This window comes from Zingiber officinale, chromosome 8B (genome assembly GCF_018446385.1).
Source record: "Zingiber officinale cultivar Zhangliang chromosome 8B, Zo_v1.1, whole genome shotgun sequence".
Taxonomy (NCBI): Eukaryota; Viridiplantae; Streptophyta; class Magnoliopsida; order Zingiberales; family Zingiberaceae; genus Zingiber; species Zingiber officinale.
In genome coordinates, this window is record NC_056001.1 from 67,453,655 (window position 1) to 67,596,930 (window position 143,276).

At 40.5% G+C, this 143,276-nt stretch overlaps 9 protein-coding genes across 17 annotated transcripts; 4 read left to right on the top strand and 5 right to left on the bottom strand.

Annotated features, from left to right (window-relative positions):
- Positions 1-30,450: 30,450 nt before the first annotated feature.
- On the bottom strand, positions 30,451-33,807 carry LOC122017251 (2-Cys peroxiredoxin BAS1, chloroplastic-like). Of its 2 annotated transcripts, none has more exons than XM_042574811.1 (7): positions 33,543-33,807; positions 33,311-33,385; positions 32,826-32,907; positions 32,645-32,724; positions 31,300-31,497; positions 31,088-31,201; positions 30,451-30,749 (listed from the first exon to the last, which is right to left on the bottom strand). In XM_042574811.1, exons 1-7 carry the CDS (start codon positions 33,753-33,755, stop codon positions 30,633-30,635), a joined length of 879 nt encoding a protein of 292 aa, XP_042430745.1. In that variant the 5' UTR covers positions 33,756-33,807; the 3' UTR covers positions 30,451-30,632. The 2 variants fall into 2 exon arrangements, with proteins under 2 accessions (XP_042430745.1, XP_042430746.1); XM_042574812.1 differs by having other exon boundaries at positions 31,300-31,425; positions 33,543-33,805.
- A 212-nt stretch (positions 33,808-34,019) lies between these two features.
- Positions 34,020-38,796, top strand: LOC122015676 (transcription factor E2FB-like). The gene is made up of 14 exons (XM_042572692.1): positions 34,020-34,488; positions 35,773-35,962; positions 36,192-36,251; positions 36,346-36,431; positions 36,501-36,589; positions 36,704-36,758; positions 36,866-36,918; positions 36,990-37,040; positions 37,137-37,185; positions 37,288-37,353; positions 37,452-37,528; positions 37,648-37,876; positions 38,132-38,198; positions 38,296-38,796. The coding sequence occupies exons 1-14, from the start codon at positions 34,300-34,302 to the stop codon at positions 38,433-38,435; spliced, it is 1,401 nt and encodes a 466-aa protein (XP_042428626.1). The 5' UTR covers positions 34,020-34,299; the 3' UTR covers positions 38,436-38,796.
- Positions 38,797-44,831: 6,035 nt separating this feature from the next.
- Positions 44,832-48,362, top strand: LOC122015677 (rho GTPase-activating protein 5-like). The gene is made up of 5 exons (XM_042572693.1): positions 44,832-45,553; positions 46,371-46,491; positions 46,578-46,697; positions 47,246-47,476; positions 47,579-48,362. The coding sequence occupies exons 1-5, from the start codon at positions 45,162-45,164 to the stop codon at positions 48,107-48,109; spliced, it is 1,395 nt and encodes a 464-aa protein (XP_042428627.1). The 5' UTR covers positions 44,832-45,161; the 3' UTR covers positions 48,110-48,362.
- A 1,388-nt stretch (positions 48,363-49,750) lies between these two features.
- Positions 49,751-51,349, top strand: LOC122013430 (40S ribosomal protein S25-like). The gene is made up of 4 exons (XM_042569708.1): positions 49,751-49,890; positions 49,990-50,064; positions 50,152-50,286; positions 51,024-51,349. Exons 1-4 carry the CDS (start codon positions 49,888-49,890, stop codon positions 51,135-51,137), a joined length of 327 nt encoding a protein of 108 aa, XP_042425642.1. The 5' UTR covers positions 49,751-49,887; the 3' UTR covers positions 51,138-51,349.
- Positions 51,350-52,238: 889 nt separating this feature from the next.
- Positions 52,239-52,857, bottom strand: LOC122013930 (alpha carbonic anhydrase 1, chloroplastic-like). The gene is made up of 3 exons (XM_042570142.1): positions 52,618-52,857; positions 52,442-52,548; positions 52,239-52,350 (listed from the first exon to the last, which is right to left on the bottom strand). The coding sequence occupies exons 1-3, from the start codon at positions 52,855-52,857 to the stop codon at positions 52,239-52,241; spliced, it is 459 nt and encodes a 152-aa protein (XP_042426076.1).
- Positions 52,858-58,124: 5,267 nt separating this feature from the next.
- On the bottom strand, positions 58,125-66,854 carry LOC122015704. 7 transcript variants are annotated; one of them, XM_042572722.1, is made up of 16 exons: positions 66,603-66,854; positions 66,419-66,512; positions 65,515-65,934; positions 64,884-65,121; positions 64,218-64,498; positions 63,647-63,826; positions 62,175-62,936; positions 61,993-62,081; positions 61,842-61,904; positions 61,662-61,750; positions 61,506-61,571; positions 60,630-61,268; positions 60,119-60,193; positions 59,703-59,773; positions 59,554-59,611; positions 58,125-58,861 (listed from the first exon to the last, which is right to left on the bottom strand). In XM_042572722.1, exons 3-16 carry the CDS (start codon positions 65,922-65,924, stop codon positions 58,136-58,138), a joined length of 3,747 nt encoding a protein of 1,248 aa, XP_042428656.1. In that variant the 5' UTR covers positions 65,925-65,934; positions 66,419-66,512; positions 66,603-66,854; the 3' UTR covers positions 58,125-58,135. The 7 variants fall into 7 exon arrangements, with proteins under 7 accessions (XP_042428656.1, XP_042428660.1, XP_042428659.1 ...); XM_042572726.1 differs by having other exon boundaries at positions 58,125-58,458; positions 58,624-58,861; positions 65,515-66,512; XM_042572725.1 differs by having other exon boundaries at positions 58,125-58,476; positions 58,624-58,861; positions 65,515-66,512.
- A 26,816-nt stretch (positions 66,855-93,670) lies between these two features.
- On the top strand, positions 93,671-99,800 carry LOC122016246 (probable aspartyl aminopeptidase). The gene is made up of 10 exons (XM_042573480.1): positions 93,671-93,882; positions 93,960-94,050; positions 94,144-94,279; positions 94,844-95,116; positions 95,339-95,486; positions 95,666-95,905; positions 96,220-96,352; positions 96,663-96,844; positions 98,442-98,554; positions 99,443-99,800. The coding sequence occupies exons 1-10, from the start codon at positions 93,700-93,702 to the stop codon at positions 99,549-99,551; spliced, it is 1,608 nt and encodes a 535-aa protein (XP_042429414.1). The 5' UTR covers positions 93,671-93,699; the 3' UTR covers positions 99,552-99,800.
- Positions 99,801-101,624: 1,824 nt separating this feature from the next.
- LOC122017414 lies at positions 101,625-102,759 on the bottom strand. The gene has a single exon (XM_042575029.1). It carries the CDS (start codon positions 102,757-102,759, stop codon positions 101,785-101,787), a length of 975 nt encoding a protein of 324 aa, XP_042430963.1. The 3' UTR covers positions 101,625-101,784.
- Positions 102,760-107,153: 4,394 nt separating this feature from the next.
- Positions 107,154-108,963, bottom strand: LOC122014375 (AT-hook motif nuclear-localized protein 1-like). 2 transcript variants are annotated; one of them, XM_042570594.1, is made up of 5 exons: positions 108,400-108,961; positions 108,238-108,305; positions 108,040-108,171; positions 107,809-107,973; positions 107,154-107,711 (listed from the first exon to the last, which is right to left on the bottom strand). In XM_042570594.1, the coding sequence occupies exons 1-5, from the start codon at positions 108,773-108,775 to the stop codon at positions 107,418-107,420; spliced, it is 1,035 nt and encodes a 344-aa protein (XP_042426528.1). In that variant the 5' UTR covers positions 108,776-108,961; the 3' UTR covers positions 107,154-107,417. The 2 variants fall into 2 exon arrangements, with proteins under 2 accessions (XP_042426528.1, XP_042426527.1); XM_042570593.1 differs by having other exon boundaries at positions 107,809-108,171; positions 108,400-108,963.
- Between the last annotated feature and the right edge of the window lie 34,313 nt (positions 108,964-143,276).

A 143,276-nucleotide genomic window follows, 5' to 3' on the forward strand; every position in this document is an offset into this window, starting at 1 on the left:
CCATTTTGAATTTCTAGGGAAGGAATTTAAAGCGTACCTGAGCGAATCTCGGTTACTTACCTCATCTCCGAGATTCGAAAGTCCGGTGATGAACTCCTGTATCCTCGAGTGTAGATGTGCAATTGTTTCACCTTCTTCAAGACGGAGGTTGGTGAGCTGGTTGCGAAGTAAGTCCCGTCTCGCAAGCTTGGCTTCGGATGTTCCTTCGTGTAATTCAAGGAACTTCTCCCAAAGCTCCTTTGCCGAGTTGTAGGTGCCGACACGGTTGACTTCTTGTGGCGGAAGTACGGTTAGCAGATGGAATTCTGCTTTCTTGTTTGCCACGTACTCGACCTGCTCTTTCTTTGTCCATTGATTTTTCGCTTTGCCCTCGGGAGCTTCAAAACCATGTTCCATTGTTAGTAATAAATCAAAATCGGTACCGAAAAATACCTCCATGTGCTTCTTCCAGCTTGCAAAGTCCCCCTCGAATTTTGGTGGGTGGATGTTAGATCCGGCCATCTCGTTGCTTCGTTCGGCGGTTAGTCCTCCTGAAGCGTCTCGGCTCTGATACCACTTGTAGGACCGTTGGGCCGGCTAGAAGGGGGGTTGAATAGCCTGAAAAAAATAAACAGAAAAGACCCTTCTCGAACTTTCAACAGAACACTTGCATAAAGTAAATTAGCAGTAAATAAAAAGCAGAAAGAAGAGGCTCACAATTTGACTTGGTTACAACCAAGGAGGTTGTTAATCCAAGGAATGAACGTGCACTAAAATATCTCCTTCAGGCGGAGAAGCCTCTTACAGCAGTGAAAGCACAAAAGACAGAAGCTAAACTAGAACAGAAGCGCACAAGTGTTTGGAATGTAAATTTCTGAGTTGATTGAAAGGTTCTGGACCAAGGCTATATTTATAGCCTTGGTCAAAATACTGGGTCCGGGCGCCCCGGGCTGCTCAGGGCGCCCCGGGCTGCTCCGGGCGCCCCGGATTGTTCCCGGCGCCCCGGAGCCCAAAGTCAACCAACGTTGACTTTTTCATCCGGGGACCACTGCTCCGGTTTGGTTCGGCTCGATCCGGGTCTTCTACTCCGGATCCGCTTGCTTGGGTGATCTCTGCCATCCGGAAAAGGGCTCACCCGAACCCAACTTCCGATCTTCTCGAGCGGGCTTCCCTCCGGCTTCTCGTCCCTCGGAATCGTTGCGTGTTTCCTTCTCGTCCGCCGGCGTACTCATCCGCAGTCTTCGTCCCTCGGATGCACCGCGTGCCATCCTTCTCGCTAGCTGCGTCTCTTGCTCCCCGAGCAATCTTCCGCTCCGGCTTTCGTCCCTCCTAATCACCGCACGCTTCATTCTCGTCCGCCAGTGTACTCTTCCGCAGTACCTCGTCCCTCGGACTGCAGTCCTTCTCGCTAGCTGCGTCTTCCGCTCGACTACCTGTGTTCCTAAGCTCCTGCACACTTAGACACAAGGTTAAATACACATATGACCTAACTTAACTTGTTGATCACACCAAAACAACCTTGGGGTTCCAACAGGATACTAGTTTAATGAAAAAGATTGAAGCCAACGCCAAAGCAACCTACACCCTTCAATGCGGCCTAACCAAAGAGGAGCTTAACCGAGTCGACCCGTTCTCAAGTACGAAAGATCTATGGGAAAAACTGATCGAGATGTACTAGGGCACTTCCGATACTAAGGTAAGTAAGCGTGATTTGATTTTGAATAAACTGTATAACATAAAAATGCAGGAATGTGAGACGGCTAGCCAACTTCATGCGCGGATTCAAGATCTACTGAATGGTCTCTATAGAATCGGTCAAAAGGTGAAAAATCGTAACATAATCAGGTATACACTCAATGCTTTTCCGAGGAATACTTTGTGGGCATCCATGGTAGATGCTTACAAAGTATTCAAGGGTCTTTCATTAATTAAGTTAGACAAATTGTTTTCCGAATTTGAATTACACGAACAGATTAATGTACACTCGGCCGAGAACAGACGAGCTTCCTCGCGCTTACGACCCGAGAACAACTCAAAGAATCAGACACTAGGAGCAAATCTAAAACTGAGTCTGAGCGAACCCACAGATCTATATTCATTTTCGAATGGCCTAACCCCGCTATAAGTAATTCTCAACTAATTAAACTGCATAATTTAGTCAATTACCTTATGCGTAAGTTAGCCAAATCAAACCTCCAAGTCAAGTCACTCCAAAAGGAAGTAATAATCCATAAGGAGGAGACTAAATTGAGTCCTTTGACTGAGCCAGTTCAAATTGGAAGTTCAACTCAAGTTCAATAACTTGAGGAAGAAAATTCCAATTTGAAAACTCAAGTCAAAGAACTTAAAAACACTTTGATGTGATTAACTTTAGGTTCCAAGAACCTGGACCTAATTCTTGGAAAAAAGAGTCATGTACAACTGATCCGAACTTGAGTTTAAGGCTAAACAAAAGTATAGATCTTATTTATCACTTGTAAATAGAGCTAATATAAAATAGTCCAAGCATGGGTTCCCAATTCAAACTTGGTTAATCAAGTTGGACTTGGACAATATTGGATATCCAAGGATCAGATTAATTACCTTGATAGATTTTATCGAGACTATGATCTAGGGGGAGCCAATAAAAAGACTATTTTTATTATAAAATAGAATTATCTGATGCTTGATTTACTATTTTTATTATGCATGCATAGATTAAGTTAGATAAGGACCTAGGAGTGATTTACACTTGACTAGTTAGACCTAGGGATTTCAAAAAGGAAATTAAATATCCAATTTCTTTGAAAGGCTTTGTCTAGAAGTGGTAGATGATCTCATACCCAAGAAGACCTAGTGCCTCGTTACAGCCTGGAAGTCAATCTTTGAAATGAATATTTAATTGACTGATTGTAAAACCTAAGTCTAACTCAAATATAAATCAATCCTTAGATGATAATCTAAATTGAAGATTAAATTAATCATCTCACAAAAACTATTAAGGTTCCCTGATTGAAAATCTAGAAAAGGGTGAGATAGACCAAGGTTTAAAGTAGTTAACTAAACCCAAATTAATTAATTCAATTAAGTTAATTAATTTCAAAATGTTAATCTTAATTTCAAAATATTAATTATTTTCAAATCATAATTAAATCATAATTAATTTTAAAATCATTAATTCCAAAATTATAATTAATTTCAAACTCATTATTTACAAAATTATAAATTCAAGATCATAATTAATTTTTAATTATTTAATTATTAATTTTAAAATCATAATTAAATTTTAAATTATTAATTCTTATATCTTTAAAATCTTAATTATTTTTAAATGATAATTAATTTTTAAATCATAATCAATATGTAAGTTTATAATTTCAAACTTAATTAATTGTCGATATATTTTCAAAATCTTCAAAATTTTAATTATTGTCAAATGTTTAATTAAACTTATATTTTAATTCAAACTCATTAAAAATTCAAACTTATATTTTAAAATATCAATTTTAATATTTTTAAAATATTAACAGACTTAACTCCGTCTCATACACACTCATAAGTTGAACATGTTTAATAACCTAGAATGGGTGAGATGGAAAATCAAGAAGGTAAATAATAACTATTATATTTTTTTTATGCTTGGACTCTAGGACTCTAAAAAAATTTTGGCATTAATTATAGGGGAGTGTAAAGAAATTTAAGACATTATTTTTTTAGCATTATTTTTCAAAGTTAAACTTTTCAAAAAGAGAAAGTTCATTTTTTGTATTATTTTTAAAAAGAAAAATAAATTATTTTTTTAAAAGATAGAAACTAAGTATTTGATAAAGTATATTTAAGTATTTTTTTTCAAAAAAAACATATATTATTTACATAGGTAAGTATTTTTAAAAGAAATTATTTTTAAAAGCTAAGTGTTTAAACAAATTTTTTTTAAAAGCTAAGTGTTTAAGTAATTTTTTTTTAAAAGCTAAGTGTTTAAGAAAAATTATTTTTTTGAAAAGCTAAGTGTTTTAAAAAAAATTAAAAAGCTAAGTGTTTAAACAAAATTATTTTTTTAAAAGCTAAGTGTTTAAGCAAAATTATTTTTAAAAGCTAAGTGTTCAAGCAAAATTATTTTTAAGCTGAGTACTTTGAACTAAGTTTTTTTTTAAAACCTTTATAAAGCTAAGTATTAAAGCTAAATTCTTATCAACTTCTTTTGAAAGCTAAGTATTTGACAAAATAATTATTTTCAACAGCTAAGTTTAGTTAAGTTTTTTTCAAACGCATAAAAATTAACTAAGTTTTTTAAGTGTTACTCTTCAGGGGAGATTAAAGTTAAATAGATTAAATATTTTTATCTATCTATATGTGTATAACAACCTTTTTATATTTATTATTTTTTATTTATGTCAAAGGGGGAGAGAAAAGTCAAAGTTAAGAAAAAATTAAGGAAGTTAAAGAATTTAAACATAATTATTATGAAAGGGAGAGCATAAGGAAATTTTTTATTATTTTAATTATGCTCATGCTTAAATACCTTAATTATATTATTTTACTTAACTTTGAACCGTGTTGCCATAATCAAAAAAGGGGAAATTGTTGGTGTGGGAAGCATTCGACGATCGAACCTGTGTTTTAATTATGTCAAAGGGTCAAAAGTTAAGTTGTCTTATTATCTAACAAGGTTTATTGAGTTTGCAGAAAAGTCCTAAGTTGTCTTAAGCAAAATTTCTAGCTGCGATTAGGTAGGTGGAAAACCCTAGGGGGTGGTAACCCTAGGTCCTAGGGAGTGGTAACCCTAGGTGAGGAGAAGTCCTAGCTGAAGTTAGGCAGGTGGAAAACCCTAGGGGGTGATAACCCTAGGTCCTAGGGGATGGTAACCCTAGGCAAAAAATCTTATCGGGTCGAAGGCTTCGGCAAAAATCCTAGAGTCGGGGACTCTAAGTTGAAATCCTAGTGTCGTGAACCGAGTGGAAGACTGGGCGGGTCGTGGAGCGAACGTCCAGCAGAAAGTCCTGGAGATTTGGACGCTAAGCAAAAGTCCAGTTAGTTTGGAGGATCAATCTGGCAAACAAGTAAACTCTCCTGGGTGGAGTAGCTGAAGACGTGTTCCCCGGTGAGGGAACAGTAGGTGTCAGTTCGACCTCGGGTTTTTGGAGATGAAATCCAAAGTCAGAACTGAACAGTCCGGAGACTATCAAAATAATGTTCCATTTATCTTATTTTATTTTACTAACGTTGTTTTGTAGGGTACACCTTATTTGTAGACTAACATGCCTTGCAGGATGAAAATCACACAAGAAAAGCCTCTGATGAACAGTCCTGAGGCGCCCTCCATGGAGCTTGGAGGCGCATCGGGTGTCTTGGTTGACGGCCTCGCAGCAAGGCACGAGGGCACCCTCCATGGAGCATGAGGACACCCTAGATGGATGGAGGGCGCCCTCCATGAAGCTTGGAGGCGCCCTCAGGTGGATAATCAGCGAGGGAATCGGAGCTTATCAATGTTGCGACTTCGGTGGGGTTGGAGGCGCCCTCTATGCTGTTGGAGGCGCCCTCAACAGGCTATATAAGTCTGGTTCGACCAGCAGCAGGGACAACACTCCAAATTGTGATTCTTCTTCCGTGTGCTGCTCAAAGAACGATTTGATAAAGCTATAACTCGACTCAGACGACCAGAAGCTTCAAGTCTACTGATTTTTATTATCGGTATAATTTTCTGTTATTGCTTTAATCTTGTACTTCAAATTGTAATTTTCCAAATTGATAGTAATTGCCCAAAGTAAACACTCAACGAGTGTGTGCCTTGGAGTAGGAGTCACCACAAGCTCCGAATCAAGTAAAAAACCTTAGTGTTAGTATTGTTTCTATTTTTCCATTGCATATTACTTGATTTATTTAAAATGAACGTGAAAGCCACGAGTACTATTCACCCCCTCCCCTCCCCCCCCCCTCCTCTAGCGCTTTCGATCCTACAATTTTTTCTTGACCTCTTATTGTTGTGAATTGCCCCTTGATACTTGGAAAGTGCAGCAATACTTATTTTCAAGAAGCTTCAAGAACTGGCGGAGAGGGGTGGAGAAGAAGTTGACTTGAATCTTTGAACCCCTTTATATCTCATAGATTAGAATTCTCAATCGATTGACCTTACCCCCAATCAATTTCCACATCATATCCAAGAAAATCCAATCGTCCAAACCTCACAACGGCTCTTTTCTTCTTTTCTTAATCGACGAGCCAATCGATTACGAGCCTTCTTAATCGATCACCTAATCGATTTAGAAACTCTCTGTTCATTCGTGAACTTCTCTCAATCGATCACCTTATAATCGATTACACACTTTCGAGGAAACTACTATGCTTCATGAAAAACTCCTCTTAATCGATCAACTGATCAATCAAGAACCCACTGTTTGTCACAAACTTTTTCTCCTAATTGGTTGGGATTGGCCTTGATCGATTACCCAATCAATCCAAGCCCTTTTTGTTTCACGAAGAAAAACTCTCAGTTGATCACCTGATCGATTGGCGTAGCTCTTGATCGATTACCCAATCGATCCAGACGTCTTCTGTTACGTAAAGAAAGACTCTCAATCGATCACTTGATCAATTATCTTTAGCCCAATCAATTACTCATGATCTTTCTCTTATAAACCAATGATCTTTTTCATGTGTTTTCAATATGGGACTTTATTTGCAACCTTACAACCCAATAATCCCCCCCCCCCCTCAAATAAAGGACCATAGGCTTCCCACCTCCAATCCTCGACCCACTAGGTCTTCCTGCCCCTCGGTCCACCTGACTTACTAGGACTTCCTGCATAGTGTCTAGTCCTCTTGATTCAGACACGAGAGCCCCCACTTCCTTTGTTCAAGGTTAATATTCTATTCACATGGCTCAATTAGACAATAGATTTTGTGCACAGTTAGCGATTAGATCTTCTACCAGTCCAAGCTCTGATACTAATTGTTAGAATCAAAAGAAATTTAGATATATCTACAATGACATGATATTATCCACTTTGGGCCTAGACCCTCATGGTTTTATTTTTGGACTCTATCCAAAAGGCCTCATACCAATGAACATATCTTTCCCTTATAAACCCATGATTTTTCCCATATGTTTTCAATGTTAGACTTTATTTGCAACCTTACAACTCAACAGCCTTGTTTAACCTCTAGTCAAAACTTTGCAATCTACTTAAACTTTTCTCTCACATGTCGTCAAGTATACGGTCAACTTTGACCTACTTGACCTATTTCAGATGTTTTCCAAACATATTGTCCAAATATTGAAACTTAAGCTAGAATTCACTCAAATTTAGTCAAATTGGTCAACCATGGCCCAAGGACGATTGCACCAATAATCTCCTTCTTTTTGATATTTGACAATATATTTAAATTAGGCTAACCCATATTAGCCCAACTTCATTCTTCATCTCATGCCAAAGCATGAATGTGGGTTTGTAACTTAAATTTCATATTTTCTCCACTTTTGATATACATCAAAAACTCTTTACTTTAAGAGTAAATTTTGTCAAAAGAACTTAATAAAAGTCCTATACCTTTCATTATATCTTATACTCAACTTTAAACATAATTCCATCACAATGAAGCACAACAAGAAAATTGATATTTAGCGATGAAATATTTCATGCTAATATATTACTTTTTGTCGCAAACAAATATTTGTGACAAAAAGTTATCGTCGCTAGCATCGTCACTAGGGCTATAAACGAGCTAAACCGAGCTGAGTTTTTGGGTGTTCTAGCTTGTTTGATAAGGTAATCGAGCCGAGCCAAGCTTAAAATGAACCAAGTTTTTGAAATGATTGTTCAATCTTAGCTTGGTTTATTTTTTTATGAGTTTGAGCTTGTTTGAAGCTTAGCTTGAGCTTGGTTCATTTAGATGTTATTGAGCTCTTAATTCAAATTTGGCTTGAGCTCAGTTCGTTTAGATATTATCGAGCTCTCAATTCAAGATTGTTTAATTATTTGAAATATTTAGTTGTTTAATTGGTTATTGAGCTTGATAATATAAACTTATTTGTTTATTTAATTTAATTTTATTATTTATTTAGCATATTGAAAAGAGTTTTATTAATGAATATGGTTTGTGAACATTGTTCACGAACATTTTTTACAAACGTTAATGAGTTGAACACATATGTATTCAAGCTTGTTTGTTTAGTTTAACGAACTATTCAAGCTTGTTTGTTTAATTTAACGAACTCTTATCAAGTCGAACATCAAGTTTGTTCACGAATACTTCGTTCATTTACAGCCCTAATCGTCGTTATAAACTTGCCATAAACATTAATTAGTGATAATTTTTTTATATTTCATCGCTAATAAATTAATGACGTGATAAAATCGTCGCTAAACCAAATTAATCATCGCTATATTGTCAGCGACGAATTGGAAATGTTCGTTGCTAAGTTAATCGTTTGATGACTTTAAATTCATGCGTCACAAACAATTTAGCGACGCTTTTCCTACTTTCGTCGTTAAGAATTAACTTACCGACGATATTATTTCCAACTAGTCGCCAACATCTATGGTAACTGATCCTGTCCGAATCGTTGAACCAAAGGACGCTGGGCACGTGGCACGCTCCTAGTCGATGAAGTGAATCTCCGGCTGGTCGAACGAAGCTCCGGCGATCCTGCACAAAAGTCTAGCCGGGAAGGGGTTCCCGGCGACGACCCTCCGACGCTCAAGTCAGGTAAGTGGTGGAAAAAGTGGCTGCCAAGCTTGTATCATGCGTACCTTTGGCGAAGCAATAGCCTCTTTATATAGGACGGAGAAGGAACTAATGCACGCCCACCGAGGTGCATATGTGTCAGCAACCCATACCCCGGCATACACTTGTCAGAGAGCTTACCTGACACCATACTGCTACAGTCCGAGCGTGTTCTTCGATGGGACAGCAGGACCCCCGTTGTCAGACTAGAAGTATGGCATAGCCATACGACTTGACGGCTATCAGAAGATGTCCCCGTCTTTTACCCACCGTCGGACCGGGACGCCCGACCTGCCGGGCGGGCGAAGAACGTCGTCCGGACGGCCTTAAGTCTTTGCGACGGCCGGGCGGCACATCCTTCCGCTCGGTCATTATGCACTGCTTCATTTGAGCGTCGGAACCCTGGTCCCTACCAGGGTGCCTTTTACTATCAGATTTCCCTTTCTTCCGAGTCCGGTCAGCTCGTCCTTTTCCGGTGAGCCACTGGACCCTTTGACCTCCCCTCAGCGTTGACTCCTTTTTATGGGGTTCTGGATTTTTACCGCCGGATCACTTGCCTTCCTCTCGAGTCTAGTCGAAGGAGGCAAAGTCCGACTGACTGGACTGCCGATCTGCCCGAACAATGATCATTGCATTAGGCCGCTCAGCCAGGCGTAAGGATGCTTATCCGTGTGGCGATATCTGTCCGTTCGGCGATACTTTGTCCATGCCTTGTATTTTCTTGGAATCGACGTCCGTTGTTCTTCCACACTACCCGTCACGTGCTCTGCGCACGGTAAGGGGAGCTCATTAAATGTGGCTAGTGATCGGCTGACACGTGGCGATCGTGTATTTGTCAGAGTATGGCGGTTGCGTCACTTCCGATGGGACAGCCGCCGTTTAAAACGGACGATCAGATGACAACCTCGATAGCGACGACCTGGATCGGACGGTGGAGATCGCTCCCGGGCGGCGATATAAGGCCCTTGACTCCGTTTCCGCCGCATTTCGTCTTCTTCGTTTCCAGACTCTCGTCGTTCCTCCTTTCGCCGGCGACCTTGTGCTCAGGCTTTCCGGCGATCACACGGCTTCTTCCGATCATCTCCCTCGCTTGTAAGACCCTTCTTCTCGCTCCAGCCACATTCTTCTTTCTGTTAATCATCCTTTTCAGTCGGGTTTCCTCCATTGCTTGAACCCTCCTCTTCTATCCCACATTCTGGTCTTTCGATCATGACCAGTACTTCGCAGTCAACCGGCAATACTCCGGGTCTTTGGTACTCGAACATGGAAAGTCGGTTCGACGAGGAAGACGCCTTGCGCCTCACTCGAGCATATGACCTACCGATCGACCACCAAATAGTGTTAGCCACACCTTCCGATCGGCCTCACGATCCTCCGCCCGGCACTGTTGTTTTCTTCCGGGACCAATTCCTGGCCGGACTACGTTTTCCACCTCACAAGTTTTTCTTAGAAGTTTGCAACTATTTCCGCATTCCGCTCGGCCAGGTAGTTCCCAACTCTATTAGGTTGCTGAGCGGAGTGGTAGTTTTGTTCAAACTGAACGGCATTCCCTTAACCCCAAAAATCTTCCACTACTTCTACTATCCCAAGCAAGCCGAGTGGGGCACTTTTGTTTTCCAGTCTAGGATAGGCTTCGTCCTTTTCGATAATATGCCGAGCTCCAACAAACATTGGAAGGAGCATTTTTTCTATATACGCTTTCCCGAGCGGCCCACTTTCCGCACCAAGTGGCAGACGGCTATGCCCGCGCAACCGGAGCTCGGCAAGTTTAGAGGCGACGCGGACTATCTCCATGCAGCCGAACAGCTAGTCGGTCAGCGCTATCATATTGACAAGATGCTCCTCCCGGGAGTAAAGCATATATTCGGCTTGTCTTCTACTCCAACCGATCTGCCTTGTAGCATGAGTAAGCTCCCGTATCTTCCCCTTTATTTTGTTCTAACTGATTTATTTTCTGCTTATGCAGCTAAGGTCATGTGGCGTGCCAGAGCTACCGAGAAAGTCAAACTGAAGGCCGCTCGGATTGAGGCGGTGACGAGCAAGGAGGCAGTCGAACGGGGCCTTGCTTCGGCTGATCCGGCCGACGAAGAAGGTGAGGGGATGCCAACGGTCCCTGAAGCCTCGGACGCCCCTGCCCCTCATGATGAGGCCGCGGGCAATATAGAACCTACGACCGAAGCTGAAGTGGAGGGCCGTTCGGCCGAGGATGTGCCGCTACGCACTCGGAAACGGAGGCGACCGAAATCCGCACCTGCCTCTACACTTGAGGAGCCACAACCTGAGCGGGGTGCAGATGCGCCGGTGCTGTCCGGAACAGTTTCCCTCGAGAGCACCCCGACCCCTCAGGATTCTCCGAGGGCCAGCTTGGAGGTGCCGCCGCCCAGCCCTTCAAGGACTCGATGATGTATCAGGCGTTTAGGCGAGCTACCCTCCTCTTCTGCTGGTGGGTCGTCTCAGAGCGGGCCGAGCGGCCAGAATTTACTTAAAAATGTTTTGCGCCTCCCTTCGGAGGCGTACATGGCTGCTGCTGATCGGCCGGTGTTTCCTGAGCAGATGATCACCCTAACGGGCCCTCTCGCACAAGCTTGGATAGATGCTCGGAGTCGGATAGCCAAGTTGACTCCCGGGCAGCTCGGCGACAGCAACCTTCAATCAGCCACCGGGGTATACCTCCTCCCCCCTCTTCTCTCTTCTATTTGAAGTTTTTTAACCTGTCTACGTTTGCTAGCAGAACTGGGTGGAGCAGATCGCCATCAGCGATCGGTTGGCCGAACTGGAGGAGGAACTAAAGCAACAAAAAGCAGCGGGGGGCACCAGGCAGTCAACGGCCGCTCTAGAGAAAGCCAAAAAATCGTTGGAAGCCGAACGGAAACGAGCTACTGATTTGGCGAGCAAGGTCGTTCGGCTTGAAACGATGATTAAACAACGAGACAAGGAGATCAAGACGGCGACCACTCGGAAGCAACAAGCCATCAACGATATGGACCACATGAAGGTGGAGATCCGGGGGCTGGAGCAACGCATCAAGGACCTGGATGCTCTGCTGGCCACCGAGAAGGAGAGCCGCTCGGCTGATCTCCAAAGATTCGATGGAGACTTGAAGGATCTCCAAGCTGCTAGCGACGCTGCCCATGCCGCGCTCAAAGAATATCAAGAGGGGGAGTCGGCCCGCTCGGACGAAGTGAGGAAGGCGTTCCTCCGCTCGGAAGACTTCGGAGAGAAGTTTACCGACAAGATATCCCTCACGTTCGAGGAGGCAATCAAGGCGGCGGTGGGCTATCTGAAGACCAAAGGTCACCTGCCTGCCGATCTGTCCATCCCCCCCGAGGATCTAGCGGGTGTGATGGACACCATCCCCGACGCTCTTTTTGATTTTGACATGTGAGGAGAGCTTTTATAAACTTCTTTGTATTCCCGCCGTTCGGCCCTACTTATCGCTGTAGTGACCTTTTTTGGTTTGCATAATAGATAATTTTCTGTTCCTCTCATCTTTTATGTTGGCCAGGCATTTTTTTTTTTCCATCGCGACTAAGTGTTCTTTAAAACTCTCTCGCTCGGTACCTTGCTATACCCCGAATTGTCTTCAATGTATTTCATAATGCAACTGAGTAGCCGTTCAGCGCACGGACATCGCTCGTTCAGTTGCTCGCATTTTTAATTCTGATTAACCATCTTTTACTTCGCGCCTCACCTCAGGGGTTTTTGCTGGATTTTCACAAGGCCTTCCGCTCAGGCATTTATAGACGCCGGCTCGTCTCTCGATATTTAACGTCGGAGCTCGACGGCGCGGATATTTATAGCCGGTCGGCGCGGCTCTCGATCTTTAACGATGGGGCTCGTCGATTCGTCCGCTCGGATTATTTATAGACGCCGGCTCGTCTCTCGATATTTAACGTCGGAGCTCGACGGCGCGGATATTTATAGCCGGTCGGCGCGGCTCTCGATCTTTAACGACGGGGCTCGTCGATTCGTCCGCTCGGATTATTTATAGACGCCAGCTCATCTCTCGATATTTAACGTAGGAGCTCGACGGCGCGGATATTTATAGCCGGTCGGCGCAGCTCTCGATCTTTAACGACGGGGCTCGTCGATTCGTCCGCTCGGATTATTTATAGGCGGCTCGTCTCGATATTTAACGTCGGAGCTCGGCGCGGATATTATAGCCGGTCGGTAGCGGCTCTCGATCTTTAACGACGGGCTCGTCGACATCCGTTCGGATTATTTATAGACGCCTGCTCGTCTCTACGATTTAACGTCTGGCCGGGATATTTATAGCCGGTCGGCGGCTCTCGATCTTTAACGACGGGCTCGTCGACGTCCGCTCGGATTTATAGACGCCGGCTCGTCTCGATATTTAACGTCGGAGCTCGGCGGCGCGGATATTTATAGCCGGTCGGCGGCTCTCGATCTTTAACGACGGGCTCGTCGACTTCCGCTCGGATTTATAGAGGCCGGCTCGTCTCTCGATATTTAACGTCGGAGCTCGGCGCGGATATTTATAGCGGTCGGCGCGGCTCTCGATCTTTAACGACGGGCTCGTCGATTCCGCCCGGATTATTTATAGACGCCAGCTCGTCTCTCGATATTTAACGTCGGAGCTCGACGGCGCGGATATTTATAGCCGGTCGGCGCGGCTCTCGATCTTTAACGACGGGGCTCGTCGATTCCGCTCGGATTATTTATAGACGCTCGTCTCTCGATATTTAACGTCGAGCTCGACGGCGCGGATATTTATAGCCGGTCGGCGCTCTCGATCTTTAACGACGGGCTCGTCGATCGTCCTCGGATTATTTATAGACGCCGGCTCGTCTTTCGATATTTAACGTCGGAGCTCGACGGCGCGGATATTTATAGCCGGTCGGCGCAGCTCTCGATCTTTAACGACGGGGCTCGTCGATTCGTCCGCTCGGATTATTTATAGACGCCAGCTCGTCTCTCGATATTTAACGTCGGAGCTCGACGGCGCGGATATTTATAGCCGGTCGGCGCGGCTCTCGATCTTTAACGACGGGGCTCGTCGATTCGTCCGCTCGGATTATTTATAGACGCCAGCTCGTCTCTCGATATTTAACGTCGGAGCTCGACGGCGCGGATATTTATAGCCGGTCGGCGCGGCTCTCGATCTTTAACGACGGGGCTCGTCGATTCGTCGGCTCGGATTATTTATACAGCCACTTTTTCCACCACTTACCTGACTTGAGCGTCGGAGGGTCGTCGCCGGGAACCCCTTCCCGGCTAGACTTTTGTGCAGGATCGCAGGAGCTTCGTTCGACCAGCCGGAGATTCACTTCATCGACTAGGAGCGTGCCACGTGCCCAGCGTCCTTTGGTTCAACGATTCGGACAGGATCAGTAACTGTGACAAATATTCATCATTAACACTCTCATTGTTGTCGCTAACCCGATCGTATTTCGCCACAAACGTTTACAATAAGGTTATATATATAATTGGATAGCGACAAAATCCTATAAATTCGTCGCTAATATTAATGTTAGAGACAAAATTATAAGATTTCGTCGCTAACCCTCATTTTTTTTATTTTTTATTTTCAATCATATCCTGTATATAAATTTATAAACTCACACAATCATCACAACTTTAACAATAATATTCACAAACTTATACAAGTACTAACTCTAACAACAAATTCACAAATAAACTCACAACCAACTCATACTTCATCCAAGTATAAGTTCACAACTCTAGCAACATTCACAAACAAGAGATGCAAATACTCAACATCAAAGTCTAACAACAAGTAACACAACAAATAAAGTTCACAACAAGTAACACAACAACTAAAGTACACAACAAGTAACAAGTTCAAAACATCATGTTTATATCCAAAATTGTCACGCCCCAGAGGAGTCCCTATCCGAAGAAATTTCGGCAGTATCTCCCCTGTACGGCGGATAATCTGAAACTTCTACATAACACATATACCTCAGCCATAGGCGGCTGGAATAATAACAATAAATAAAAATAATCACCACGCAGTTTATATAAATATTCAGCCTCTGGCTGTCACAACCACGCAGTTAATAATAGAAATCACAAACAATAATACTCTGACTCGAAATCCACCCTACTCAACTACACTCGTAAAGCTCAAATCCGACGAACTCACCTCTTCTGCCGTCCAGGCAGGCATGTCGTAGAATAAAATCCAAATCATACCAAAAATCCATCAACATCTCAAAATCCATACAAAGTCCAAGTATCCAAACAAACCAAGTCTATAACATAGTCAAAAAGGAAACAAACAAAACCAGTAGATCCGTAAGTCTTCGGGTCTTCAGGGGACCAGCAACTAGAACTCTCTCCTGACAGCATCATCCTGAAATATAACAACAATGGAGGCGGGGTGAGTCCAACACTCAGCAGGTACAATTGATATACAAAGTAAAGAAATAACACTTAGCACTAATCATGCGTACAGTCTCCTGATAAAAATAAAGATAAATGCAAACCGAAGTAGACAGGAGAGAATCTGTACTAACCAGGACCCGGTATAAGGACAAACAGTCCGAAAGGTATAGAAGACCTGTATGCATGTCAAACATAGGTATCCAAACAATATGCAGCATATAAATGTAGCAAACACAATCACAAACAATAAATGCATCATGCATATGATGCCAATGTCATGGTCACCCCTGACGCCAGTCAGCCAACTCACAACAAAAGTGGGACCGAGTGGGTAGGGCTGTGACGACCGTGCACTCTGCATCACTACCCCTGATGAGTGACCGAGTGGACGAGATGCTGTCGGAGTACACACGTACTCCTACCCCAAATCATAAATGGGGAAGCGTAATGCTCTCATCTCCCGGTACACTGTGACGGGGAGGGCTCTCTAACGTGCTACACGCTGCGTCACACTACCCATGAACGGACCAACGGAGCACCGGAAGAGTCAAACTGACGTGCTACCACGTTGTGTCACGCTACCCATGAGCGTCACAACGGAGCACCGAACAGTGATGAAACTGGCAATGCGCTCAACAATAATGGAGCAATCTATCGCACAGCATGCGATCATGCAAATGGTGCATGTCACTAAGCATGGTAATATACTAAACCAACCTCTGGACATATAACAATGGGCACCATAGTGAATAAATCATATCAATGTATACTGATCAAATAAGGTATCAAACCTAGGTCCTGACATGGTAAAACATGGTTATATCACTACCCATAAGCATGTGAAATCAGATAGGTATCAATACGAGATGCAAACAAACAATCAATCAAGCATGTAACATGTATTGGGCATTGATTAACCGAACAAATAAGAAACACAATTAATGCAACATGTTAATTTCATTACTAAGCATATCAAGGACAATAAGTCAAAAGTACCCGCCTCCGATAAAAGAAAGGTCCAATCCAGAAATCAAGACACTCGTCGAGATACGGTCTCGAATCAGAGTCCTGCGTTTATCAAACAGATAATGTATTTAGCTATATAGCTAAATAAAAATCTCCAACCTATTTAATAACCTTATCCTTCCTTAGAAATGGATTGTTCCCATGTAACAAAACAAGCAATGGATTAAATTCAATACCAAATCCAATTCTATACCTAAACCTAATTCATCATGTATCAAAATTTACACGATACCTCAATTCACAGCCCCTCTTGATGCTGGAACAAAGGGAACTGCTCACTGGAGTGCTGCTAGAACCAAACGAAGTCCCCACGGAACCGAATCCCCCTGCTGAAATCCTTCCCACTGAGATCATGTTGAGTTCAATAAATGGAACCAAAAATCAAACCACAACCCACCTGACCACCTAATCTTTTACCTTACTGTAAACAATTGGACCAAGCAGGAAGAACAAGACTTGACCCTTCTTGCTCCTGGCCGGAAACCACCCGAGCAGAGGTGTGCCGGTGAAAGACCTAGGGCACGGCTGAACCTGGTGGCCAGTGAAGGTGGGTCGGCGTCGGCACTGTGCAGTGGAGAGGGCAAGGATCACGACGTTAGGGCAGAGAGGGACAGCAACCGATGCTAGGCTGAGGAGGAAGATGAAGGGAGGCTTCGATCAGCGGCAGTGTTGCTCAACTAGGGCAGAGGCGATCGGCTAGTGCTCGGTATCTCCACAGCTAGGGCGACAGGGGGTCGGCGGTGGCTCTCGTCGCCGGCGGCAGAGGGGATTTAGGCACAGACGACGTCGCTGTGGTGGCGTCGAGGAAGAAAATGAAGGAGATGAAGAAGAAGTGGGTGGGCGGCGAGGAAGAAACCGCCGGGCCGACGGTTAGGGCAAGGGAGGAGGAAGGTGTCGGGCGTCGGCGCGAGTTCGGCAGGGAGAAGGAGTGAACGGCGGCAACCAAAAACAAAGAAAATAAATAAAGAAAAAGGAATTAAGAAATTCAATTTTTCCTCACTTAATTGGGGTAGCCTAAACAGGCTTTTCCGGACCCCGTTTTTATCCCCGTCAACTCGTCCGTACGAGCTCCGAAAAATTCCCGAAAAAATTCTCAAAAATTCCGGAAAATTCCCTTATTAATATTCGCCTATTTTCGGTATTTTACAAAAAGTCCACAAAATCAAAATCTACAAAAAATAAACTTCACAACATCATTTTATATCAACATCAAAGTCTAAGATCGAGGACTAGGAGGTTGAGCTGAAGATGAATCATGGATCAAGGAATCTAATGCTCTAGGTGTCAATTGGTTAAGAATTTGTTCAAACATATTTTATCTTGATTTCGTTGATGTTAACTTATCTTTGGTACTTGCTAATTGAACTTTGGTGTTGCTAACTCTTCTTGGATGAATTCAAAATTTTCACGCAATACGATATTAATTGATCTGGATGAAGAGGTGGCATCTGAAGAAATAGACTTAACTGGCTTTGGCCAATTTTGAAATCCTCTAATATATCCCGAATGAATACCGAAGATTTAATATAAGTTTCAATATATTTTAAGATAGTTTAATAATTAGTAATTATGAAAAACTTAGAAGAGACTAACAAGTCGTAATAATTAATAATGTATTGTTAGTAGATTCAGCATATCACATCTGATATTTTCAGTGCGCTACAAATCTATACTTATTATCTTCTACTTATATACTTTTCATTTAGGGTGTTAAAAGTTTATTGCAAATGTATTGGTAATAGATTCAGATAAAAGACCAGCATGTGTTTTCTAAAAGTACTGAGATTTAAACTTTAATAAGAGCTATCTAAAGAAAGGACGATAAGATAGTGAGACTGAATGACAGCGGTCAAGAATCCCTTCGTTCCCCACTTTCAAGAACTACTATAAATTTCTTTCGGGTTAATCAAGTACCAGAATATCCATTATATGTCATTTTGCAAATGGAGGAAATTAAAGTTATACACCACGTGCAGGAAATTTAGCATTCATAAGTGCACATATATCCAAACGATGGTAGAATTTTCTGTTTTAAAGTAGTAGAGTACTCCCTAAAATATATAATGTCTGAGATATGGATATCAAGATAAACTTTATTCTATTAATATTTAGAGTATGTTGTTGACATTATATATTTCTTACTAAGTGAATCCTGAATTCACCAACCTATGTTGCAGTCCTTGTCTTGGTTATGTGGTGATTTGCTTTCATTGAGGTATTTGCATGAGGTTCTCCACTCTCCAGTGTTGCTCAAATTCTCTCTTTAACATAAAGGATAGTGTTTCAATTGTACTTTGAGAGATCAATGAATGAAAATAACCAAAAGTTATTACTTCATAGATTTATAGATTCTTATGCACATTATTTGCAGCCAATATTGAGAGTTTAAATAAAATAAAGTAAGCTTGAATTATAGCAAGTGACTTTAAAAACAAAATGTTTTGGACTATATTCATGGCAAACATGATAAACAAATATAAGAACGAGTATCGTCGACCTGATCATAAATTGTATCTGTAATTTGGACTACATGGGTGAACATGTAAAGGATTTAGTGAGCATAGAAGTGAAATGCATATTCATTTTCATTGATTCAAAATTTAAGAGCAAGCTAGTTTATGTAAAATGAATAACAAGACAAGCACACTGCTAACAAGATCATATAAGTGCAATCATATGGAGAGAAAAAATATATAAATAGTGATACCTTTTCTCAGAGAAGGAAAGAATCAGAGGAAAACCTGAGCTGGGTCGGAGCAAGAGTCATTGGAGCCAGAGAAGGAAAGAAGGAGGATTCGTCAGAACAAGGAAGATTCGTGGCGACGTCGAAGAAGAGATTGCGCACCCAAAACCCTAAAATCTTATCGTGGCAGCATTGGAGGAGAAGCAGAGAGCGCACGGAGGAGAAAAGGAAAAATGATCAGGAGAAGTAGAGAGCGCACCAAGGAGGATCGTGGCGAGCATGAGATTAGCGACGAATTTGGGAATTTTGCGGTTAATCCTTATATATTAGCGGCAAAAATAGAAAACTCGCCGCCAATATATATTAGTGGCGAATATTCCGACTCCATTTTCGCCGCTAATAATAATAAGGATTAGTGGCAAATTCTCTAGTTTCGCTGCATATAAATAACCCGTAACGACAAATTTTGATATTTATCGCTAATCCTTATTTAGTAACGGACCCACACAATAAAATATTAACGATTGATACAGTGCATGATAGAGGGGCCAGATAGATGACGTGGTCAGAAGTCAAGTCCACGTGGCGGTCAGAAGTCTAACGTACGTGGCGGTCAAAGGTCAAGATTACAGAGCGGTCCAGGCTGAGCCTATGTGGCATTCAGGGGTGGGGCCTACAAAGCAAGTAGAAACTCGGAAGACAGTACGTGCAGGGCAAGATAGGCGGACTAAGGCTTACAAGTCAGGACTTATAAGATAAGACGTGCAGAATAGGATACTCGGAAGACAGGACGTGCAGGGCAGGATAGGCGGACTAAGGTTTACAGGTCAGGACTTACAAGATAAGACGTGCAAAACAGGATACTCGGAAGACAAGACGTGCAGGGCAGGATAAGCGGACTAAGGCTTACAGGTCAGGACTTACAAGATAAGATGTGCAGAACAGGATACTCGAAAGACAAGACGTGCAGGGCAGGATAGACGGACTAAGGCTTACAGGTCAGGACTTACAAGATAAGATGTGCAGAACAGGATACTCGGAAGACAGGACGTACAGGGCAGGATAGGCGGACTAAGGTTTATAGGTTAGGACTTACAAGATAAGGCGTGCAAAACAGGATACTCGGAAGACAGGACGTGCAAGGCAAGATAGGCGGACTAAGGTTTACAGGTCCGGACTTATAAGATAAGACATGCAGAATAGGATATACGGAACAGGACGTGCAGGGCAGGACTTGCAGAACAAGATATACGAAACGGGACGTGCAGGGCAGGATAAACAGACTAAGGTTTACAGGATGTATGGTTCAGAACTTGCAGGATAAAAGACGGAGCAGGGTCGTGCATACAGGGCGAGACGTAAGGAGCGACAAGCGAATGCCTCGTTTAGCAGGGCAGTAATCGCAGGTCTGGAGTTACCGGGATCTACCGAAGGGCAAATGCAGAGATGGACATACAGATCTGGATTTACAGGATGATATACATTGGCTAGGGAATGCAGGTCTGTACCCACAGGTCAAGGTTTGCAGATACGGGGACCTCGTCCAGGGTTAATGAACCAGGGTGGGCTCGCACTATACGACAGGGCTCACATTATATGACAATCAAGCCAGGGAATCGTAACAACCTGTCAGAGAATAATCACCGCATGTCAGAGAATATGCTAACGGTCTAGGGCTCATTACCCACCGATCCCTCCTCAGGCCTATAGAAAGATGTAATGTGTCATTCACCGCCAGACAGATCTTGACACCCGACATTCCCTAACACTCGTCAGACTCCAAAAGTACCCACTGACATATAAAAATGAAGGCTTTTTCCCTACACAGGTATGCTCACTCTTTTTTTTACATTCGTCCTTTACTTTTCGTCCTTTCACTGTGCTTTTGGGGAAAAGGTACCTGACTTAAGCGTTGGAAGGCCTGATCCGGAGACTTTTTCTCTGGTTCTGGGTCTCTAACGACCCAGATGCTTATCTGAGTGTGCGCAGGAGACCTCCACCTCGTCATCCTAGTCATCGTCGGCCATCATCCTCTCGCGGTGGTCCTTGCAAGAGGTACAGTGTCAGCAACGCGTCCCAACGACCCCCGTCAACGTCGACGACAGCACAGCATGCCTCCATCTGACTCAAATTCCGGACGGGATCAATTTGGCGCCGTCTGTGGGAACACATCTACTTGTTCCGAAATGAGAAGATGGAGGATTCTGGTCGAATCAACGTAACCATGACAGCGAGAGAGTATGAACTATTCAAGGAAGCCAAGAAACGGGTTGCCTCCGAAAAGCAAACTACTGCCTCCCGACCGCGAAAGTTGTCGGAAGTGTCCAAAGAACCTGCTCATGCCTCGGATCGAGGTTCTAAAAGAAAGCAGCCCCCCCTGTCCTTCTACAGGGAGCCCAGCCAGGATTATTATCAGCCAGATCCTGGATGCTACAGTCACAAGGAACAACCGTAAGTTTCTGTGGTTGAAAGTTCTCTACCTAAGGATTCGAGAAGGGGAAAGGCTACCCCCTCCGCGAAGAACGGCGGGTAGAGCCAGAGGAGAAAGTACCTTTCTCCTCCAAGATATTGGAGGAAAAGCTGCCCAAAGGATTCAGGCCCCCAGCTATTGGGGAATACGATGGCAGCAAGGATCCTGAAGATTATCTCCGCAAGTTTAGAAATGCGGCTCTACTAAACCAGTATAGCGATGTCGTTAAATGTCGGGTATTCCTGAATACCCTATTAGGCTCCGCCCAGAAGTGGTTCGATGGACTGCCGCACGGGTCCATCACCTGCTTCTTAGATTTCAAGATCGCATTCCTGCGCCACTTCGCTAGCAGCAAGAAATATCAAAAGACTGGCCACTGCCTATTTGCTCTCAAGCAGGGGTCCTCTGAGCTGCTAAGGAGTTATATCAAATGCTTCAACCAAGTGGCCCAGGATGTCCCTGCAGCCACATCAGAAATATTCATGAGCGCCTGCTCTCATGGATTGACAGAGAGAGAATTCTTTAGGGACCTTATCAGAAATCTCGTAAAGGATTTTGATGAGATGTTAGAGAAGGTCTCCAGCTACATCAAAATGGAAGAAGCGCAGACGACGCGAAGGAAGGCAAACAAACCGCCTTCTTCTATCAACAGACCTGAGAGAAGAATACCCCAACCGCTTGCTCAACCTCTCCCACGCGCTCGAGAAGCCCGACCTACCTTCTCCGCTGGTCAGGATGTTCGGCCGATACCGCGTGTAGCTGCAGTCCATGTCCCCCGACCTGGACCTTGCGGATCCTGCTATTGTACTTATCATCGGTCACACACGCAAGCCACTAGCGATTGTTTTCAATTCGCTCGTGACTCCCATCGGACAGCTGAGCTGGGTCTGCCACCACCTGAACTGGCTCCTCAGGTCCAAAGAATGATGGAGGAACGACGCGATGCAACGGGACAAGCAAGAAGACCCCGGGCAGATTAGGGAGGGGTCACCTCAATCAATCAAATGATCAATTCCACGAGCCTCTATACTCGTGAAAATGCATCTTAATTGATTCACCAATTGATTTTGGCATTTAATCGATCACTTGATCGATTTAGCGAGCCTTTGTGCTCACGAAAAAACCCTTTAATCGATCACCTGATCGATTCACTCAAGTCTCAATCGATCACTTGATCGATTTGAGTATCTGATTTTCTGAATTCAATTTCAGATTTAATTTTAGAAACTCATAAATAATTCTACGATTATCAAAAAATCATAAAATTTTATATAGACATTGTTTATGACATACTCTTTTAGGAAAAAAGTAGTTGTATATGAAAATAACTCCTATTTTTAAAGATTGATACAAAATTAGAACCCATTGAAAAACTTCAATGTTTACTCTACTTTATATTCAACTAATCAATGGTGGTTACTATCAAAAGATAAACTTCACCAAGATTTTCTAAAATAATTATGAAATAATTTTAAAAATAAATTTCCAACCATGTTCTTTAGGGTAAATGCACATGACTTCTACACTTGTTCTCTAAATGATTGGACTTCACATAATCTATAGTGTTGATGATATTAAAACTCTAAAAAGATGCACTAAATTAACATCTTGAGCATTGTTCATCTTCCTAACATCTCACTTGTATCATATGTGTCTTAAAAATACACACAAGTTAAACCAATGGTCTTGTGAGATGTAAATAGATTTCCCTAACACTAAGGGATCATGCATATCTAACTAGGGATTTAAACTTTGGTCATCCAACCTAGGATATCAATTGATGTCATTGCCCTTCATTTTAAGAAATTAAAATAATGCATAAAAGTAATTATAACATACATCAAATAAATATTTTTTAAAATAAAAAACTATCATAAATAATTATGCATGTATGACATTTTTCATAACAAATATGAATTTAGCATATGATGTCATGGCATATGTGTAAGTACTCCATTGTAGTTTTAGTGTAATCAACCAAGTCTAGTTAGACCCTATGTATGTTTGATGTCTTGTGTCTAATTGTGCAGAAACTTAGGAACACAAGAAGTCGAGCGAAAGACGCATCTAGCAAGAAGGACGATATGAGAGAGCATCGACAGGCTAATTGCGTCCTAGGGACGAGGTGTTGTAGAAGAGTACGCTGACGGACGAGAAGGAAGCGCGTAGCGTTTCCGAGGGACAAGAAGCCGGAGTAGAAACTTGCTTGAGGAGAAGACCGAAAATGGATTATGGTGAGCCCTATTCTGGATGGTCGAAAATACCCAAGGGAATGGAGCCAGAACGAAGGAGAACCGGATAGTCAACAAGGTGTTGACTGTCCGCGCACCCGAACTGGTCTAGGCACCCAAACTCCCTAGGCATCCCCAAGGCCACGTCCTCAACGCGGTGATGTGTTAGCTGGTTCTGGGCACCCGAATCGAAAAAATTATCCTCAATCGAATTGTTGCAACGCGAATAAAGTTGTAGGATCGAGATGTGCTAGGGGGGATGAGTAGCACTCATGATTTTTTCACACTTTTCATAAAATAGAGAAAAACATAGCGAAAATGAAAGAAAGGAAAAAAAAAAGCAAACAAATGTTGACACTTTTGGTTTACTTGGTTCGGAGTCTTTTACAACTCCTACTCCAAGGCTCGCGATCGTCGATCGCTTTCATTGGACAATCCACTATCAGTTCGAATATTACAACTTGGCATTAAGTAAAATATACTGACAACTTAAGGATTCGGAAAGTCATGTTTTCAGTCGTCGGAGTTGCGTTGCAGAGTCATAGGATCATCCTTAAAACAGTGCACAAGTGAAGGATTGCGAAAATGAATTGTTTTTAGCCCTCTGTTCGAACCAGTCTTTTATGGGTTGTTGAAGGTGCCTTCAACCCCATTGAAGGTCGTCCAGCTTGGATTTCTATCCCTAAATCTGTAGTATCGATAAGCTCCGCTTTCTGTGAACTTCATCCATTCGAAGACACCTTCAAGCTCATGGAAAACTCCTTCCATCTGGTATCCAAGGTGCCTTTAGGCACTTTGAATGTGCCTTCGCGCCTCTTCGATGGGCCTCGGCCAAGCAACTCGAGGCGCCTACAACCGCCCCGGAGGCGCCTTGAACACTATTCATCTGAGCTTAAAATATGCTTTTCACTCCCTATAATATATGTTAGTCCAAAATACCAAACATACCCTGTAAAATAAAGTTAGCACTATAAATGTGAATAATAGAACTTCTTAACAGTCTCCGGACTGTCCGATTCTAACTTTCAGATTTTCCAGAAACCCTAGGTCGAACGAATGCCTACTATTCCCTTAACGAGAAATGCGTCCTCACATACTCCTCTCAAGAGAGTTTACCTTTTGTCAGACCGGTCATCCAAACCGTTTGGATTTTTTCTCAACGTCCGAGACATCATGACTTTATGTTGAACGCTCGATCCCAACCCATCCAGTCTTCCACCTGGTATCCGTGACCCCCAAGATTTTCATCTAGTCTCCTCAACACTAGGATTTCACCCAACATCCTTGACCAGTCAAGACTTTGCCCATTCCCCCGGACCAGGACTTCATTGCCTAACTACAGCTAGGACTTTCCATAACCTAGGGTTACCTCCCACTTGGGTTTTCCACCTGCCTATAATCCATTAGGACTTTTACCTAAGAACACTTAGGACTTTCCTGCAAGCTCGGTCACACTTGTTAAATAACAAGACATCTTAACTTTTGAATCCTTTGCTATAATCGAAACTTAGGTTCAATCATCTGGTGCTCCCTGCACCAACAAAAGTTTTATTAACGTCCAAGCACTTGGAGCCCTTCCAAGTGTCCCGAGATGCCACGTTAGCAAACGGTCAGATTTGACCAGCAGGCTATAAATAGAGTCCTGATCTCAGTAGTTTATAACAACACTTGAAAATGATTTTATTTCTGTTCTACTTTGTAATCTAGTGCTTAAATTGTTATAAGAGACTTCTCCGTCAGAAGGAAATTTGATAGCGAGTTTTCAACGTCTTGGACTAGCAATCCTTTGATTGCAAACCAAGTAAAAAGATCTGCCGCTTCTCTCTTTCTTGTCAATTATTTTATTGTTAAACAAGTATTTTTTAATTTAGTTTAAAAATCCAAGAAAACTTTAACTTTTATTCTCAGGGAAATTCACCCCCTCCCTTTTCTTGCGGGCCTCAAGGGGACCAACAATATAATAGTGCACACATAACATGATAATTTTAGCATAAATAAAATACCTAAATTCTTTATCTAAGTATTACTTAATTAATTTCTATATTAAAAATAAGCCTAAGTTTGCCCTTATCTCCCTAAGAATTTGTCAAAATCTCAACTTAGTAATTCTTTGACTTCTGTACTAATTATGCAAATTTAATTAAGTTCTAATCTTTAAATTTTTATTGGCACATTCTCACTCTTTCAAGAGTAAAAATCAACTTTCTATTTTCAAGGTGTAACAATGCCTTGAAAATGCACCAACATGCCAACTTCACCACGGTTAGGTTAACTACCCTTTCATTTATAATTGACACACTCTAAACCCACCTAGAGCGTAGAGAGCACACTCTTAGGAACCCAAAATCTATTGCTGCTTCTTGGGTGTTCTAGGTATTCACTAAGAATAACTTCCCTTGATATCTTCCTAATGATCTTTCTAAACTTCTTAGAAGTCTTAGCCACACTAGTCTCATCAAGGTCAACTTTAGATATAACCTCCCTTATAATCTTGGATTGACTCCTAGACCTAAGGTTAGTTTTATAATCTTGGCTTGAATTGACACACTCTAAACATTCTCTTTGGCTTTTAGTTTGTATCCCAAGCCTCTCTTGCTATTGAATGACTCTTGTTTTTCTAAACCTAGGTTTTTCTTGTTAGACCCTAAAACTCTATTTGTCATTCTCTTAAGGGTATTCTCTAATCTATCAAGTTTTGACCTCAAGACTTGATTTCCTATCCTTAAAATCCTTAAATTTGGATTTTCTATTATTTCCTTGGACACTTTTCTATTTAGGTACATATTTAACTTATTGTAATTTCTTACCTAAACTGTTATCTACCTTTCTAACCTTAAATACAGTAGTCCTAATATGAAATGACTTGTAATTATTATTAGGTTTTTCATGCTTTCTATTTTCATAATAAATAACATTAAAATGATAAAAATTATTTCAATTTCTTTAAAGCCCCCCCCCCCCCTTGACTTGAGCTTCCTCTTTTCTTCTTGGTCAGATTTTTACCCTTTGGACATTGGTTATGATAATGTTCCTTTTGTTTGTACAAGAAGCACATAATGTGCTTCTTGCCCTTTCGTACCACGGGGTCGACCTCCTTTGGCTTCTTCTTGCCCTTGGGTGCCACTTGACCCTTCTTCTTAGTTAACTTTGAACACTTACTCTTGAAGTGTCCATTCTCCCTACACTCAAAGGAAATGATATACTTTTTATTTTTACAAATTAAAATTTCTATACCTTTACTTGTAAAGGTGGCACATCTTTCTTCATTTGATTCGGAGGTGGAAGATTCTTATTATTCTTGTATCGATGAGCTTTGCTCTCCCTCAATCCTTGATGTGGATGACTCTTCAATTTCATCCTCAGATGTTGAGTATCTCTCAACCTCTGAAACCTCTTGTTCTTAATCCAAAGAGTTTTTTTTTTTGGATTTTGCTGCACTTTACCATGAGGTTGGATCTTCATGAAGTTATGCCAACTTGCTCCATAGCTCCTTGGCATCTTGATATTCTCCAATCTTACACAAGATGGTGCTTGACAATAAATTAACTAATAATTTAGTTAACTTTTCATTGGGCTCGTATCTCTTGATTTGCTCCTCATTTTATTTCTTCTTCTTGAGGAGCTTTTCCTTTAAATCTCTCAAAGCTACAAAACCCTCTATTAGAGCAAACGGATCACTCTATCTCCATCATGAAAAAAAAATTGACCTTTTATTTCCAAATATTGAAACTGCGAATTCCGAATAGTGGAAGTGCTTGGATATCATATTCTAATCCATCTTGACACTCCATTTGAAGTTGAGCTCCTTGATGATGAGCCTTTTACCGTTGAAATTAGGGATTTACTTAAAACTTATTCTGCTTCCTCTAGCTCGTTGCTCTCTCAGCGATTAGTCCAATGAAGAGCGATCTTGCTCTGATACCACTTGTTATGACACTCCGGGAACTAGAGGAGGGTGATTAGCTCAAATCGCTTCATTGAAGATGATTTAAAGAGGAAGACTTTAATCAATGCTAATTCCCTTGATTTTACTTGTTAGTCACCTCCTTGAGGTGACAAATCCAAGGGTCCACTCTCTTCACTCATAGTACAATATGAAAACCTCATTCTAGGAGGTGGAGAAGCCTCATAAAAACAAATGCACAAGAAAATATGAGAAATATAACAAGAAACGCAATAATAACAAAGAAATGATTACAACAATGAATGACATTTGCTCTTGATCTCTTGTTGCTATGAATTTCCTCTTGATACTTGGAAACTATAGAAACACTTGCTTCCAAGAAACTTCAAGAACTAGTGGAGAGGGGTGGAGAAGAAGAGTTGTTGATTTGAATCTTCGAATGCCTTTATATCCCTCGGATTAGTGTTCTCAATCGATTGTCTTACCCCCAATCAATTGTCACGTTAGATCCAAGCAAATCCAGTCATCCAAACCTCGCAATGGCTTTTTTCTTCTCTTAATCGATGATGAGTCAATCGATTACAAGGTTACTTAATCGATCACCCAAGCGATTCAGAAACTCTGTTATTTCACAAATTTCTCTCAATCAATCATCTGATCGATTATGTTCTCGCGAGGAAGTTATTGTGCTTCATGAAAAACTCCTGTTAATCAATCTATTGATCAATCAAGAACCCACTGTTTGTCGCAAACTTCTTCTCCAAATCGATTACCTAATCGATTGGGATTGGCCTTGATCGATTGCCCAATCGATCCAAGCCCTTTCTGTTTCACGAAGAAGAACTCCCAATTGATCACATGATTGATTGGCGCAGCTCTTGATCGATTACCCAATTGATCCAGATGTCTTCTGTTACACGAAGAAAGACTCCCAATCGATCACTTGATCGATTAGCTTTGGCCCAATCGATTGTCCAACCCTAACTTGCTTAACCTAAGTCTAGGGTTTCTTTGCCCAACTTTCGATCAACCGTGACCTGTTGGGACTTCCCCACCAAATGTCTAGTCAACTTTTGAACCACTTGGACTTTGTCAACCTTTCATTAGACTTTTGATCACCAAGTACGACCCTTCTTGACCCACTTGTATTTTCCTCTTGTTAATCGTAGTTAGGACTTCCTTTTTGCTAATGTTTGATCCTCTTTGACCAACTTAAACTTTCCTTTGTCTAACCGCAGTTAGGACTTCCCTTTGTAAACATGCGGTCCTCTTTAATCCACTTGGATTTTCCTTTACTTAATCGTAGTTAGGACTTCCCTTTGCCAATGTACGGTTCTCCTTAACCCACTTGAACTTCCTTTTGCTTAAACCGTAATTAGGACTTTTCTTTGCTAAAGTACAATCCTCCTTGATCCACTTGGACTTTATTTTGCCTAATCACAGTTAGGACTTCCCTTTACCAACGTGTGGTCCTCCTTGACTCACTTGAACTTCCTTTTATCTAACCGTAGTGACTTTTCTTTGCCAAAATGCGGTCCTCCTTGACCCACTTGGACCTTATTTTACCTAACTTCTAGTTAGGACTTTACCAGTCTACTTGACTCTGGTCAACCTTGATATACTTGACATCTTTCAGATATTTTCTAAACATATTATCCAAAATTAAAACTCAAGCTCGAATCCACTCAAACTTAGTGAAACTAGTCAACCTTGATCCAGGGATGATTGTACCAATAATCTTCTAATACATACTGTAATACTCATTTTTTGTATATTTATTATAGGTATTGGAGATTTATAGTGAAATAGATTCTTTGGAGTTTTTAAAAATGTTAACATTTTAATTATGAAGACTTTAAAGAAATGAATACTTTGATATAAATGGATGTTAATTTTACCTGTTTAATGATGTACATGTAATTATCATGAACTAATGGATCATATTTTAATATATATTGTATTTTGATTTTTATTAGAATTCATTAATATATTTATAGAAAATATATATATATTCTCTTTAATTAATATTTTGACCGATTGAAAAAGTGAATTATGTATATCAATAACGGTATATAAAATCGTCGCTAAATAATTAAACGATATTAAATTACTAATGACGGTACCTATAGCCCTCATCGTTATTAACGATGATACATATGACAATCACGATTACCATTAAAGATGATATATAAATCTATTATTATTATCATTTAACGACAGTAGTGTATATCACCATTATGAGCTATTACTGACAATACTTTTTTCCCGTCACTAATCTTTTTTCTGACATGGTCTTTTAGCGACAACCTCCTCCTACGGTATTTAGTATCGTTGATATAGCTCATCAATGACAAAAATTGCCCCTTTAACATCGAGAAATTCCGTTATTAAAGGATTTTTTTTTAGTAATGCTAATTGCTAAAAAAAAAAAAAAGTGAAACCGTCACGTAACGACCCCTCTAGAGTCGATCCCACGAATATGAAGAGAAATAAATACAAGTACACAAAGTACATAGCCGAGATACTAACCTTAGACAATGACACCCCGAGGATCGAACCCTGGACCTTTCAGCCATAAAATTATACACCCTCAGCTATGCTACACTCTAAAGACAATGCTACTTGCTACAACGTGTGATAACTAATTGCTAGCTTCTATTATATTATCAATATTTTATGTTGTTGCTACTTATTGGCTTGTAATAATATGATTAAAATAATATTTTAATAAATTAAGAGGACTTTACTACACCTATTACATTTCAAATGAAATTATCTTATCACAATTGATGGTATAGAAATTAACAAATATAACAAATAATAAATTAATTTTATTTATTAGAAAATGATAATATGATTAAAATAATATTTCAATGAATAAAACAAAGAGTATATACTCACCACATGTCAAAATAAATATTACATTATCACAATTGACTAGATAAAAGTTAACAAATAGTTATTACAATAACCTCAATATGGTGCAACAGCTATTTGATGACTTTCACTCATTATAACAACTATCAAAAGTATTTCAGTAATATATATATATAGCTATATAGTTTTTAGGTTAAGAAAAAAAATATAGTTCAAGAAAGAAAATTATTAAAATGTGATTTTGGTAAAAAAGCATACATAGTAAGCTACTATGGAAGTTATTGATCCAAGCATGGAACTCGACAAGTAAAAAATCACTAGTACTATAAGAAAAGGCTGGGCAACAAAACTCTGTCCACTCTTTAACACTTGATCGCAATAACATCGTTCCTAAATGGCTGCAAAATACTCTTTGCTGAGTTTAGGATCTGGCTTCATAGACTTCTCTCCGGGTTTCCATCCAGCAGGGCAAACTTCATCTGGGTTCTCCTGAACATACCTCAATGCCTGCAAAATATGGGGAATGCGTATGATATTTCAGGTAAAACTGGTCGTAACTTGTATGTGAGATTGATAAAAGTAGGCTAGGTAGCCCTCTCTACACTTATTCTTCAATAGTCTCGATTTAAAATAAAATACATACCTGGTAGAATCACCTATTGAACATAATTAGGGTACAAATGAGGCCCTTCTTAATTGTTAATGGGGGGCATTATTTCACTTATGTCCCTTTTTTTTTTTTGTCTTGAACAATACTGTGATAAACTTGTTATTAACGTAATCACAGCATGTTTACAAGACTACCGAGTACAAAGTAATTAAGGCTGTTTTCTTCTTATTATTACCTGAAGGGTCCTCAAGGTTTCATCTACACTCCTACCAATGGCAAGGTTGTTAATGGTTGAATGTTGAATGACTCCTTCCTTGTCAATGATGAAAAGTCCCCTCAATGCAATACCCTGTGAGAACATGAGCAATTAAGTGGGTTAAAAACAGTCCATAATGATTTAATGTGATTTATGTGGTTAATTTTAATTGGCTCATAATAAATGTTTACCTGATCCGGAATCAGAACCCCATAAGATTTTGAGATTGATTTAGTAACATCAGAAATCAATGGATATTTCAGGTCTCCCAGCCCCCCTGATTTTCTGTCTGTCTGGACCCATGCAAGATGGGAGAACTGCAGAGGAGAATCAACAGAGCTAAGAAACAACTCTAGTTTCCAGATTCCACATGGAGGACGACGTAGATACTGGCAAAATAAATGATGCAATAGTCGACTAGCAATTAAGATCCATGGATAGAAGTAAACATCTTTGTTCTACTGGCATCTCTACCAAAATCCACAATGAACTGCAGAGGAGAATCCAACTTTTATGTTTTAACCAATTAAAGATCCAATTTTTATTTTTTTTTTAGAATCCCTAAAATTTGCCTGAAACAGTGAACAACAATAGAGGATGGCGAGTTCTTATTCCAGGTATGTTGTTAATAATATCAACATAAGAGTGTAATCAATTGCTTAGATAATCACACTAATACATATGAATAACATTGAAACTAATAAACCAATTGTACCCAGCAACTAGTAGATCACCACGTGATGTAGCTGATGCTTTGATACCATTTGATGTAGCATGAAATGCAATCTCACATGAGAAATTCATAAAGAGGAAATACCATAAAATCAAAGAATAAATTAGATGAGACCCGAACCTCTTTTACAAATCAAATATAAAGACTAGTTATTCTAAGATAAGGTCTAACTTACCCGAATAATATAACAAAAAAAAAAAAAAGGAGGACAACACCATGCATGAAGCTCCCGCTAATGCGACGTACGTAGTCTTATCCTACTTTGCAAGATGTTGTTCCCGTGACTCAAATCCGTGACCTTAAGGTCACACGGCAACAACCTTACTGTTACATAAAAGGTCCCTTTCTAAAAATGTAACAAACTTAAAAAAAACTTGGACCACTTTTAAAGAGTTAACAAACTTGTAAAAATTTAAAATCCTAAAATTTTTAAAACTAATACTAAATTTAACCCAAAATTTTGAATGACCAGACGAGCTTTAAATAGTGATGATATAGGATACCAACTATAGCAATGATATTTGTTTCACAGGAACACACCTATGAATTTTCTAATCTTGCTTTTTGACATTTTCAAACTTGATTTACCAAACAATCTAAGTAAAATAAATAAGGATGTTCTGACACAGACAAGATACTGGAAGAAAACATAAATTAGTAGTACAAATGATTAAGATTACTCCACAAACCAAATTTTAAAAACTACTGTTAACTTCACAACAGACAAAACTGTATTGATATGAATAAAATAAGTAGCAAAAAGTAAACAAGATTTTCAAATATTAAAGAGAAAGCACTCTTACCACACTATCAATTGAAACACCTAAGATTTCTGTATTCAACTTTTCAAATTCTGCGTAGCGATCACTGAAAGCAGTTATCTCTGTAAATGAAAACAACCATAACACAACATCATCAGTCTCAGGATCATTTCCTCTTAGAATGTGAAAATTATATGCAAATATCGAAGCAATTTTAACTTACCAGTTGGACACACGAATGTGAAGTCAAGTGGATAGAAAAACAGGATAACATATTTCTTCCCAAGGTAGTCAGAAAGTTTAACCTACCAGGACAATAAGTTGATTAAAGCTTCTCATAGTCAACTAGTACAAGTTTGGCAAACAACTTGACCAAATAACCATCTTCACAAGTTAGGCTAATGTACATGGTTAGTTTCTTCCGTCATCAATTTATATTAATCACAACCTTTTTTAGTGGTTTGGACAAGAGAAGGGATTATATACAAACTGAAGATATTCATTATTTATTTTAATTGAGATGTCAAAGCAGGAAACATCTGCCAACAGAAATAGCATCTTAATTGTATACTTTTATGAGGTTTTGAATTTTGAAAAGATAAAACTGTTGGATTTCTTAACCATGTTTAAAATAATTGGATCGAGCTCATGTAATTTTAAATAACAGAAAAGCACAGATAATGGATACACCGAACAACATTTGCTTACATTAATGAACTCCTGATCAAAAACAGCTTCCGCTTCAAAATCTGGAGACTTATTGCCAACCAATGGCAAATCACCCTGCGAGAAACATCAAACACGAATAAATGTTATACTGACGAAACATTAGGATTCCGATCCATGCCCATAATACAAATTAATATCAACCAAAAATTGTCTTGACTCAAAACTAATTGTGAGTGTGTCATCCAACAAACAACAGATCCCGAATCCACACCTCCAAATAAGCCTTGGCTGCGAATCTTCTTGATGAAGATCTCATAGAAGAGGCAAATCGGATGGAGCAAGGAGTGAAGCCCTTGGTCGGCGACCTCAGGAAGCTCTTCGGAAGGGATCGGGAATTCAAGGGAAGAGAAGCAGCTGGGGACAACGAAGCCATCGGGGTTGAAGACCTCGAGGAGACGATGGTTGAGAGGGAGCAATAAGCCATGGCGATATCGAGCCCTTGCGTTCGCTCGCGGATAGAAAGAGTGTGGACAAGGAAGGAGGGTTTTGAGTTGTTATCGGATGCATAACGGGTAGGCGGATAATAGAAGGTACAATCCAACCCGTAAACTTGGGGTTAGGAAAGTTAAACGGGCCGTAGCCCAATTGATTTTCTTTAAAGAAAATTAATGATAAAAATTGCAGGAAATAAATTTAGCAAATTCAACTAAATATTACTAGGGCTCACGCCTTCCCTCCACATATTTATCCGAAGTCTGAATGATTTCATTTCCCTCCCTCGCTGCCTCCTCTCGTCGTCTTCTTTTTTTCTGCTTTCTCTTTCCCCTTTCTCGTTGCCGCCTTCCCTCGACCCCACTCTCCGCCTTCCATTTCCCCGTCAGAGCCCTCAGATCTCCGATTCCAACCTCTCGTCTTCTATCTGGTAACTCATCGGCTGGTTGCCATCTCGCCGCCGCCGCCTCTGAATACGAGGCAGAACTAGGGTTTTGAGCCCTCAGATCCCCTGCGGTCGGCGATTGTCTAGGTTGATGACCGGTGGGGAGGCGACTGGGAACCGATCGGGACTGGAGCTGGGGCTCATCTTCCAGCCGCCAACGCAGAAATTGGCGTTTGCCTCATCGAGGCCTCCGTTTTCCTCTCTGGAAGAGTACCACAGGTTCGATGGGCTGCGGGGGGCAGCGGATGAGATGGTCGATGCGCTGGTGATTAAGACTCCCGTGAGTTTCTGGTGGTGATTTGTTAGTGTCCGTTTCATTCTTAAAATGAACTGGATGACGTCTCGGTTTGGTGATCTATTTGCGTCGTTAATTTTTTATTGAGGGTTTGGAGGGTTTATATTTTTCACTCGGGAAGCTTTATTCACTGTATTTTTTTCGCGTTTTCCAAACTATCTTTTTTTCTTTTTAAGATTCTATTTTCTTTTTTCGCGTTTCTTTTTGAGAATTTCTTGGCATTATCATACTATAATCGAATTACAGTATAAAAGACTAATCTTTTATGACGGGTTACTAGACATAATTCTAACACTTGATAGATTTTTGTATTCGCCAAATTGTCTGTTTTTTTCCCTCTCTTTTTAAGGTTTGCTGCTCAATTGAGCATCTGCATAGTTATCTAGGAACTATAGTTCCGCTAAAGAGACTAGCAAACATAGTTTGGGTATGATAAAAAAAAAAGTTACTTTTTCTTTTCTATGATAAAAGAATATTTTTGAGAATTTCTTCGCATTATTATACTGCAATCAAATTACAGTACAAAAGACAACTTTTATGATGGGTTACCTAACATGATTCTGACACTTAAATACTTCTCTCTCATTTGCAACCTTTAACTTGCCGCACTACTATTGTGTGAGTTGTGAATCCCCGTCAATGAAATGGAATTGTTTGGTTGCTCACTCTGTCCTTCCAAAGCATGTATCTATTTGCCTTTAGTAGTACTGAGATCGTAGATACTCTCTGTGATTCACCCTAAGTGATATAGGATAAAATTCATTTTGCACTCTTTAGTGATTTGTCATTAACAATTATGAATTGTTGTCATATTTGACAATTGAGTTCTTTGTTTGTTTCTAGTTTCAAGCTAATTTTGTGCAGGGCTTCTAAGCCCATCAGATGAACTCCAGGACAAGGAGCTTTTATGGACATGTTTAGTTATTACAAACTGCTACCATTTGTACATCTGTATTTATTTCTGGATTCATGATAATCTCATCTGCTAAACTAAGTAAAATTGAGCTCATCCTCCCAGTGAAGTGACTACAAATAAAATCATAATCATCCTGTGTGCTTTTAAATGAACTAGGTCAGTGACTGTTCACATGCTATAAAAATTCTATCTTCCCCCATGTGTTAGTTGGAACTCATTTTAAATCATGATAAGTTTTTGAATCTTATACCCATAACATCTTCCCTTGTTGATTCTAAGGTATCTCTTTATCTTATAGATTTGTCCTAACTTTCATTCTTCAAATGTCAATTGTGTTCACTATCTATATGTAGTTGAAGCCAAAATTTGTGCCCGAAGATAACGGAATGATAGAGGTAAGTGAATGGGCAACCAGCCCTAGATATGCTGGAGGTACTAGTTCTTTACTCACACCAGTATCTCAGAAAGCAAGGAAGGCATACAGTAAGTCTAAGGTTGTGAAGCACAATAAGACAGTCATGCTAACTCCTGCATCAAATGTTGGTGAGTATATATTTTCTTCAAATTATCTGCAAAATATGATTGTATGTAAATTTAATTGGTCAGAAGTACTAATCAATCATATAGTATGAATAGTTTGAGTACTACTTAATTGTATATTATGAATAGTTTGTTTCCATTTTTATTTTCTTTGTCATATGACCAAGTTTTGTGATACTTGAGCAATGGTCTATATTTATTGGAATATTGACATTGTAATTTGGCATTTCAGGCTCACCGTCAAGTGATAGTCTTACTCCAATTAGTTCTTGTCGTTATGATAGCTCCCTAGGTGAATAAACTTATTGCTTTGAAGTTGGTCAAGGTTCATTTGCTATATAATGTAGATCTTAACTGCTTGTAACTTAATTCTTGGAGTTTTCTAGGTCTTTTGACGAAAAAGTTTATCAATTTGCTTAAACATGCACAAGATGGTGTCCTTGATTTGAACAAAGCTGCAGAAATATTGAAGGTGGCATAGTTATCTGTAATTTAAGCACTTATCTTTTAGCTTTGCTTGAACAAGACATCTGATATACAGGTACAAAAGAGGAGGATTTATGATATCACTAATGTTCTTGAAGGCATTGGGCTTATAGAAAAAAAAATTAAAAACAGAATTCGCTGGAAGTAATCTTCTTCCATCCTCTCACTTGTATCTTTACTTATTCTTCTGTTTCTTCTACTAGATTGTTGATATGTGAATACTTCACCATGTACTAAATGAGTGACATCTCATGACAGAGGAGTGGATGACTTGGCTCCTGTTGTGGTTGATGGTGATGCTTCAATTTTACAGGTCTCCCACTTGCCACATGCTTTGTTTCTGTGTATTAACTATAGTCATTTGGGCAATTTTCTCATTGTGTTGAAATAATGAGGAACCTTTTTCTAATATCATTTTAGGCTGAAATTGAGAAATTTACATTGGAGGAGTGCAAATTAGATGATCTTATCAGGTATCTTCTAGTGATGTTGGACAGTATAATAAAAAAAGTGTAGCAATATTATGGCACTAAGTATTTTGCAGCCAAATGCGAGAAAGATTGAGGGAGCTTACTGAAGAAGAAAGTAATCAGAAGTATGTTTCCAGTTTCTCCATTCATTCATTTCCATTCAGACAATGGAAATTCTTTGCTCCAATAGTCACTCAGTGATTTTTTTTTTGTTCCTCTAGATGGCTTTTTGTCACAGAAGACGATATCAAGGGCCTTCCATGTTTTCAGGTTTCAATAATTTGCTTAGACATTTTTGTTGATCTGGAAATAGATATGTGTTGCTATAATTAATTGGGGCCATTTTTGGACACTGTTGTGCCTTATATGCAGAATGAGACCTTAATAGCAATTAAAGCACCTCATGGCACTACCCTAGAAGTTCCAGATCCCGATGAGGCAAGTAGAAGCCAGAAAAATTATTCCAAATTCAATAATTTTCTAGTAGACCTTTTTGTTTGTACACATTCTGAGTGTTTTTCTGATTCCTAGTGCAGGCTGGAGAATATCTCCAGAGGAGATACAGAATTGTTCTAAGAAGCACAATGGGTCCCATAGATGTTTATCTTGTTAGGTATCTTGTTCTTTCCCTTTTCAGTCAGTAATCTATAACTTCAAATGGAAGAAACTTGAACGCACACTTTTCCTTATCAATACTTATTTCCTATTTCTTGCTTCCTTTTTTCCTGATAGTCAATTTGAAGAGAAGTTTGAGGAGATGGGTGGTGTGGAGACACCTCCAAAGCTTCCTCCATCAAATTCTTGTTCTGTTGACTGCTCTACTGCACCTTGTGTTCCAGAAGAGAGCAGAGCAAATGGGATGGAATTTGATACTCAACAAAATGAGAGGATATGGTCTGACGTGAACTTTTCACATGATTTTAGTGGTGGTATGATGAAGATTGTTCCTTCAGAGATAGATGTAAGTGTTTTGTGGACGATGCAAAAATGTCACAGTAGTCTTTTATTTGTTCCTCCCTTATGCCTAACCTCAAAACTTTCATCCACAGCTCAAGTTATATCTGATTTTTCCTGTTTACTTTTTTATTTGTGTTTTTGTCCATTGGTCTATTAATTATCTAGGTAAATAAATGTTATTAGATCATTTTCAATTGATGAGCATGAAGATGGATTACGATAAGTATTTGCTAACTACTTTTAATTTATTTCTCTGCAGACTGAAGCTGATTATTGGCTTCTATCAGAGGCTGATGTTAGCATCACAGACATGTGGAAGACAGCACGTATCCTCCTCAAGATACCAATGCTATTTTATAAAAGAACTTTTATACTCGTCTAACACTCTTAAATGCCCATTTAGAACCTTGACTTGATTCACAGCAGAGGTCCAATGGGACAGCATGGGTAGATTTAACACAGACGACTTTATTACAGATGGTGACGCCGCCCCTAGATCTCCAATTCCTTCCTCTGGAGTTGGAATCAAAATCCCTGCTGATGCAAATTCCTCACAGAGATGAGTGCAAGAACCAAGATTTTCATTTTGGTTTGAGCCTTTCAGATTCATTAAGCCCTTCCTACAGAATGCAGAATGCTTCTTGCGTGAGCAATCAAGTTCGTCAAGCACATAGTCCTCATAAATGCTAAAATGAAAATGGCCGTAGTTGCATTGGTTGGCATACCATACAGGTTGGTCTATGCATCCATCTGTTGGCTATCGAGCGACTTAGTAATGTAGTCTCCAACTGTCTAGCTGAATGAGTTGTGCCATGGAAATAGACTATGCTTCTAAGTTATGCATATTGTATCTGATACCTTTGTGTACTTGGGATTATGTATCTCTTCTCATGAACGATAAGGTTGGATAGAAAGCTTTTTGTATCTGACTGAATGATTGAAATCCTGATCCAAGTTGAGGCACTAGTGGTGGTGTCAAATGTGTGCAAAGGTTGTGGTGCTAACATCCATCTAGAGGAATTCAACAGTAAGAAATAGTAAAAATCCTACTTCATGTCTAACTTTAAGCTCTGGCCTCTACCTTGCAGTGGACTTGTCTGAACACGATATTATTTGATAAGAATTTCTTTATATTTATTTAGCAATAAATACAAATAAAAAAGTTTTTTTACACAATTTAATGACATGATGATTGCCCTTGATTCCACAGCCACTAAGACGGTGATTTATTAGTTTGGTCAAATTAATAGCAGTGTACTTGATTCTTTCAATCTGTTTAGTTCAGAATTAATTAATATTTTTTTAAGAGATTAGTTGTTCGCAATTTATTGGCATTACTTTTTTTATCATCTACAGGAAATATATATATAAAAAATAGTTTTATTGATTTCTTTACAAATATTTTTCCTAGTATTAATATTTTTTCACAAAATGATTATTTTCTATAAAAATGAATTTATAATATTCAATTTTTGTAAAATTGCTTTTCACTCGTTCTATCTTTGTTAGATTATTATATCGCAAAGAATAATTTTTTAAAATACGTATCATTAATAAGCCAACAAAGTGGTTAACCTAACCACTAACATAAATATGCTAAGTCAAGTTGGTTAAGTTAAATAAATTAGTTGCGTAAGTATTTGAATTGATCAATTGAAGTAAAACCTTATATGCCTATCATAGTTTATTTTTAAATTATATGAAAAAGGTAAATTATAAAATTAATTTATAGCCAACTAATAAATGGTTAGCGAGTGAGAGTAATTTTTTTCTAAAGATATATACTTATCAAAAATTAATCTATGCTCCATCGTAATAAATATGTCATCTTCTAATCCATCGAGGAGACAATTAAATTGATCAAAGATAGACAGACAAGTGAATAAATAACAAAAGAATTGAATGTGTTTAACAAATCGAGTAGAACATATAAAACAATTAAAAACCAAACTGAACTAACCCAACAGAAATAAGTGGAGTATCCCCACACAAAAAACTTATTGCAGTTGTTTTGAGTTCAAGCCGATTGAGATTGCTGAGCAAAAACAAAGATTGTATTAATCTCAAGTGCAAACAAAGATCTTTCAACTGTTTTTATTTCTAATTGGCCTCACATATCCTGCTTACGTCGATGGGTCACCGATTTGGCTCTATAAAATTTTTTTAATGACCACTAGAATAAATCAGAGACGTTTCTATATTTTTAGTTGCCAAAATTAGGACTCAATTCTTATATGTCTAGAAAATTAAGAAGGCGTCCTATTACTACACCATTGTCTAGGGCATCTTTCAATTATTTTTTTGGATGGAGTTCTTTCAACATTTTTTAAATATTTTTAATTTTTTTCATGCTAACTAATTCTAGGGTGACCGATCTAGTTTCAAGAAAGTTTTCCACCGACCACTAAGATAAATCAGAAAGTACTAGCAGGCGGTCCATTAGCCTAGAGTTTTTAGGCCAACCATCCATTAAAGATAATTCATCCATTAATTCAGTAAAATTGAGACTCGGTCCTTAGATGTTTGGGAAATTGAGAAGGCGCCTTGCCTCTATACCATTGCTCGGGGTTCTTTCAACTATATTTTTTTTTTACTAGATATCCAACTTACACCTACTAATCCTAGGATGACCAACCCAATCCTACAAAAAATTTTCATCGCTCATCAGAGTAAATCAAGGAACAAGCACTCACAGTGGGTGGTCCATCAACCCAATATTCTTAAGTCAACTACCCATTAAGGTAAATTCATATGTTAATTTGTTAGAACTTGATCCTTGAATGTTTGGGAAATTGAAAAGGCATCATGCCACTGTACTATTGGCTCGAGGGCTTTCTTTCAACTGTTTTGGAGTAAAAAAGATGATATCATTTATCTTAAGTGGTATTGTTAATCTCATGACAAGATATATATAGGTAAATCACAAGGCATTTTGTCCTACCATAGCAACCCTTTACAAGGGGAAATTAGATATCCAATGAAATATATACCAGTTAAAAATTTATCCCAGAATCTATTAGAACAAACATCTATCAACTATGATCACCCATAAGAACATTTGTTAAATAATATAATAATAATAATAATAATATTATTATTATTATTATTTTAATTGAAAAGTTAATTAAAAATATTTTTCTTTCATCTTCAGCTAACTTTGCATAATTTAGATATATGACTCTTCGAATCGATTAATCTAAGAGGTAACTAGTTCGATCTTATAAAAAATTTTATTGATCATCAGGGTAAATCAATAGCACCCACGGAGACCTATCCAAATAATTAATATTCTTAGAGATGTCATCTTATCAGACAAAAAAAATAAAAAAAAAATCTCTACAATACATTATAACTGAAATTCAATTTTTGAATATCTAATTAACCGCTTCAAGAGCTAACCATTATATCATTATTATAAAAGTATAAACACAATAGAACAATGACTCTAATTTATTTTATAATTTAGATATTCAATTTTTTTCAAATCAATTAATTTTGAACATTATGATTCATTCAATCCCATCCAAATTTCTTATGGACTGTCAGACTAAATAAAATGGAAATCCATCTAAACCATCCATATTTTTAAAACTGTCATTCTATCATAGGAAAATTACGCACTGGTACCCCGGCAGTGACTCAACTGTTTTGATTGGATGTATGCTGGTCTAGCAAATATAATTACAGCAGCCGCAGAATCTTTCATCTTTGTTTTTGGGATGATTAATCATGACGCTCATCGACAGAACACGATAATATCTTGTAATGGCTAATTAATGTCTCTCTAAACATATCCATTAATATCATTAAATTGCAGTAATGTTCTAGCTTGCATTTGGACCAAAATGTGCAGCTCTGCGTGTTCAAGATTTTAACTCGAAAAAACAAAAAAAAATATGAATCAGGTAACCGAACCTGTGAAGATCGGTTAGGCACTATAAAAATTTTCACCGGATGTCAGACAGATTGAAAAGGGTCCATGCTAGACTGTTCAAAAGTCTAACATTTTATAATTATACTTTCAATTTAGAAAAAAAAAAATCTATAAACACATCATAACTTAAAATCAAACTCTGGCTCAGTGATAATTTTACATCCTTCTTAAATTAAATGAAAAAAAATAAATTAATCAGATAAGATATCACCAAACTTGAAGCGATTGATTCTGTCCCACAAAAATTTTTCATCGTCCGCTAAGTAAATCAAAAAGTGCTCGTGATAGACGACCCAGAAATCCAACACCCTGAGTTTCATATCTTATTTGAAGAAAAAATTTCTATAAATACCCGTAACTGAGAATCAAACTCTAAGTCAAGTAACGTCAAACCTGAAGCGACAGGTTAGTCCTACGGAAGTTTTCTACCAATAGCTAGGGTAAATTAGGAAGCGCTCGTAGCGAGCGGCCCAAAAGTCCATCATCTTTGGTTGCGAGTCCCGTTTAGAAGAAAAATCTCTATAAATACTATAACTGAGAATCGACCGATGAATATCTTGGTGATAATTGATCATAATCTTTAAATAAAATAAAAAAAATGATAAATCCAGTTAACTACAGTGACTAACCTGAAGGATGACTTACCTGATCTCATAAATTTTTTTTATTGATCATCATGATAAATTAAAAAATGTTCACGATGAACAATCAAAAACTTAGTAACTTTACCTATCCCATTTAAAAAAGTTCTTTTTTAAAATACATTATAATATACTTATATTCTAAATATCGTACTGCCATACCATAGACCTGGACTCTTTAAATCGAACGAAGAAGAAGGACAAAGGTGGTGCAATTAAATAATTTGCTAATCTATAAAATACGATAAATAGAATAGCTAGCAGATAAAGAATAGGCTAAATAATTTTTAACCCCCTGTGTTTTTCATCCAAAAGTAGTTTGCCCCCCTATATTTAAAAAATGACACTTAGCCTCCATATGTTTTAAAGAAAAAAGAAAATAATAATAATAAATGACCAAAATAGTCCTTACTTTTATTTAAATGTTAAAATTATGGCTAAATAAGTCCTTTTTATTTTTCATCCAAAAGCAGTTTCCCTCTTGTATTGAAAAAATGACACTTAGCCCCCTATGTTTTAAAGAAAAAAAAGAAAAAAATAGTTAATGACCAAAATAACTTCTTTACTATTCTAAATGTTAAAATTATTCTAACTGAACATCCTTATTTAAAGTAACCTTAGATTTTTAGACAAAAAGGAAAGTAAAAAATAAAAAATTTTACATAATCATTGAAAGCTTAATCTTAATCAAACCTGATTTATATATAGGTCAAAAATTTCACTTGTTCCTAAAAAACTCTCACAAAATTTATACATGCACCAGTAAAAATTTTGTGAGATTTTTTTAGGAATAAGTGAAAATTTTGACCTATATATCAATTAAGTTTGGTTAAGATTAAGTTTTCAACGATTATGTGAAATTTTTTATTTTTACTTTTCTTTTTGTCTAAAAATGTAAGGTTACCTTGAATAAGGATGTTTCAATTAGAATAATTTTAACATTTAGAATAGTAAAGGAGTTATTTTGATCATTTACTATTTTTTTTCCTTTTTTTCTTTAAAACATAGGGGGCTAAGTGTCATTTTTTAAATACAGGGGGAAACTATTTTTGGATGAAAAATAAAAGGGACTTAAAGTTATTTAGCCATAATTTAACATTTAAATAGCAAAGGGTTATTTTTGTCATTTATTATTATTATTATTATTATTTTAAATATAGGGAGACTAAGTGTCATTTTTTAAAGGGTTAATAACTTTAAGCCCCCTTAAATTTTATAGCGAGTTACATTTTGCCCCCCTCTATTTAAAAAACTACACTCAACCCCCCTTTGACATGAAGTAAAAAAGAAAAAAAAAAAAAGAAAATGACCAAAATAACCCTAATCTAAATGACTTCTAAAAAGAAAATGAAAAATGAAAATAAAAATCTTATAAAACCGTTAAAAGCTTAACCTTAACTCAACCATTTATATATAAGTTCAAAATCTCACTTGTTTCTAGAAAATTATCCTCATAAAATTCATATATGTACTAACATAAATAACAGAAAAATAGTAACTCTGAATTCTAAATTAATGAATCAAAATTAAATAAAAATAGAACAAAATTTATCATTAAAAATAAAAAATGAAGACCATTTATGATTTAGCTGCTTTGAAATAAAAATTTACTTTGGACAAAAATTAAAAGAGTGATTTTTTTTCTAAATCGTCAAAGGGTATTCATTTTATTTTTTTAATGATAAATTTTGTTCCATCTTCATTTAATTTTGATTCATTAATTTAGAATTTTAGATCTTTTTTTATTTGATAAAATGAGTTTTTGATTGATTAATACTTTTAGAGTTGTTGTTTTTCTGTTATTTATACTGGTGCATGTATTGTGGCATAAGAAAAAGGTGAATGCACTCGCCCCAGCACCCCCGCCAACCCGTCTCAGAGCCAACATGAAGGAGGTAAATTTATACTGGTGCATGTATGAATTTCGTGAAGATATTTTTTCTAGAAACAAGTGAAATTTTGGACCTATATATAAATTAGATTTGGTTAAGGTTAAGCTTTCAATGGTCTTATGGGATTTTTACATTTAGAATAGTAAAGGAGTTATTTTGATCATTTACTATTTTTTTTCTTTAAAACATAGGGGGCTAAGTGTCATTTTTTAAATATAGGAGAAACTACTTTTGGATGAAAAATAAAATGGGCTTAAAGTTATTTAGCCATAATTTAACATTTAAATAGAAAAGGGTTATTTTTGTCATTTATTATTTTTTATTTTTTTTTTCTTTAAAACATAAGGAGGCTAAGTGTTATTTTTTAAATATAAGAGGTAAATTACTTTTGGAAGGAAAACATAAGGGGTTTAAAGTTATTTAGCCTAAAGAATATTCAACGTCCTTCTTAAGTCAAACATCAATGCCTCTTCTTCCTCTTCCGCCCTCCGCCTCTCTCTCTCTCTCTCTCTAAATGAAGTTTCCTGTATTCTGGACCGTTTTCTTTCTCTAGCTAAAGCCGTAGAGCCAGACGACGACGGCTACAAGGGGATTTATGGCCAAAAGCTTTGATTTTGACGTCCCAGAGCTTCCAATCCTTCCTTTTTTGTCGAGGATGATGGAGGAGTAGAAGAGCTGCGACATAAAAATCGGATCTTTTACCAGCCGTCGTTGTGAATACCCGAGCTTTATCCAGCGGCCATCAACGAACCTCCGTTTCTTGTTTTCTTAATTCCGGAATCCTTAGTTGGTTGGTCCTGCATAATCCGTTTCGCCCAAGACATGGCGGAGGTGCTCCGATTCCGCTCTCGCTTTTCTTCGTCGCCCCCAAGGCGGGAGATTTATTGCGACCCGAGCGATGGCTCCGGCGGAGAGGATGAGGAGGAAGGGCGAGGGTGCAGCAGCCGCGAAGCGGTAGAGAGGAAGGAGGAAAGGAAGAGTGGAGGAGGCGAGGAAGAGGAAGGGCAGCTGTCGGTGTTAGCGTTGCTGCTGACGGTGCTCCGGAAGTCGCTGTTAGGGTGCAAGGCGGTGGCTGTCGTCGACGAGGCCATGGAGATTAGCTGGCCAACGGACGTGCAGCACGTCGCCCACGTCACATTCGACCGGTTCCGCGGCTTCCTCGGCTTGCCCGTCGAGTTCGAGCTGGAGGTTCCCCGCCGAGCCCCCTGCGCAAGGTCTGATAAAACTCTCTTCCTTTCCCTGTAGAAACTGAGCTTTTTTTTAGTAACTTTGATTGCTCTGAACTCGCACTGTGCTTCTCTTATCCTCTTCCTACTTTCGATCCTCTCCTTCGAGCAGAGGTTCTTTGGATAATTCTGAGCTTGGTAATTAGGGAGATTGGACTTTTGTTAAGCTATCTTTGACAATGGTGATTTGTTGATCCCCATGAAGCAAGTAAATGATACATCTTCACAGTGATCTCTTTGTTTTTTGTTATATTTTGATGGCAAATGGGAAACCAACTCTAAATCCCTCTTCAGTAGACATTGTTGGTAACTTGCTATTCTTGAATTTGTTTCTAGTTTGCTATTTTGTATTCCTACTTTTGTCGATGAATGACTATATAAGGACAACCTTCATAAGCTATTCTTCTACATTTTTACCTTGGTGTAGCTTGTTACATGAATCGCGAGTGAGAAGGTTTTGTATATGGTATAAGGAGGCAAGTTTTTTCAGAGTTTACTGCTTTTTCTTCTTCTTGGGTTTAAAAAGTGAATGTTGTTCGATAATCATAGATTAGAATAGATTATCAGCAAGTTAGCAAAGTATTTGGACATGTAGCCATGGAAGATTAACAATTCTAAAGGTGCTTCTTGTTGACTTCACCACACTCTTTGTAGTTCCATTTGATCAATGTTTAGACTTAAAAAGGATAATCATGCCAATACTTGAGGTCGATGAACTTGCGAACATAGCTAGCGAAGTTAAGTTATAGGTTACCATATACATCTATTTTGGGGGTTCATACTAACTCTTGGAATTCTGCTGCAGTGCAACCATCTTTGGCATTTCCGCCGAGTCTATGCAGTGTTCATATGATTCCAGAGGCAATAGTGTTCCGACGATTCTGTTGCTAATGCAACGTCGTCTTTATGAGCAAGGCGGCCTTTGGGTACATTCACTAATCTCAAATAAGTAAATAAGCTTTGTGATTACACATTCTGGCTCCTAGAATTCAACTTTGTTGATACTGAACAGGCAGAAGGAATTTTTCGAATCAACGGTGAAAATGACCAAGAAGAGTATGTGAGGCACCAGCTGAATAACGGCATAGTGCCGGAGGGCATTGATGTTCACTGTTTAGCAGGCTTACTGAAGGTAAAGAGTATTTAGCTACAATCTTTTACTAATGTTGTCATAGTGGTGGAACACATGCTCAATTTTCATCATCAGCTCACTATTTTGATCAAAGTTTCATCCAATTAGTTGTTATCCTAATTAGATGACATTACTTGGGGTTTTTTTGTTAGTTTTAAATCGAGTGATATTAACAAATAGGACGATCGTCTAATGGAAATGGTCAGGGTTTTTGATCTCCATGTTTGCATGTCTCTGCTTTGATTCAACAATGAGTGATACCACCGAAATCGATCCCACTCTAGGTGTGTTTTTCACACCTTATTGCTCTTGGCTCCATATTTTCATCTGATTACTTCAGCCGCGAACTGGTTCAAAATCTTATAAAACAATGGACATGTATACCAAATTGAGAAAGCGAACTTCAAGAATTTGAGTTGAATCTGTAGGTTTGTTAGGCTTTAAACTTCTTGTTCGGTTTGGTTCGATGCAACAATTACGAACAAGCTCAAAAGAAAATTCATCTCCTGATTGATTACTTATCGTCCTTTTCTTCAACGATTCTTCAGGCTTGGTTTAGAGAACTTCCATCGGGATTGTTGGATTCACTTTCATCCGATCAGATAATGCAATGCCGAACCGAGGAAGATTGTGCTCGACTAGCCACATTGCTGCCCCCGACTGAGGCTGCGTTGCTCAATTGGTCTATCAACTTGATGGCTGATGTTGCCCAACAAGAACATCTGAACAAGATGAATGCACACAACATTGCAACTGTGTTTGCCCCAAACATGACTCAGGTAATCAATCGAGGCAGAATATCGGTGCTTAGACATTGTATGGTTGTTCACTTCCCTATCAAAGTCTCAGTAACTGCATTTCTGTTTTCCATTCAATTTCAGATGGCAGATCCTTTGACAGCATTGATGCATGCAGTGCAAGTGATGAACTTTTTGAGGATGTTGATCTTGAAGACCCTCAAAGAGAGACAAGGTTCTTCGTTCGATGATGTATTCGTCTTCAGTGCTGATCCATCCGACGAGAATGGTTGCGGCAGCCCTCCGTATAATCTCAAGATTTGCAATCATCAGGGAAGTCACCATGTCCATGTCATAAAGCATCAACAACCTCTTTTGCTAAATCCTTTTCGAGTTGCCAGAGAAAAGTCCAGCTCTTATGAGAATTCTGCATCTAAGGAGAATGCATTGACCTTAACTGGATCATCGAATGCCCAGGAATTATCGACAAATTGTCGTAATTTTCCAGTTCATTCAAACTCTCCGAGAAAGAAGGGACGCAGGTTGAGCAGTCCAAATCACAGGAAAGGAAGAAGAACAAAAGGAGCTAAAGCTTCCATGCAAGATGAGAAATCACAAGAAACAAGTAACTTGAGTCGTATAAATTCGAAGGCCGAATGCGTAGAGGCTATTTGATCGTCGCCATTAATCAGTTCTTCTTCTTTGTTTGTTCCTCTGTTAGAAGCATGTTGTTCCAGTGTTCATACATTCTCAGCTTCAAGATTGAATCTTGAATAGTCAAGGTTCCATCTGTGTTCTACTACTATACGTTCAATCGTAACAAAAGATGATTGCAATCATCTTAGATACGGGTGGAATACTACTATGGCTACGTTTAGTTGGATCTAATGTAATAGAACGATGATTATATTTTTTTGTTTGGTGTCCATTATTTTTTATAAGTAATGTAATTCATATTATTATAAAATGATAAAAATATCCTGCGACTTTTACCGACGGGTCGCAAGCTTCACCTCTGTCGAAGCTTGCGGCAGCCACCGGCAACTAACGGGCGTCACCACTGGTCGTTGTCGGCGGGCGGCGGTGGGGGGCCGGCGGCGGGCGGCCGGTGATGGCGAGCGACAAGCGGTGGCGAGGGCGGCGACAGACTAGAGGTATATTCGGCATTCAAATTTTAGTTAAGCAATGACCTCGTAATGCAATCGGATTACATAGTATTTACTTTGTAATCCGGATTACAAAATTTCACTACCTTTTGTAATCAAGATTACATTACATTACAAATTTAAAGTTAAACCAAACAAAATAATCAACCTTGTAATGTAATCTTGATTATATTATAAGGCAGATTACACCCTACTAATGGCTACGTTTGGTTGGGTGTAATGTAATGAAATTTGTAATATAATCAAATTTGTAATGTAATGTAATCTTGATTACATTATTACGTTTGGTAATATAATATATGTAATATTTGATTACAAAGACGATTACATTCTTTTGTTTGGTGTCCATTATTTTTTATAAGGAATGTAATTCATATTATTATAAAATGACAAAAATATCTTGCGACTTTTACCGACAGGCCGTCGCACCTCTGTCGAAGCTTGCGGCAACCGCCGACAGCTAGCGGCCGTCACCACTAGTCGCTGCCGGCGGCGGGCGAGCGACCGGCGACGGGCGGGTGGTAGCCGGCGGCGGGTGACCCACAACGGGCGGCCGGCCGGCGGTGGGCGGCCGACCGACGTCTGGCGGGCGACGACGGGCGGCGGCCGATCGACGAGGGGCGGCGGGCGGCTGACGGCAGGAGGCGGTCGACGGGCGACGGGAGGCGGTCGACGGGCGACGGACAACGGTCGACGGGCATCGGACAGCGTGTGATGGGTGGTCGATAGCGGGCTGTGGGCGGCGATGGCAAGCGACAAACGGTGGCGGGGGACGGCGACTGACTAGGGATATATTCGACATTCAAATTTTAGTTAAATAGTGACGTCGTAATGTAATCGGATTACATAGTATTACTTTGTAATCCAGATTATAAAACTTCACTACATTTTGTAATCAAGATTACATTTATTACAAGTTTAAAGTTAAATCAAATAAAATAACCAATTATATTACAAGAGGCAGATTATACCCTACTAAACTTATCATATATGTTTAATGATTTGCTACACGTTTGTGATCAATGTAGATCATTTGTTTGTAAACTTACCGAGAAAATATTTGTTTCTTATTTTCTGGTATCGAAATGTTCATCGAATTATTAATGGGCCATGATATGCGTGTTAATTGGGCTTGGTATGCCACGGCGCATGCAATCCATCAGAGACCTACTGACTTGGCACGCAAAAACCCTAATAAAGCTGCCGCGATATCCCTTTCATCAGGAGGCATCAGCGCCGCTGCGTTCCTCTTCTGTTCTTCTCAACGTTTTGATCTAGAATCAGCTGATGGTATGCTCATTGACGTTCTCCGTTCGCCTTCTTCCTCCTTCGGTTTGGGATATCTTCGATGTAGGAATTTGCTAATGGGTTTTCTGATCCGTGTGGCAGGCGCCGAAGAAGGAAAAAGCCCCGCCTCCGTCCTCGAAGCCGGCCAAATCTGGCGGAGGAAAGCAGAAGAAAAAGGTAGGTGCATGGTTCCTAGGCCTTTTTATGTTTTTTTCTTAATTTGTGTCGTGACGGTGCTCAAGTGAATTGGTGTTGGACTTACAGAAGTGGAGCAAGGGAAAGCAGAAGGAGAAGGTGAACAACGCTGTTCTCTTTGATCAGGCAAACTATGACAAGATGCTCTCTGAGGTTCCCAAGTACAAGCAAATCACCCCTTCTGTGCTCTCTGAGAGATTGCGGGTAAAAGATCTCGACTTTATGGATCGACTGTTTAGTTCCTGAAACTATCCAGTGATTTGCATTGTTAGATGTTTGTTGAAATTGATTTAATATTATCACATTAGTAACCTCCAAAATTTAGTACTTAACATTGTCTTTAGCAATCGGTAGCATACATCACATCTACCAAAATGAATCTTCTGGAGCACATCATGTAATTCAATTCCTATTAGCTGACTGATCGGAAACATTGATTGTTAGTCAGGTTTTATAAGTCAGCTAGTATAACTCATCTATTTAACCTTTTCATATGGTTAAATGCTTCACACTAGGAATTACGGGTATATGAGTTAACATCTTTTTGTTGTATGTAGATTTTTTTTTTCTCCTGAAAGATTCATTGTTTTATTGTTATTTGTCTATGTAAAAATGAAAAAATATAATTTTTTTCATTATTTTAAATGTTTTGTGTTTGTTGGTGTACTTAGAAGGCAAAAACACACTTCTCTTGACTGATCAGAATCCCTGACAATTATCATTGAAATTGGCTTGTGATAATTATTGATAATTTATGTTCTTTTGAGATGCTTCATGTTAATGGTTATCACATATCATCATTGCAATAATCTTTTATTTTGCTAATGGAAGCTGTAATTTGTCCTCCTAAAGCATAAACATTCTCAAGCTTTCTATTCTCTTTTTTTTTAATGTCCTATAATGACGACAAGCTCACACAGTTATCCCCTGTGCCTTTTCAGATCAATGGATCCCTAGCTAGGAGAGCAATAAAGGATCTGATGGCAAGGGGTGCTATAAGGATGGTCTCCGCCCATGCCAGCCAACAGATTTATACTAGAGCCACAAACACCTAGGAGGTTGTATTTCTTGGAAATTAGTATGTCCTGCTTGGATGTTTTCTCTATGATATTTGAGTAATTTGTCAGGTTAACCTTTTATTGCTTCTTTTAGCAAAGTTCTTTGAGCTCATGCTTCACGCATCAACTAAGTTGTTTTTGATCATGTGTCAACTTACCAAGTTGGTTAACTTTTTTCATTCAATTAAATATTCTACTTGTTAAGATTATTTTTTAGACCTTTTCAATTCTTGTGCTGTTGATCCATTAGTTCCATGCAGTATTGCATGGATCCAACCAGTCAAATTGTAGTTTTATTTAATGATAGACAAATTTTCCAAAATTCAGTTTTATTCTTGGTATATAAGCATTACCGGTATTGCTTTGCCAAAAAGGTTTCAGGAATTGCCTTCATTGTACCAATGTGGGTAACAATCTTGATCAAGGGGCATAATATGAACTTCTAGTGATACTGTCAAGTACAATATAAGCCTATGCATATTCAACTCATCCAGATGATTCTGGTGGAAATGCAAGGCACAGGTCAATCAAACTAGTCTAGGATCAACTGGACTTGGACTCACTATTCTTGTCGGACTTGTTGGAGTCAATATTCTTGACTTGATGCATTTCATCATAGAGTCGCACAGTTCGGCCATTTATTGGCTGGGTCGGTCTTGAATTGTTCTTATACTCTGCACTCAAGGGTGCTTTCAGCAAGTTAGCTTGTTCCTCTGTCATCTTTCTCACCTGGAACAGTGATAAAGAAATGTTAGCTTCCGATGCGGAAGCACAATAGAATTTAACTGTGCAATAGAATTGAAAGGTACCTTGCCAAGGATAATCCATATAACATCCTCAGTGCAAGGAGGGGTGGTGAGGGAGCCAACATATCTGAAGTATTTACGAGTATGGCGCACCAAGGTTCTCGTTTGAACAAGCCCAACTGGGATCCTTGCCTCTTCGTCTCCTGTGCACGTATCCTGTTGCAGTTGCTGCAGCTCGTCTTGCAACTATGAATTTTAAGGTAGTATCCGTATCAGTTCTTTAAAGAATTTTATGGACCTCTTCCCTGTTTAGTAGTATTAAAACTGCTTGGTAATAACTGAAGTCATGTTTTCAGTCTACCTGTAGAAGGAAAGCATCATTACTGCCATATTGATACAAGATCGCAACAACTGTGATATTGTTGTCGGCACTCTTGTGGATTAGCTGAAGCTCCATAGGAAAACTGATGAACCAATGGTTAGCCAGTAAATAAAATAAAACGAAACACATACACAGGTTTCATGTGATTTTCTTAGATTGGTAGATGTTAGTACCTTTCTCCATCTAATGTGTGCTCAGCTGGTAAATGCCAAACCATTTTTTCCAAGGTGTAGTTCTTCCCATCTACAGCCATAATCCCAGGACCTTTCTCATATACTAGCTGCCAGATTAAACCATTAGCAGTGAACAAGTTCTTTTTGTGAATGTCGGATCGGGTGAAGGATCGAACCTCAATGTTTAAGCCATTGTTGATGATTGTCGCTCGCGTCTTATTATAATTCCTGTCGGCTGGTTTCAAATCTGGGTCGTTGCTTGTAATGTTCTTAGCAATGTTTATCGGAGATTGCTTTTTCCCCTGAGAACACAGACTGAAATCTGAGCTTAAGCTTCCCCATTTGTCGGGTCCATTTACGCCACTGTATCCATATCTGACGAAGCCTTTTGAATCATCATCAGAAAAAACTAGCATTAGCTTGAGTTCAGAGAATTATAGAGGGAAAAAGAGGGGGGGACTATACCGGTTGCTCTTGGGCAAGCTAAAATAAGGGATGCAATCCCTAATAAAAAGATGGCCTTCAAGTGACTCATTGATCGAATTCACAAATCGATTTAGGTTTCTCTTCTATAGATTGTTCATCCATTTAAAGTGTTTAACAAGGTGGGGAATGAATGGAGGGTGTGACTTTTCGATTTTGAAGCTAAATTTAGATGTTGAGAATGTATGGTTATTATGTGTCGGGCAACCTTAACCACTGTCATGAATCCTAAACAAGTAGAAGTATAGTGATAGAAACTTGAATATCTATTTTGAGTTTAATAATGTGGAGGTTTGTATAATCGATTATTTTGTGCGATAAAAACCAAGACTCCACACTTAGAAATAAATAAGTGAATGTATACCTTGTTTACATCTAACATGTTAGCCCTCGGGGCAGTTGGGAAATAAATCTCCTATTTCCGTATTATACTTTATCCGTCACATGCTTACTCGGATGGTGTGATTTACCTCCTTCGTGATGGTCTTAGGTCAGGTATGATGGGAACACTGGAGGCGAGCGTTTCATCTTTTGTCACAATGTTAGCTCTTGAGCTTCCAATAATAATTGAATTCTTATAATGCATTTAGGGATGGATCTAGAGTTAGAATTGGGAAAAGTTTGAGCTATATTCTTCGAGATAGAATAAATACTAAATAGTGATCAAGTGGTTCTTGTTTTCTAAACTACAGAGTTTATATCTACAAAGTTGTATTTAACACTTAAGTAATTTATTACTTAAGCTAAATTAAATCTTACCTTCAAATCGTGTTTTGCATGGCTATTACCTAAAGGAAAAAGGTAAAAATAGGATTGAAGAGCCTAATACGTATAAAACCAAAAGTGAGATTTAGACGTGAAGTGGTAGTCAACGTCACGTTGACCGGGGTAAAAAAGTAGTGCTCGGTTTGGTCAAATCACTAGACCAGCACGAACTAGTGGGACTTTAGTGCCTAGTCAACGTCGCATTTGGCGTTGTAAGAGTATTTAAATGCGCAAGAAACTAACCGTGGTTTGGTTCCATTGGCAGAGCTTTTTTGTTGCTCAAATAAGTTGTTGGGGGAGAAAATAAATAAATAAATTAATAAATTTGCGAGGTGATGAAAGTAAATGAATATTGATTTAATCGTGCCGCGTGATCAGCTTTATCCAGTTTACCATGTATTGTTTCATAGTCCAATATAGTTTTTAAAAATATTAAAATAAATATTTATTTTTAAATAAAACTTTCTTTTAAGCATGATTACTTGTGAAATATATCTAAAAATTAAACCATCTAATATTGAAAATATTTAACAAAACTAGGTGCGAATGCGTAAAGGAAACTTTAAAATATCACTACAAAAACTTTAAATCACAATTCCTTTGCCTAATAGATTTAATCATTATTTTATTAAGACTATTATAAGATATATCTAACTTAAATCATCTAATAGTGAAAATATTTGACAAAACTCCATGTAAATACATAAAGGTAATTTACTTTGAAGAAGACCACAATTTCTTTGCTCAAGTGCTCTCTCTCACCTTCCTTTAAAATATTTGACTGATTCATAACATTTGATGCCCTACCCACTTTCCCCACCAAACCGCATGAAACAAACAAGACTTCATCTAGTTAATAATAAGACTCGGAATTAATGGTGGCAAAAGTAATATGAAAGGTTTTATTTTGTTTTTGAATATTTTATTACTATTATTTTCACAATCATCACTAGATAGGATTCAAATGGATCTTGGGATGAATTTTTTTTTAATGAATCATTGACTAATGTTGGGTTGATGGATTATTCACTGTAAATATTTTCTAATTTATCCTAATGGTAAAGAGAAAATTTTTATGAGATTAAATTGTTGGGATTGTAAACATAATCTCATATTGAAAATATATGGAAAAAATTATAGATTTATAAGAGAAAAGATATCTCTATTGGCATGAGGTCTTTTGGGTAGAGTTCAAGAGCAAAAACATAAGAGCTTAAATCCAAAGTGACAATATCATATCATTGTAGAGATATCTAAATTCTTTTTGATTCTACAATTGGTATCAGAGCCCAGACTGTCAAAAGGTTTAACCACCGACTATGCACAAGAATTATAATCCGATTGAGCCATGTGAGTACAATATTGACCTCTAACAAAGAAAATGGAGGCTCTTATGTTCGGATCAAGAGAACCAGACATTAGGCAGGAAGTCCTAGTTGTGACTAGGTAAGGAAATCCTAGTAGTTCGGATGGACCGAGGGACAGGAAGACCTGGTGGGTCGAGGATCGGACGTGAAAAGTCTGTGATTTTTTGTTTGAGAGGGATTGTTGAGATTATAAGGTTGTAAACATAATCCCACATTAAAAATATATGGAAAAGATCATAAATTTATAAGAAAAAAGATATCTCCATTAAAGATTTAGATTAAAATGAATAATATTATATCATCATGAAAATATTTAAATTTTTTTTTTGATGATATATGAAATAATTCGGCGTAACTTTGATGCACGATCCAAACCTAAAAAAAAAATAAAAAAAAAAAATAAAAAAAAAAAATAAAAAAAAAAAAAAAAAAAAAAAAAGCCCTTCTCAGTTCTCCCCCATGGCATTCTGCAAAATATTTGCAATGCGAGGGCCATGGTGGAAACCTCCCTCTTTTAAATAGAGACCCACCACCTTCCTCCTCTCCACCCCCACACACAGTCCGCTTCATAAATCCAATCTTTTGCTGGTTTTGAAGTGTCAAGTAGGATGGGGAACTGCTTAGCTCTCCAGCAGAGTCATTCTAAAGCAGAAGTAGAGCAAGTCGGCGGTCCGGGAAGCCGAGAGGAGCAGGAGGAAGAAGAAGGTGTCATCAGAATCAAGTTGGTCTTGAGCAGGCAAGAGGTGGAGGAGATTCTGAAACAAGGAGGCATCTCCCATGGCGACATGATGTCTCTGCTACAGAGAGAAGTGAGCAAGAATTGCTCGACCGAGAAGAGGAGGAGCTCCGACTGGAAGCCAGCTTTGGAGAGAATACCAGAAGGACAAAATTTGTGCTAGCTCTTGAAGCAAATAAATAAATAAATAAATAGCCCTAGGCTTAGCACATATGGTAAATGTATATCATAATTTGTTTGGGCAAAGCTAAGTCTCAAGGGATGCATCGTCTTATTTCACCATGTACTTTATGCCCATGCTCAATGGCGTAATCAGGATTTTAAATTAGGAGGAGCTATTTTAAAAAATTTTAAATATTAGTATGGATGAATTTTCACAATCTAAAATTTAATTTTAAATTTAAAGAACCAAACATTGATCTTAAACTTAAAATTTTAGACCTTAACTCTAAGTCCTAATTGAAACAACGATCTGTCTATCTATAAAGTTTATCTATGTCTTAAAATCGAAAATTGATATCATTTTCTCATAATATTTAGCATTCTTATAACAGTGATAGCGTATAACACGACGGAGGATGTAGTCTGCATAGAGAGAAAAATATAAGATAAAATTTTCTCAAAATCATCATAATTCATTTTAAATCGATCGAACTCGCTTAAATCTTAAATTTACTTTGGTCATAACTCGACCAAATCAATCCCGATTTAAATCAACGTAATCATTATCTGTGTCTACATGTTGGATTTAGTTCAAACCTAATCTAATTTTAATTTAACGTTCTCACTTTATGTTCTACATTTAATTTATCTATTTATTATTATATATGTTATTTTTAAAATTTAATATTTAATCTTCCTAGTCATGATATTTTTTTTATAAAAATGGTACCAATGAATAGCTTAAGATAAGAGCTTTCCAAATTTGTAATCAATTTCAATCTTCTGATGACAAACGATGATTAATCGATCGATCAAATTAGCGATGAGGACTTTTCAAATATATGCGCACCCCTTCTCGTAATGTGGCTATGCCCCTACCATTTCACTTTTTTTTTTTCTTAAAGCGAATAAATAGACAGATTTTTTTTTCTTTTACTTATTTTTCTTTTTTGGGCCAAAAAAGAAAAAGAAAAATATAAGAATAAAATAGACAGAAAGATATAGTCAATTACAATTTTTCATGTATTATGTTTTGTATTGTTTATTTGGGCAGGAAATTTGAAAGTTAAGAGGATAAAAAGAATTGAATAATATTTTAAGTTCTTAGAATCATGTTATGTTAATTTTCACCCTATAAATTAATTGATAAACAATTTAAAAATTCTAAATTTGTACAAAATTAAGCCAAATTGAAAGACTTCTAAAAGTTTGTTTTTTAAAAAAAATGAAGGATATTCTAGAATAAATTATGACTGACATGTGATTTAATGAAAAATGCAGTAGCAGGACGTGATTTAGAGAAAAAAAATACCGATTCTGTTTTTGTACAAGAAAATTCATCTAGTATTATATATTTACATAAAACATATTTTATAATACTGAGATATATTTAACCTACTCAAATTCCACAGAGTGACCCCAAAACATATTCTATTTAGCATCACGAAATGTTAATGGCTTGAACAATATGGATCTATATAAATGCTTTTGGTCCTCTTTTCACATTTTTCAGGTGACAAAACATTTGTAACTGCCACAAACTTCACAAATTAACAACAAAGACTAGCCGAGCTGAGCTACAGATCCTACTCTCATTGACAATTAACAATAGTTAGTGATTAACTAGAAGCCGCCATTACTCTGAACTCAATTCCTTACTATTGAAGGAGGTCTGTGGGTTTCACTCAAGAAGTTCATATTAATTTCTGAGAGGTCGTCCATTGGAATTTGAAGACCCATTAAATCATTGTCTTGGAGTTCCTCATCTTCAACATTCAACCAAGACGCGATGTCCTGAGGACCTTGTCTGCCTAAACCTACATCTAGTTCATCGATGGAGTCCATTCCGGGTAACTGTAAGTTTGTGAACACACCATCATCCATCACTTTAGAAGGATCACACCCCCTATCGTTTAAGCTTTGTAATTCCACTTTGTGATCATTTCTAGGTGTGAAATTGTTTGCGGTGTCAAAGGACTCCTGCGATACAGGTGACCTGAACTCGGCTGCCTCAGCCACCCTGCCAAAGTCATTTGCTGAAGATACCTGTTGCGATACAGGTGACCTGAACTCGGCTGCCTCAGCCACCCTGCCAAAGTCATTTGCTGAAGATAACTGTTGCGATACAGGTGACCTGAACTCGGCTGCCTCAGCCACCCTGCCAAAGTCATTTGCTGAAGATTACTGTTGGCTTATTTTTTTCTTTGGTTTTGCCTTTGTCCTGCGTTCGCCCCTGCTTAAGGATGGACGACTAACTTTAGCCATAGAGCCTCTACCAATTGCATCTTTGTTCGGGTCCTTCACACTTTCAGCTCTTTTCCATTTTACACTTGTGTCGGTATGGGTAGGATTTGATGTGGTTCTTGAGCCAGCACCTATAGTGACGTCATCCATAAGCACCTCCTTCCGGTTGGTTCTAGTACTTGATTTCTCATCCGATTGAGGAGTACTTTGGTGAGGATCTGATGGCGTTGGACCAATATTATTAGGACAATCATGCCTCCCTGAAACAGAAGTTACCTCTGAAATCCAATTAGCAGATGTTACGAAAATAATAGGCGAAAAGTGAAATTTGTCACTCAGAAATGCAGACACGGGTTTTACATATAGACATTGCAAGTAGACATGAATTCTGCTGAAATTGGGAAAATATGAGAGAAACCAAATACCTGACATTCCATAGCCGAGATGAGTGTTCCTCATCTCTTCATGAATAACAGCAACAGAATGCTTAGTGTTAATTTGGCATAAAGGCGCTGACATGAGCACATTCTGCAGTGTCAGTTCACTGAAGCAACTTTGGCCTGCTTCAAAGTCGTGGCATCTGGCTATTGCTCGCTTAGCAAAGGACAATGCAAGTTGTTTTGACACCTTAGTGATGCTACTCTTGTGACTACCTCGACCACCCTGTAAAGAGACGATAGGCCAACAGACATATCTAAACACACCCATTAAGATCAAGAAATGCTTGCAAACTACTGTGTGTGTGTGTGTGTATATATATATCATGAGCTGCAAAAAAGCATGGAGATTAAAGTTAAGCATGGACATCTAATAATAACAACATCATCACCAAGTCATGTAATGAAGAACATAAAATATAAAATTCAAAATCTGCATACAAAAAAAATAGCTGGATTTTTACCCAAGTCACCACAGTCAAACCAGTCAGGTCAAACTGAGTTTTAGCCTTTTAACTCCAAAAAGGCAAGCCAAATTGGCTGAGGTTCCAATTCTTGCACTTTCCAGAAGAACTGGCTAATCCAGTCTGGGGTATATAATTATGCAAGACAGGTTCTTATTCATGGCGACACCTAACAAGAAGAAATTCAGAATGCAGAAAGAAACGTGGCATAGTCTCAATGTCCCTGGGAGCGCATCAGCCATTGGGATTCTCATATGAATAGCTAAGCCTTCTTTATATAAAATTAATTTGGATTTATAATAATACTAGGCTCTCGTATGAATAGCCAAGCCTTCTCTATGCAAAATCACTTTGGGTTTATGATAATACAAGGTTACAAATAAACTTGCAGCATAATTCTTAAGAAAGTTCTGTAACAAAAAGCACTACCAAACCACATAGAGTTTTGCATTACCATTAGCTTTCGGTGTGCCATTTCGACAAGCTTATTCATTGCTAACTGTTCAAGTTTCCTGTCATTCAAATGGTAAAATGAATCTTTAGTAGATCAGGCAGGATAACTGGTATGAAAATGAAACGAATGCAGAATACAGCAGCCCACACCTTTCGTCAATCTTCTTTGCATCTTGAACTGCTAGTTCCAATTTATCAAGTTGATTTATCTTTTTCCTTGCCTATCAAATAAAATTAGCATAGTGCAAATGTCAGTAAATAATACCTCATAATTTTTGTAATTAGACAGAAACACCAGAAATTCCTCCATAGGTTTATTCTAAAATAGAAAAATGTAAATTGTGTCAGTTACTGACTTCATTATCTTTCCATAGAAGTTTTTCAAGAACGAATGAAGTTTCATATCATTTTGAAGTGACCATACTTCAATGGAAACTATCTGTAGTTTCGAAACTACAACGTTCAGACATATTATCTTCAAGCATTACAAGCTTGTGAGTGACCCACTGACCCTCTGTACCTAACTAACAAATAGAGTGTCAGAAGAAACATTTAATAGAAATTACCTGCTGGTGGAGTCCAAACTTAAGTTCTGAAATAGCTTTGTCAATTTCACTCTCTTCACAGTCAGCAAAATCAGGCTGCAGAATGTTGCAAAAAAATGTAACAAGGAGATGAAAGACCAAACCTTTTGGTAAACTTTGACTGCTACAAATTTAAATAACAAAATTGCATATGAAATAAAAAGCTGGACACATATTTCAGTTTGTTGTTTTATTTTTTCATCAAGGCAGGACTGAGAATTACTATATTGGGGAAAAATCAAGACAGTTGATATCATTTACAAGATCAGTGAAATTTGTGACTAGAGGTGTTAATTATACACAATTTAGAAAACTCCAATAAAATTTCAATTTGGTTCAATCTTGGTAAGTTGAAAAGACTGCCATCAGAACAGACAAGGGAGATTTTAGTTGAAAAGACTACTACACGAAATACACATTGAATATCATAAATCAGATAAACTTCATCAATGAGTAATAGCATAAGAATATCAACAAATTGAATAATACATACCATTGTATCCAGATATATGCCTATACTGTTCAACTCCATCAAAATCCTATCATCAAGAGACATGTTCCCATATTGGCATTCATATGGAGAGTTGCCCTTCATTGTCTGCAGAAGATTACAATCATTTTTCTGGTAGTCAGAAAGCGACCCATTGCATGAATTCCAAAAGGCATGATTTTCAACAACTGGATCATCACAAGGCATAAAATTCTGAAGATTTGAGTGCCTAAAGTTGTTGGTGGTCAAAAATCCATCATAAGCTATCCCATTTCTCTGATTGGTGCAATCAAGCTCTGAAGGACAATCCATTTTTGATAAATCTTTAGCATGAACATGACTGTTTGGACCATAGTGAGCATTATCATTTGAAAATTGTAAATTGAACTCCTCTTGAGTGTCATTTTCAAAATTGGCAATCTCATCTACTATAATAAAGGCTGAGAGAAGCCTATGTGAGAGCGGAGCTGGTTTCTCATACAATCTCTTGATCTCTAATCTCCCCATTGATGTTTTGACAAGCTGTCTCTGGTCAGCTGAATAAAGGTCCTCAAAAGATTTGTCCGTTGGTGCAACTGAGTTTATTTGCTCTCTAGCATAAGAAAAGTGAGGTGATGCTGCCAGATCATTCAAAACTTCACTCTGAAAGGGAAATAAATTCAGATGAGAACAAACAAAGGTGCCCAAAAAAATGAAGCTTATTCAGTTCAGTCTATGAAACTGAATCACAGAGAAGAGGAGACAACATCATTCTGGTAAATAGCAAGCTGTAAAGCTCCTCAAGTCAAAACATTGGAGCGCGATAAGTGGGAAATCATAGTTTTTGAGTGAAAAAAATGTAAATGATCATGGATGCAGAAAACTCGAAATGACTATTACCATCAAATCATTGCAAGCTTCGATACTATAGGGAAAACTTGAATCTAGCTCTTTTGTAAAATGTATCTGAAAAAAGTTCAGATTGACAAAAAGCAAATTTATCAGTATCATTAATTTGATAATAACATATGTGATCATAGAAGAATAAACACTAGCCTGATTCTTCAAAAAAGCTAAATCATCCAATGTAGCAGAAGCAAAACAGGATTCCATGTTCTTCCAAAAGTCGCTAGAGCAGGCATGATCTGCTCGAATAAAAATGATAAATAAAACAAAATAACCAAAATATGAATCAATTTGATCTGTAGAAGCAGCTATGTTAAAGATGGAACTCACAGCTAGCATTGCGAGCAGCATTAGCAGCTGCTAGTAATTCTTCCTGATCATCCTCTGATTCTCCTGAAATAAGTGAAAATATTAGATTACCCACTATAAAGAATATGAAAGATCAAAAATCAAATCATTAAATGAATATGAAATCACAAGCCTGTTCGTTCCAGTGAACTGACATCTGTATTTTGTGTCTGGGCAAAAACCTTCCGATCTGACATATTTTTTGGAGGCCGACCAATCCTACTATACCAAGTAATAGATCATTTTAGTACATGTAAACAAATTCAGAATCATGAAATAAGAGCAATTTTCATAATTGTAAACAAGTTCTGTAACCTTTCACTCCTTTCAGAACTATGCTTTCCATTTTTGAGTGGCTTGGTAGAATCTATATTTTCCAGTTTTTCCTTCGGTAAAGGTAAACATGATTTTGAATGAACTGATCCTCTTCTGCTCCTACCTTGCCTGCGAATTTCAATTCCAATTTCTTCTTTTGAAGGTTTGTTCTTTATTGGCAAAACAAGAGTTGTAGCCTTCAGTGGTGCTTGAACACCATCCTCTAGCTCAAATTTATTACTTGTTTTCCCCTTAAACTTGGTTTTGATTGCAGTAGACTCCTCACTTTCTGATAACAGAGGAGGGAGGGCATTATCATGTTTCAGTTTTGATTGATGAGAGCTACTGGTTATTCCCCTTGAAACTAGATGACCACTGGTATCTGTGGTCATCATACGAGTTCCAACATCAGAAGCAGAAAAAACTTCATGCAAAAACTGAGTTCCATCCGTGTTTGAAACTGGAGAAACTACATTGACTCTTCTTGTTCTCGATATTTTGTGAGGCCTTTGACCCACCCATTGAGTTACAGGGGGTGACACAGAATCATTATTTATAACCCTTCTACGGTTGCTCACCAGATTTGAAGTCTGAATTTTGCTCATAGGAATTTGCTCTGGACAATCATTGCTTCCAAACGAGTGAAGGAAATTAGAGGGTGCATTTGTAACAAGGTTTGAACTAGTTCGTGGTATCCTAGTTGTTTTTCCTTTTACCAAAGGAATTTGATTTCCCACCTGAGTATCTTCCTGAATATTTAACCTGGATATAAAGACAAATCAATGTTCTAACTGCTGAATGTTCAAAGAAAAGTACATGAAGAGAAAGTTCGACATGATTTCTTCAGGAGATTGAAAAGACAAAATTGATAAGCAAAGACAAAAGACCAAATATATAGTTAAATTTAGAGAACAAACAAATAGTTATAGAATTACATGATAATATGTGCACCTTTTAAGTAATAAGAGTTTGATCTGTGTAAATAAATGAGAAACAATGTCATTGTACTAGAGAATAGGCCGAAGGATTATAGGATCCTACATCTCGAAACACAAGAAAAGTGATAAGAAATGGCCAGAGTTCAATGTGGAATTGCAGCTCAAATAGTGGGGTAACTAACTTGTTATAACATGAATAAACCATGATATGGAGAATGAGGATGACATGGCCTGCCTGTCTCATTTTTTTAGCTATCAATAATGCTTGAACTAATATTTGAGTTTGGGTATGAATCTGTGAGGTAATTTTTACAATAAATGTTTGACTATGGTAATTTTAATTATATTTGTAAAGAATTATTAAAGTTTAATACATCATAACTCTTATGATTGCACAACCAGATTTTACAATTGAAGTTTAGACCAATCCCCTGTAGGACGGAGTGCATTGCTTTAGAGCATATTACTTTAATACATATTATTATAATATATTTAGACCCTCTAAGTCAAATATATTTATATATATATGCATACCTGTTGCTTCCTCTAGATACACTCTGTTCATTATCTAGTCCAACAGAGTGGTCTTGCCTTTCGTTTGGAACGGAGCTGCTATCAAGTTCGTTCTTAGGTGTACCACAGGAGTTAGCACCACTGAGTTCGGGATTGCTATCCGTTGTGTTGCTTAATATGGTTCCACAAGATAATCCTGGTCTGCAAATTGAGAACCTCAAGAAAAAATTAGTAGAATGTTTTTACAACAGAGAATTAGAGAAAGAATGGAAAAAAGAGATTGCAAATGAGGGACTAGAAAGAAACAATAGAGAATGCAAATGAGGAACTAGAAAGCAACAACAGCTAATCAGCACGAAGATATTGTTTTTATTTTAAAGAAAGAAGGTATTTTATTTACATAATTTAGCAATTAATATACAGAATACAGGCAGAAAGAGATTTTGATAATTTCCCTTAAATCAACCAATGTTAATAACACAAAAACTACTAACTTAAGGCAGTTTGACAGTTTTAAAGGAAATCCAAACAAGTATCTGTTCTATAGCATCTAGGATGAGAAGTATAAGTTATAATCTAATAGAATAACTACCTGAATACAATGCCATTTGAGGAACGTAAACGGGGTTCATTCTTAGGCCTTTGCTGAATTGACTGTTTAAGCTCTCGATCTCCATCACTTATTCTGCTAAGGCCAACAGAACGTTTTCTTTTATTTTTCTCCCAGCCATCACCCCCCGGAGGGAGTCTGCACATTTTGTCATCTGAAATTACTAGTCCTACATTACAACCTTTAAGCACACCTCTATCTTTGTCAAACATTACAGTTTTATCTTTTTCTACACCTGCAGCTTGCCTAGGCAGAACCGTACCCTGAGGAAGAGGGGAAAAAATCAGTTCAACTAACATCAATTAAGACTTTCTCATTCACATTGTGACAAACACTAAAGATAAAATCATAATCACTATGATTATTCCTATCAAGTAAAGCAGTTAGCCATATTATTCAAGTGATATCAAATTCCTAAAGTGAACTGAAAAAGAAAATTGAATTTGAAATTTATAAGCATGGACAGAATTTTAAGGAAAAAGAGCATGAAAATTGCTAGTGAAAGGTTGAAGGTAAATGATTACTAGTTACTGCATCGTCAATGTACTCAGATTCAGAATCATCTAGAAAATGTGCAAGGACCACCACAGTGAATCAGGGAGTCAAAAGCCCTATTTATAAATATAGCATATAGAGAACAATACAAACCCGTACTTCCGCCATAGAGGATCGCATACGCTTTTTAGGAATTAGATTCTTTGTTCTATCTTCTAGTCTCGGGCTTGCATTTTCTGCAGAATCTGCATGACTTTGACCTCCCATCTTTAATGAATTCAAATTACCTGACTTCTCGTTTGATCGATCAGTTCTTTGCCGTTTCTTTGAGATCAAGTTGCGATATCTATCTAATCTGAAAATTGAGTTCTGTAACAACTTCGTTAAGTTCCTGGTAAAATAAAATAAAATATCCTCAGCCGACAATAAATAACATTATATTGAATTCCTAACCTAAATACAATTGTAAAAACTATATTTTCATGAAGAACTCCATAAACATATACCCCATGCAAAGCAATGAAAGTGAAAATCCTATAGACAGTTTTAGGAGATGAGATGTTGATTCATTCTGAGCGTTACCTGAAACAGTATAAAATATACAAAATATAGTAAAAGACCTTCCTTTTTCTTTTTTTTTTTGATAAAGGTAAATAGCATTGATGTCATCTATCAAGTTACATTAAGTGGAATACATGTGTTTGGACCTTTTTAAACACTAGAAGACCTTCCTTAAAAATAGAGAAAAGGAAAGGACCAAAAAGTAGAAACACAAAGATTGTACCTTGCTTTGGTCGACGTCTTGGATATGTTGGTTTTGGAACGCTTAAGGTCCTCTAATGCATTAGGTGGGAGTGACTTAGATTGTACGGATCCAAAAGTGTTCTCCTCGACTGCTACACTTAGAATTCTTTGAAATTCTGAACTGCGAGAATACTTTCTCTCGCTCATTGAGAAAGACTCTATAGATGGATAGTGGAATAAAAATGGAATTTCCCCAGGAGGTGTGTTTCGTAATGTACTGGAACCAGTAGCCAGAATACGGTTCTCCAAGCTATCATGGATATTTCCAGACCTATCCAGGGCAGAACCGGAGTAGGTTACACGTTGCCCATTGTTATAGGAAGCAACAAAATTTGATCCATCCAAACCACTTGAAGCCGAAGCTGGTCTCATATTTTCTGACAATTTCATGCTCGAACCCCTGAACAAGTTCAATCCAAGACCCAATTTCAGTAAATGAGCATGCTGTGAAAGCAAATTAGGGTATCGACAAAATGGAGGGAAGATTTTGGAGGAGCTTCTTGGTCAAACAGAAGAACAAAAGGAGACAGCAGAGAGACTCTACAGTGAATGCGGAGATAGCTACAATAGCCCACCCCCAAAAGGATTGAAAGCTTCAATCGCTAGAAACACGCAAAAAGGAAATAGCTCTGAAAGCCCATCTATACACGACACACTACTCAACTAAACCAATGAAACCGTCCAGTAACCAGGATCAACCCTAGAAGGAAACAAATAATGGGCAAAAGAAGACACTCCAACAACAGGAGACAGCAAAGACTCTACAGTGAATGCGGAGTTAGCTACAACAACCGAACCCAAAGAATTGAAAGCTTCACTCGTCGGAAACATCGCAAGAAGGAAATAACTTCGAAAGCTAACATATACGCAGCAAACTACTCAACCGAACCAATGAGACCGTCTAGCAACCAGGATCAACCCTAACAGGAAGTAATCCAGCGGCTCGAGCAGAACCTCAGCATTCTAAACGAAGCAAATCTACAAATCAACCAAGTCATCCGAAGATCAACATCCAACGCGTAAACAACGATAAAAACACCAAATAAGCGATTCCAAGAGAACCAGAACCTCCGAGCAGCCAAATCCCAAGCCGGGAGGTGAAACCCTAATTCGGCGCAGGGGACCAAGTAAAGTCCCTAGTTCGTGCAACGAATGCCGCTTGCTTCGAACCGCCTGCGCGGCGGAGCCAGCGATCGGAGGAGATCGAGAAGGGGCGCCGGTGACGAGTACGTCACGCCATCGATCGAGGGCGGACGCTTCCAAATTTTTTAAAAAAACAAGTTTCCTTTTTCGCAACGGCTGATGATTTCGGCACGTTGTCGAAATAAATAAAAGGCAGGAGGGGGTCGGAGCATATATAGCGACTCGAGGTTGCTTTTGTTCTATCGCGACGCGCGTGTTTCATAGTGGAATTCTGCGCCCGTTTCACCGACCGTATGGAGTTTAGGTAACAACATAAAATATAGATAAAAATTGCTAATATAACTAGAACGGTCTGAACGGACGTCCAGATATAAATCAGAAAATTGAAGGTGATATTTCTCTCAACTCCATCAGGAATCGACCATCTTCCTTCCATAATTCTATTATATGATATCAAATCAAATTAAATTAAATATTTTAAATGTTGGAATGCTGTTTTAATAATATTAAAAATAAAAAATCTTTTTCAAACTTTTATTTTTTAAAAAAAACTAAAATCATTGTCTTATTATCTTTTTATTTTACAATATCTTGTTACTAAAATTCTCAAAGATCATCCTTACATTGTACTACTGTATAAGTCAAATATATCCTTATCAAATTTGATTTATGGGTATGAAACATTAACTTACGCATATTCATATATTATATTACATATACAGCGCGTGTGATGACTAATAATAGAAGAAAAATAGATGGTCACATTCTTCCTTTAAATCTAGAAGAGAATTCAGTTATTTTTCCATCGGAGCTTTTTCAAATCTAAAGATGAAGATGGCGATAAATGTTGTAGTCGAGGGTGAAGCCACCTTTTTCATATATCCGAACTATAGTCGGGGTCCCATGATTTTTTAAAAGATGAGAAATGGAAAATAGAGTTGTAAATGAACTAAACGTTCATGAACAAGCCAAGTGTTCGGCTTGGTAAGAGTTTGTTTATATTCGTTCAATATATAAAAAATTAATTAAATAAATAAACTTGAACAGTTCGTTAGACTAAACAAACAAATTTAAATACATATGTATTCAACTAGTTAATATTCTTGAACAATGCTCACGAATCATGTTAATAAAACTCTTAATAATAAGCTACATAAATAAAATAAAATCAATAAATAAGTTTGAATTATCAAGCTAAGTAAAAGTTTCAAATAATTAAATAAGCTTGAATTGAGAGCTTGATAACCTAAACAAACTAAGCTCGAACCAAGGTCAAGCCAAACTTGAATTGAGAGCTCAATAACATCTAAACAAACCAAATTCAAATTAAGTTTCGAACAAGTTCAAACTCATAAAAAAACAAAACAAACCAAGTCTGAAAAATTATTTCAAAAGTTTGGTTCATTTTAAAGTCGACTTGGCTTAGCTCAATTCCTTATTAAACAAGCTTAAACACCTCAAAGCTCAGCTCGACTCAGTATATTTACTGACCTAATGGAAAATATGAGGAATAAGAGTAAAAAAAATTAATCAAGTAGATAATCGTCCGAAGCTATTGATGTTAATCAGAAGGCTATTAGCCTACATAGATTAGCCTGGGTAAATCGACAGATCTCCTAGTCCCCAAAAAAAGTGGATCAGGGAATGGACAACTCACAATTATAGCCAAATCGTGGTTGTGATTTGTTCACAATTGGTTACGATCTCTTCCTGGGTTTACCGTCCCTCCATGTTATAGTTTGGGTCGAGGCGGGCGGCCGGAGGCTGTCCGAAGGCCGCTAGAAGTGGATAAGTTATAAGGAATCGGTGGCCGACTTAAAGGGGGGTTAGATAGACGACACCCCCAAATTGATTGCTTCCTACACTCGTTAGTATACGCAGCGAAACTACAAACTAACTACAAATATGAAAGCTAAACACTAAAGGAAAGAAAAACAAGCAAACTACTAACACGTTCGTTTAACGTGGTTCAGAGATTAGGGCTCCTACTCCACGGCGTGTTCTTGAGGTGGACGATCCTGATCCGTCGGTGGATTAGCCCTTGGCAAACTCTGGTGATCCGGCGGTAAGAACAGGGGACCCCCGTTCTGAGGAGTCAACGCCACGTGAAAGTCAAAGGGCCAGGTGGTCAATAGGAGAGGGATGAACTGACCGGACACTCGAGAAAAGGTTGGATCAATAGGCCGACCGGATAAGGGTTGGCCGACCGCCCGGCCGACCGCCCGGCCGACCGCCCGGCCGACCGCCCGGCCGACCGACCGGTGTCCAACTGAGCAAAAGGTGCCCCTGAGGTAGTCGGGGCTCCCGCGCTCATGGAATAGGATCGTAGGGCCGAGCGGCGGGTAAGCTCGGTCGAAGACATAAGGTCGCATACTGCTAACAGTCTCTACAAAGCACATTACCGAGAATCTCCCAAGTAGACCACTATATATGCCCGGCCGGACGTAAGGCGGAGGCTGGTCGGCCGGACACCCGGCAGGGAGTAAGGGGAAAAGGATAGGGGACATCTTTTTCTGACAGCGGACATGTTCTACGTTCAGGCCATACTCCAAATCTGACGACAAGGGGTTCCGCTGTCCCATCGAAGACATGCTTGGACTGTAGCAGTATGGTGTCAGGTAAGCTTGCTGACAGACCCTTACTGGGGTATGGGCTAAGGACACGTGTTTGCCTAGGTATGTGTGCCTGAGCTCCTCCCCAGCTCTATATAAGGAGCTTTGCACTTCACCAGAGGTACGCATGCTACGATATTTGGAGTCACTTCTTCGTTACTTGCTTGCCTGACTTGAGCGTCGGAGGGTCGTTGCCGGGAATCCCTCCCCAGCCCGACTTCTGTGCAGGTTCGCCGGAGCGACGTACAGCCAGTCGGAAATCTACGTCAGCAAAGAGAGCACCACGTGCCCAGCGTCCGTTGATTCAGCTTTCGGACAGGATCAATTTGGCGCCGTCTGTGGGAACGCTCCTGCATCCGATCGGAAGCAATGGACGAAGCTGGACGACAGCACACGGTGATGCTCTCCATAGAGGAGCTCGATGCTTTGATCGAAACAAGAGCCGCCAAGCTTATGGAACAGAGACAAAAGTCGCAAGCCGAGCGGGTGGAGCAGCAAGCAACATCAGCATCAGGCGGCCGAGCGGAAGCACCGCAGGCCACAGTTGCATTCCATCGGGCCCTATTCCGCACTCCTGAAGCCGCAACAACTAATCGTGATCGAGGATCTTCTTCGGATGAAATGGCAAGACAAGACAACAAAAAAGGGAAAACCCCCCGAGCGGACGCCTCTCCCGAGCGGATCAACCGTCAATTTTCAGAGGCTATTCTACGAGACCCCCTGCCCAAGCATTATGTGCCTCCAGCGATCGGTGAATACAACGGAACCACCAATCCGGATGATCATTTAGGTAAGTTCGACAACACGGCTACTCTTCATCAGTACACAGATGGAGTGAAGTGTCGAGTTTTTCTTACCACCCTCTCGGGATCGGCTCAACGGTGGTTTCGGAGACTGCCGGACGGATCTATCTCAAGTTTCAAAGACTTCCGAACGGCTTTCCTCCACCACTTTGCAAGCAGTCGGCGCTATCAAAAAACTAGTGTTAGTCTGTTTGCCATCAAACAAGAAGCTCGTGAATCGCTCCGAGCCTACATCCAGCGCTTCAACAAGGTGGCCATGGATATCCCTACGGCCACCTCGGAAACTATGATGAACGCCTTCACACAAAGCCTCGTGGACGAGGACTTCTTCCGCTCGCTCGTTCGGAAGTCGCCCCGAGACTACGACCACATGTTATACCGGGCCAACGAATACATCGACGTAGAGGAAGCCCAAGCGGCCCGGAAAAAAGAAACTCCAACCGAGCGGGTTCCTCCTACCGAGCGGAAGCCGCACGCTGCTCATCAGCCACCCAGAGGACCGAGGGCCGAAGCAATCCGCTCCCCCCATGCTAGGTCCCATGTGCAAGAGGTAGCTGCCGCGCGGCCCAAGCCAAAGAAGAAATGGACCCCAATGTTCTGCTCCTTCCACCGGACGGACACACATAACACCAGAGATTGCCGGAGTCTTCCTCTAATCGCCCACCCCGTTCCCAGGAATGACGGTCGTCGATCGCCATCAGCCGACAGGCGACAGAGGCCCCCGTGAAGCCGATCGGACGATAGCTAACAGGCGACAACAATAGACTCCCGAGCGACATCGCTCTCCGAGGCGGGAGAATCTCCGGATGTCTAGGGAACGACCCCGATCGTCCGCTCGAGAAGAAGAAAATAGAAGTAATACTTCCCGAGGCGAGATCAACAATATTGCTGGCGGGCCGACCGGAGGTGACTCTAACCGAGCAAGGAAGGCAAGCGTACGGCAGCTCCAGATCCATGCGGTAGGCTGCAGCCAGGAACGGGGAACGGGGAACGGGCAAGCGGACCCGAAATCAGTTTCGGGCCCAGGGACTTGGAAGGAGTTGAAGTTCCCCACGACGACGCTCTTCTCATCAAAGCGGTAATAGTCAATTACACAATACACCGCATTTTTATTGACACAGGAAGCTCGGTCAACATCATGTTTAAAAAAGCCTTCGATCAACTACAAATTGACCGAGCCGAGCTACTGCACATGACAACCCCCCTTTACGGGTTTACGGGCAATGAAGTTCAGCCGGTCGGACAGATCCGACTGGCCATATCGCTGGGAGAGGAGCCGCTCAGAAGGACGCGGACTGCCAACTTCGTCATGGTCGACTCTCCCTCAGCATATAACGTCATCCTGGGGCGACCGACGCTCAGTGAGTTCCGAGCGACCGTCTCCACCTTCCACCAGAAAATCAAGTTCCCAGTAGAAGACAAGGTGGGAGAAGTACGAGGAGATCAACTGGCAGCTCGGCGATGCTACGTCGAGATGATCCGAGCTGAAGTCAATGCCGCTCGGAAGGCGCCACGAATCGAGGTGAACGCTATAATTGAAAAACCTCCCTCTTTGGTTTATGAAGAAAAAGAGGAAGTGCAGATTCACCAGACCTGATCGGAGGCCACAACGTTCATTGCGGCCGATCTGGAGGCCAACCAGAAAGAGGAAGTGATCAAATGCCTCTAGAGAAACCGTGATGTCTTCGTCTGGTCGACGCATGAGCTGCCCGGAATTTCACCGAGTATAGTGCAGCATGAGCTACACGTCCGACCGGACGCTCGGCCGATGAAGCAGAGAAAGAGGGGCTTCAGCGCCGAACAGAATGCAATCATCCGATCGGAGGTCGAGAAACTCTTGGAGGTCGGCCACATACGCGAGGTTCAGTTCCCTAGCTGGCTGGCGAACGTGGTACTAGTCTCCAAGCCGGGCAATAAATGGAGAGTGTACATCGATTTCCAGACCTTAACAAGGCGTGCCCAAAATATTTTTATCCTCTGCCCCAAATCGATCAACTGGTGGATTATACTGCCGGTTGCGAGTTGATATGCATGCTTGACGCATATCAAGGCTATCATCAAGTGCCGCTCGCCCGAGAAGATCAAGAAAAAGTCAGCTTCGTTACAGCCGACGGCACCTATTGCTTTAATGTGATGCCGTTCGGACTAAAGAACGCGGGAGCTACTTATCAGCGATTGATGAACAAAGTGTTCAAAGAGCAGATCGGGCGAAATCTGGAAGTATACGTGGACGACATTCTCATCAAGTCCGTCCGAGCGGACGATCTCTTTGAAGACATGGAAGAGACCTTCAGAACGCTGAGGAGGTATGAAGTTAAGCTCAACCCCCAGAAATGTCTGTTCGGAGCCAAGGGAGGGCATTTCTTGGGCTACATAGTGACAGAGCGGGGCATCAAGGCAAATCCCAGCAAAGTGAAAGCCCTGCAAGATATGCCGCCCACAAGAAATCTGAGGGAAGTGCAGCGCTTGACCGGTCGGATAACTGCTTTGTCCAGATTCATCTCCAAGACTGCCGACCGGAGCTTACCTTTTTTCAAAATCTTGCGCAAAGCCACTAAGTTTCACTGGGACGAAGAGTGCGATCGGGCGTTCGAAGATCTGAAGACATATTTGAACTCTCTCCCGGTACTAGCCAAGCCAACTATGGGTGAGCCACTTTGTATCTACTTATCTTCAACCGAGCAAGCAGTCGGCTCGGCACTAGTTAGGGCGAGCGGAGAAGAGCCTGTATATTTTCTGAGCCATATTTTAAAAGATGCTGAATCACGCTACAATGGGCTCGAGAAGCTGGCTTTCGCTTTGGTCCTCGCCGCTCGGCGCCTCCGTCCCTATCTCTTGGCTCACACTATCATCGTCCGGACGAACAGCCCACTGGGAATAGTGTTGTTGAATCCCGAAGCGTCTGGGCGGCTCATCAAATGGACAACGGAGTTAAGCGAATTCGACATCCAATACCAGCCCCGGTCGGCGATAAAGGCGCAGTCCTTGGCGGATTTTGTCACCGAAGTACAAAGGCCAGAACCCGAAGCCATGTGGAAGATATTTGTGGATGGATCGGCCACTCGGCTCGGGAGCGGTATTGGTGTATTATTGCTTTCTCCCCAAGAAGAAAAGATGCATCTATCCGTCCAGCTTGATTATAGAGCTACGAATAATAAAGCAGAGTATGAAGCCCTTATAGCCGGCTTACAGGCCGCCCGACATGTAGGGGCCAGACGGGTGATGCTGCATTCAGACTCTCAGTTGGCAGCTCAGCAGCTCTCTGGTACCTTTGAGATTAACAACGCTCGGCTCAAACTCTACGCCGAAGCCTTTGAAAAACTCAAGGCCAACTTTAGAGAGGTTACTATCCAGAAGATACCCCGAGTGGAGAATCATGCCGCAGATGAGCTAGCTAAATTCGCAAGTTCAATAACGCCGGTCGTCATCCAGCAGCCTATTGAGCAAGTATCTCTGGTGGCGCATGCCGATCGGATGGAGGGCCTCGAGTTTCCGAGCGACTGGAGAACAACCATCATGGAGTTTCTTCGATCGGGGGCAACACCATCCGATCGGGAAGCAGCCCAGCAATTAAGGAGGAGAGCCGGTCGGTTCACGCTTATTGGAGACCAACTTTACAAGAAGGCTTTCTCCCGCCCGCTATTGAAATGCGTGAGCTCGGAAGACGCGGCATACATCCTCCAAGAAGTGCATCAAGGATCGTGCGGGGGGCATCCGGGCGGACGATCGCTGGCTAAGAAGATCCTGCTGGCCGGATACTTTTGGCCAACCCTGCAAGCAGATGCCGCTCGGACCGTGGCAACGTGCCTTTCTTGCCAGAAGTACCATAACTTCTCCCACCGACCGGCGGAGGAAATGAAAGCAGCTACTGTGTCCTGTCCGTTCGACCAATGGGGAATAAATATTGTCGGTCCGTTTCCTATGGCGACCGGGCAGAGGAAATTTCTACTAGTGGCGGTCGATTATTTTTCCAAATGGGTGGAGGCCGAGGCACTGGCCAGGATCACCGAGCAGATGATCAAGAAGTTCATTTGGCAACATATCATCTGCCGGTTCGGCATCCCCCGCCGACTCGTCTCCGATAATGGGCGACAATTCGCGGGAAAGTTGGTTGAAGATTAGTGTAAAAGCTATGGCATCGAGCAACACTTCACGTCCGTGGCGTATCCCCAAAGTAACGGTCAAGCCGAAGTAGCCAATCGGGAAATTCTTCGCATTTTGCGCGCTCGGCTCGACCATTTGGGAGGAAGCTGGGTGGATGAAGTGTCTGGCGTCCTATGGGTCATACGAACGACCCCGAAGGAAGGCACGGGCGTGACACCATTTCACTTGGTGTACGGCGGCGAAGCAGTTATTCCTGTTGAAGTCGGCGTAGAGTCCGTCCGGATCCAGAATTATGATGATGATAACGCCGAGCGGAGGAACCTGGAGCTGGATCTGGTCGAAGAAGAGCGAGCCAAGGTGTCCGTCCGGCTGATGGCGTACCGACAACGAATGAAGCAAAATTACAACCGGCGCGTAATTCCTCGATCGTTCCAGGTTGGTGACCTTGTCTGGAAGAAAGTAAAGTCGGTCGTCGACGTCGGCAAGCTGGAAGCTCCTTGGACGGGCCCCTTCAAAATCATCGAAAAGCTCCGCTCGGGCGCTTATTATTTGGAGGATGAAGACGGGCGGCAGTTAGATCGACCATGGAGCGCGAATCATCTCCAGTCATACCGAGCTGGGTAAGAGGTGCGCTGATGTAATTTTGCATATGCTTTGGTCGCCTATGTAGTTGTAATGCAGGCAGCAAAAATGATAAGGACGACAAATGACTCCGCCGAACGGCAATGTTCAAATTAGCATTAAAGACCGTCGAGCTCCGACGTTAGAAATCGAGAGACGAGCCGACGTCTATAAATCATCCGAGCGGAAGACCGTCGAGCTCCGACGTTAAAAATCGTGAGACGAGCAGGCGTCTATAAACCCTCCGATCGGAAGACCGTCGAGCTCCGACGTTAAATATCGAGAAACGAGCCGGCGTCTATAACCCCTCCGAGCGGAAGACCGTCGAGCTCCGACGTTAAATATCGAGAGACGAGCCGGCGTCTATAAACCCTCCGAGCGGAAGACCGTCGAGCTCCGACGTTAAAAATCGAGAGACGAGTCGGCGTCTATAAACCCTCCGAGCGGAAGACCGTCGAGCTCCGACGTTAAAAATCGAGAGACGAGCCGGCGTCTATAAACCCTCCGAGCGGAAGAGGGCAATAAGGACGGCAAGTGTCCAAGGAACTGTTATCAAAGCGTCAATATCGTTCGACCGCTCTTGTATCCGATTCGCTCGGCCCTATACCCAAAGGTACTTCATTGGTATCTAGCCAACGATCTCAGCTAAGGGGAACGTTACATATTTAGCGAACGATCGGCATCTAAGTGTGATAAAAGGCGGGCGGTCAGCACACAGATAAACTTCCATTCGAGATATCATATCAAAGAAACAGCAAGCAAAAGGAGATTACATTAAAGAAAATAAGGCCGAGCAGCCAAATTACAAAAAGGGGGTAGTTTATAGCCGAACGGCTAGATTACATTTAAGCTTTCTACTCTAAATAATCATAAAGATCCTTGGAGATATTGTCAAGGAGCGCCACTTGATCTGCGGCCGGGATGGCGAAGGACTCGGGAAGTTGCCCCTTGGACTTCAAATATGCGGTGGTGGCGGTCATGGCGAGGTCAAAGGCAGTGTACATCCGCTAGCAAACCTTCTCTGAAAATTCGGGCGAGCGGATGTAATTCTGTCTCAAGGCGGTGACCCGGCTCGGCTCAGCCTCTTGATATTCTCTGAAGGCCAATTGAGACGTGTCGAGGGACTCCTGCAGAGTTTTCAGCTCGTCTATATGCTTCAGTGCGTCAGCCGAGCGGCCTGCTTTCTCGCCATCGAGCTGGTCCATCAGCCCCTTTACTTTCTGCTCTAGGCCCCGAGCCTCCACATTCTTTTTCTCCAGATCGGAGATGGCCGTGTTTTTGCGAGTAGTGGACAGGGTTATTTTTGTGTCGAGCGATTTGACCTGTCGCTCGGACTCGGCCAAGGCATGGGCCTGATCGCCCGTCTTCTTCTGCTCGGCCGCTAGCAAAGATTGAGCTTTCTTCAACTCCTTTTGCAGCTCGGCATACGAAGGGCCGTGAGAGCCGGACGGACCGACTGCCGCCTTCAGTTGCCTTAGTTCTTCATCCACCAGGGCCAGGCGGTTGGATATAGCAATCTCCTCCACCATCTCTGACAAAAGTAATTACAAGTTGTTAGTGACCGATCAGAAGGAAGGCATACGAAACTTGGAGAAAATAAACTTACCCCCGTGGCCTCCTGCATATGGCTATTGGCCAAATTTCGGAGGGGGATCAACGCGACGCGCGCCCGAGCGTCGGCCCACATCTCAGCTAGGGGCCCCTTCACGGTGATGGTATGCTCGGGCGCAGTTGGTCGGTCGGCCTCTGGCAGCAGCTCTTCAGTCGGGAGGTGAAGAGTAACCCGAACCGTGCGGCTATGACCGGGGGTCGATCGACCGGCGGTCGGAAGAGGATCAGAAGCCGGCGCCGAAAATTGGGAGTGAATGGTTGAACGCTGGACTGGTTGACGAGCGGGCAGAAGGGTACTAACCGGAATAGCCTCAATTGGGGCTGCCGGCTCGTCCCATTCAGAGGGCGTCCGGTCGGACGAAATGGCTTCAACCTCTGGAGCCTTGCCGCGAGCAGTTGCAGTGACACGCTCGGGTGGTTGGACCGCGGAGGTAGCCGATCGCAGGGGAGTCTCCACTCGGCACCTCTTTTGTCGAGGTTGCTCCTCCTCCCGAGCGGAACCTTCCTCTGGGACAGTTGGTCCTCCGCTGGGGGTGGCTCTGCTTGCCACATTCTGTTGAGAAGCCTGAGCGGCCGACTCTTCCTGAGTCCCGCTTTCTCCTTCATGCGATCCGACCGGCTGGATGCCGAGCGTTTCCATCTCCTTTGCTGCCGCGGCTTCGAGCGCCGCCGCCTTTCTCTTCAGAAGGCCGGCCATTACCGACTCCATGACGATGTCCGTTGCAAAGGAAAGAAGAGAAATCATTTAGCAATCAAAGCAAATGCCCAAGTAAAAATCTTACCGAAGCAGCCCGGGAGAGGAGTCCGTATGGGACTCAGGCCGAAGATGTACATCACTCCTTCGTGAAGAAGCTTATTGATGTCAAGCCGCAGACCGGCTAGCATATTTGCAGCATGAAGGTAATCCGGTCGGGTCTTGAATTTCTTCAGCTCAGGAGTAGGGGGTAGGTTGACCTGCCACTTGGTCTGGAAATTGGCCTGATCGGGCATGCGAATATAGAAAAAATACTCCTTCCAACGTTTATTGGAAGAAGGTAGTTTGTTAAAGAAAACTAAGCCGGGCCGAGCTTGGAACATGAAGGTGTCCGACTCGGACTGCTTGGGATAATAGAAATAATAAAAGACCTCCGGTCGGAGGGGGATGTTGTGGATCTTGAACAAAACAACACCACAGAGAAGACGAAAGGTGTTGGGTACTAGACTGCCGAGCGGAACACCGAAAAAATTACAAACATCTATAATAAAGGGATGTACAGAGAAACACAGACCGGCAGTAAACTGGTCGCGGAAGACACAGAAAGCTCCGCGCGGCGGCCTGTGTGGCCGAGCGGAAGGACCGGCTAAAAGAAGTTCAAAATCACCGGGGATTTCAAAATTATCGGTCAGAATATCAAAGTCACGCTGATCGAATCGTGACTGCATGGTAGTGTACCAAGGGCCGAGAGACTGGTCTTCAAGATGAGAAGAACTAGCCATGGTCCGATCGAAAGAAATCGAAAAGGCAGAAGAAAGATGACAGCAAGCGAAAAGAGTACCCTGGGAGCGAAAACTGGGGAAAGATATGTAAAGAAAGCACCGGAAACAAGAAACAAAAGAGGAGAACCTTACGAGAAAAAGGAGGATCGAAGGAAGAACACCGGGGATCGCCGGAAGCAGGAGAACACGATGCCGGAGCTCTAGAACGCGAGGGATAACCAGGGGCACGCGAAAGAAGAAGTGGGACGACGGAGGAGAAAACGAAGATTTTATAGGGTGGAGGTCGGGCGGCCTCCACCGTTGGATCCAGGTCACGGGAATCAAAGCGCGCATCTCGCCGTCCATTTCGAACCGCCTCGATCCCATCAAAGCACCGCTCCGCCGCCGCTGTACGATGACGACAGCGCACCACGTGGCATTCAGCCATTTGGAGCATTTAATGAGCGCATGCTCAGCCTTAAGGTCGAAGATTGGCGCAGATTACGAGGAGATTCAAGGAATGTTGCTGTTGACTAACTTTAAGGCCATCACTGCGGGGGGCCGAGCGGAGGATACTGGCACGAAGGAGCCGCCCGGCTAAACTCGCAGTCCAGTCAGTCGGACTAATCGCCTCCTTCGACTAGACTTGAAGGGGAGGCAAGTGATCTGGCGGTAAGAACAGGGGACCCCCGTTCTGAGGAGTCAACGCCACGTGGAAGTCAAAGGGCCAGGTGGTCGATAGGAGAGGGATGAACCGACCGGACACTCGAGAAAATGTTGGATCAATAGGCCGACCGGATAAGGGTTGGCCGACCGCCCGGCCGGCCGACCGGTGTCCAACTGAGCAAAAGGTGCCCCTGAGGTAGTCGGGGCTCCCGCGCTCATGGAATAGGATCGTAGGGCCGAGCGGAGGGCAAGCTCGGCCGAAGACATAAGGACGCATACTGCTAACAGTCTCTACAAAGCACATTACCGAGAATCTCCCAAGTAGACCACTATATATGCCCGGCCGGACGTAAGGCGGAGGCTGGTCGGCCGGACGCCCGGCAGGGAGTAAGGGGAAAAGGATAGGGGACATCTTTTTTCTGACAGCGGACATGTTCTACGTTCAGGCCATACTCCAAATCTGATGACAAGGGGTTCCGCTGTCCCATCGAAGACATGCTTGGACTGTAGCAGTATGGTGTCAGGTAAGCTTGCTGACAGACCCTTACTGGGGTATGGGCTAAGGACACGTGTTTGCCTAGGTATGTGTGCCTGAGCTCCTCCCCAGCTCTATATAAGGAGCTTTGCACTTCACCAGAGGTACGCATGCTACGATATTTGGAGTCACTTCTTCGTTACTTGCTTGCCTGACTTGAGCGTCGGAGGGTCGTCGCCGGGAATCCTTCCCCGGCCCGACTTCTGTGCAGGTTCGCCGGAGCGACGTACGACCGGTCGAAAATCTACGTCAGCAAAGAGAGCACCACGTGCCCAGCGTCCGTTGATTCAGCTTTCGGACATGATCATCTGGCTATCTCAAGTAGCTCATTGTGGGTGGAGAAACATCACCACAATACTCACAAACACTTGAGAATAATTAGACTACTAATTAGGGTTTACCACCACTAATTTAGTCAACTATAACCAAGCTCCCAAGGCTTGGTTATATAGGTCACGGGTTGGAAACCCCGCCTACCAGTCGATTGCTAAAACTAGCAGTCGACTGTCCTCTGTGGAAATTCGACAGTTACATCCCAACGGCTTGATACCAGTCGACTGCAAAAACTAGCAGTCGACTACTCCATACAAACCAAGCGAACAGAAATATTCTGTTCGTTACCAGTCGACTGCACCAGTCGACTATACCAGTCGACTACTAAAAACAGTAATCGACTGCTACAGTACTGCTACAGTAATTGCTGCAGCAAACCCTAAACTTAGGATTTTACTCCGAGTATAATCTCTCAGCACTCGAACTCTCACTCTTATGACTCACTTGACGCTTCTTTGCAGCCTTGACCTCTTGCCTTCAAGTCTACTTCCTTTCGCTCTCGTCCCTCGGATGCATCCAAGCCCGCGCCTCATCCCCAATGTCATCCTTCGCGTATGCCTCGAAGTCGCTTCCCTTGGCCCTTGGCCCTTGTCCTTGCTGTCTTGTCCACGGTCTCTCGGATGCATATAAGCCCGCGGCTCGTCCCCAATGCCATCTTTCACCGGACCTGAAGCTATCAACCTGAGACACATGTGTATCCTACAGTCCTGCACAACTCAATTATACATATCAAATACAAAGGTGAACCTAACTTAAACCCTTTGCCTAAACACCAAAACACATGGTCACACGGACCATTGGGATTGCTCCAACATAAGTGGCCAGGTTGTCGGGGCATTAAGCGGGGGGAGAGGTCCTCTGAGCAGTCCAAGGAAGGATCACAACTAATTATGATTGAATTATGGTTATGATCCGATGATCTATTTTCTAGTCCATTTTTTTATAAATCAAGAGATATGTTCTAGGGTAAATCTGTTATTTAGCTCCAGTGTTGGTGGCAGTGGTGGCGTTAAATTCCAAATGGTAAAACGTGAGATACATACAATAAAATAGAAGTAAAGTATCATAATATATAGGAAATAGACAGAAGTATTTGAAAATTTCTTATATTTTTTTTAATAAAACGTAATGAAGGGAGGTTTTTACACTTAATTTGTAGGAGCAAAGTCTACTTTGAATTGCAATTTGACTTGCATATGCAACTATTATTTTCCTCTTCTTATAAAATCATACGTAGACTCTTTTATCACAGTAGAATAGTAGCAGTTTAATAGAATTAATTAACGGATGAATTTATTTTAATTGATGATTGAATTAAAAATATTGATTGATCATATATTTTTTTATTTATCTTAATAATCTCGAAAACTTTTTAACGGTAGAACTTATCACTCTTAAAATTAATCATTAATCAGCATAAATAGAATATATGATACCAAGCATAAACAAAATATGTGATAACAAGTATAATATAGCGGTTCACCTTTTCATCTTTAGGACAATGATGTATTTGGTTTACATATTTTTTTATTTTCATTTTTTAGAAAATACGTGTTTTTTTAGAAAACAGAAAATGACTTTTTGTCATTCTCTATTTTTCTAGAAAACGCTATCTAATTTTTTAAAAAACAGACACGAAAAATATAAACCAAACATTATTTTTCAGAAACACGTATTTTTCAAAAAATAAAAATAAAAAATGCACAAATCAAACACACCCTAAACATTTATTATTTCAATCTTCTCTATTCGAATTAAAGTGTTGCACTTAGTTAATCCTATCCATAAAAATTGATATATTTTTTAAATTCATTTATCATATTTTGTTTAGATCGATTAATTCAATTGCACTATCTCATAAAATGATGACATGACTTAAGACTTGTTGTGCCGAAATTTGTATTGAATCACTCATATCTATATTACACTGATTAATCCAAAAATGACGAATCTGATCCTATAAAAATATTTTACCGATTATTTAAATAATCAGGAAATAGTCACAGCGGCCCTTACTTTTCATCTTTATTGAGTTAGTAGTCCACCTAAAATATTAATTATGGATTGCATTTTTTTTTTTTTCCTATTTTACCATTATTATTATTTGGATAAAAATTAAAAGGACATTCCTTATGTTTTTAATTAGATGAGGTCTCATTTTGATTTTTTTTAATTAAAAATGCTCTTACCCCATGTATAATTACACAACTATCCTTCACTGTATTATTTTCATTATTATGTCTCACCTATATTTTCCCTTAAATCTTGAACTAGGAGTCTATTGTACCAGTTATAAACTCGTAGTTGTTACATAGTTATAATAGTTACAATTTCTTAACTGCTACAACTGAGCTATCACATAGTTGTAACAACTACGAAATCGTAGCTACTACAACATGAATGTTAAGTTTTGAAAAACTATATATAACTCTTGACTCGAGTTAAATTATGAGACGTATAATATATCAAATCTAAGATCATTCAGAAATCTACATTTGTTATTTGATGTAACCCCTAATAGCCCAATCTTATACCCAAAAAAATATTATTTAAAGTCTTTTTGGAGGCTCCGAAGAATTTTATAAGTTCTCTTTATGAAAATTATTTTCTATGTTATAACAGCTATGAAATCATAGCTACTATAACTATAAGCTACAACTATTGTAGTTGTAGTAGCTATGAAATCATAGTTGCTACAACATATATAGTAGTTATGGTTTCGTAACTACTTTTTCATATCTAAATCGATGAAAATGCATAGCTGATGAAGTGGCTTGCACGCTGACTACAAGAAGACATCGAATTAGAAAACTCTAAAGCTTCGAGCTAACCTGCGCGGCAAAGAAGGTAAAGAGAAGAGAAAACGTCAGTAAACAGGTCAGGGAGGGGTCCCCGGCGCAGTCACTCCGATGCTTAAGTCAATTGAAGGCTAAGTTTGAGTAATGGTAAAAATGGTGAATAGTGAAAACGTTGGAGAGCTTACTTGTGCTTGGAGAAGGGACCCCTTATATAGCACCTTTACCTTTAGCCCGAGACGCCTCATTATGATAGTGTAACCCCTATTGTACTTTTTCTTTTCCCCACGCCCAATTGGTACTTGGTCGTCCCTTTGTAGATTTGGTAGAGATGTCTAAGTATGTGTTAGTACCCTAAGGTAGTTTTGATATGATCAATCAAGTCATGTTAGGTCCTGTTAATTTTTAACCCCCGTGTCTAAGTGTTCAGGAACTTAGAAGCACAGGAAGTCGAGCAAAAGACATAGCTAGCGAGAAGGACGACACGGGAGAGAGCCGACGGGCTCGATGTGTCCAAGGGACGAGGTGTTGCAGAAGAGTACCCGAGCGAACGAGAAGGAGGCGCGAGGCATTTCCAAGGGACGAGAAGCCGGAGCGGAAGATCGCTCAAAGGCCAGAAGTTGGGTTCGGGTGAGCTCTATTCCGGATGGCTGAGATCACCAAAATGAGCGGAGCCAGAGCGGAAGGCCCGAACTAATGCGAGTGGAACTGGAACTGAAGGTCGGGGCCAAAAGTCAACAAAATGCTAACTTTTCGGTCCGGACGCCCGGACTCTAGGTGCCCGGAAGCCTTCTGGGTGTCTGGAATTAAATTTTATCTGAAACGCGATGTGGCACATTGTGTTGCGACAGGGATAAAATTTTATTCCCCTCCAGGGGCCTGGAACCCTTTAGGAGCCCCAACCAGGGCTATAAATACTTCCCTAGTCCCGATGGTTTAAAACAACACTTGTAAACGCTTCTGGTTTATTCTACTACTTGTTTATGAGCCATCAACGCTATAAGAGGATTCTCCACCTGAAGGAGACTTTGATAGTGAGCTTTAATTTCCTTGGATTAACAACCTCCCCAGTTGTAACTAAGTAAACCTCATTATGCCACTTCTTTTTAGCTTCTTATTTATTTTATGCAAGTGTGTAGTTTAATAAAGCTATAAAACTTGAGGAAGATTCGTGTTATTTTTGCAGGGCTATTCACCCCCTCTAGCCGACTGCTAAGGGTCATACACTTAGTGTAGGACAGTTGGGCCAGCTAGAAGGGGGAGTTGAATAACCTTGAAAAAAATAAAATCGACCTTTCTCGACTTTTCAAACCAACACTTGAAGAATAATAAAATAAACAGAAAATAAAAAAATGAGGCACCGGATTTGACTTGGTTACAACCGGAGAGGTTGTTAATCCAAGGAAGATGATCACACTACTATCTCTTTCAGGCGGAGAAGCCTCTTTTACAGTAGTGTAGGTACAGAAAGAGAGAAGCTAATCTAAACAGTGAAAGCGCACAAGTGTTGTTACAATTTCTGAACTGATTAAAAGCTTCTGGACCAAGGCTATATTTATAGCCTTGGTCGGGGCACCTGGAGGGTTCCGGGTGCCCTGGGGGGATAAATTTTATCCCCCAACATTCAGATCGAGTCAAAGCTCGATCTTGGGAAAAAGTCATCTCTGGGCGCCCCGGTACATTCCGGGTGCCCCGGACCCAAAGTCAACTCTAGTTGACTTTTTCGATCCGGGTCCTCTGCTCCGGCTCTGGTCGCCTCGGTCCAGGTCCTCTGCTCCGGCTCTGGTCGCCTCGGTCCGGGTCTTCAACTCCGGATCCGCTTGCTTGGGTGATCTCGGCCATCCGAAAAAGGGTTCACCCAAACCCAACTTCCGGTCTTCTCGAGTGGGCTTCCGCTCCGGCTTCTCGTCCCTCGGAATCGCCGCGTGTTTCCTTCTCATCCGTCGGCGTACTCATCCATAGTCTTCGTCCCTCGGACGCACTGCGTGTCGTCCTTCTCGCTAGCTGCGTCTCTTCCTCCTCGAGCAGTCTTTCGCTCCGGCTTTCGTCCCTCGGAACCATCGCACGCTTCCTTCTCGTCCGCCGGTGTACTCTTCCGCAGCGCCTCGTCCCTCGGACGCACCGCGTGTCGTCCTTCTCACTAGCTGCGTCTTCCACTCGACTACCTATGCTCCTAAGCTCCTGTACACTTAGACACAAGGTTAGAAACACACAAGACCTAACTTAACTTGTTGATCACACCAAAACAACCTTAGGGTTCCAACAATCTCCCCATTTTTGGTGTGAGCAACCCAAATTAAGCTAGGGTAACAATAGACATAAAATAAACTTAACTAAATTTGCAATTAAGTGCAAAAATAAAATAAGTTAAATATTATGGTCTACCTCCCCCTAGACTTATACTTTTCCTTCTCCTCCTTTGATCACATAAAAAAGTGGGGTTCTAAGAATAAATCTAAGGGTAAAAATTTAGAAAATTTTGAGATCCTTAAAAATTTTGTAATAATTTTCACATAAACAGTTTCTGAAAAAAAATTTAAGTAAAATTTTAAGAAAAGTTTCTTAGTGAAATTATAAAAAAATTCTAACTTAGACAACTTTGCAAAAACATTTTTTGAAAATTTTTCTAAAAAAAATTTAAGCAGAAATTTTCAATTTCAGAACTACTTTTAACTTAGGCAAAAAATATCTTCTGAAAATTTTTCTAAGTATAAAACTATTTTGAAAAAAATGTTTGAAAAAATTTAAAAGCATTAATTAATTCTAATTTTAATGCTTTGACATAAAGTTAATTAAACATTTATTTCAATATTTTGGCTTCCAGGTCGTGGCGAGGCACTAGGCCTTCTTGGTTATTGGAGCAACAACTACTTCCTTAGACAAAGCCTCATAAATAATTTCAATATTTAATTTTCTCGCTGAAAAGCTCTAAGTCTAATCAATAGTTTAATTTAAACATGACTTAGGAATACAATATAGGTTCCAGCCTACTAGATTAACTAAATATTTATTAGGTACATATTTTCTTGAAATATTCCTAATTTGTCTCTGATGATATCTATAATACCAATTTAAATTTTAAAATTTTCTAAAATTAGATGAGCATGCATGGTTTTTCAAATTATCTACTTGAATTTTCATATCTTTATTTTCTGATTTCAATTTCTTATTCTCTAATTTTGATTTGTCTAATTCTTCTAAGGGACAAGATTTAGCCAAAATTACTTTTAAATTTTTATTTTCATTTTCTAATTTGCAGCAATCTTTTGTTAAAAGTTTAACGAACTTAAACATTTTGTCGGGAGGAAGAGATCGTACCTGACTTACCTTGTCGATCTCGTTGTCCGTTTCTCCCCCTGAACTGCTGCTTTCGTCAGACGTGGCTCCCCCTTCATCGATGCTCATTTCGGAAGAGCTTGACTCACAGTCATCATCTTGATGACTTGCCATTAAAGCAAGTCCGGAGAATGCCTCGACCTCCGACTCCGACGACGTATCGTCCCACGTCGCCTTTAGGGTCTTTCACTTTTGGATGAGCTTCTTACCCTTCTCCTTGTCCTTGTTCTTCAGCTTGGGGCAGTTGTCCTTGATGTGCCCTTCTTCGTCGCAGTGGTAGCAGTGGATCGTCCTTTTCTTTTTCCCCTGCGGATGGTTAGTAGATCTAGATTTACAAAGTTTCTTAAATCTTCTTACCATCATTACCATTTCCTCGTCGTCGAGAGAAGATTCCGACACAGGTTCGTCTCTCGAAGCTTTGAGGGCGACGTTGTTCTTGGGCTCCTTCGAACCTGCACATCTTGATTCGTGCACTTCAAAAGTCGAGAAAAATTCTTCTAATGAAATTTTTTCTAAATCTTTTGAAATATAAAAGGCATCTACTAGTGATGCCCATTTTGAATTTCTCGAAAACGAATTTAACGCGTACCTTAGCAAATCTCGGTTACTTACCTTTTCTCTGAGATTCGACAGTTCGGTGATGATCTCTTTGATTCTTGAGTGCAGATACGCGACTGTCTCGTCTTCCCTAAGTCGCAGGCTGGTGAGCTGATTGCGAAGCAAATCTCGTCTGGCGAGCTTAGCTTGGGAAGTTCCTTTGTGCAGCTCGAGGAATTTCTCCCAAAGTTCTTTCGCGGAGTTGTAGTTGTCGATTTGATTGACTTCTTGTGACGGAAGAACGCTTAACAGATGATATTCTGCTTTGCCGTTCGCCACGTAGTCAGCCTGCTCCTTTTTTGTCCATTGATGTATTTCCTTGTCCTCTAGAGCTTCAAATCCAAGTTTCATTGTTAAAACTAATTCAAACTTTGTTGTGAAAAATACCTGCATTAGTTTTTTCCAGGTGGCGAAATCCCCTTCGTATTTCGGCGGGTGAATGCTTGGTCCGGTCATCTCGTTGCTTCGTTCAGCGGTTAGTCCTCCTGAAGCGCCTCGGCTCTAATACTACTTGTAGGACCGTTGGGCCGGCTAGAGGGGGGTTGAATAACCCTAAAAAAAATAAAATCGACCATTCTCGACTTTTCAAACCAACACTTGAAGAATAATAAAATAAACAGAAAATAAAAAAATGAGGCACCGGATTTGACTTGGTTACAACCGGGGAGATTGTTAATCCAAGGAAGATGATCACACTACTATCTCCTTCAGGCGGAGAAGCCTCTTTTATAGCAGTGTAGGTACAGAAAGAGAGAAGCTAATCTAAACAGTGAAAGCGCACAAGTGTTGTTACAATTTCTGAACTGATTAAAAGCTTTTGGACCAAGGCTATATTTATAGCCTTGGTCGGGGCGCCTGGAGGTTTCCGGGCTCCCTAGGGGGGGTAAATTTTATCCCCCAACATTCAGATCGAGTCAAAGCTCGATCCTGGGAAAAAGTCATCTTTGGGTGCCCCGGTACGTTCCGGGCGCCCCGGTACATTCCAGGCGCCTAGGTCTGTTCCGGACGCCCCGAACCCAAAAGTCAACTCCGGTTGACTTTTTCGATCAGGGTCCTCTGCTCCGGCTCTGGTCGCCTCGGTCCGGGTCTTCAACTCCGGATCCGCTTGCTTGGGTGATCTCGGCCATCCGGAAAAGGGCTCACCCGAACCCAACTTCCGGTCTTCTCGAGTGGGCTTCCGCTCTGACTTCTCGTCCCTCGGAATCGCCACGTGTTTCCTTCTCGTCCGCCAGCGTACTCATCTGCAGTTTTCGTCCCTCGGACGCACCGCGTGCCGTCCTTCTCGCTAGTTGCGTCTCTTGCTCCTCGAGCAGTCTTTCGCTCCATCTTTCGTCCCTCGGAACCATCGCACGCTTCATTCTCATCCGCCGGTGTACTCTTCCGCAGCGCCTCGTCCCTCGGACGCACCGCGTGCCGTCCTTCTCGCTAGCTGCGTCTTCCACTCGACTACCTGTGCTCCTAAGCTCCTGCACACTTAGACACAAGGTTAGAAACATACAGGACCTAACTTAACTTGTTGATCACACCAAAATAACTTTGGGGTTCCAACACTTAGTATCAGAGCAAGTTCACTTCAGAAAGACTAACCGCCGAATGAAGCACATGAGATGGCCAGACCGAGAATCAACCCATTGAAGTTCGAGGGGGAATTCGCGAGATAGAAGAAAAAGATGGAGGTATTTTTTTAAAATAAATTTTAAATTATTAATAATTATGAAATATGATTTTGTAGTCCCGAAAGACAAAGAAGAATATTAGTGGACGAAGAAGGAACAAGCCGACTTCGTGGTAAACGACAAAGCAGAGTTTCATCTATTTAGCATTTTACCACCTCAAGAAGTCAACCGTATCAAAGCCTACGAATCGGCCAAGGAGCTCTAGGAGAAATTTCTGAAACTACACGAAGGGATCTCAGAGGCAAAACTAGCGAGATGGAACCTGCTTCGGAACCAAACCAGCAACCTCCGGTTAGAAGAAGGTGAAGTCGTTGCACACCTCCACTTAAGAATCAAGGAATTGATAACCGGACTCACGAATCTTGGGAAAAAAGTAAGCAACCGAGATTTGCTAAAATACGCGCTTAACGTATTTCCTAGAATTACTGAATGAGCATCATTAGTAGATGCTTATTATATATCTAAGGATCTAGAATCAAGTACTTTAGAAGAAATGTTTTCAACTTTTGAAGTTCATAAAATGAGATGTGCAGATTTGAAGGAGCCAAAGCACAATATTGCCTTAAAGACACAGATGGACGAACGAGATTCTGAATCTTCTCTCGAGGATGATGAAATGACATTCATGGTAAGTAGATTTAAAAAATTATTTAAATCTAAAAGATTTAATCAAGTGCAGGGTATAAAAAGGAAAAGAAGGGTAAAGTGCTACCATTGCAATAAAGAAGGGCACGTGAAAGATAACTGCTCAAAATTGAAGAACAAGGATAAGGACAAGAACAAGACGACAACCCAGAACAAGTATAAAACTCTCAAGGCGACATGGGATGAAACATCTGTTAGGACCAAAAGTAGCTAGAGGGGGGGGGGGGGGGGAATAGCTCGTCGCGTTCGCTCGGTGCGCTTCGTTGCTTGGCGTTGCTTGTTTCTTCTTGGATGTGCAGCGGAAAATACAGAAACAAACACAAACACGCTAACACTAGGATTTTACTTGGTATCCACCTCACAAGAGGTGACTAATCCAAGGATCCACACCAACGCACACACCCTCCACTATGAATAACACTCCTTTATGGTAACTACCAAAGGCGGAGAAGCCCTACAACACTCTCAATACAAGAAGAAGAAAGGGAAATACAAGTTAAGCAAAAGCTTACAAGATGTGCAGTAAAAACCCTAATCCTAACTTCTTCCTCTTGCAATAGATCCGCCTCTTGACTTGGAAAGCCTCCAAGAACCTTCAAGAACTGGCGATCACGTGCTTGTAGAGAGCTGTGGAGGAGCTGGAATGAATCTGAGAAGAGCTCGTAAAGAGATGCCGAAGACCACGCTCGCCTGCGGCTTTAAACCCGACGCAACGGTCGGATCCCGATCGATTCGAATGTTCCGAATCGATCGGAGGCTGGATCGATCCACGGATCGATCCGAGCGCCTGATAGCAGCGCTCGGATCGATCCACGGATCGATCCGGCGCTATCACGCGGCGACCGTCCGATCGATCGGTTGATCGATCGGGACCTCTGGATCGATCGATTTACTCATTGGAAGAATGCGGATCGATCCACTGATCGATCCACAGCCTGGATCGATCCACGGATCGATCCAGCACTTGGTTTTTGCCCAAAACCAAGTCCCAAACCTCCCTAACCAACATCCGGTCAACCTTGACCTGTTGGTACATCATGCCTCGCATCTGGTCACTCCCTTGACCTGCCAGGACTCCCCACCAAGTGTCCGGTCAATCCCTTTGACCCACTTGGACTTTTACTCGTCGTGCCAAGTATCCGGTCACTCCATTGACCTACTTGGACTTCCAACAGATGTCTGGTCAACCTTGACCCATCTGGACTTCCTTCCTTGCCAAGTATCCAGTCAATCCTTTGACCTACTTGGACTTCCCAACACCAGATGTTCGATCATCCTTGATCCATCTGGATTTCCTTCCTTGCCAAGTATCCAGTCAATCCTTTGACCTACTTGGACTTCCCAACACCAGATGTCCGATCATCCTTGATCCATCTGGATTTCCTTCCTTGCCTGGCTTCACTCACCAGGACTTTCACCTAGCTTCACTCACTAGGGTTTTCCATCTGCCTAGCTTCACTCACTAGGACTTTCACCTAGCTTCACTCACTAGGGTTTTCCATCTGCCTAGCTTCACTCACTAGGACTTTCACCTGGCTTCACTCACCAGGATTTCCTTCTGCCTAGCTTCACTCACTAGGACTTTCACCTGGCTTCACTCACCAGGATTTCCTTCTGCCTAGCTTCACTCACTAGGACTTTCTTTCTGCCTAGCTTCACTCACTAGGACTTTCCTTCTGCCTGACATTCCAGTTAGGACTTCCCAGTCAAGTATCCAGTCAACCTTGACCTACTTGACTCTTCTTCAATCAATATCTTATTGTCAAACATCTAAACCCTAACCAAGACTCAGCTTGGTTAACCAGGTCACCCTTGACCTGAGGGATATTGCACCAACAACATCGTCTGAATAAGAGATCAAAGCAATCACCGGACTTACGCTAGTGGCAAGTCACCAAGAAGACTAAGACAAAGCAAGCTCATCCGAAATAAGCATCGAGAGTATTGATGAAGGTGGAGCGACATCAGAAGAAAGCAGCACTTCAAGGGGAACTTTAGATTACGGGATCGACAAGGTAAGTTAAGTGCGGTCTCTTCCTCCTGACAAGTCATTTCAGTTTATAAAACTGTTATAAAAAAATTATTGTAAATTAGAAAAAGAAAATAAAGAGTTAAAAGCAACCTTAGCTCTATCTTATCGATTAGAAGATCTTGACAAGATTAAAACTGAAAATAGAAATAGAGGATCTTGAAAAATTAAAAATTGAGAATGCAAATTTAAAGGATCAAATAGAAAATTTAAAAATTCTACATGTTTAAATTTGTCTGCTTCAACTTTCAGAAATTATAAAGGATTAAATTGGAAATTTAGATATTACAAGGAGAAAATTAGAAAATTATCTAGAAAATATATTTCTCGGAAATTTTTAATTAACCAGTAGGAAGGAACCTATATTAGGTTAAAAAAAACATGATTAAATTAAGTTTTTTTTTTACTTTTAGAGAGAAAGTTAAATATTTAAATATTTTTAAAAGGCTTTGTCTAGAAAGTTATTATTGTTCCAATATCTAAGAAGGTCTAGTGCCTTGCCACAGCTTGGAAGCTAATTACTGAAATAAAATATTTAATTGACTAACTGTGAAACATTTAATCAATTTAACTTATACTTTAAATATTTTATCAAAATTTCTATTAGAAAAATTCTGATCATTAAAATTTATTTAACAAAAATTATATTTGTTAGAGTTATTTTAGCAAATTTATTGTTTTTCTATGAGACTTTATCTAAACACTCTGTTAGAAAATTTTCTATGAATTAGTTATCCAAATAAAAACTTTTAAAAATCTATTTAAAATTCAACTTTTTATGTTTTTTTTAAAATTTTTCTATGCTTACTTTTTTCCCGAGATTTATGAGTCCAGTGATGAGTTCCTTTATTCTTAAGCGAAGGTGTACAACGGTTTCTCCTTCTTCCAACTTGATGTTGCTAATCTGGTTCCTAAGCAGATCCCATCTCACGAGTTTTGCCTCCAAGGTCCCTTCGTGTAATTCCAGGAATTTCTCCCAGAGCTCCTTGGTTGACTTGTAGGCTTCGATCCGGTTGACTTCTTGAGGTGGTAATCGCTAAGCAGGTGAAACTCTACTTTGCCGTTTGCCACGAAGTCGGCTTGCTCCTCTTTCGTCCATTGGTATTTTTCTTTACCCTCGGGTACTACAAAATCGAATTTCATTATTAAAAGTAAATCGAAATCTGTTTTAAAGAATACCTTTATCTTTTTCTTTCAGCTCGTGAATTCTCCCTTGAACTTTGGTGAGTAGATGTTCAATCCGGCCATCTCGTGTGCTTCGTTCGGCGGTTAGTCCTCCTGAAACTGTTAGGCTCTAATACCACTTGTTGGTCCCTTTGGTGACCAGCTAGTGGGGGGTGAATAGCCTGCACAACAAAAATACAAAAATACATTTCTCGACTTTATAGTTTAACAATAATCAACACTTGTATAAAAGAAATAAGAAACTAAAAAGGAAGAGGCACAACGGGGTTTACTTGATTACAACCGGGGAGGTAGTTAATCCAAAGAAGTTGAAAGCTCACTAAACTCTCCTTCAGGCAGAGAAATCTCTTTATAGTAATTAAAGCACTAGATCAGAAAGCTAACTAAAAAGAGAAATGATTATCAATGTTCTATCTAAGCTTCTAGAACTAGGGCTATATTTATAGCCCTGGTCAAGGCGTCTGGAAGGGTTCCAGGCGCCTGAGGGGATAAACTTTTATCTCAGTCGCAACGGAAGTGCCACGTCACGTTTCAGATAAAAACCTGCTCCGGGTGCTCGGATTCAGAAAATTAACATTTTATTGACTTTTCATCCCGGTCTTCTACTCCGGTTCCGCTCATATTGGTCTGAGTCTTTCGCTCCGGCTCTGCTCGCTTAGGTGATTTTGGTCATCTAGAATAGAGCTCACCCGAACTCATTTTTGGCTTTCAAGCAATCTTCTTTTCCGGCTTCTCGATCGTCCCTCAAAAACGCCGTGCGCCTCCTTCTCGTCAGCAAACGTACTATTCCGCAGCACCTTGTTCTTCGGATGCATCGAGCCCGTCGACTCTCTCCCGTGTCATCCTTCTCATTAGCTGTATCTTTCGCTCTACTTCCTGTGCTCCTAAGTTCCTACACACTTAGACACAAAGGTTAAATACTAACAGAACATAATTTTACTTAGTTGATCACATTAAAACTATCATGGGATACTTACAGTTGTAACAAGACATTTTAGAGATTTTCTAACAGACTTCTATGTGACATTAAATGAAATAGTGGACTGAGGGGCTAAACAACTTATGGACCTTTAGTTGATATCCTCTAATAATGAGCACGTGTCGCTTAAGAAAAAACCTTGTGGATCCATAAATGATGAATTTGGACCTAAATGGACCTCCAAAGAGTTTTAGGTCTTAATGGACCTCCAGTAATGTTCCTTAAGCGGAATCGACCTTATTGAAGTCCGCTTGGACCTAGTGTACTATCAAACCCGACTAGAGTTGGAGGTTGAGCGTTTATGAGGTCATCATTGTGGGGAGGTAGGGCTCTTAGCAAACTTAGAGCGGTGCAGGATGAATTAACTATCTGGTTGATCCAAGCCACTTAGGTGCTAAGAGGATCTAGCCTGCATAACATCCGATCAATTATGAGGAGTTGTGTCCTCCTAAAACATCTGATTCGATCAGCCAGGGATATACAAGGAAACCTTTGGTGTGCTCATTGGAAGAATAGGGAATGCTTGATCGTACACGTTGGGGTTTCGTGATCTTCGTTAATGTCTGCTGAGCTATATCTATTCGGACCTCAGGGCATCACGTTGATTGACTTTTAGGAACTAGCTTGAGACTAGAAGATTTAAGTTGATTCTTCTAGACTTTGACCCCCATCTTATTTAGCTCGCTTGACTTTAGTATCGGTTCGGGGATCTTACTTTACTCGCCATATCATTACTATAACGCATCTAATCTGTTCAAGATTTAGATAAGATAATAATAAAAATAATAATGTAATAATATTAAATAGTATATGAAAAGGGTTATATCATTTTACAAGGGGGTAAGACGTTCTTATAAAAAAAATAAAATTAAATGGGCCGTTACGATTTGGAAAAAAAAGTTTTTTTTTTTACATTTGCCCTTGTTATTTTTTGTTTTAGAAAAAAGTTCACTTTTGTTGAAAAAATCTGTTTACCATCTATATATTACGTAACGAAATTGCCTTTATCGGCCTTTCTGTGTTTCAGTGCGGAGCAAGCGATGGCTTCGAGCCGCCTCCATTTCCTCCTCAGCAAGCCGCCTCCCGCCGCCGTCCTCCCCTCCTGTTTCTTCTCATCCCTCTTCCCTTCCGCTTTTCACGCCTCCCTCCGGCGGCATCGCTTCGCGCGTAGCTTCTCTGCTGCTCGTCGTCTCTTCTGCTCCAAATCCGACCCTCCGCTTCAGGTAAGAAGAGCCTCTCCTGGTCAACTCTGTCCTTTCTAGCCGCCTCTTTATCTGTCATCCTTCTCCTGTCGATTTAGAGCGATTCAAGGGTTGGAGAGGCTGCCCCTTCGATAGTCGGCGATCTGTTGGATTACCTGAACGAATCTTGGACGCAGTTTCACGCCACTGGTGAATCCTCCAATTCTTCGATTTTATTGGCCATTATTTGTTCGTATGTTCTAATTCCACTGATATCTTTCTCCATCGCGTTTTTCCCGTTAGCTGAAGCGAAGCGGCAGCTCATTGCAGCTGGGTTCCGTTTGCTTAACGAGAATGACGAATGGGATCTCCAGCCGGGTGGTCGGTACTTTTTCACTCGCAACATGTCTTGCTTGGTGGCTTTCGCTGTCGGAGAGGAGTGAGTTCCATATTAGACGATCAAATGCTTATAATCAGAGTTTGAAGGTTAATTTGATTACTGAGATGGACTAGTACTCGTCTACTCGCATCTTTTAATGCATTCACATGGATGTGTATTAGTTGTGATAGAGCGCAGGGTGTGTTTCCATTTATTTGTTTATAATTTTAAGGATACGCACTAAGCTATCGAGTTTGTTATGAGGAATGGTATAATATTACAGCGGAGCTAGTGAACTGCCTGGAGAGAACAAATTACTAGATCACAAAATAACAAATAAACTATTGGATGACTTGGGTGTTTGGAAACTTTGCAATTTGCCATCTGGATTCACATTGTTGTTCCCATAGGTAACTACTAGCACTTCATTCAGTAAAAGATTAAATATCACCATTTTCATATGCTTCCCTGAAAAGAATTGACTAATTTTTCTTAGTTTACCGAGATCTAATTGGTTTTAGTTTTTTTATTTCAGCGCTATATGATAGATTGTATATATTGCTTATCATTGATCTTCAACATACCATTCACCTCCCAATCTTATAGATTGCTTTACTTTTGCAGTTATAAAGTAGGCAGTGGTTTTCATGTTATTGCTGCTCATACTGATAGCCCATGTTTAAAACTCAAGCCTCGGTCTGCATCAAGCAAGTCTGGTTACCTCATGGTAAATGTTCAGACTTATGGTAGTGGCCTATGGCATACATGGTTTGATAGAGACCTAAGTGTTGCTGGAAGAGTTATCCTGAAACACAACAGTGGTTCTTTTATCCATAAGCTTGTTAAAGTGAGGAAACCTCTGCTACGTGTACCAACCTTGGCCATTCATCTAGACAGGTTGCTTATTTGCTTCATCTTTCATTTCTAGTTTATATAAAGGAGTTTTATGTACTTATTTTTAGGACGCTTGATTAATTTAATGTTACTCTTTCCCGTGATTATTTTATGTAACTGTGTTGGAAGTCTTCTCAATATCATTTCTTTTTCCTAAATAGACATAAATTGATGTTTGTGGGATTATTTCTTTGGATATTTCAAATCTAACTTTTCTTCATATAGAACAGTGAATACTGAAGGTTTTAAACCTAACTTAGAAACTCAGCTTGTCCCACTTCTTTCAACAAAAGTTGATGAGGCTGAAACAAAGTCCGAGGACAAGACTAAAGCATCTTCTTCAAAAAATATCCATCATCCACTATTGTTGCAGGTACAAAGCTCACCTGTCAATGGCTTGATATGACAATGAAGATGACCTGTCGATGTCATTAATTTCATATGGATCATGGGCTATGTGATGGATGTGTATTCAATATTGTTCATTTACTTTCTACAGGGAAGTAGTACTTGCGGCCACTTATCTGGATTGTGTTACTTGTATTTTTCCAGGTTTTATCTGAAGAACTTGCTTGTGATGCTAGTGAGATAATGGGTATGGAGTTGAATGTTTGTGATACCCAGCCTAGTTGTCTTGGAGGTGGAAATAACGAGTTTATCTTCTCTGGAAGACTTGACAACCTTGCTTCAAGTTATTGTGCACTGAGATCTCTGATAGATTCATGTCAATCACCTATTGACTTAGCAGATGAGCAGGCCATCCGAATGATTGCTTTGTTTGACAATGAAGAGGTATTATTATTTATTACATATTCAAAATAAATTCATAATAATATGCACTTAGTTGTCTTAAACCGTAACAATGCAGTAAGTGTTGAGAATACCATTTTCAAATGTCAACTAAAATGAACATTGTGGTTTTAACGTCATTGCCTATCTAAATGTTATGTAGGGTGCTTTTAAGCTTATGCATGGCTAATAAATTCATCGCTTACCTAGCATTGATTCTGATGTCTAAACACACACAATGCTTTCTATCTTCTTTAGCCAAATAGTTGAATGCCCGCTTGTGTTTGTCTTAATTTGTATTTGTTTGGAATTGATAGGTTGGATCTAATTCTTTGCAAGGGGCAGGTGCACCAACGATGTTTCAAGCCATGAGACGAATTGTTGATTGTTTATCTCAAGAACGAATGACGGAGGATTCTTTTGAACGGACATTACGTTCATCTTTTCTTGGTATTCCACTTGCTGTTTTGTTTTATGTGAAGGCACTTGCATTTTTGTCCAAAGCAAACTTGATATTACATCAAAGATTGTTTATTTTGTTTCAATGATCATTATTTGTTTTTATTTACTTGCATTTATATTCTATCTGTGGAAACATTCTTTGTCCTTAGGTTTTTGAAAAGAAATAAATAAACTGATGCTGAAGGTGTCATTTTGATTAGCAATTGAGATAGATAATATCATGAGATTTAGCTGATTACTTGTACAAGGTTCAGTAATCTATCACTGTCTGACTTTTAATTTTTTTCTCTCTTCTCAGTATCTGCAGACATGGCACATGGCCTGCACCCAAATTTTCCTGACAAATATGAAGAGCACCACCGACCACAGCTACAGAAAGGAGTTGTAATAAAACATAATGCGAATCAGCGCTATGCAACCAGTGGTTTAACTGCATTTCTTTTTACAGAAGTAGCAAATCTCCATGACCTTCCAGTTCAGGTATTTTCCGAGATTGTTCATTGGTTTTCTGAGTCAGATGCTCAACTGCAGCATTTATGATTTATCTTTGTTTATTTTTATTCATTGTGTGTTGGATTGGCTTGATGGCCAAGTGAATGCTTTAAAATTTAGATTAGAGAGACTGTAGTGCTTGCTATTTTCTGCAACAATCTGCAAATTGGATACTTTGTGTTCGTTATAACAGGGATACTAGACATCTATGTTTGGCTGTGGTGGGAAAGAACAAGAATGGCTTTGTGGAACTCTGATCATAGTCTGGCATTAGTGGTGGGTAAATCAATGTTAGGTAGTGGTCCTAGTGGAGGGTAGAAGCGTGCAATCATATTTCTGTTTCATTAGCAGTTGTTGACTGGGTTGCAAATGCTACTATGTTTCTCTCCTGCAAGGATCTTCTAGTCTTTTCTTATTTTTGTAGAGAAACAAATGACACTAACTTTTGATAAGTGTTGGTATATTATATAAAAGTGTTGGGAGCGTTAAGAAACAACACATACAAAACATTCATATAGCAATAATGCTAAGATGGATGTGATGAATTATTTGAAGGGAAAAAAATACTGATGTCCAAGACCAATTAAGTGTAGCTTCCATGGATATAAAATGAGAAAACATAGGTTGAGAATTTGAGATCCTAATGACATATTTAATGGCATCAATAGATTATATAGTTAGAAGAATTGAATGTATTCAAATATTCTCAGTGATGTTGCCTTGCATATAGCTCTATGGAGGGATACCCCAATTACTTGGGACAAACATGGGCAAGTAAAACTTCTAAAGATGATTGGAACCAAATTACTTGCCAGTTGGCCTGTAATGGTGTGAGGAACCTTTGCTCTTTTTTTTTTTTGTCAAGTTCACTGTTGGTATGGAATCTTTAACATGTTTATGTCATGGGTTTTTGCTCATTGCCACATTACACATGATATTTGTGTTTGGAGAATACCTATATTATTTATACTTAGAGCCTAGAGGTATCTGCATTGCAGCTAAAACAAGATGCTTGAGAGTACCATAAAGGCTTTTAGATTAAAGCAAGATGCATAAGATTGACGGAAAGGCTTCTATATTACATGATATTATTTTATTTTATATCAAATATATAGAGTCTTCTTTCAATTTACAGTTTGTGCAAGCCTATAGGAGTATACACTGACGTTGCTGCCACCATTTTATGTTTGTCTGTACTGAGTTTTCTCTCATGAGCAATGAGACGCCTTTTCCAAATACATGGAAGTCCAAATTTCTATATTATTCAGGTTGGATGGCAAAACAAATATCAGTTTAATTCTGTTGCTCTAATTTTCTTTTTCTTTCACTGTAGGTATACTACCAACATACTTTTTGGCGACAAATGATTTTCCTTCACTGAAGTAATTATAAGCTATAGGAACACATTGCTGACAGAATCTATCTTTTCTGCTTTTGGTTCAATTAAAATATTGTAGTGCTTAATGAAAAAGCTAGATGTCTTTTATACTTGTTGCAGTGCTTATTAATACTAATCCTTGAGTTTTTACATGGAATCAAAGAAGACAGATATCTTGCAAAGAAAACTTACCTATGTTCTGTCTAGGAATTTGCGGTAAGAAACGATATGGGATGTGGATCTACAATTGGCCCTATATTGGCATCAGGAGTTGGTATCCGAACTGTTGACTGTGGTATTCCTCAGCTCTCAATGCACAGGTGTGCCATTCTTACCATCATGTTTTTACTTGGTCTCTTGTTTTTCTTGTCAATGTGAACAATGAATATAAAATATGCATTTCTCAAGCATGTCAATTTACTGGATTCTGTAACTTTGTTTATTTATTCAACGGTATTAGTAATGTTTTTATCAACCAATTCATTTCTCCAACACTTGATCTTGTTCTAGTATTACTTGTCTCAAAAATATACCAGTGGAATTTTGCAACCACTTGACACATTATTGTGTTATAGCAAAGCATTACTAAAATATATATATAGTGGAAAAGCAGAGTAAGGCTTGGCGCAATAATAAAATTATTGTCGTGTGACCTAGTAATCATGGGTTTGAATCGCGGAAATAGCCTTTTGCAATGTAGGGTAAGACTGCGTGTAATAGATCCTTGGATCTCACATTGACGGGAGCTTCGTGCACTAGGAGTTATCAAGTATAGTGGGCAAGCGCTATCTCACATCATTTAGATTATAGTTTTGTTGTTTCTTCTTTTACACTTGTACTACTTTGTTTAATGAGTTATATTTGTTGTACCATTAACATAAGTTATCAATGTTATGTTTAGTCTAGGAACAACGTTAATCATTTGTGAGAAAAAAAGGCTTAAATATTAAAAAAAATACACTGCTACAATATTTTGAAGATCTAATTATGTGAGTAATGTATTAATTAATAGGCCGATGTCATCATTGTTATTAGATTTGCTAATCATACTCGGACAAAGCTAGAAAAAGGAAACCATACATGTCTAAATCTAAAATTGAAACTAAACATATGAATGGCTACTCGTAATTAAATTGTTAATAATCACTCTTTTATTATCTTGTTTATTGATTCCAGCTTCACGATCTTATTTTTGGATTGTGGTGCAGTGTTAGGGAGATATGTGGCAAAGAAGATGTGGATATTGCATATAAGCTTTTCACTGCCTTCTTCAGATCGTTTTCAGACATCGACAAGAAGCTAATTGTGGACTTTTAGGTTTAGACTTCTTTGCTTCCTCAAGTCCTCTTTACGACTTTACCTTATTATTATACGGTCCAATTGATAACCTCATGATCTTCGATTTTACTATTTAACATAAACCTCGAATTTAGCCATAGGAACAACTCACTATGAATCCCAAGAATTTTACATTGAATTAGATCAGTTTACATTGGTTCGTTTCAAAACACATCGTGTTCAGCAAATAATGTCGTATAAATTGTTGGAATTGCTGCGTTTTGGATTTATCACTTGTCCTGTGCATATTAGAAAGCATAATATTTAATATCATGTGGCAAAAGATAATTCGCTTGCTTTAACGTCTCCATTACCTTGTCCGGTCAACACGGATTAGGTAAATATAATAGTTAATATCTTGCCCCTTCATAAAGCTGTTATTTTATCGGACCACACTAATCCCATTTGCATGCTGGCGATGTTGTGTGAGGGTGGGATTAATCTCAGTCGTGCAGATGAAGACGGCTAAGATTAATGTTGGTTTGTAGGAGTTGATAATTTTATCAAGTCAAGTCAAGTTGTGCATAAAAAAACAAGGAAATAAAAGTAAAATAAAGAAGATCCGGTCAAAAGATTAATTGATGAATCATCCAAATTCTGGCAAAGTTGTTCACAAGTAAGAACAGTCCAGGCGGCCAGAGAAACACAATAAATTATTCAAATTGGTAATTTTTGTTCATTTCATATCCATCTATTTCTTTATTGTGGCCTCTATTGTCACTTAGGCGACTAGCTACAAGTTAGACTTTATAATTTATCTTCATTTATATAATTGAGAACGGACTCTGAAGAATATTTAAGGTGAGTATAATTATCTTTTACTATAACATTCTTATTTTATTTTTCTAATATGTCTTTATCCCACCTATAGGAATTAATATAAAAAGGTAAATTTATATGATACTCCAGATTTAATGACCAAGTGAATAGATCTCTCTTTTGATTTGCGTTTGTCATAGAATAGGTGAAATAAATTTAAAAATGGTTTGTTTTTTAATATTAAATAGGATGAATTGAGACCGCGTTTGTAAATAAGTTGTGTCAACTAGCTTGCTAAAAGGCAAAGAACCTAAGTTCATTTTGAAATTTGTGTTCACCCAAATGTTCTTCTTTCAATCCTTGTCTATGGAGAAATTACTCCCATTGTCTTGGTGAATATCTACATCTCGATGAACTCTAAATTTTCTCACTAGTTGACCCGTTAATCCGTCTCAAGTCTCAAGTCAACATAAAGAGGTAAATCTCTTAAAATAATGACTGATGCATGAGTAAGGTATTATTTTAGTTATATCGAGATTTAAATTGTATATCAACATAAAGAGGTAAATCTCTTAAAATAATGACTGATGCATGAGTAAGGTATTATTTTAGTTACATCGAGATTTAAATTGTATATCTTAAATTGATAATATTTTATGTGCTAGTCATTAGATCATCCGAGAAATTAAATTTTTAATTAATATGACAAAATGTGATTCGTTTGTCCATAGTATTCTTATTAATTCGTTTCTAGTTAAGTGTTCACATAGAAAAAAGTAAATTATAGATGATTTTTAATCATTATTACAAATGGTCAAGATACGAAAGAGATATGCTTTGTTAAATTTTAATCTCAACATTTTATATGATAATATCTTATTTCTACGTGCGGTAAATAGAATCTATTTCTATTTAAAAAAACGTGTGAAAATTTAATTACATTTCAAAGATATAATTAATCATTTGTCGATCTTGTCCTTTTCTAGCCATTGTCTTATTGTTTTGACATTCATCGCATATATATATTAATGCAAAATTTGATTATTTTTTTATACTTTAATATTCTGAACTATATCCTAAATAATCATAATTGAAAGAATAATCTTTTTTTTTTTCTTTTGGCTAACATATTTCATATTCCTTCATATTTTCTGTGCCAAATAGCAATTAGATTTATTTTTTGCTTTCTTATCCAACTTGTACCATATTTTAAACTTTTTTTTAATTACAGCACCAAAAATTCCTGAAAAGTCTACCAAAAATATAAAATTTGTCTTATCTACTCATGCTCCATGATCAACCACAATGTTTGCCCTAATCACTTTTCGTTTCACATCGATAAGAAACATAAAATTGAAGAAAAACATCACACAATTTTGAATCTTCAAAGATGAAAAAAAAAGAAGATTGTTTTGTTTAGAAAAATAAAAATGGGAAAAGAAATTGCGAACCATTACGTTGCCTTGAAGGCTTGGATGAGGAGGGAGAAGCCGGCGGCGCCTCGCTCCTGTTGCAGCGTCTCCTCCTCCAGCCACAGCCGGCTCTCGAACGTGCTACGCGCACGGAACATGAACACGGCCGCTGACCCGCCGCCGAACCACCAGTCGTGCACGTCCCACATCATGTCCACCGGCGACCCCTCGATGAAGATCGTCTGGTTCCCCCTGAAGTTCCACCGCAGGCTCCGCGCGTGCACCACTCGCTTCTTGTCCACCGTCACCGCCAGCTCCGATTCCCTCGCGTTCCACCCCTCTCCCTTGCACCGGATCGTGATCTCGTGCTCCTCCCCGTCCTCACGGAACCGAGCCCGCGTCGTATGCGTCGCCGAGTCGCCCACCACTTGCTCTCTCCTGGAAAACATCGAGCACTCTGCTGCCGCTGGGAGCGTCGCCTCATCGAATCTCTTCGCGAATTCCTCGCTCAGATCTCCGAGCAACAGCGCGAACTCTGAATCGACGACGACCGCGACGTAGAAGCCGTATCTGGGCTCTGGACCCGCCTCGAAGTTGGCTGACGAAATGTCCCAGTGAAGTCCGACTTCACAATTCCCCTCGGAGATGTAAGTTCTGCTCCCGTTCTTCTTCCTCAGTAGATGGCAATTCGCCTCCCATGGACTGGTTGATGAGCCGTCGACGATGGCGACTGATAGAAGGGGATTGAGCTGCGCCTTGGACCAGGTGACCCTGATGAGCAGCTCCCTCTGCGTGGAAAGCCTCGTCCTGTAGAGGCAGGTGACCGAGCTAACCACAGAGCTGGAGGCGGTGTGGTCGATCACCGACGAGTTGCCACTGCTGCTGCTTCCGGAACAGGAGGTGTCGGACACCTTCACGGCGTGCTCACTGAAGCACGAGGCGAAGTCCTTTATGACCGGTGGAAGGAAGAGATGATTGGAGGAGAGGTGGCGGTTCTTCTTTGCTTGGCTCACCATTGTTATTCCTCAAACGAGCTTGGACACAGTCAAGTTGAAATCGTTAGTCGGGAAAGCATGCCATAAAAAAGAAGAACAGAAAGGGAAGGGAGTAATAAGGTATGTCTTGCTAACTAGTAACCTCATTGCTGATGGCTCCTTCAGCTGGGATGGAAAGCTAAGAATTTTTTAAAATTGATCTAGGACTGGCTCTGTTTTAATGTTCTTTTCTTGCACAGTCTTTGAAAAATCAGAGGGGAGAATTATACTTCACTCACATTTAGAAATAGAAGGAAGAATGATTTAGGCTAATTAAGTGTAACACATGTCCTTGATGCTCTGCCTAAAGGCTCATAGGGAGGAATCACCAGCTGGTGTAGAAAGATATCAAATAAAAATCAGTAGTCAGTAGAGGCACCAACCCTAACTGCCTCACCTCACCTCACAACCCACAAGCTAGCAGCAAATAGGATTGACCACTGTACCTATCCCGCTGGTATTAGGAAAATTGTCATCTTCTGCTAGGAATCTGATTTGCGACTTTGCAGTGGGTTGGCAATGGCATGCTGCAACTGCAGCTCAACGACTAAAAGGTCTATCTGACACAGCCCGGTGCAGAGTGGCCATCATTGAGGTCCACTGTTAGTCTTCATTAGTCTGTTTGCATTCCATATTGAACTTAATATCTCTCACATAACTATGCTTGCTTGTGTGAGCTAAAGAAACTATACAGTGGCAGTTTCAGTAGTGTTTCTCTTTGCTAGAATTTTCAATTAACAATTTATTTGTTTATTTATTTTGGCCATGCTGATCCTTTTTGTTCATATTGTACAACAGCTTGTCTCTTTCCCGCACGAGAGATGTCTCATATGGGCCAAACAAACGCTATAATAAGTGAAGACAAAATTATGATGACAGCAAACAAACTTAAGTTTGATGATCCTTATGTCTATAAACGAAAGGGACCACAAGTGCACACATACTCTCAATCAATTGAGTTGAGAAACAGTTGCTACGAGCCTCATCATCAACCTTTTTGGTTCAAATCTTTGGATTACCGAACATTATGGAATTTGATATGAGCCTGTTACTTTCGTCTTTTCTTTTCTTTTCCTTTCCTTATTGATGTGAGAATTTGCTAGTGATTTGACTCAATGTTTTTGGGTTGCTATTATTTCAGCTTAAATACAATTGTGGTTGTTAAACCCTTGAAGATGTCTATAATGACTAATATAACCAAAAGGTGAGGTTGCGACTGAAGGTAGAGTACAATTTGTCTGCTGCTGCCTTTCTCATAAAGTTTGTATTATGTTTCCATGGTGGTCAAATGCTTTATGATATCAGAGCTCGCAGATAAACTGGAATCCCTACTTGAGAAAGGGGGAAACATTTTATACTTACAAGTAATCCAATCATTATTTTGATGGATTTTATGCATGTAATCCAAGTAAGTTATTTTGATTGGTACCTTCGTCAGCATTGAAATGATTTTAGTAGGCTCTTGCACTTCATTTTCCTCAAAAATAGAATATTTCACTAAGTTTAGTTTCTCATTCGCACTAATTTTATTTATTATTGCAGGAGTTGGGAGGTCGAAGAACATCCTCATCACCACGTTATCATTGTCCTGTTCTTCAGTAAGCAAAGTAGGCAAGCTCTATATTCTAATATTTATGACTTGCTTGCTCATGTTCATCTTCTCATCTTCTACCTTCCATTGTCTCATTGCTTCCATCATACACATGTGGCAAACCAGTATAGTACTATCATTATAATTATGCGCTGCAAATTAAATAAAAAATCCATGCTTTGTCTTCATCTTACTATTCCTCTTAATATAACTCTTCACCAGATTCTAGCCATTTTGGCCTGTTATGTAGCTGTCATGCTCACCGAGAAATAGAAGTTAATTACCACCAAGTCTTTCCCTGCACTACTCGAAAATTAACAATGCTGGTCAACCTTACTAATCAATCTCAAAATAAGCCAGCTTGCCTCAATATGGTTTTATTTAAGAGGACTAGTTGATAAGCATATACGATTATGAATATCAGCTTTAGCACAAGTTGGTACGGCAAGTTTCTAGTAATCAATTGCAAATTTCTTAGTCATGTTCTCTTAAACAGTCAAATGAATAAAACTTAAATCAGTTGAGTTTTCACATCTGATTTGAATATAATTTATATTGTCTGGGATGCCATTTTATGCATTTAGTGGATTTTTTTTTTTTTTGGCAGTCTACATAGTTTGTTACCACTTAATCATTGACAGTGTAGCCGTTTTGTTTTTTTTCTTCCTATGTTCTACTCAAACTCGGGGTAAGGGGTGTTAAAAATGAATTCCATCCGTCGATCCCAGTCGATATAAAAAAATTGGGGTTGAGTTGGAGGTTATTAGTTCGGGTTTGGATTGAGGTTTTTTGGGTTGCGTTGGGTTTGGATTGATCCGGGTTGATCCAAATTGACCTGAATTTAGGATTTAGGATTTTTTAGATGTTAAATTTAATTTAATTTTAAAAAATAAAATATTTTATGTATATAAATAGTAGAATGTTCATATAACAATGATAAATATTGAGATAAAAGTAAAAATCTTATAGGTAAATAATAATAAAAAAAAAATTTCGGGTCGAGCGAGTATTTGGGTTGGTCGTGTTATTCAGGTTTTGGTTTAGGACTTTCAAATTAAGTTCAGATTCGTGTTAGATTTGAGTTAGATTTTTTTAGTAATCGATTTTCAACCTTATCTGAATTCCAACTCAAACTCTATCTTCTCTGTGTTGAAATGAGTAAGGATAAGCAATTGATTCAAAATCAAAACAATCGAATATAATAAACTAAAATTGATTAAATTGATTTTTTTTAGGCAAACCGAATAGATTGAACCTTATCATCAAAACCAAACAATCCAAACTAATATAAAATCTATTGTCGAATTTATCGAATTTTTTATATCAGTCACATCATTAATTGATTGATATTAGGCAATTGAAATAGTTTGATTTATCTATCGAGTTGTTCAATTTTAATATGTCAATCGATTGCTTACACTATAACAATTGATTTAAGGTGTTTCGATTTAATTAATTTGTGAAATTTAAAATTAAAATAGAACGGAATAAATAAAAAAAATTGGTTAATTCAATGTTTAATGTATATAAATAGTAAAATATTAGTATAATAACGGTAAAATATTGAGATAAAAGTAAAAAACTTTATAGGTAAATAATAATAAAAAAAAAGATTTTTTCTCTAGTCAGGCGAGTTATTCGAGTTGGTCGGGTTTCTGGATTTGGGTTTAAAATTTGGTTGGGTTTCCGGATTTGGGTTTAAAATTTTTAGATTGAATTCAAGTTCGGATTGAATTTTTTTTAGTAACTGATTTACTACTTGTACCCATTCAATCCATCTAAATTTATATCCCTAACTCACTCTATGCTCTCTACGTTGAAATGAGTAAGAATGAGAAATCAATTCAAAATCAAATAAACCGAATATAATAAATTAAAATCGATTAAATTAATTTTTGTTTGACAAACCAAATTGATCGAACCTTACCATCAAAACCAAGCAATCTAAATTAATATAATATCTATTGTCGAGTTAATCGAATTTTTTATATCAGTACATCATTAGTTGATTGATATTATGTAATCGAACCGTCTGATTTATCTATAGAGTTGTTCAATTAGATGCTTAGAATATAACAATTGACTAAAGATGTTTCTGTTTAATTGATTTCGTAGAATTTAAAATCGAAATCAAATCGAATAAATTAAAAAAAATGATTGTTTAATTCAATCTAATCTATCTTTTCCTACCTACCAATAATAACGGTTACTGGAGGTCCTTCCCAGGCACGGTGCAGCGGCAAGACATTTGCATTTGGTGGATTTACATAGAACCACGGTTCAACATTCAGTTGGGACAAGGATATACTTTATAGTGAATTTTCGATTTTAAAGTCATTTGTTAGGTGGATTGCTACGAGTACTTTTTAGATTTATCCAATTGATAAATTAGGTCGGAAGATCGTTCACATCTACGATTAATCGAATCCATACCTGGATGGATTAATAAAAAAAAATGAATGGAGGTCAATTTTTAGTTTTTCTTCTTCTAAAATTAAAAATTAAAAATTGTGGTCTGCTTCTTTCTGAAAGGATGCTTGGATTGGGCCAGGGCAACCTATTTGGGCCTAATCAACAGGACATGGGGCCGGATCACTAATGATCTAATTCATTTCCCACTAGTCTGGAGTCAACCGCCACGACATATCCATTCAAGCTTATCCTTCTCGGGTTTGTCTGATTCCTTTAATTTAATGCAACTGCACATCGAGCTGTCACGCAAAATCCCAGCTCGAGCAACAATCTTTTTTATTATTATTTTCACGCAAAGGTGAACTGGATTGCATTGATAATAAAGCTGCTGCTGCCTGCATTAATATTCTTTGCAAGAAATAGGTGAGTAGACAGAGATACACATGACTAACTGCCTGTGAATTGAATTGAAGTTATTACTTTCTCTTCTCCTTTTTCTTTTTCTCCAAATCATCCGCCGTCGTAAATTCCTTTCATCACGAACGACATTGTCGTCTCGATTGGATGCTTATCGTAAAACATGATCCCATCGTTAACCTAATGCATTTTCTAGCGGAATCATCAGACTTTGTGTCAGTCAGTACTCTCCATGCAAACGTACGTTGATATCCGGCGAGGGATCGTGCTCCGACGACTGCAGGCCGTGCCAACTGGCGGCGCGAAGAGCAGGGTCTGGAGTACTGGGGTCCGCCGTGCTTCCGTATGGGGGCTCGACGGGCAACGCCGCCGACGAGGTGGACATCTCGCAGTCGTCTTGGGGGCTGGCCTGCGAAATCGGCCTCGCGGGCATTGCTGGAGGAGTTTGCAGCGGCGCGGGTTTCGGCTTTTGATCCTTGGAAAAAGTGTTGGGCGTGAAGCTTCCGACCACCACCTGGCGATGGAAAAGACGACGAAGGAGGTAAGGTTTCATGGCGGATGAAGGTTTCTTAAAAGAGGCAAGGAAGGAAGGAAGGAGAGATGTTCAGCACTTGAATTGGACTCGCTGCGAGCAGCGACCCAGCGACGCCTCCGCCGATGACACGGCCATCGGGGCCGGCGAGCGAGACGCTAATCCCGCCGGTTCTACTGCGGACGCCGCCGCCGTTCGCAGTGAGCGTGAAGGATCCCGAGAGCGACAGGATCTCAAACCGGCCCTGTTCGTGTGCACGAGCAAGATTAAGATTCAAATGGAAGATAAAAGAGGTTTTGGGCTCAATTACCTCGTAAGTCAGGGTGCCGCCGGAAGAACCAGGTTGCCTTAAGGTGACATTGGAGATGGCTCCGTTGGCAGAGAGAATGCAGATGGATCTTGGTCCCTTTTGCGAGAAGGAAAGTATCCTTGCGGCAGCATCCTTCATCATCGAGATGATCCATCAAAGAGGAAAGATAAAAAAAAGGAAGAAGAAGAAATGTTTCACCTCGCCGGCGGAAATAGTGACTACATGGGGTGTAAAATTTCCTCCTGCTGAGCACGCAAACCACTCTCCTGTAACCAGATCGTCGCATTTCTTCGTTATTCGAACAGCGAGTCGAAAGGAAAAAAAGGAAGAAGAGAATGAGGCTTAGACATCATATCGTACCGAGAGCGGCGAGGAGCTGGTGCTTGCCGGAACCCGGCGGCCGACCTTTGCTCCGTTTGCCGTCCGAGGAGAAAGCGGAGGCGGGTAACGTCAGTGCCGGAGCCATGCCGTCGGGCCCGAACTTCTTCGGCCTGCCTCTCTTCTTTCCCCGGAAAAGGTCTCCGGGGTCAGCGCCGACCACCCCGCCCATCATTCCCGTGGCCATGCCGGGCGCCTCAGTCGCCGCCTCCATCCCGTGAGCTCCTGCATGGTAAAATGCCGCCGTCGGCAGCGGCGGCGAGGGGGTTGGCGAGGGAGTAGAAGACGTAGAGGAGTGCTTCGCTTCCGCGCCTCCGGATATATCTCCGGCGATCCCGCCGGCTGCAACGCCTTCCATGATAGCAAGAAATCAATCAATCAATCAATCAAGAAACGAACAAAAAAGGTTGCTTTTTTGTGAAGGTGAGAGCGTTCCTGCTCGCTTCCCTCCGAAGCTTTCAAATATGGGACGGAGTGACTTCCTCTGCTCTCTAAATATTAACTCTGGTTACTTTCCTCTCTGTCTATTCTCTGTTTTTAATTAATGTGGCGAAAAAACGTAAACAAGTGAGAAGGAAGGAAAGATTGATGGATGGCAACTGGCAAAAGGTTGGGATGCTCGTCGCCTCTTTAATTAATTAAGCAGAGCAGGAAAACGATAAAAAGGAAACAAAAAACAAAAGGCAATTTCAAAATTATATATATATATATAATCTTGTTCGGAATCTGAGTCACACGGATCGTCGGATGAGATGGATAAAATATTGATCAAATCGTGATGTTCCGAAGGAGGGTTATGTTGAAATGACTTTTATATTGATCAAGTCGTCAGAAGTCTTCTAGTCAATGCTACTTGCAGCTAGCGATTGGGTTGTCCCGGTTCCTGCTACCCTGAGACTCGAGGTAAATCCAACGAATATATAAGTAACAGATTAAGACGTATAATAATAAAATGCGTATAGAACACGAATGGAGAGCGTTCCTTGGCCTAGAGGGGCGCCCTCGGGTGGATCAGTGAGCTGGTCAGGACGCTGCTCGAGTTGTCGAGTATGACTTGGATCCGGAAGAGCAGGTGACTCTGAGCCAGATGAAGAGCTGGATCCGACGGCGCCTAATCGAGTATGACCTGGATCCGACTGGAAGACGACACGCAGACTGGGACCTAACAGCGACGCGCAGGCCAGGATATAATATCGGCACGTGGGGCGGGATATGACTTCAGCACATAGGCCAAGATATGACACTAGCACACAGATCGGGATAGGACATCGGTGTGCAGGCCGGAATATGATCACAACACGGAGGATATAACAACAATAAGAAGGTTAGACACAAAGCACACAACCCGAAATACAACCGCGGCTCGCACATAGATCGGGATTCAACCGTAGCTCGATGGCCGAAACATAATAGCGGTGCGAAGGCTAGAGCATGACACACGAACCAGATGGGCGCGAAGGTCGAAATATAGCCGCGGCTCGAAGGCCGGAGCACAACAATGGCCGAAATAGAATAGCGACTAAGAACTCCGAGAGACGAGAGTGTTGAGTGGTCAGATCTAACTGCGAGGGCGCTGGCAGTGATGCATGGGATGTCGGCGTGCCAAGAGAAGAGAGGTGACGCGTGGACTGCCGGCGTCCTCATGAGGAGATGACAAATAGTGTCGGAGGTCACAAGGAAGTTGCGGAGTGGTGTGGCCAGAGTTAGCTGCGATGCTGCGGGTTGTTGACGGTGGGGGTCTGCCGGACACATGACGCTGGGGGGGCAGCGCTTGGTCGTTGAAGGCGAGGCGACCGACGTGGGAGGCGGCTGACGTTAGAGATCGACCAGAGGGGAGGTGGCTGCATGATGAAAGCTGTGTCGAGTCCATCTGATGGCAACGACAGTGTGAGGAGGAGAAGGGGAGTGGCGGCCGGCGTCCTGGCAAAGGTGGTGTCGACATGCTTGGCGGAGCTGACAACTAGAGGCGTTTGCTGGCGAGAGGAGAAGGAGAGAGGAGAGGAGGGGGAGCGGGGGCTTGCTGGTGACAAAGGAGAAGGCGGCGACAGCGGCGTGAAGGGGAGTGACCGTCGGCGTCGTCTGATGGGTTCCGACGGAGCTTGCGTTCCACATATGGCGGCGCCCAAAACGTAGTCAAGAGAGGAATGTATACTAAAAGCTTAGCTTTTTGTATAAACATATATTTAGAAATAAGAATCACATTGTTCAAATGTTTACATTTATGCTAAGTGTAGTCGTCCATTTAATTTATATTGTAGATAACATGGTGTGAGGAGACACACAGAAGATCATGTTATCATATCCTTATAAATTATAAATAGTAGCTCACAATCAAGATGGAATGGGACAAACCAAGATGGAACACGGGAAGCTCAAGTTCATCGGGAGACCAAAACCAATTCCTCCTTTCGGTCCTTGTCGTAGTCTCTTATTTATAAAGTCTTATACCCACCTTCTTACCCATCCTAAGGTGGACGACCAAGCCAAGCTTGGAGCCCAAGCAAGGGCCGACCAAGGTAAGCCTTGGATGAACCAAGTGGTGGCCGACCCTAGCTTGGAGCTCAAGCTTAGGTGGCCGACCACATAAAAAATAAAAGGAGTTTATTTTAAAATCTTTCCTTATGTGGAAGCCATGGTTTTAAAAGAAAGTTTAAAATTTAAAATTTTTCCTTTTATAGCTTTCTACAAAAGATTAAGAGAAAGGTTTGATATCTTTCCTTATTTGTAGTTAAAAGAAAGATTTTAATTTGTGATAAAACTTTCCTTTTTTTGTAACCATCCTTATGGTTTTAAAAGAAAGTTTTAAAATTAAATCTTTCCTTTTATAGTTTCTACAAAAGATTAAGAGAAAGATTTGATATCTTCTCTTATTTGTAGTTAAAAGGAAGATTTTAATTTTAGAGAAAACTTTCCTTTTTGTAATCATCCACATGTTTTAATAGAGAGATTTTAATTTATAAAAGTTTCCTTTTATAACCAACCATGAAAGGAATTTTTAAAGAGAAATTTTTATTTTAAAAATTTTCGGAAACAAATTAGAAAGTTTTAATTTTGTGTTTAAAACTTTCCTTTTTTGGAGGAATTGAGGTGGCCGGCCACATTAATAGAGAAAAAGATTTTTTTTAATCAATTAAATTTTCCTTTCTATGACAAAGGAAGTAAGGAAGTTTTTATTAAAACTTTCCTTATTTGCCAAGACCAAGGAATATAAAAGAGAGGATAGAGGTGCCTCACTAGGGTTGGAAAAAATCCCGAAAATCCCGACCCTTCCCGAATCCCATCCCATTTCCGACCCGAAAATATCCCGACCCGAAGGTTCGGGATTTTTCCCGTCCCGATCACTATCGGGAAAGGGATCGGGAATTTTTTTTCTCCCGACGGAAATCCCGTCCCGACCCGATTATATTATAATATTATTTTTTATATTAAAATATTTATTTTTTATATTAAAAATATTATTTTTTATATTATATTTTTTTATATTTTAAGCATCTAACTATTATGTTTATTTTTTTCTCTTCATTTTTCTCATACTTCATCATAATTTTGTTTCTAAATAATTTATTAACAATGTGTGAAGAAGATAATCAATTAGTTTATTTTAGCATATGAAAACTGATAAAATGATATAAAGAATAATTTTTATGATCTTTTTTCTGTAAGTTGAATCCAAGCATTTCTAAGGACTAAGGTCACCATATCATCAATTCATTATTGATACAATGGTTGACATGACAACTTTTATTTTTGGATTTTCTTGTATTAGGTATAAAGTATAAACTAAGTAGTAGTTTTAGTTTTTTTTATTAGTTTTAATATATTTATGATGTCCTAAGAAGATATTTTAGCTTTTAATGATTATGTACCACGAAATCGTTTTAATTTATTTGTATTGTACTAAAAAATTGGTTGAGTCTCTATAGATTTTTTTTTTTAAAAAAATATTTTTCGGGATATTCTTACGGGTCCCTACCCGATCCCGAATATTCGGGATCCCGAACATTCGGGTCTCGACACTTTTCGGGTACGGGATCGGGAGAAAAAAAAATTCCCAATTTTTATCGGGACGGGTATTGGGTAAGGGGGTTACGGGACGGGTCCCGACCCTATCCCACCCCTATGCCTCACCACACAAGAAGATATCCTCTAGTATTCCTTGTTGGAACCCCAAGGCTGTTTTGGTGTGATCAACAAGTTAAGTTAGGTCCTGTGTGTTTCTAACCTTGTGTCTAAGTGTGCAGGAGCTTAGGAGCACAGGTAGTCGAGTGGAAGACGCAACTAGCGAGAAGGACGACACGAGGTGCGTCCGAGGGACGAGGTGCCACAGAAGAGTACACTGGCGGACGAGAAGGAAGCGTGCGGGGGTTCCGAGGGACGAAAGCCGGAGCAGAAGACTGTTCGAGGAGCAAGAGACGCAGCTAGCGAGAAGGACGATAAGCAGTGCGTCCGAGGGACGAAGACTGCGGATGAGTACATCGGCGGACGAGAAGGAAACACGTGGCGATTCCGAGGGACGAGAAGCCGGAGGGAAGCCCGCTCGAGAAGACCAGAAGTTGGGTTCGGGTGAGCCCTTTTTCGGATGGCAGAGATCATCCAAGCGAGCGGATCCGGAGTAGAAGATCCGGACCGAGGCGAACTGAACCGGAGCAGTGGTCCCCGGATGAAAAAGTCAACACTGGTTGACTTTAGGGTTCGGGGCGCCCTGACCAGCCCAGGGCGCTCGAAACCTTTTGGGCGCCTGGACCGTGAAGTTTGACCAGATCGAGCTTTGACTCGATCTGAACGTTGGGGGATAAAATTTATTCCCCCAGGGCACCCGGAACCCTCCAGGCGCCCCGACCAAGGCTATAAATATAGCCTTGGTCCAAAAGCTTTTCAATTAGTTCAGAAATTGTAACAACGCTTGTGCGCTTCCATTGTTTAGATTAGCTTCTTTCTTTCTGTGCCTACATTGCTGTAAAAGAGGCTTCTCCGCCTGAAGGAGATTGTAGTGCGATCATTTTCCTTGGATTAACAACCTCCCCGGTTGTAACCAAGTAAACATCTGGTGCCTCGTCTTTTTTCTGTTTTGATTTATTGCTTTTCTATTTTATATGCAAATGTTAGTTTGAAAAGTCGGGAAGGGTTGTGTTTTATTTTTACAGGGCTATTCAACCCTCCCTTCTAGTCGGCCGCAACGGTCCTACAAGTGGTATCAGAGCCGAGGCGCTTTAGGAGGACTAACCGCCGAACGAAGCAACGAGATGGCCGGACCATGCATCCACCCACCGAAATTCGAAGGGGATTTCGCCACTTGGAAAAAGCTGATGCATGTATTCTTTACCACCGATTTTGAATTAATACTTACAATGGAATTTGGTTTTATATCACCGAAAGGTAAGAAGAAAAACAATTGGATGAAAAAGGAGCAAGTCGACTTCGTGGCGAACAACAAAGCGGAATACCATCTGCTAAGTGTTCTTCCGCCTCAAGAAGTCAACAGGATCGACAACTATGACTCGGCAAAGGAACTTTAGGAGAAGTTCCTCGAGCTGCACGAAGGGACGTCCGAAGCCAAGCTCGCTAGACGAGATCTGCTTCGCAATAAGCTCACCAGCCTGCGACTTCGGGAAGACGAGACAGTCGTGCATCTGCACTCGAGATTAAAAGAAATCATTACCGGACTTTCGAATCTCGAAGAAAAGGTAAGTAATCGAGATTCACTCAGGTACGCACTGAATTCCTTTCCTAGAAATACCAAATGGGCATCATTAGTAGATGTCTTTTACATTTCTAAAGATTTAGAAAAAATTTCGTTAGAAGAATTCTTTTCAACATTTGAAGTGCATGAGTCAAGATGTGCAGGAATTAAGGAGCCCAAGAACAACGTCGCCCTCAAAGCTTCGAGAGACGAACTAGAGTCGGAATCTTCTCTCGACGACGAGGAAATGGTAATAATGGTAAGAAGATTCAAGAAACTTTGTAAATCCAGACCTACTAACCATCTGCAGGAGAAGAAGAAAAGGACGATCCGCTGCTACCACTGCGACGAAGAAGGGCACGTCAAAGACAACTGCCCCAAGCTAAAGAGCAAAGACAAGGAGAAGGGTAAGAAGCCTATCCAAAAGCGAAAGGCCCTAAAGGCGACGTGGGATGATATGTCGTCGGAGTCAGAAATCGAGGCATTCTCCGGACTTGCTCTAATGGCAAGTCATCAAGACGACGACTGCGAGTCAAGCTCTTCTGAAATGAGCATCGAGAGCATCGATGAAGGGGGAGCTACGTCGGAAGCAAGTAGCAGTTCAGGGGGAGAAACGGACAACGAGATTGACAAGGTAAGTCAGGTACGATCTTTTCCTCCCGACAAAATGTTTAAGTTCATTAAACTTTTAACAAAAGATTGCTGCAAATTAGAAAATAAAAATAAAAATTTAAAAGTAATTTTAGCTAAGTCCTGTCCCTTAGAAGAATTAGACAAATCAAAATTAGAAAATGAGAAATTGAAATTAGAAAATAAAGATCTGAAAATTCAAATAGATAATTTGAAAAACCATGCATGCTCATCTAATTTTAGAAAATTTTAAAATTTGAATTGGTATTATAGATATCACCAGGGATAAATTAGGAATATCTCTAGAAAATATGTCCCTAAGAAATTTTTAATCAATCCAGTACGCTGGAATCTTTATTGGGTTCTTAAATCTTGCTTAGTCTAAATATTAATAAAAAATATCGCTTTCAGTGAGAAAATTAAATAATGAATTTCTCTATGAGACTTTGTTTAAGGAAGTGGTTGTTGCTCAAATAACCAAGAAGGCCTAGTACCTCGCCATGATCTGGAAGCCAAAATATTAAAATAAATGTTTAATTAAATTTCTGTCAAAGCATTAAAATTAGAATTAATTAATGCTTTTAAAAGTTTTTTCAAACATTTTTTTTCAAAATTTTTATGCTTAGAAAAATACTTTTACGTGAAATATTTACTTAGAAAAATCTTTAAGTTAGGGTTTTTTTTTAATAATTTTTGCAAAGACTTAAATTCATACTTAGGAAAATTTTTAGAAGATTTTTTTTTGCCTAAGTTAAAAGCTATTCTGAAATTAAAAATTTCTGCTTAAGTTTTTTAGAATTTTCTTGTAATTTCATTTAGAAAATTTTCTTAAAATTTTACTTACATTTTTTTTTGAGACTGTTTATGTGAAAATTACTGTAAATTTTTAAGTATCTCAAAATTTTCTAAGTCTTTAACCCTTAGATATTTTTTTCAAACCCCATTTTTTTTGTAATCAAAGGGGGAGAAGGATTAGTATAAGTCTAGGGGGAGGTAGACCAAAATTTAACTTATTTTATTTTTGCACTTAATTACAAATTTAGTTAAGTTTATTTCATGTCTATTTTTACCCTAGCTTAACTTGGGTTGCTCACACTAAAAAGGGGGAGATTGTTGGAACCCCAAGGCTGTTTTGGTATGATCAACAAGTTAAGTTAGGTCCTGTGTGTTTCTAATCTTGTGTCTAAGTGTGCAGAAGCTTAGGAGCACAGTTAGTCGAGTGGAAGATGCAGCTAGAGAGAAGGACGACACGAGGTGCGTCCGAGGGATGAGGCGCTGCAGAAGAGTACACCGGCGAATGAGAAGGAAGCGTGCGGGGGTTCCGAGGGACGAAAGCCGGAGTGGAAGACTGCTCGAGGAGCAAGAGACGCAGCTAGCGAGAAGGACGACACGCGGTGCGTCCAAGGGACGAAGACTGCAGATGAGTATGCCGGCGGACGAGAAGGAAACACTCGGCGATTCCGAGGGACGAGAAGTCAGACGGAAGCCCGCTCGAGAAGACCGAAAGTTGGGTTCGGGTGAGCCCTTTTTCGGATGGCAGAGATCACCCAAGCGAGCGGATCCGGAGTAGAAGACCCGGACCGAGGCGAAATGAACCAGAGTAGTGGTCCCCGGATGAAAAAGTCAACATTGGTTGACTTTAGGGTTCAGGGCGCCCGGACCAGCCCGGGGCGCCCAGAACCCTTCCGGGCGCCCGGACCGTGAAGTTTGATCAGATCGAGCTTTGACTCAATCTAAACGTTGGGGGATAAAATTTATTCCCCCAGGGCGCTCAGAACCCTCCAGGCGCTCCGACCAAGGCTATAAATATAACCTTGGTCCAAAAGCTTTTCAATCAGTTCAGAAATTGTAACAACGCTTGTGCGCTTCCACTGTTTAGATTAGCTTCTTTCTTTCTGTGCCTACATTGCTGTAAAAGAGGCTTCTCCGCCTGAAGAAGATAGTAGTGCGATCATTTTCCTTGGATTAACAACCTCCCCGGTTATAACCAAGTAAACATCTGGTGCCTCGTCTTTTTTCTATTTTGATTTATTGCTTTTCTATTTTATATGCAAGTGTTAGTTTGAAAAGTCGGGAATGATTGTGTTTTATTTTTACAGGGCTATTCAACCCCCCTTCTAGTCGGCCGAACGATCCTACATTCCTCTCTTCCTTGGTGGTGGCTGGCCCTCTCTTCTTCCTCTTCCCCTATTCTTCTTCTTAAGTGGTCAGCGACATCATCTTCTTGGAGAGATCTTGGTGGTCGGATTTTGCTTGGAGAAGAAGAAGAGATAGGAGGCATTGTTTCCTAGCATCCCTTGGAGCTTGGTTGGTGGCCGAAGTTCTTCATCTCTAGGAGATTGTTGGTGGCCGAAACTTGCAAGGAGAAGAAGAAGGCTTGGGTGGATTCTCGTCTCGGTAGATCGTCGCTCACACGACGTCCGAGATAAGAAGATGAATACGACAGAAGATCGTGAGATCTATAAGCTATAAAAGGTATAACTAGTTATTAGTTTCCGCATCATAACTAGTTCATCCTTTTATTTAGATCTTGAAATACCAACACAAGAGGCTAATGAATCTAGGTAATCGAATTTATGTTTTCGATTTTGTGTTTTTTTTAAAATTTTTCGAGTCTGTGATTCGATTGTTCTTTTTGGTTAAACCTAGGGTTACTATAAGGAAATTAAATATTAAATTTCGTTGAAAGGCTTTGTCTAGGAAATGGTGGATGCTCCCATACCCAAGAAGGCCTAGTGCCTCGCCATGTTTAACCTGGAAGCCGATATCTGAAATTAATATTTAATTGAATTTGTAACATGGGTGGATTTGGATCAATAATGTTAAGCATCGTTTGTGATCCAAGTCTAAACCACTAAGAACAGATAAGTTGAATTTGGAATCAATAATGTTAAGTTCTGTTTGTAATTCCAAATTTAATTTCTAAAGAACACAATAGGTTGTTAGGAAAAGTTCAGGGCTTGTATAAAATTTTTATACAGGGGAACCAGTATGATATTCCGAGTAGCAACCAACAATTGATATCAAAGTTAGGGTTTACCTTTGTGTGTTTGGTTTTCAGTTTAATTATGCACATGTCATACATAATTTAGGTAGGATAATAGTAGGATATGCTAACTCTGTAGTTGCAGGCTCCAACTATTATGGCTTATAGAGATTGTGTGTGATTGGACCCTTGGACATGTCAAGGGCATTTTATTTATGTGCATGATTGTATGTATTAAATACAGCAGGAGCTGTATTAGATTTAGGATTTTACATTTTTGTTTCGATTTAGATTACATGTACATTCCTTTGTGAAATATAGGATCGATATATGTAAAATTTTATTTTTGTCGCGGATCGTATCCTTGCGAGGCGTGTTGTTGTTTGAGGACCAGAGACGCAGCGGAAAAAGAAGTAAGATTGATGCGGGGACTAGACCTGATTGCGGTGGCTAAAGATGGTAGCAGTTAGGGTTGGCAGCACACGGAGGACAGTGATGAAAAAGACCATAATAGTTGGAAAATTATTTTCCCCATATTTATTGCTTTATTTGCTGTGATGTGTGTGTGCATGGTTAAAATTCCTCACCTTAAATAACTATGTGGGAGAGAGATTAGTAAATAAATTTTACGGTCTCCATTACTGATTTGTAAGTGATGCAACAAACTTGCGTGTTGGCTCTGAGTGCCTCTCTCCACAATGGATGAGTTTGTTTGCGGATCACTAGGTCAAACTTCCTTTATGGATGATTATAGAAAATTATTTAGAAGCGTGTGATCTTCTCCAACTGAAGGGGCACAATCATATTTAATGGACTAAGTATCAAGTAATGATATACACTTAGACACATTTAATAGTATCCTCCCCAACGGAGTCACTGCTATTATTTGTGTGACCAAAGGGATACCAACTATTAATTTTATTTGTTATAAAGTTAGGATGACAAGATAATAAAATTAATGAGTAAAACCTCCTCTTACAAATGTTAAATTTCTATACGTCCACACTAACGTGGCATGCAAAATTCACGGTATTTTGAGGTGTTGGTAAATTTAAATAATATTGTTTGAGGAATCAATATTATTCTAAATTTAGAGTCTTGACTAAAAGTTTATTTTGTGATTCTTATGATGACTTTCAACCCACTGACTATTATTCTGAAAGAGAACAAACTTACTGGTTCCAACCACATAGATTGGAAAAGAAACTTGGATATTGTCCTAACTGCTAAAGGCTATAAGTTTGTACTAATGGAGGTCTGCCCTAATGTGCCTAATAGCGATTCTAGTGAAGAGGAGATTGAGTATCATAGGAAATGGGTCAAGGCAGATGAGATGGCGCAGAGTTATATTTGGCTTTTTTATCAAATGTGCTGCAACATCAGCATTAGATCATGCCTACTGACCATGACATGATGTACAATCTCAAGGAACTCTTCGGACACTAGAATCGGGCTGACAGGCAAGATTGAATGATCTCTAGGTACTGGACTAAAAGTAGGAATGAAGAAGCCGAAAGGTAAGTGCTTCATTTGCAAGCAGTCTGGACATTTGTAAGCAGACTGTCATTGTAGGAAGAGAACAATATAGGTATATTTTTTCTAGAAGTTGAAACATGTTTAGTGATGTTATCTACCGGTGCCTGGCGTGTAGATATGAGAACCACTAATCATGTCTGTAAATCTTTGCAAGGGTTCCAGGAAATTCGACAACTACACGAAGGAGAAATCACTGTTTACATGGGCAATACTACTGAAGTACTAGCTGTTGCAGTGGGAGATGTTTATAGGAATAAAATATTAGTTTTGAGAAATTGTCTTTACGTACCAAGTTTTAGAAAGAACTTGATTTCAGTTTCTAAACAATACAAGAATAGATATTCTGTCTATTTTGATAATAAAAGTGTTATCAAGAAAAATAGGGAAGTTATCTATTCTGGTACGTTGGTTAGCAATTTGTATACTCTAAATCCAATAACTCCTATAAAGCAACAAATAACACATCTTCTAATTCTAATAAGAGAAAGGAACCTTCGAAAATGAACCAAACATATCTTTAACATCTAAGGCTTGGTCATATTAACTTGAGTAGGATTCAAAGGCTTATAGCTGATGGACTCTTGGGTTCATTAGTGTTGGAAAACTTTCCAACTTGCGAATCTTTCTTGGAAGGTAAAATGACCAAGAGACCTTTTAAGGCCAAGGGGTATAGAGCCAAAGATGTGTTAGAATTGGTTCATTCTGATTTGTGTGGTCCTATGTCTATCCAGGCAGGAGGTGGTTTCGAATATTTTGTCTCTTTCATAGATGATTATTCGAGATATGAGTATATTTACTTGATGCGCCGCAAGTCTGAATGCTTTGATAAGTTCAAAGAGTACAAGGCTGATGTGGAGAAACGTCATGGTAAAAGTATCAAGACACTATGGTCTGATTGTGGTGGCGAATACCTCTTTGGAGAGTTTAGGAATTACTTATCAGAGGCCGGGATTCAATCCCAATTGTCTGCACCTGGTACACCCCAACAGAATGGTGTGGCAGAACGAAGGAATATGAATTGTATGGAAATGGTTAGATCGATGATGAGTTATTCAGAATTACCAAATACATTTTGGGGATATGCTCTGGAAACAGCAGTGTACATTCTGAATATGGTACATTCTAAATCAGTACCCTCTATTCTCATGGAATTGTGGAATGAGTGTAAGCCTAGTCTGAGTCATATTCGGATATGGGGTAGTCCAACACATGTGCTGAAGGGAGATACTGACAAGTTGGAATCACGTATATAAGTTTGTCTGTTTGTAGGATATCCTAAGGGAACGAAAGGTGGTTTGTTTTATAATCCTAAAAATCAGAAGATCATTGTTAGCACCAATGCTTGATTTTTAGAAGAAGATTATGTAATAAACCATAAGTCCATGAGTGAAATTGTTCTAGAGAAATGAGAGAGGACATGCCTACTTTAGTACCAACAGTGCATGATGAAATATCACAAGAAACTATAACATGTATCATAAATGATACACAACAACAGATAGTACCTCGCCGTAGTGGGAGGGTTGTTAGGTAACCTGAAAGATTCATGTTTTTGGGAGAGTCGTCGGACTTGATCCCAGGTAAACATGAACCTGATCCCAGAACATATGACGAAACACTCCAAGATAAAGATGCAGTATCTTGGCAAAGAGCAATGAATTCAGAAATAGAATCTATATATTCTAACAAAGTCTGGGAGCAAGTAGAACCATTAAATAGTGTAAAAGCTATTGGATGTAAATGGATCTACAAAAGGAAAAGAGGGACAGACGGGAAGGTGGAAACTTTCAAAGCAAGGTTTGTTGCAAAGGGGTATACTCAGAAAGAGGGAATCGATTATGAAGAAACCTTTTTGCCAGTAGCTATGCTTAAGTCTATCTGGATACTTTTATCTATTGCTGCTCATATGGATTATGAGGTTTGGTAAATGGATGTCAAGACAGCTTTCCTTAACGGAAGTCTTGAAGAAAAAACACCCATATGAAGCAACCAGAGGGGTTTATTGAAAAAGGCAAAGAGCATCTAGTGTGCAAACTAAATCGGTCTATTTATGGACTAAAGCAAGCTTCAAGATCTTGGAACATCCGATTTAATGAAGTAATCCAGTCGTATGGATTTATTCAATGTCCAGATGAGTCTTGTGTATACAAAAAGTGTGATAGAAACATGATGGTATTTCTTGTACTATACGTGGATGACATTTTGTTAGTTGGAAATAATATCAAAGTGTTGTCAGAAGTAAGGGTATGATTTTCCAAGCAATTTGATATGAAGGACTTGGGAGAATGCACACATATTCTTGGAATCAAAGTAATAAGGGATCGCAAGAAAAGAATGTTGTGCTTATCCCAAGCTTCATATATCGATACAATCCTTGCTCGTTTCAGCATGCAAGACTCCAAAAAAGGTTTTCTACCTTTTAGGCATGGAGTAGCTTTATCTAAAGAGATGTCTCCAAAGACATCAAAGGAGATTAGGACATGAAGGCAGATCCTTATGCTTCGGCTGTCGGAAGCCTAATGTACGCTATGCTGTGTACGAGACCGGATATCTGTTTTACCGTGGGCATGATTATCAGATATCAAAGTAACCTTGGACAAAGACATTTGACTACTGCAAAGCATATATTAAAGTACCTGAGAAGGACTAGAGATTATATGCTGATTTACCAAGCAGATGATTTGCTCCCTGTGGTTTACACGGATTCTGACTTCCAATCAGAGAGGGACAATAGTAAGTCAACCTCGGGGTTTTGTGTTTACTTTAGGAGGTAAGCCATAACAATGGAGGAGTGATAAGTATAGAGCTTTTCGGACTCCACCATGGAAGCTGAGTATGTGACAGCCTCTGAGGCAGCCATAGAAACTGTATGGCTCAGAGACTTCATGATGGACTTAGATGTGATTCCTGGTTTGTCCAAAATTATTACAGTGTATTGTAATGATAAGTGGTGCAGTAACAAACTCAAAGGAACAACGAGCCCATAAGGCAAGTAAACACATAGAGCGCAAGTACCACCCAATACGAGACATCGTATAACGAAGAGAAGTTGTTGTCGCCTAGATTGCATCAGATGATAACCGGAAGATCCTTTCACTAAGGCCCTCAAGGAAAGAGATTTTGATGGGCATGATGAAGGAATGAGAATCAGATGTATGACAACATTTATGACAGCATAGTCTTTTAGTATAAGTGGGAGATTGTTAGAGTGTATACTAAAAGCCTAGCTTTTTGTAAACATAAAATCACATTGGTCAAAAATCTACATTTATATGCTAAGTGTAGTTGTTCAATTAATTTATATTGTAGATAACATGGTGTGTGGTGTCACACACAAAAAGATCATGTTATCAGTTCCTTATAAATTATAAACAGTAGCTCACGACTAAGATGGATAGGAACAAACCATTGGAATAGTCGTAGTGTAATTTGGTATTAGTTTATCTTGACTATAAAATTACACTAGTACACTCTGAGTGTATTGAGCAGGACCATTTGAGGAAGTTTTTTTTATACTAACTATATAAAAGAACAATACCTCTGTTATTATGGAAGTGTGTACTCTTAATCATGATATAATAATAAACACATATACTTAATACTTATTTCTTTAATTTATTAAAGGGTGTGATTTAGCTCGTTAAATCAATAGGCCTGATAAGTTGAGAAATGATATTATTTATATGGTGTGTTGTTGATTATAGAATGAAACTGTGTCCTAGGAATCTAGGTTGATGATGTCCCCAAAAGGAGCTCATAAGGATTGTCATGTAAACTCTGCAGGTGGACTTAAGTCCGACATGACGATAAGGTTGAGTGGTACTACTCTTGGAGCTAGATATTAATTGAGTTGTCAGTAACTCATTTAATTAGTGGACATTCTATATCTTAAACACAGGGAGATTAACACACTCATGATAAGAAGGAGCTCATATAGTAATATGGGATTGGTGCGGTAGTTCAATAATAACTCTTTAGTGGAATGAGATATTATTGATGAACTCGAGTTGGGTGTTCGGGGCGAACACGGGAAGCTCAAGTTCATCGGGAGACCAAAACCAATTCCTCCTCTCGGTCCCTGTCGTAACCTCTTATTTATAAAGTCTTATACCCAACTATACCCACCTTCTTACCCATCCTAAGGTGGTCGGCCAAGGTAAGCCTTGGATGGACCAAGTGGTGGTCGACCCTAGCTTGGAGCTCAAGCTTAGGTGGCCGGCCACATAAAAAATAAAAGGAGTTTATTTTAAAATCTTTCCTTATGTGGAAGCCATGGTTTTAAAAGAGAGTTTAAAATATAAATATTCCTTTTATAGCTTTCTACAAAAGATTAAGAGAAAGGTTTGATATCTTTCCTTATTTGTAGTTAAAAGGAAGATTTTCATTTTTGATAAAACTTTCCTTTTTTGTAACCATCCTCATGGTTTTAAAAGAAAGTTTTAAAATTAAATCTTTCCTTTTATAGTTTCTACAAAAGATTAAGAGAAAGATTTGATATCTTTTATTATTTGTAATTAAAAGGAAGATTTTAATTTTGGAGAAAACTTTCATTTTTGTAATCATCCACATGTTTTAATAGAGAGATTTTAATTTATAAAAATTTCCTTTTATAACCAACCATGAAGGGAATTTTTAAAGAGAAATTTTTATTTTAAAAATTTTCAGAAACAAATTAGGAAGTTTTAATTTTGTGTTTAAAACTTTCCTTCCTTGGAGGATTTGATATGGCCGACCACATTGATAGAGAAAAGAATTTTTTTTTAATTAATTAAATTTTCCTTTCAATGGCAAGGAAAATAAGGAAGTTTTTATTAAAACTTTCCTTATTTGCCAAGACCAAGGAATATAAAAGAGAGAGTAGAGGTGCCTTACCACACAACAAGATATCCTCTAGTATTCCTCTCTTCCTTGGTGGTGGCCGGCGGCATCATCTTCTTGGAGAGATCTTGGTGGCCGGATTTTGCTTAGAGAAGAAGAAGAGATAGGAGGCATTGTTTCCTAGCATGAGCTTGGTTGGTGGTCGAAGTTCTTCATCTCTAGGAGATTGTTGGTGGCCGAAACTTGCAAGGAGAAGAAGGAGGCTTGGGTGGATTCTCGTCTCGGTAGATCGTTGCCCACACGACGTCCGAGATAAGAAGAGGAATACGGTAGAAGATCGTGAGGTCTATAAGCTATAAAAGGTATAACTAGTTATTAGTTTCCACATCATAACTAGTTCATCCTTTTATTTAGATCTTGAAATACCAAACACAAGAGGCTAATAAATCTAGGTAATCGAATTTATGTTTTCGATTTTATGTTTCTTTTGTTTTTTGAACTTGTGATTCAATTGTTCTTTTTGGTTAAACCTAGGGTTACTATAAGGAAATTAAATATTAAATTTCATTGAAAGGCTTTGCCTAGGAAGTGGTGGATGCTCCCATACCCAAGAAGGCCTAGTGCCTCGCCATGTTTAACCTGGAAGCCGATCTCTGAAATTAATATTTAATTGAATTTGTAACATGGGTGGATTTGGATCAATAATGTTAAACATCGTTTGCGATCCAAGTCTAAACCACTAAGAACAGATAAGTTGAATTTGGAATCAATAATGTTAAATTCTGTTTGCGATTCCAAATTTAATTTCTAAAGAATACAATAGGTTATTAGGAAAGGTTCAGGACTTGTACAAAATTTTTGTACAGGGGAACCGGTACGATATTCAGAGTAGCAACCAACACATTTCTCCTTTGATTCTAACTGATTCTTCTACATCTTTTGCAGCCGAAGTCATGCTGTGTGTTCGGATGTCTGGTCTTGCGAAGCTTCAGAACGCCGAGATCGAGACGGTCGCGATTGAGGAATTGGCGAACCACGACCTACAACCAGTCGACTCTCAAGATGAGAGCGCCGCGACTCCCGCCTTGGCAAGTAGGGGGCAACTAGCCTAGCCCCTGGTGTCAAGGTTGTCAGTGGCACGAAGCAACCATCTGAGCAAGTGCCCATCGTCCGCTCGGAGAGTTCGGCTTCCTCTGGTGAGCCTTTGCTAAGACGTAAAAGGCGCCGCACAGAGTCTTCACACTCTGCTGCCTCGGCGGTGGGAACTGCCGAAAGGGTCAAGGTCGGCACCTTGAATCCCTCCACGGTTCCTGTGACTACGCCCGTGGTATCCTCCGACCGGACTCCATCGGTGGCCGAGCTATCACAGGAGCCTATCGCTGCGGAGCCCCTGACCTCTATGGCGCCATCGTGGCCATTGAGGGTTCGGCGATCGACCATCCTCCCGGCATCTGCGTCCCGACAGATCGGCCCAACAACCTCGGCCCACTTGGCTTCGGGAGGCCGACGATCCATTACGACGATCCTTCACCTACCAACAGAGGAATACAGTGAGCCGAGCACCCGGTCGAGCACTCCTGAGCATCAAGTCATCATACGGGGTCTGCTTGCCCAAGTCTGGGAAGAAGCTCAAGTCCAAGCGACGGTGATGCCCCCGGGCGCGCTCGCTAATAGTCATACCTAGATGACAACTAGGGTAACCTCCTTGTAATTATCTTTCATCTGATCGACTCTAATCCTCTTACCTATTTGTAGTATTGGGTGGAGAGCCTGACCATGTGCCACAGGCTAGCTCATCTGGAGGATGAATTCCAGAAGCTCCAAGTTTCCAGCAGCCAACTTGCCGCCGATCCTAGGGAGATAGCCAAGCTGAAGGCCGACCTGGAGACGACGACCAAGCTTCTCAAGGCCAAACGGGCTAAGTCTTCCGGCCACGAGGAGATGCTAGGCCGACTCAAGAAGCAAGTCAACACGTTTGACAAGAAGATCGAGTCGGCCACTGCTAGGAAGAACCGGGCCATCGAGGACTTGGAACTGAAGAACAAGGAGGCCCGCGATCTCGCCAACAAGCTCAAGGATGCTGAAGATTTTATGGTAACTGAGCGGGCGAGTTGGATGGCCAGGGAAATCGAGCTCCAGGGCCAGCTCTCCGCTAAGGACGCAACACTGAAGCTGGCCCGGGATGAACTAGAGAAGGCCAAGACTGAGTTGGAGGGCTCCCGAGCGGTGATGAAGATCTATCAGGACGTCGAGCCGAGCCGATTTGCAACATTGTGATAGAACTACATCCACTCAGACGCGTTTAATGATAAAGTCGTTGCTCAATATCTTCGGATCTGCAACTTGGCAATAGATGAAATGATCAACCAGCTCAAGGCGAGTGGCCACCTTCCCAAGACCTTGAAGGATAGTGTCATCAGTCGGGATTAAATGACTGAGTCACTGCCCGACGACGCTCTTGATTATCTTGAGTGAGGTTAATCGCTGTATATTTCTAAAGTTCTAATGTAAGCTCGCCCGTTCGGCCAAGCTTTTGTTTTTATCCTGCAACTATGATCTTGAAATGTAATCTTGAGAATTTTGGTTTTAATATATGCGCGCCCGTTCGGCGAAGCATTTCCTCTCACAGATTTTCTTCTCTTGACCATAGAGGTCGGCTCGGATTTAAGGTCGCCGCTTGACCGTGAGTGACGAAGTGCGTTTTAACGTCGCCGCTCGACGATTTGTTGAAGACCAGGGTTTAACGTCGCTGCTTGACAATTTGTTGAAGACCAGGGTTTAACGTCACCGCTCAACGATTTGATGTAGACATGCGTTTAACGTCACCGCTCGACAGTTCGATGAAGACACGTGTTTAACGTCGCCGCTCGACGGTTGGATGTAAACATGCGCTTAACGTCGCCGCTCGACGATTTGATGGAGATTCGGGTTTAACGTCGTCGCTCGACGATTTGGTGAGGACTTGGGTTTAAGGTCGTCGCTCGACCATTGGTGGAGACTAGGGTTTAAGGTCGCCGCTCGACCATTGGTGGAGACTAGGGTTTAAGGTCGCCGCTTGACCGTTGGTGGAGACATGGGTTTAACGTCGCCGCTCGACGATCTGGTGAGGACTTGGGTTTAAGGCTGCCGCTCGACCGTTGGTGGAGACACGCGTTTAATGGCGCCGCTCGACGATTTAGTGAAGACTAGAATTTAACGTCGCCGCTCGATGATTTGGTGAAGACTAGAGTTTAACGTCGCCGCTCGTCTATTTGGTGGAGACTCGCGTTTAACATCGTCGCTCGACAATTTGGTGGAGACTCGCATTTAACGTCGCTGCTCGATGATCTGGTGGAGACTCGCGTTTAACGTCATCGCTCGACAATCTGGTGGAAACTCACGTTTAACGTCGCCGCTCAATGGTCCGGTGTGCCGTTCGACATGTAACTTAGAAATCTTTTATTTTGTCCCTGCATTCAGAGAGGACATACAAAAATGTATGAATACACTTCTACGCTTGTGCACCTCTTATCCGACCCGATAGGGTTGGAGATAGTTTACACTCCATGGTCGTTCGAGCTGCCTCCCCGTCTCGTCCTCGAGATAATAAGCACCCGAGCATAGCTTTTCCACGACCTTGAAAGGACCTGCCTATGGAGCTTCTAGCTGTTAGGACCAAAAGTAGCTAGAGGGGGGGGGTGAATAGCTCGTCACGTTCGCTCGTTGCTCGGCGTTGCTTGTTTCTTCACAGATGTGCAGCGGAAATACAAAGAAACAATCACACAACGCTAACACGGTTGGTTTACTTGGTATCCACCTCACAAGAGGTGACTAATCCAAGGATCCACACCAACACACACACCCTCCACTAAATGAAACTCTCCTTTATGGTAACTACCAAGGGCGGAGAAGCCCTACAAGACTCAATACAAGAAGAGAGGGAAAGGATACAAGAAATACAAGCTTACAAGCTTACAATGAGTATAAACCCTAACCCTAGCTTCTCTTCTTGGCTTTGATCCGCCTCTTGACTTGGAGAACTTCCAAGATCCTTCAAGAACTGGCGATCTGAGCTTTGTTAGTGCTGTGGAGGAGCTGGCGAGAGATCTGGAGTGAATCGGAGAAGAGATACCGAAGGAATCGAGCGCTTGCGGCCTTTATCGACGCCAACGGTCGGATCCCGATCGATTCGAAAGTTTCCAATCGATCGGGGAGGCTTTGGATCGATCCACGGATCGATCCAGAGCGCCTCTGTGCTCTGGAAAAAATGCCTGGATCGATCCATGGATCGATCCAGCCCTTATTGCGCGAAGCAGCCGCGTCCCAATCGATCCACTGATCGATTGAGACATCTGGATCGATCCACGGATCGATCCAGCGGCTCTCTGTTCGCTAGGAAAGGCTTGGATCGATCCACTGATCGATCCAGCTCCTGGATCGATCCACTGATCGATCCAGTACTTAGTTTTTGCCCAAAACCAAGTCCCAAGCCTACCAAACCAACACCCGGTCAACCTTGACCTGTTGGTACACCATGCCTAGCATCTGGTCACTTCTTTGACCTGCTAGGACTTCCCACCAAGTGTCTGGTCAATTCCTTTGACCCACTTGGACTTTTCTATTCATGCCAAGTATCTGGTCACTCCCTTTGACCTACTTGGACTTCCATCAGATGTCTGGTCAATCCCTTTGACCTATCCGTATTTCCTCGTGCCAAGTATCCAGTCAATCCTTTGACCTACTTGGACTTCCCAACACTAGATGTCCGATCATCCTTGATCCATCTGGATTTTCCCTTGCCTGGCTTCACTCACCAGGACTTTCACCTAGTTTCACTCACTAGGGTTTTCCATCTGCCTAGCTTCACTCACTAGGGCTTTCACCTGGCTTCACTCACCAGGACTTTCACCTAGCTTCACTCACTAGGACTTTCCATCTGCCTAGCTTCACTCACTAGGACTTTCCTTCTTCCTAACATCCCAGTTACGACTTCCCAGTCAAGTATCCGGTCAACCTTGACCTACTTGACTCTTCTACAATCAATTTCTTATTGTCAAACATCTAAACTCAAACCAAGACTCAGCTTGGTCAACCAGGTCAACCTTGACCTGAGGGATGTTGCACCAGCAATCTCCCCCTTTTTGATGTTTGACAATACCACAATAACACTTACAATACCACATGTAAGTTAGGCTAATCCTATAGCCTTAATCTTCATGCCACTAGATAATGAACACATAAATTAAGCTCTTCATTCTCCCTCTAAGAGGGCACACTCCCTCTAGGTAATGAAAGCCTAACTTGCACCCATTCACAGGTCCTTTCATTCTCCCCCTATTGGCACACATCAACCCATCTTTGGGCACACATCAACCCATACCCCAATTTTGGGTACACATCAACAAATCCATTTGTTGACGACTCTCCCCCTGAAGAGTTGCTCCTCGTTGTTCACAACATCACTCGTTGTGATCAACACGATAATGAAGGTCCCATACCCTTCATTTATCCTTAACTTCTCCCTCAATGTAGACAAATACCCAACCTTGAGCATTTTCTAACCACTTGAGTTCCCACTTGAAATAATGAGGATATCCGCTCCCCATTTCAAGTTCAAAAGCTCATACATGAGCATTTTCTTTAAAAAAGGTTAACCACCTTCCAAAGTTCATGAAAAATAATTTTTCATGTCTTTAAAGAGTCCCTCCCCCTAAAGACATGGTGGTAACTTCTGTCATTGCACCAACAATGACTTGGAATCCCTAAACCTTTAGGAAACCCAAATTTAGAAGTTTTGAGGTTCAAATACTCAAAATTTGAAACAAACCTCAACCTAAACTTCAATGAAGCCTTCCTTAACCAATCCATCCTTGTTTTCACATGAAAACACCCTTGTATGTATACAAATGTATTTTGGGGGGTTTGGAATGGTTACCTAGACTCAAAAGGGGTTCAAAGATGCTGAAATCAGGCATTCCCAGTCAAAATCAGCAACTTGGATCGATTGGAGTTGGGTTCCAATCGATTGAACCTTTCTGAATCGATCCACTGATCGATTCAGACTACCTGGATCGATCGGCTGATCGATCCAGCGAGTTTCTGCTCGTGGGGGACTTGCCTTCTGAATCGATCCATGGATCGATTCAGGCACTCCAATCGATCCATGGATCGATCGGAGCTCTGATAGTTGCTGAAATTCCATTTCAGTCAACTTCAGAAACCCCTAGAAAATTCTACAAAAATCCAAAAATCATGAAATTTCGTGTAGACATTATTTAGGGCATACTTAATCATGGAAAAATAGTTTTCTATGAAAATACATCATATTTTCAAAGATTGACACAAGATTGAAAACTTGCTAAAACTTTAGCGTTTTCTTCAAGTTTGTGTCTAACTATTCAATGGTGATTACTATCAAAAGATAGCCTTCACCATGGTTTTCCAAAAGCATTTTTTAAAAACATTTTCAAAACCAATATCCCATCATGTTCCTTGGGCATAATGCACATGACTTGTACATTAGCTTTCCCAATGATGGGAAAAACACATAACTATGTGTTTTGATGAACCTAAAAACTCAAAAGAATGCACTAAATCAACATCTTGAGCTTTGTTCATCATCCTAACATCTCACTTGTATCTAATGTGCACTAAACCACATACAAGTCACCTTATAGTCTTTGTGAGATGTAGATTTTGGTTTTGCCCTAATCTAGGGATCATGCATATCTATCTAGGCATTTTAAAGATATTAGACATCCACCTAGGATGTCACTTGTTAATAAGTGTTGCTAAAATGCCATTTATCCTTAATTACAAGGAATTAAACTAATGCATGATAATGTTATGGCATACATCAAAATACAATAACTTTCAAAAGAAAGATTCCTATAACTACATGATGTATGAATGTCATGACATGGTATTTTTGGATTTTGCATAATAAAACATGAATGCAAAAATAGACATGATGTCATGGCATATGATGGGCAAACAATCATGGCAAGATTTAGCATAAATAAAATATACCTAGATTAACTATCTAAGTATCCTTAAAATCTTAGCTAAACTTACAACTTAAACCTATATTGCCCTAAAGTGCTTCAAAAAAATGTCAAAGCCTAAATTGGCATTTCTAATTTCCTTGATTAAATTATGCCAGTCGAAATTAAGCATATCCTCAACTGTTGGCATATTTCATTTTTCACAAGAGTAGCACTTTTAAATTAAGGCCCGGATTGCCTTAAATTTCCTAAGAACATACCAAAATCCCAACTTGGTAGTTCTTCTGAATTTCCCAATATGTGCCATTTAAGATTAAAATCAATTCTTCCACCATTAGGCACATTTTACTCTTTCAAGGAGTAAATAAAACTTCCATTTCATTTTCAAAGTTTAACAAAACCTTGAAAATGCTCCTTGGGTGTCAATTTCCTCAAAGTTGGGTTAACTACCCTTCTAATCGGAGTTGACACTCTCTAACCCATTTATGAGGTAGAGAAAATGCTCCTAGGAACCCAACACCTATTGGTGCTCCTTGGATGCTCTAGGTACTCACTAGGGATAACTTCCCTAGATACCTTCCTAGTGACCTTGTTGGGCTTCTTAGAAGCCTTGGTCACATTTTCTAGGTCAACTCTAGGGATAGCCTCCCTTGTGACCTTGTTAGTGACTTTCTTAGACTTCTTAGAAGTCTTAGTCACTTTGGTTGCAAAGATACTTCTAGGGATATCTTCCCTTGTATCTTTGACTTGACTTCTAGACTTAGGGTTTGTTCCATAGCTATATGGAACCCTATGATAACTAGGCACATCCCTTTTTGCTTTGGGTTTGTATCCCAAACCTCTATGGCCATTGGATGGCTTTTGTACCCCTAAACCTAGGTTATGCTCATTTTGCCCTTTTAGGATATTTTCCATCCTTTTTAGGGTCTTTTCCATTTTATCAAGTCTTGATCTCAAGACTTGATTTTCTACCATTAAATCCTTATATTTTGATTTCTCATTACACCCATGAGCATTTTTGTTTTTGGGCTTGTATCTATTATCCTTAGTGTTCTTGCCCAAGTGTCCATCTACCTTCCTAACCTTAGGTTGGGTAGTTTTGGCATGTAGAGCCACATGCTTTTCCTTAAAACCCTCATGCTTCCTATTCTTATGGTAAATTGCATTAAAATGATAAAAATTAGAACTATCATGCTTTTTACCATAATGTAAAGGGGTAGGCTCAATAAAATATACCTTCTTCTTTACCTTGGAGGCTCCCCCTTGACTAGTGCCTCCTTGAGCCTTGACCACCTTCTTCCCCTTGGGGCATTGACTTCGGTAATGCCCCTTTTGATTGCAAGAGAAGCATATAATATGCTCCTTGCTCTTCTTTGTGTTGGGGATGATCTCCTTGGGCTTCACCTTGCCTTTTTGTGCCACTTGGCCCTTCTTCTTGGCCAATTTAGGGCACTTGCTCTTGTAGTGCCCATGTTCCCTACACTCAAAGCATATAATATGATTTTTATTATTCATTGAAATATTTATACCTTTGCTTGTAGGGGTGGCATTTTCTTTGGATCCGGAGGTAGAAGCTTCCTCTTGATCGGACCTTGATTCTCCTCCATTTGATTTTTCTTGACTTGTGAAGGTAGAATCTTCTTCCTCCTCTTTGTCTCTTGACCCGGATGTAGAGGCTTCTCCTTCTTCTTGATCCGGTGTCACCAAGGATTGCTCCCCCTCAATCCTAGAGGTGGGGGCTTCATCATCTTGAATATGAAACAAGGAGTATGCTCCCTCCTTGTTCCCTTCATTGCATTCCCTTGAGGATGAAGCTTCTTGGATTTCCTCTTCTTCGGAGGTTGAGCATCTCTCAACCTCGGAGTCCTCCTTTTGGTCTTGCTCCAAAGAGTCACCCTCTCTGGATACTTCTTGCTCTTGTACAGTGGAGGGGATCTCTTCATGAAGCTTGGCCAATTTGCTCCATAATTCCTTTGCATCTTCAAATTCTCCAATTTTGCAAAGGATGGTGCTTGGCAATAAATTGACCAAAAGCTTGGTCACTTTGTCATTTGCATCGCACCTTTGGACTTGCTCCGAGCTCCATTTACTTTTCTTGAGAAGCTTGCCCTTCGAGTTTGTTGGAGCTTCAAATCCTTCCATTAGAGCAAACCATTGCTCTATCTCCATCATAAGAAAGTTTTCGATTCTTGATTTCCAAGAATCGAAGCTCGTGGAAGTGTATGGTGGAGTCATCCTTGTGTCAAATCCAAGTCCATCTTGGAATTGTATCTTGAAGTTGAGCCTTTTGATTTCTTTGACTTTGATGAATTTGCTCCAACTTCTTCGCCCTCTAGCTTTTCTTGTTATGCTTGACCCTTCCGGCGATGATTCCGGTGAAGAGCAACCTCGCTCTGATACCACTTGTTAGGACCAAAAGTAGCTAGAGGGGGGGGGTGAATAGCTCGTCACGTTCGCTCGTTGCTCAGCGTTGCTTGTTTCTTCACAGATGTGCAGCGGAAATACAAAGAAACAATCACACAACGCTAACACGGTTGGTTTACTTGGTATCCACCTCACAAGAGGTGACTAATCCAAGGATCCACACCAACACACACACCCTCCACTAAATGAAACTCTCCTTTATGGTAACTACCAAGGGCGGAGAAGCCCTACAAGACTCAATACAAGAAGAGAGGGAAAGGATACAAGAAATACAAGCTTACAAGCTTACAATGAGTATAAACCCTAACCCTAGCTTCTCTTCTTGGCTTTGATCCACCTCTTGACTTGGAGAACTTCCAAGATCCTTCAAGAACTGGCGATCTGAGCTTTGTTAGTGCTGTGGAGGAGCTGGCGAGAGATTTGGAGTGAATCGGAGAAGAGATACCGAAGGAATCGTGCGCCTGCGGCCTTTATCGACGCCAACGGTCGGATCCCGATCGATTCGAAAGTTCCCAATCGATCGGGGAGGCTTTGGATCGATCCATGGATCGATCCAGAGCGCCTCTGTGCTCTGGGAAAAACGCCTGGATCGATCCATGGATCGATCCAGCCCTTATCGCGCGAAGCAGCTGCGTCCCAATCGATCCACTGATCGATTGGGACATCTGGATCGATCCACGGATCGATCCAGCGGCTCTCTGTTCGCTAGGAAAGGCTTGGATCGATCCACTGATCGATCCAGTACTTAGTTTTTGCCCAAAACCAAGTCCCAAGCCTACCAAACCAACACCCGGTCAACCTTGACCTGTTGGTACACCATGCCTAGCATCTGGTCACTTCTTTGACCTGCTAGGACTTCCCACCAAGTGTTTGGTCAATTTCTTTGACCCACTTGGACTTTTCTATTCATGCCAAGTATCTGGTCACTCCCTTTGACCTACTTGGACTTCCATCAGATGTCTGGTCAATCCCTTTGACCTATCCGTATTTCCTCGTGCCAAGTATCCAGTCAATCCTTTGACCTACTTGGACTTCCCAACACCAGATGTCCGATCATCCTTGATCCATCTGGATTTTTCCTTGCCTGGCTTCACTCACCAGGACTTTCACCTAGTTTCACTCACTAGGGTTTTCCATCTGCCTAGCTTCACTCACTAGGGCTTTCACCTGGCTTCACTCACCAGGACTTTCACCTAGCTTCACTCACTAGGACTTTCCATCTGCCTAGCTTCACTCACTAGGACTTTCCTTCTTCCTAACATCCCAGTTACGACTTCCCAGTCAAGTATCCGGTCAACCTTGACCTACTTGACTCTTCTACAATCAATTTCTTATTGTCAAACATCTAAACTCAAACCAAGACTCAGCTTGGTCAACCAGGTCAACCTTGACCTGAGGGATGTTGCACCAACACTAGCTTGGTAACGTCCCCGACTGGCTTGACTTTCTTCCAAAAAAGGTCGCCGACCTGGAAGGGCCTCGAGATCACCCTTCGATTGTAAGTTTGCTTCATCCGCTGTCGATACGCCATAAGCCGAACGACCGCTTTGGCGCGTGCTTTGTCTACCAAGTCCAGCTCTAAAAGCCTCCGCTCGACATTGCTTTCATCATAATGACACACCCGATCGGACTCTAATCCGATCTCCACAGGGACGACCGCTTCTCCTCCGTACACCAGGTGGAATAGGGTCAGACCGGTCCCTTCCTTTGGCGTCGTGCGAAGGGCCCACAGCGTGCTCGAGAGCTCATCGACCCAGCTGCCTCCCATATGGTCGAGCTAAGCACGCAAAATTTGGAGGATTTCTCGATTGGTGACTTCTGCTTGCCCATTGCTCTGTGGGTAGACCACGGAAATGAAGGTATGCTGGATATCATATCCTTCGCACCACTCCCTGAGCCTCTGATCGGCGAATTGTCTTCCATTGTCTGAGACGAGCCGGCGAGGGATGCCGAATCGGCAGATGATGCTTTGCCATACGAACTTGATGACCATATGCTCAATTATCCTGGCCAAGGGCTCGACTTCGACCCATTTGGAGAAGTAGTCCACCGCAACGAGCAGGAACTTCCACTGACCAGTTGCCATGGGGAATGCCCTTACGCTGTCCATGGCCCATTGGTCGAACGAACAAGATACAATGAAAACCCTCATTTCCTCTGTAGGCCGGTGTGAGAGGTTGTGGTACTTCTGGCAGGATAATAAGCATGTGGTCGCTGTTCGAGCGGCATCCTCCTGGAGGGCCGGCCAGAAGTATCTGGCCTGTAATATTTTCTGGGCCAACGCGCGGGCACTCGGGTGACCCCCACAAGCACCTTGGTGTATCTCCTTCAGGATGTAATCGATGTCTTTTGGCCCGACGTATTTGAGTAGGGGTCGGGCAAAGACTTTCTTGTACAGCTGGTCTCCGATTAGTGTGAATCATTTGGACCTTTTTCTCAATAACTTAGCTTCCTCCCAATCAACCGATGTCGTTCCTGACCACAATAATTCTATTAGTGTTGTCCTCTAGTCGTTCGGGAAAGCGAGTCCTTCCATTCGATCGATGTGTGTCACCAAGAGACTTGCTCAATCGGCTGGCCTATGCCAATCGGTGTTAGCGAGCTAGCTAACTTCACCAACTCATCTACAGCCAGGTTTTTCGATCGGGGGATCTTTTGTATGACAACCTCTTGAAAGTTGGACTTCAGTTTTTCAAAGACCTCTACGTAGAGCCTGAGTCGGGTGATGCTTATCTCGAACGCTCCGGACAGTTGCTGAGTGGCTAACTGAGAATCCAAATGGATCAAGAATTTGACTGCCCCGACGTGTTGAGCGGCTTATAAGCCGGCTATTAGCGCCTCGTACTCGACCTCGTTGTTGGTGGCCTTGTAGTCTAGCTGGACGACCAACTACATTCGATCTTTTTGCTGGGAGATGAGTAGTATGCCGATGTCGCTCCCTCGTCGAGTGGACGAACCATCCATATATATCCTCCACACGACTTCCGGCTCTAGGCTCTGTACCTCTGTGATGAAATCCGCCAAGGACTATGCTTTAATGGTAGTTCGGGGTTGATATTAGATGTCAAACTCGCTGAGCTCCGCTGTCTATTTGATCAGCCGTTTGAACGCCTCGGGATTGAGAAGTACTCTCCCCAAGGGACTGTTGGTCATCACGATTATATAGTGAGCGAGGAAGTACGGGTGAAGCCTTCGAGCGATGAGTACTAAAGCATAAGCCAACTTCTCAAGATCAGTGTAGCGAGACTCAACATATTTTAATATGTGGTTTAAAAAATACACCGGTAGTTCCTCATCACTCTGCCTAACTAATGTCGAGCCGACTACATGCTCTGTAGATGATAGGTAGATCCGGAGTGGCTCGCCAACACATGATTTGACTAAGACAGGCAGGGAATTGAGGTATTCTTTGAGCTCTTCAAAAGCCTTGTCGCATTCCTCATCCCATTGAAATTTTGTTGTTCGGCGTAGTATTTTGAAGAATGGCAAGCTCTGATCGACTGTCTTGGAGATGAATTTGGATAGCGCTATGATTCGACCGGTCAATCGCTGGGCCTCCTTCAGGTTGCGGGGCGGGTACATATCTTACAATGCTTTTACTTTGATTGGGTTCGCCTCGATGCCCCGTTCGGTTACTATGTAGTCGAGGAAGCGTCCACTTTTTGTATCGAATAGACACTTACTTGGGTTCAGCTTTATCCCATAAGTCCTGAGTGTCCGGCAAGTCTCCTTAATATCTACACATAGGTCAGTCATTCGGAGAGATTTTATCAGGATATCATCTACGTATACCTCCATGTTATGGCTGATCTACTGTCGGAACACTTTATTCATCAACCTTTGATAAGTGGTCCCGACATTCTTGAGTCCGAATGACATGACATTGTAGCAGTGCGTACCATCGGTCGTAATGAAGCTGACCTTTTCTTGGTCTTCGCGGGAGAGCGACACTTGATGATAATTTTGGTAGGCATCCAGCATGGAGATCAGCTCGCATCTCGCGGTGGAGTCCACCATCTGGTAGATCCGAGGCAACGGGTAGAAGTCCTTCGGGCATGCTTTGTTCAAGTCACGGAAGTCAATGCAGGCTTGCCACTTGTTGCCCGGTTTGGAGACGAGGACAACGTTGGCGAGCCAGCTAGGAAATTGAACTTCCCTCACGTGTCCGGCTTGCAACAACTTTTCTACCTTCGGCTGAATGATCAGGTTCTGTTCGGCGCTGAAGTGCCTTTTTCGCTGCTTTACCGGACGAGCGTCCGGTCGGACATGTAGCTCATGTTGAGCTATGCTTGGAGAGATGCCGAGCAGCTCTTGTGTTGACCATGCAAACACATCATGATTTTGTTGGAGACAGGCGATCAACTCCGCCTTCTGCTCGGTACCCAGATCCGTAGCTATGAAAGTAGTTACCTCCGCTCGGCAAGGATGAATTTGGACTTCCTCTTTCTCTTCATAGACTAGGGCAGGAGGTTTTTTAGTAACAGTATTTACCTCTAGTCATGGAGTCTTCCGGGCGGACCTAGCTTCGGTTTTGACCATCTCGACGTAGCAGCGCCGAGCAGCTAGTTGATTGCCCTTGACCTCTCCTACCTGGTCGTCTACTGAGAACTTGATCTTTTGACAGTAGGTAGAGACTACTGCGCGAAACTCATTGAGGGTCGGTCGGCGTAGGTTGACGTTATAAGCTAAGGGGGCGTCCACTATAATGAAGTTCGTGGTTCGGGTCCTCCTGAGGGGTTCTTCGCCGAGTGAAATGGCCAATCTTGTTTGGACGATTGACAATACTTCATTGCTGGTGAACCCGTACAACGGGGTTGTCATAGGCAACAATTCGCCCCGATTGATCTGCAGTTGATCAAACGCCTTCTTGAAAATGATGTTCACTAAGCTCCCTGTGTCAACAAAGATATGGTGAATGGTATAATTAGCGATCACCGCGCGGATGATGAAGACGTCGTCGTGAGGGATCTTGATCGGGGTCCGAAGCTAATCTCGGGCCCGCTCGCCTTCTCCTGGCTGCATCCCACGACAATGCATCTCCAGTCCTAGTGCGTACGACTTCCGAGCTCGATTGGAATCGTTGCTGGTTGGTCCGCCGACGATGATGTTTATTTCTCCTCGGGTGGCATTGTTTCAATTCTCTTCTTCCCGAGCGAAGGAACTACTGCGACCGTCCCAACCCCGGGTAGGCTCAGCATGCTCTCTTCGCTGGTGCTGTCCCTCGGGCGATCTTCCCTTTTCTCGTTGCCCAGCGGATTGATGTCTATGTCGCTGATCGGGAGAGAGGGAATGACGGTGGTAGCTTCGCTGAGCCGGTTGACTGACGATGGGCGTCAATCCTCGGCAATGGCGTGTGTTGTGCAAAGCGGATTGGTGGAAAGAGCAAAACATAGGTGATGTATTCATTGGCCTTTTGAGCATGTGATCAGTAAAGCGCCCCTGACACAATACCTTAATGAGTCGAGCATATCTCTGAAGTGACAGTGGAAGCTTCTGTCGTACGATCTTCTGTCCGAACCAACCGCCAACCATGCCGCCTGTCAGCGGCACATGTTCTCAAAATGATAACATCCAGCTAGCAGTGTCTTTTACTGGGTCGAGCGAGATAACCACTTAGCTTGGATGAGTGTGTTCTCTGGCTGAGCGGGGAGGCCGCTCGACCTGTGCTTCAGCTGTCCTGAGAAAGTCACTCGGGCATTCTTCAGTTTCTACATAGCTCGGTCATAAATCCGCTCTGTTCTCATAGTTCTGTATAAGGTCGAGCGGGGAAGTCGCTCGACGTGCTTTTGCAGATACCTAGTCTTTCTGAGCATCGAAAGCTCGGAACCTCGCCGAGTTGTTATAACATTAGATTGGGCCTTCCTTATTCCGATCGGACGAGCGTACTACTCGATTGACCAGTGGTCTAAAGGTGTTTAACCACCTTAATTGGCCCCCACCATGATACTGACTTTTATCATGACAAGTAGATGGAGCCTTCCTCCCCTTATATATATATATATATATATATATATTCTGAATATTAAATCCTAAAATATATACTACCTAACCTACACATCCTTTGCAAGTACCAAGGGTATTTTTTTTTAGGACTGACTTTAATCTAAAGAAATTAAAAAAATTACATATGATATTCACAATGTGTTGTGCATAATGAGATGCGCAAGCTATCAGATTTCTCTTGAGTTTTGTTTTCCTACACGTATATGTGAACACCCACTCAGCATTTAGTATTTTTTTTTTTAATTTTCACTTATTTTAACATATATTATACCCTATGTCCTAAACACTACTTTTTTTAAAAAAAAAAATAATATTGAATACTCACAGATAATAATGTAGGGTAATATTCTCCATGTATACTGATGTGGATATATATACGACACCGCTTCCGTTAACTTCCTTCTTCTCTCTCTTTCTCCTTTGGTCGTCGGCATACGCCTTCACCCGTCGCCTCTACCAAACATGTCGATGCCACCTTCGCGATGACGCTGACGCTGACACTGCCATCGAATGGACTCAACATAGCCTTCATCACGTTGTCGCTTGTTGATTGCTACTCAGAATACTGTCCTAGTTTCTCTGTACAAAAAAATTTGTACAAGCATAGAACTATCTTATCTACCTATGTGCTCTACTAAAGTTAAATTTGGATTGCAAACGATGCTTAACATTATTAATCCAAATTTCCCTTTAGAAGTTAAACTTGAATTGGGAACGAAACTTAAAATTCTTACTTCAAGTTCAACCGATATGATCTTCCTAAGTTAAATCATATTACAGAAGTTATCAAATATCTATTTCAAATATCGGCTTCCAGGTTAAACATGGTGAGACACTAGGCCTTCTTGGGTATGAGATCATCCACCACTTCCTAGACAAAGCCTCACAAAGAAATTGGATATTTAACTTCTTACACTAAACTAGGTTTAACTATAGAGACCTCAATAGAAACACATTATCGAAATATGAAATCGAAAAATAAAATCGATAATAAAAATGATAACATAAAATTGATAGCCTCTTGTATTCGATTTTTCAAGATCTATACAAAGAACATGAACTAGATATGATGCGGAAACAAATAACTAGTTATACCTTTCTTTGTAGCTAAAGACCTCTTGATCTTCTATTGTATTCCTCTCATCCTCTTGGACGTTGTGTGGGCAACGATCTACCAAGATGGAATCCACTCGAACCGCTTCTTCTCGTCTAAGACTCTTGAGCCACCAAGGGATGCCAAAATAGGAAATTTCCTTCTTCTTCTTCTCCTCCAAGCAACCAGCCACCAAGTGCTTCTCCTCTTATTCTTCTTCCTCTCCAAGTAACCGGCCATAAGGATTTTCAAATCCTTGATGCTGCCGGCCCTAAGGAAGCAAAAGAGAAGACTAGATGAAGAGGTGTCGCCGGCCTAAAAGAAAGGGAGAAGGGGAGAGGTCGGCCACACCAAGGATAGAGAGAGGAATAGATAGGGTTGTGTCTCTTATGAGGCACCCTCTCCTTCTCTTTTATAATCCTTGGTCAAGGCAAAAAAGGAAAGTTTTAAACATAATTAAAACTTCCTTATTTGTGACCTCCCTTTTAAAAAGGAAAATTTTAATAACCATTAAAAATTCTCTTTTCTAAATTTCCTATTGTACATGGCAATATAGGAACGTTTTAAAATTAATCTCTCTCTTTTAAAATATGTAGATAACTACAAAAAAATGAAAGATTAATTAAAACTTCTCCTTTTTAAATCATGGTTACAAAACGAGAAAGTTTTATCAAAAATTAAAATATCTCTTTTAAACATTATAAATAACTACAAATAAGGAAAGATTTTAACAAAAATTAAAATCTCTTTTTAATCTTTTGTAGATAGCTATAAAAGGAAAGATTTTAAAATTTTAAAACTCTCTTTTAAATCCATGAAGATGACTATAAAAGGAAAGTTTTTAACAAAATTAAAATCTTTCTTTTAACCATTGTAGATAACTACAAAAAAGGAAAGATTTTAACAAAATAAAATCTCTCTTTTAACCATTGTAGATTACTACAAATAAGGAAAGATTTAATAAAATTTTGTTTAAAAGAAATTCCTTTTCCTTTCATAGTGGTCAACCCCTAGCTTGGGCACCAAGCTTGGCCGACCACCTCTTGGCTTCCAAGCTCATGCTTGGCAGGCTCCTTGCACTAAGTAAGGATGTGTTCGACCCATTACTTGGTAAGAAGTGGACTTTGTGGATACAAGGATTTATAGAGGCTATAACAAGGACCAAGAGGAGAAATTAGTTTTGGTCTCCCGATGAGTTTGAGATTCCTGTGTTCGCCCCGAACACCCAACTCATGTTCATCAATAATAACTCATACCACTAAAGAGTTATTATTGAACTACCGCACCAATCCCAAATTACATTATGAGCTCCTTCTTATTATGAGTACATTAATCTCCCTGTGTTTAAGATATCAAATACCCATTAATTAAATAAGTTACTGACAACTCATATAATTAATATCTAGCTCCAAGAGTAGTATCACTCAACTTCATTGTCATGCCGGACTAGGTCCACCTGCAGGGTTTACATGACAATCCTTATGAGCTCCTCAAGGGGACATCATCAACCTAGATTACTAGGACACAATTTCATTCTATAATCAACAACACACCATATAAATAATATCATTTCCTAACTTATCGGGCATATTGATTCATCGAACTAAATCACACCCTTTGATAAATTAAAGAAATAAATATTAAATATGCATGCTTGTTATTATATCATGATTAAGAGTATGCACTTTCATGATAACAGAGATTTTGTTCTTTTATATAGTCAGTAAAAAAAGAAACTACCTCAAATAGTCCTGCTCAATACACTCATAGAGTACTAGTGTAATATTATAGTCAAGATAAACTATTACCAAATTACACTACAATCACTCCAATGGTTTGTCTCATTCCATCTTGGTTGTGAGCTACTATTTATAATTTGTAAGGATCTGATAATATGATCTTTTGTATGTCTCCTCACACCATGTTATTTACAATATAAATTAAATGGACAACTACACTTAGCATAAATGTAGACATTTGATCAATGTGATTCTTATTTCTAAATAAATGTTTATACAAAAAGCTAAACTTTTAGTATACATTGCAACAATCTTCCACTTATACTAAAAGACTATGCTGTCATATACTCTGTTATACATCTGATTCCCAACCCCTCAACATGCCCATCAAAAGCTCTTGCCTTAAGGGCCTTAGTGAAAGGATCTTCCATATTATCATCTGATGCAATCAAGGTGACAACAACTTCTCCTCGTTTATACGATGTCTCGTATTAGGTGGTACTTGCGCTCAATGTGTTTACTTGCCTTATGGACTCATGGTGTCTTTGAGTTTGCTACTGCACCACTATTATCACAATAAATTGTAATAATTTTGGGCAAACCAAGAATCATATCTAAGTCCATCATGAAGTTTCTGAGCCATATAACTTCTATGGCTGCCGTAGAGGCTGTCATACACTCAGCTTCCATGGTGGAGTCCGAAAAAGTATCTATGCTTAACATTCCTCCATAGTTATGGTTTCGCCTCCTAAAGTAAATACAAAAGTCCGAGGTTGACTTACTATTGTCCCTATCAGATTGGAAGTCTGAATCCGTGTAATCCACAGGGAGCAAATCATCTGCCTTGTAAACTAGCATATAATCTCTAATCCTTCTCAGGTACTTTAATATATTCTTGACGGTAGTCCAGTGTCCTGGTCCTGGGTTACTTTGATATCTGTTAACTATGGCCACGACAAAACAGATA

Bases quoted from the DNA above. Each gene is read 5' to 3' on its own strand.
- LOC122015676 (XM_042572692.1), top strand. From the start codon at position 34,300: ATGACCGGTGGGGAGGCGACTGGGAACCGATCGGGACTGGAGCTGGGG. The intron at 37,041-37,136 runs GTATGTTTCCAG...TTGTTCCTCTAG, and splicing joins GAAGAAGAAAGTAATCAGAA to ATGGCTTTTTGTCACAGAAG. The intron at 37,186-37,287 runs GTTTCAATAATT...CCTTATATGCAG, and splicing joins AGGGCCTTCCATGTTTTCAG to AATGAGACCTTAATAGCAAT.
- LOC122017251 (XM_042574811.1), bottom strand. From the start codon at position 33,755: ATGGCTTATTGCTCCCTCTCAACCATCGTCTCCTCGAGGTCTTCAACC. The intron at 32,725-32,825 runs GTAAGTTAAAAT...TTTCATTTACAG, and splicing joins CACATTCGTGTGTCCAACTG to AGATAACTGCTTTCAGTGAT. The intron at 30,750-31,087 runs GTAATAATAAGA...CATATTTTGCAG, and splicing joins AAACCTTGAGGACCCTTCAG to GCATTGAGGTATGTTCAGGA.
- LOC122017414 (XM_042575029.1), bottom strand. From the start codon at position 102,759: ATGGTGAGCCAAGCAAAGAAGAACCGCCACCTCTCCTCCAATCATCTC.
- LOC122014375 (XM_042570593.1), bottom strand. From the start codon at position 108,775: ATGGAAGGCGTTGCAGCCGGCGGGATCGCCGGAGATATATCCGGAGGC. The intron at 108,306-108,399 runs GTACGATATGAT...ATCTGGTTACAG, and splicing joins CCAGCTCCTCGCCGCTCTCG to GAGAGTGGTTTGCGTGCTCA. The intron at 108,172-108,237 runs GTGAAACATTTC...TCGATGATGAAG, and splicing joins TCACTATTTCCGCCGGCGAG to GATGCTGCCGCAAGGATACT.
- LOC122016246 (XM_042573480.1), top strand. From the start codon at position 93,700: ATGGCTTCGAGCCGCCTCCATTTCCTCCTCAGCAAGCCGCCTCCCGCC. The intron at 94,280-94,843 runs GTGAGTTCCATA...TTACTTTTGCAG, and splicing joins GCTTTCGCTGTCGGAGAGGA to TTATAAAGTAGGCAGTGGTT. The intron at 95,906-96,219 runs GTATTATTATTT...TGGAATTGATAG, and splicing joins CTTTGTTTGACAATGAAGAG to GTTGGATCTAATTCTTTGCA.
- LOC122015704 (XM_042572721.1), bottom strand. From the start codon at position 65,924: ATGAAATTGTCAGAAAATATGAGACCAGCTTCGGCTTCAAGTGGTTTG. The intron at 62,082-62,174 runs GTTACAGAACTT...TACTTGGTATAG, and splicing joins AGTTCTGAAAGGAGTGAAAG to TAGGATTGGTCGGCCTCCAA. The intron at 60,194-60,629 runs GTATGTATTATT...AACATTCTGCAG, and splicing joins GCATATATCTGGATACAATG to CCTGATTTTGCTGACTGTGA.
- LOC122013430 (XM_042569708.1), top strand. The intron at 50,065-50,151 runs GTAGGTGCATGG...TTGGACTTACAG, and splicing joins GAGGAAAGCAGAAGAAAAAG to AAGTGGAGCAAGGGAAAGCA. The intron at 50,287-51,023 runs GTAAAAGATCTC...GTGCCTTTTCAG, and splicing joins TGCTCTCTGAGAGATTGCGG to ATCAATGGATCCCTAGCTAG.
- LOC122013930 (XM_042570142.1), bottom strand. From the start codon at position 52,857: ATGCTAGTTTTTTCTGATGATGATTCAAAAGGCTTCGTCAGATATGGA. The intron at 52,549-52,617 runs GTTCGATCCTTC...TTAATCTGGCAG, and splicing joins ACAATGGCTTAAACATTGAG to CTAGTATATGAGAAAGGTCC. The intron at 52,351-52,441 runs GTACTAACATCT...TTGGTTCATCAG, and splicing joins CACACATTAGATGGAGAAAG to TTTTCCTATGGAGCTTCAGC.
- LOC122015677 (XM_042572693.1), top strand. From the start codon at position 45,162: ATGGCGGAGGTGCTCCGATTCCGCTCTCGCTTTTCTTCGTCGCCCCCA. The intron at 46,492-46,577 runs GTACATTCACTA...GATACTGAACAG, and splicing joins ATGAGCAAGGCGGCCTTTGG to GCAGAAGGAATTTTTCGAAT. The intron at 46,698-47,245 runs GTAAAGAGTATT...ACGATTCTTCAG, and splicing joins GTTTAGCAGGCTTACTGAAG to GCTTGGTTTAGAGAACTTCC.